General features: G+C 36.9%; 15 protein-coding genes and 2 pseudogenes across 20 annotated transcripts; 13 read left to right on the forward strand and 4 right to left on the reverse strand.

The window, feature by feature from the left end:
• The first annotated feature begins 290 nt into the window (after nucleotides 1-290).
• LOC141835122 (zinc finger protein VAR3, chloroplastic) lies at nucleotides 291-4,427 on the forward strand. Its single transcript, XM_074722551.1, has 5 exons — nucleotides 291-789; nucleotides 901-1,018; nucleotides 1,196-1,479; nucleotides 2,455-2,553; nucleotides 2,633-4,427. Exons 1-5 carry the CDS (start codon nucleotides 338-340, stop codon nucleotides 4,242-4,244), a joined length of 2,565 nt encoding a protein of 854 aa, XP_074578652.1. The 5' UTR covers nucleotides 291-337; the 3' UTR covers nucleotides 4,245-4,427.
• Nucleotides 4,428-13,679: 9,252 nt separating this feature from the next.
• Nucleotides 13,680-14,461, forward strand: LOC141835187 (protein LURP-one-related 8-like). The gene is made up of 2 exons (XM_074722618.1): nucleotides 13,680-13,952; nucleotides 14,047-14,461. Exons 1-2 carry the CDS (start codon nucleotides 13,680-13,682, stop codon nucleotides 14,404-14,406), a joined length of 633 nt encoding a protein of 210 aa, XP_074578719.1. The 3' UTR covers nucleotides 14,407-14,461.
• Nucleotides 14,462-17,662: 3,201 nt separating this feature from the next.
• On the forward strand, nucleotides 17,663-21,695 carry LOC141834668 (cyclin-dependent kinase B1-1-like). 2 transcript variants are annotated; one of them, XM_074721998.1, is made up of 8 exons: nucleotides 17,663-17,877; nucleotides 18,063-18,207; nucleotides 18,291-18,352; nucleotides 18,427-18,538; nucleotides 18,937-19,030; nucleotides 21,101-21,170; nucleotides 21,371-21,509; nucleotides 21,603-21,695. In XM_074721998.1, the coding sequence occupies exons 1-8, from the start codon at nucleotides 17,681-17,683 to the stop codon at nucleotides 21,693-21,695; spliced, it is 912 nt and encodes a 303-aa protein (XP_074578099.1). In that variant the 5' UTR covers nucleotides 17,663-17,680. The 2 variants fall into 2 exon arrangements, with proteins under 2 accessions (XP_074578099.1, XP_074578098.1); XM_074721997.1 differs by lacking the exon at nucleotides 18,063-18,207 and having other exon boundaries at nucleotides 17,681-17,872.
• Nucleotides 21,696-22,521: 826 nt separating this feature from the next.
• LOC141835231 (pentatricopeptide repeat-containing protein At1g11630, mitochondrial) lies at nucleotides 22,522-25,116 on the forward strand. The gene is made up of 2 exons (XM_074722660.1): nucleotides 22,522-24,293; nucleotides 24,785-25,116. The coding sequence occupies exon 1, from the start codon at nucleotides 22,736-22,738 to the stop codon at nucleotides 24,095-24,097; it is 1,362 nt and encodes a 453-aa protein (XP_074578761.1). The 5' UTR covers nucleotides 22,522-22,735; the 3' UTR covers nucleotides 24,098-24,293; nucleotides 24,785-25,116.
• Nucleotides 25,117-26,671: 1,555 nt separating this feature from the next.
• Nucleotides 26,672-27,696, reverse strand: LOC141834722 (acidic endochitinase-like). Its single transcript, XM_074722067.1, has one exon. The coding sequence runs from the start codon at nucleotides 27,671-27,673 to the stop codon at nucleotides 26,783-26,785; it is 891 nt and encodes a 296-aa protein (XP_074578168.1). The 5' UTR covers nucleotides 27,674-27,696; the 3' UTR covers nucleotides 26,672-26,782.
• Nucleotides 27,697-30,285: 2,589 nt separating this feature from the next.
• On the forward strand, nucleotides 30,286-48,594 carry LOC141834841 (structural maintenance of chromosomes protein 4). Of its 2 annotated transcripts, none has more exons than XM_074722221.1 (28): nucleotides 30,286-30,458; nucleotides 30,711-30,800; nucleotides 30,932-31,033; nucleotides 31,115-31,291; nucleotides 31,461-31,591; nucleotides 33,748-33,826; nucleotides 33,904-34,061; nucleotides 34,138-34,213; nucleotides 35,500-35,628; nucleotides 35,692-35,836; nucleotides 35,942-36,075; nucleotides 36,316-36,468; nucleotides 36,559-36,748; nucleotides 40,203-40,336; nucleotides 42,109-42,267; nucleotides 42,732-43,037; nucleotides 43,117-43,293; nucleotides 44,899-44,973; nucleotides 45,050-45,259; nucleotides 45,360-45,449; nucleotides 45,517-45,638; nucleotides 45,722-45,877; nucleotides 45,953-46,060; nucleotides 46,167-46,227; nucleotides 46,425-46,559; nucleotides 47,900-47,987; nucleotides 48,053-48,125; nucleotides 48,237-48,594. In XM_074722221.1, exons 1-28 carry the CDS (start codon nucleotides 30,324-30,326, stop codon nucleotides 48,355-48,357), a joined length of 3,714 nt encoding a protein of 1,237 aa, XP_074578322.1. In that variant the 5' UTR covers nucleotides 30,286-30,323; the 3' UTR covers nucleotides 48,358-48,594. The 2 variants fall into 2 exon arrangements, with proteins under 2 accessions (XP_074578322.1, XP_074578321.1); XM_074722220.1 differs by having other exon boundaries at nucleotides 35,942-36,072; nucleotides 44,890-44,973.
• A 1,208-nt stretch (nucleotides 48,595-49,802) lies between these two features.
• LOC141834330 (uncharacterized) lies at nucleotides 49,803-52,242 on the forward strand. Of its 3 annotated transcripts, none has more exons than XM_074721705.1 (7): nucleotides 49,803-50,059; nucleotides 50,135-50,242; nucleotides 50,326-50,391; nucleotides 50,477-50,545; nucleotides 51,576-51,650; nucleotides 51,732-51,846; nucleotides 51,926-52,242. In XM_074721705.1, exons 1-7 carry the CDS (start codon nucleotides 49,829-49,831, stop codon nucleotides 52,084-52,086), a joined length of 825 nt encoding a protein of 274 aa, XP_074577806.1. In that variant the 5' UTR covers nucleotides 49,803-49,828; the 3' UTR covers nucleotides 52,087-52,242. The 3 variants fall into 3 exon arrangements, with proteins under 3 accessions (XP_074577806.1, XP_074577807.1, XP_074577808.1); XM_074721706.1 differs by having other exon boundaries at nucleotides 51,735-51,846; XM_074721707.1 differs by having other exon boundaries at nucleotides 51,591-51,650.
• A 1,904-nt stretch (nucleotides 52,243-54,146) lies between these two features.
• On the forward strand, nucleotides 54,147-57,814 carry LOC141835426 (amino acid transporter AVT6A-like). Its single transcript, XM_074722881.1, has 5 exons — nucleotides 54,147-54,991; nucleotides 55,767-55,919; nucleotides 56,037-56,240; nucleotides 56,460-56,925; nucleotides 57,428-57,814. Exons 1-5 carry the CDS (start codon nucleotides 54,565-54,567, stop codon nucleotides 57,564-57,566), a joined length of 1,389 nt encoding a protein of 462 aa, XP_074578982.1. The 5' UTR covers nucleotides 54,147-54,564; the 3' UTR covers nucleotides 57,567-57,814.
• A 784-nt stretch (nucleotides 57,815-58,598) lies between these two features.
• Nucleotides 58,599-60,830, reverse strand: LOC141834518 (GDSL esterase/lipase 7-like). The gene is made up of 5 exons (XM_074721839.1): nucleotides 60,459-60,830; nucleotides 59,999-60,249; nucleotides 59,820-59,895; nucleotides 58,894-59,221; nucleotides 58,599-58,834 (listed from the first exon to the last, which is right to left on the reverse strand). The coding sequence occupies exons 1-5, from the start codon at nucleotides 60,738-60,740 to the stop codon at nucleotides 58,599-58,601; spliced, it is 1,173 nt and encodes a 390-aa protein (XP_074577940.1). The 5' UTR covers nucleotides 60,741-60,830.
• Nucleotides 60,831-61,458: 628 nt separating this feature from the next.
• LOC141835427 (uncharacterized) lies at nucleotides 61,459-62,924 on the forward strand. Its single transcript, XM_074722882.1, has one exon. The coding sequence runs from the start codon at nucleotides 61,480-61,482 to the stop codon at nucleotides 62,620-62,622; it is 1,143 nt and encodes a 380-aa protein (XP_074578983.1). The 5' UTR covers nucleotides 61,459-61,479; the 3' UTR covers nucleotides 62,623-62,924.
• Nucleotides 62,925-66,039: 3,115 nt separating this feature from the next.
• LOC141834839 (uncharacterized) lies at nucleotides 66,040-69,283 on the reverse strand. The gene is given in 2 exon segments (XM_074722216.1): nucleotides 66,040-68,833; nucleotides 68,836-69,283. Coding segments are annotated over 2 exon segments (3,090 nt in total). The 5' UTR covers nucleotides 69,275-69,283; the 3' UTR covers nucleotides 66,040-66,182.
• A 10,455-nt stretch (nucleotides 69,284-79,738) lies between these two features.
• On the forward strand, nucleotides 79,739-80,660 carry LOC141834519 (uncharacterized). Its single transcript, XM_074721840.1, is given in 3 exon segments — nucleotides 79,739-79,922; nucleotides 79,925-80,059; nucleotides 80,062-80,660. Coding segments are annotated over 3 exon segments (918 nt in total).
• An 850-nt stretch (nucleotides 80,661-81,510) lies between these two features.
• On the reverse strand, nucleotides 81,511-83,810 carry LOC141834645 (serine/threonine-protein phosphatase PP1-like). Its single transcript, XM_074721972.1, has 3 exons — nucleotides 83,439-83,810; nucleotides 82,788-83,347; nucleotides 81,511-81,927 (listed from the first exon to the last, which is right to left on the reverse strand). Exons 1-3 carry the CDS (start codon nucleotides 83,629-83,631, stop codon nucleotides 81,751-81,753), a joined length of 930 nt encoding a protein of 309 aa, XP_074578073.1. The 5' UTR covers nucleotides 83,632-83,810; the 3' UTR covers nucleotides 81,511-81,750.
• A 5,551-nt stretch (nucleotides 83,811-89,361) lies between these two features.
• On the forward strand, nucleotides 89,362-91,747 carry LOC141835121 (uncharacterized; annotated as a pseudogene).
• A 976-nt stretch (nucleotides 91,748-92,723) lies between these two features.
• LOC141834626 (putative clathrin assembly protein At5g57200) lies at nucleotides 92,724-97,064 on the forward strand. The gene is made up of 15 exons (XM_074721951.1): nucleotides 92,724-92,813; nucleotides 92,906-92,975; nucleotides 93,090-93,187; nucleotides 93,625-93,763; nucleotides 93,841-93,968; nucleotides 94,053-94,145; nucleotides 94,283-94,333; nucleotides 94,479-94,544; nucleotides 94,656-94,721; nucleotides 94,846-94,926; nucleotides 95,028-95,108; nucleotides 95,697-95,861; nucleotides 95,929-96,004; nucleotides 96,118-96,242; nucleotides 96,753-97,064. The coding sequence occupies exons 1-15, from the start codon at nucleotides 92,724-92,726 to the stop codon at nucleotides 97,062-97,064; spliced, it is 1,641 nt and encodes a 546-aa protein (XP_074578052.1).
• Nucleotides 97,065-98,205: 1,141 nt separating this feature from the next.
• LOC141834625 (biotin carboxylase 2, chloroplastic-like) lies at nucleotides 98,206-107,803 on the forward strand. Of its 2 annotated transcripts, none has more exons than XM_074721949.1 (17): nucleotides 98,206-98,344; nucleotides 98,450-98,506; nucleotides 99,353-99,687; nucleotides 99,857-99,998; nucleotides 100,690-100,788; nucleotides 100,884-100,940; nucleotides 101,220-101,291; nucleotides 101,696-101,785; nucleotides 102,818-102,877; nucleotides 105,463-105,648; nucleotides 105,726-105,818; nucleotides 105,898-105,979; nucleotides 106,251-106,357; nucleotides 106,514-106,589; nucleotides 107,164-107,210; nucleotides 107,292-107,354; nucleotides 107,428-107,803. In XM_074721949.1, the coding sequence occupies exons 2-17, from the start codon at nucleotides 98,465-98,467 to the stop codon at nucleotides 107,482-107,484; spliced, it is 1,608 nt and encodes a 535-aa protein (XP_074578050.1). In that variant the 5' UTR covers nucleotides 98,206-98,344; nucleotides 98,450-98,464; the 3' UTR covers nucleotides 107,485-107,803. The 2 variants fall into 2 exon arrangements, with proteins under 2 accessions (XP_074578050.1, XP_074578051.1); XM_074721950.1 differs by having other exon boundaries at nucleotides 98,213-98,347.
• A 1,562-nt stretch (nucleotides 107,804-109,365) lies between these two features.
• Nucleotides 109,366-120,011, forward strand: part of LOC141834575 (putative pre-mRNA-splicing factor ATP-dependent RNA helicase DEAH5) — a 12,031-nt pseudogene continuing 1,385 nt past the window's right edge.

Here is a 120,011-nt window from a genome sequence, read left to right on the forward strand (position 1 = left end):
TTCGAGAACTTACGTAAGATTTTTAATACATAAACTTAATAAGATGGATAAATAAATAAAATTAAGTTTTCAGAGTGATAAAATATTCAATGAAATAATAAACAAATCAATTTTTAAATAGGATAAATATTTTAAAATTTGATATCTTTAAATTTTAAAATTAATCGGGTCAAATTTAAATTATGAGCAGATATTTTCTTTATATGGCCACTCACCAATTGCCACGTCACTCAGCCTCCATTTTTATTCGTGACCTAGCCACAACGCTCGGTGCTTTCTTCCCCGTTGGATCACGGTAAAACCCTCTTCCTAGGGTTTCCCCACAACTCCGACGGCGATGGGCGGCGCCTCCAGGCTCCTCCTCATCCTCAGCACACCCTTTCCTCGCCCTCCGGCCCTCCGCCTCGTCCGCCATCCCGCCTTCTCGTACGCCGCCGTTTCCTCAGCTCACTGCCGCCGCTTCCTGCCCTTCCCCGCCCGCCTTCGGCTTGGTTTCTCTTCTTCCGCTGCCTCTGTGCAGATCCCTTACCAGGCCGCATGTGCCAGGGACGGCTTCGGAGAGACCCTGGTCTCGACGCCGACTTTCCTCGCAAATCCCTTTCACCCGTGGCGGGAGTGGTCCGATCTTGTGGATTATCTACGAAACGCTGGTTATTTTAGCAAGCAGGCGCCTTTGGCCATTGGGGATGACGATGATTCGCTTGTGACGAGAGAGGATTTAACAGAGGAGTTAGTGAAGACTGCCCAAGCCTGCCTTTCATTTGCTAGGGACCGGTCTGATTTTCTAAGGTACTGGGTGTTGATATTTGAGTTTGCAATTACAATTTTGGCCTAGTATTTTATCACTTGCTCTTGTTAAGTAATGATCTTCTTGATTAGTGTTTAATCTAATGTTTTTAGGTTCCTTAACAAAAAGGATATTGAGATTATAGTGGAGAAGGGCTCACCGTTCCTGTTTAAAAATGGTGCAAATTCGACAAGGCGATTGCAATCATTCTTAAGGGCTGATGGAGCTGAGGTAAGTTTAACTGTGAAGGAACCAGAAAATAGATTGTCACTTGAAATTTACTGCACGACATTGTCAATTGCAATTTAGATTCTCTGCCATTGAACATTATAAATGTGGCTTATTTTTTTCTGAAACCATAACTTGTTTGAGAAAATATAATGTTCTCTAATTGCTTGGATAACTCAGGCACTGGATTCTGAGGTGGCTCGAACTGTTGATATTATGAGATATTTAGTGAGCTATGCTTGCAGTATTCATGCCGCTAGTGATGCAAATTCCTTAAGAAATAGAGACCTTGTTTATGGATCTACACGAACTCTATTGGCCGAGCTAGTGAATCTGGTTGTTGGTAGTCCAGGATCTGGGTTAAATGAAGCAGTTCATGGACATAATGTTATGAGACATGATCAATTCCCAAGACCTACTGGACAAAATGTCCAGATGAAAAGAGGTGACTGGATTTGTCCAAAGTAAGTTATTTTGTAATTTCAATACTTTCTACTATCTAAATATTGGCTGATTACTTGTTTGGTGCTGATATTATTGGATATTTTGTTACATCTAATATTTTTTTTGCTATCTAAAACTTGGCTAAACTACATGTTGGAGCTGGTTCAGCAATATTTTACATGTCTGATAATACAACATGATCTGAAATATAAATGAGTGAGTAATTCAAAACTTGTAAATCTCATAATATGGCATGGAATTATGGAAATGTGTCATGGCATAGTCCATTTATGTAGTATTTTTTTTTTTACAGAAATTACAATTTTAGATCATATAAATTTGATTTTACAAAGTATTAGTAATGTTTTGTCATTTAATCTTATCTTTTCAGAAAAAGTAACTGTTTTATCATTTCTTATTTTATATTGACATGAAATGGAAAAACTAGTTATGACACAATTAAGTGGACTTGGAGAGATGTAACTCTCATGTTGTATTTAGTAGTATGGGCAGGACACTCACCTTATTTAACATCTGATAGACTCATATCACTTCAATAAAATCATAACTTTATTTGAAAATTACTTTTGTCTAATTTAGTTGATTATTTTTTTGCATTTAAATTAATTTTTATCACCAAATTCTTACATATCATCATCAAAAAAATCAATAATTTATATTCATATAGGAAGTCTCTTGTTTACTCCATGAACTGCTCCCTGTTATTCAGCTACCGAGTGGCATTTTTGCATTCTACTTTATGTAAGGTTTTTGTTTAACCATCATGCATCATCTAAAAAAAATATTATATTTCATTATTGTTCCCTTGTGTATGATGTTTAGACAATCTATATCTATTTGTATAGTGTAAAGGCCTTAACATAGAATTCTATACTTAAAATACTAATGTTAGACTAAACTTATTATACTAATAGTTGTATTACCTAATACTGTTAACCTCAATAACTTGTTATTCTACCTCTTTTGTTATGCAGATGTACTTTCATGAACTTTGCAAGAAATGTAAGATGTCTTGAATGTAGTGAAGCTCGGCCAAAAAGGGTTTTGACAGGTGGAGAGTGGGAGTGTCCTCAGTAAGTTTCCCTCAAAGAAACTTCCTTCTCATCTTGACTTATCCTTGTTTTTCTGACTCCTTTCTTTCTCATATACTAGATGTGATTTCTTCAATTATGGACGAAATATGTCATGCCTAAGGTGTGACTGCAAACGCCCTGTAGGAACCCCATTGGATACAGAACATTCTGCTGAGCAGATCCTTAATAGAAGTGGCATTGACAAGTCTGAAATTGAGCGGAAGTTAGCCGCCAATGATGAGAAGACAGAAAGATGGTTCAATAAAATGTCCCAGTTAAATGATACTGCAGATTTGAGCAATGCAGCAGCTGATGAAGATTTCCCCGAGATCATGCCCATGCAAAAGGGGATGAACAGATTTGTTGTCAGCACAAGAAAAACACCTCTGGAACGAAGGTTGGCTAGTAACCAGAACAACGGTCTGACTAATTCAAGTTCTTCAGAGGACAATCAACTACAGCAAGGTGCTTCAGTAGGGATGGGTTCTCATAAAACTTATGATTCTGTAATCAGTCAGACACTGGACAGGATATTTGGTCGCACCTCCAAATCATCATCAGGAGAGAAGCCAGTGAGTGCAGGAGGGATCAATTCTGGACCTGGAAATAGATCCAGCTTTTCAGAATATAAGGATCAATTGGTCAAACATAGGACAGATCCTGACTATGTGCCATTTGTGCCTTTACCTGAAGATACATTTGCTAAACCTCAAAAGGGTCAATCATCAAATTCAGAAGGCCCAATTTCCATTGAGTCCAGACAGACGAGTGATTCTTTGCCAAAGGGGACTGAGATCTCAGCTGAGGGAAAGGGAAGTGAGTATTCTGATTCTTCCGAAACGTTTACGAAAGTTTCAGAGCTCGATAATCAGGAAAATGCAGCATTGGATAACTTTCCAGAAATCATGCCATTGCGAAAAGGTGAGAATCGGTTTGTAGTCGGCAAAAAGAAGGACCGCTCTTTAACATCGCCACAATACAAGAGGCGGGTAGCAATGGAACAAGCCAATAATTCAAATTTTGTTCCTTTTGTTCCTTTTCCTCCCGACTACTTTGCAAAGAAAGATAAAAAGCCAGAAGTCTCTAAGCCAGTAGCTTCTGCATCTGAAGGGTCCTCGGCACTGGGCGAACACCCTCTAAGTGTGACTGAGAAGTCCAAAGAGGCTGATGGAAATCCAACAAATTGGTCTTCCACTCAGACTTATCACGAGTCTTCGAACATGAACTCTTCTAAAATGAACTCGAACAATTATGAAGTTAATTATTCAGCAGGACTGCCAAGTAACTCCAGATATCCGGGTGATTATTCGCAGAACCAATATCATGGTCCCAACATTTCTGCTAGTCCTCAGCAAACAGAACTTTCTGGGAGCACCAACGAAGGCTGGAAACCAAACTTCACTGGTAAGAGTTTAGAAGGATCATGTGTCACAGAACCTGATCCTCTTGACATGTCAGAGGAGGCAAAGGCAGCCAGATGGTTTCGCAGAGCTGCTCAAATTAAGGACATCTCAGAACTTAGCAACATTCCCGATGAAGATTTTCCAGAAATAATGCCGATGAGAAAAGGGGTCAACCGATTTGTCGTAAGCAAAAGAAAAACACCATTGGAAAGGAGGTTGACATCTCCCCAATACAGAAGAAACCTTCCTATTATTAACTCTGAACCAGATAAAGATGCCAACAAATAAGCCTGCATCAACAAATTTGCACTCTTGGCAGAAAAAAAAAACAATCAGGTCTCATAAATTTTCTTTAGCATATTTTTTAGTCAGAGGATATGCATCTGTTGTTATGGTACAAAAACTCTTGAAGTTATTAACTGATTCAAAGGTTTCATAATTTCGGAGCTCTTACAGAGCTCATATATGCAATGTGCTTTGATTCAAAGGTTGGGCATCACTTCTTTGGTGGAACTAGCAGTAGCATAACACTCCCTTTCACTGATAGTTACATGCATGGTTGTTGCTTTGATTTGAAAGTCTTATTACTGTTTTTAGTGTTATGGACTGAAGTCAACCATCTTTTTTGGGCACTGAAGCGTGTAATAATTATATGCGTGTGGTGGTTGACCTTACAATGTCTGGTAATATTGTTGTAATGATTATATGCTTGTGGTGGTTGACCTTGCAAATTGTCTGGTAATATTGTTGTAATAATTATATGTTCAGATAATAGCAGAGCAAAGGGGGAGATTTGTTTCTATCAACTGCTCATGTAGCTCGGTGAACTGTTCACATTATCGTCTCCTTTTGAAATGTCGCCATCATCAGCAGTAAACTCAAGCCCACACCTTCACTATCCTTCTTTTTGAGATAGGGATGTAATCTATAGGATATAATTGATAGGATATAATTGAGTTGGTTACGAAGAAAAAAGTGAAAAGGGTTGAATCTCAACGAAGTCGAGGTAATGTTCTTTTCTATCATGATCAATTGTAGTTTTTCAATTTACCTCTTCATAAATGATCATGAGATAGATCGTGTGAGGTTGTTGGGATGATAGATTTTATTATTATTTTTTAAAGGGATAGAGATGTAAACAAGTTGTGCAAGTTTATAATCAAGATGAATTTGAAATAAATTAAGTTATTAAAATAATTATTTAAATTTAATTTGATTTTTTTATCAGTTTGAATTTGATTCATCTAGATTTTATTGAATTTTTAATTTGACTTTTTGTTGGTTGATTAATAAGTTTGATATTATAAATTTATTTATTTATAAACTCAGTTTATAAATTTTATTTTAAAATATTATTCATAAAGAATTCATAATTTATATTTATCAATATTAATGAATTAAATGTATATATTTAAATGTATTTATTTAATTTAATAAATTATTTAAATTTATTAATTTAATTAATTTTTTATATATTGAACCACTATAAAAAAAATTTATGAAAGATGAACATCAAATTTATTCGCAAATCTTTGATTCATTTTAATCCTACACAGTGAGGTAAACAAATCAAAATTTAATTCTATTCAAATTTATTTATTACTTATAAAATTTGATCATTAAAATCTTAACGACCTTACTAATATTAAAATCAGCTAATAACTTTGTGGCCATTATAAAATTAAATATTTATATATTATACGAAGTTTATATTATTTTTTATTTTTATTTTATTATAAATAATTTAAGATTATAAAAAAATATAAATTATTATACTTTTTAAATATCTCTATAAAAAAATTTACTATCCTTATTAATTATATATATTATATGATTGTCTATCAAGATCCTAACTCCGCTCTTGTTTGGATAAATCACTAAACATCTTACTGCTACATCGTTGCCCGTTGACCTCGGACACCTCACACAGTTGGTCTCATAGTCATAGAAGTAAATTATGGAAGACTTGGCCTAAAGCAGTAGCCCCTACATGGAGAGATCAAGAACCCAATAAGTATTTCATCACTGAGAATTGACCTAAGATCTCATACGGCAATCTCCCATATAATAGCCAACTATGCGAATGTAAAACTTTCACGAAAGTTCAATTCATGGATCATGATGACTTCTCCTACTTGGATAAATCACTAAATATTTTACTGCTACACTGTTGCCAGAGGCGAACATAACACTTTCATGTGGCAAAAGGTCATATGCTGGCCCTGGGCACCCCACATGATCGATTCCATAGTCATCTGTAAAGAGATAAATCACAAAGAACCCAATAAGTATTGCATTGCTAAGAATTGACTCAATGGCCAACTGCGTGAACATAAAGCTTTCACGAAAGTTCTATGATGACTTATACTTTTTGTTTACCTTTTATGGCTTCTTCCAAATGGTCAACAGAGAAGAGATATTATATTTTAGGGCAATTGATAAGGGATGACGACCATGAATTGGGTCGACTCGTAAAAAATTCTTGATAGAGAAGTGGTCTCTAGTCGACTTACACGTGGCAAAATATCTTCTTTTTTTGCCTTTTTCTAATTCCGTCTAACCTATCAAAAATTTCCAATAAAGGTAATTTGTTCAAACATATTCCATAAATTCAAAAATCTAAATCCAAATTTAATTTTAATAACAACAAGTATCTAATGTAAGAACAACACAAAAGAAAGTTTGTAATGAGTTTAAGAGTTAAAAAATTCATTGATCTGGTCAGGTTATTTAGTGGTTATGCGGACGTTAGGTATAATAGGGTGTAAGAAAAAAAAAAGTAAATATAAGTATCGATTAATGAACTAGAGTTATTCCAGAAAGTCTGAGTAAATTCCCGACCTCCTATTTCAGTCTCGATATGCTTCTTTAAGCATGTGCCGACCTCCTATTTCAGTTTCGATATGCTTCCTTAAGCATATGCAGACCTCCTACTTCGGTCTTGGTATGCTTCCTTAAGTATGTGCCGACCTCCTACTTCAGTCTTGATATACTTCCTTAAGCATGTGTCAAACTCCTACTCCAATCTCAGTATGCTTCCTTAAGCATATACCAACCTCCTACTCTGGTCTCAATTATATGTATCCTTAAGCATATGCCGACCTCTCGTTCCGGTCTCGGCATGTCTTCTGTATCATGTGCTGACCTCCCGTCCCGGTGTCGGCACGCCTTCTATATCATGTGCCGACCTCATGATTCAGTCTCGGCACACCTTCTGTATCATGCGCCGACCTCATAACTTGATCTCGGCACGCCTTCTGTATCATGTGCCGACCTCATGACTCAATCTCGACACACCTTTTGTATCATGTACCGACCTCATGACTCGGTCTCGGAACACATCCTATACCCAGGGCACGTGTGATACTTATTTGAAAACGTGGTCGTTCCGCTTAAATCGAAAAAACAGAACTAATTCTTCCGTGGCAACAGACACTAATATATATTAATAGAAGGAATCTTTCCAGAACGGAACCAATCTACCTGAATATTTCTCAAACGGTTGCTAATATTCCGAAGATCAACTGCTATAAAAAGGTAGCCCATGCCCATGGGCACAGGTACATGCACATATATAACTCCTAACTTCTCCAAGCCCTTTAAACTCCTTCCTCGCGTCAAATCCTAACTTGAGCGTCGAAGTGGCGTGTCGGGAACTCCCTTCCCGGCGTCATTCTAACCCTCTTTTTGGAGTGTCTTGCAGGTCTTTCTTCTCCTTCCGCAGCCTCATCACAGGAGCGTACACGACGGCAAACCTTGAACCAGTGTTGTAACCATCCACGATGTATTGACCAGAACATTCATAATGCCTTTAGTTCGAATCGTATGTAAGTGGTGTCATCACCCGAATCGTATCCGAAAGGCTGACTCGACCACTTAAATTGAATGCAAATCTAGTTGCTTAGGACATATGCATACATGATTTGGTTGGCTAGAAAGCGAAAGGCAAGAGCTTGGTTTGGCATGTGACTTTCGGGCCCTTGTGCCCCCCTTCTTGGAGAACCAAACCCTGTGCACTTGAATGCAACCCTAGCCCTTGTTTAAATCATTAGCCATAACTTTCATTGCTAAAGATCAAACGACATTATAGTGTTTGCCTTGTGCTCTTGTCCCCTCGCTTAGGGTTTCTCCAATGTGTTGTGTTTGCATACCGACCTACATGATCACTAATGCTCTTTAATTTCTAGGGTTAGTTACTTGTCCTAGATCCAACTAGGGAACTTTTAAGCTACTATGTAAATTTTTTTTTCAATATTTTTTAATGCTCATTTAAAAAACAATATATTATTATTGCAATATTGCATATTTAAAAAATTCAAAATTACTAATATATTGCATATTAATAGGAAATTTTATCAATATCCCCATTGTTAAAATACTCTAGCAAATAGTTATTAGCATTTTCACGGGTTACAAAATATAAGGGGTTTCTTGCAAAAGCATTAAAATTCTAAAGCAGAGTTGAAATTCTTGGAAATCTTTCTTGTTTGCTCTTGTATTTTTGGCTATTTAGCAAAATATCCCCAATTCAAAAAATATTTTACAAAATGAGACGACATAACTCAAATATATAAAAGTCATAAATTATTTGGAAAAATATTAATAAATTTATGTCATATAATTTAAATTTTTTGATAGTTTAATTATGTCTTATAAAATTGTTATATATATATATATAATTATTCTCCATTATCGAGTAGATGCACCTGGAAAGGTGTCCTCTATGACCTCCCAACTCACCATTCAAACACTTTAGAATAGACCAGTTTGTTGGAATTTTATTCCACAATTTTAAATTTCAGATTTATCCATTGAAATGGCTTGAGCCGATAATCTCCTTAAGTTGACAGCGAGGAAGATATGCTCCTCAAGTTGACAGCAAGGAAGAAGATATGTTGTATCGTTGATGCTCAAGAGTATTACCCTTACACTTCAGCAACTAGCAAAAAAATAATTCAATTGACAAAATATTAGTGGTTCTATTTGGGAAAATTCATTCAATATGCAAAGATTGTGCTTGCACATGAGTCATATTGGTTCAGTGTAATCCGGATCTTGAATTTGCACCTCCTTACAGGTCCACGCGTGAGAGAGAACTTCTCATGCATATATTCACAACTACAATGCTTGTGATACATTATATGTGGGTACAATCGACTTATAGTCAAGGTGAGCAGGTTGACCAAGTTCGAGTTGACTTGAGTTAAATTTTGATAGTTAATATGTTAGTTTGATGTCAAGTAGGTCAAGATTGACTAGATACTTGACAATAGAGGAAAGTCCAAGTAAATCAAGGTTGGTCGGACACTTGGTATTCGGAAGTCTAACAGAAAGTTAGCAAGAGAAAGTCCAAGTGAGTCAATATTGACTAGACACTTAGTGATCTTAAGTCTAACGAAAAGTTAACAAGAGGAAAGTCCAAGTAGGTCAAGGTTTATCAGATACTTGGTGATTGAAAATCCAACGGGAAGTTGACAAGAGGCAAATCCAAGTGGATCGAGGTGGATTAGACACTTAGCACGAAATAGAAAGTCCAAGTGGATAATGGAGGATCGAATAATTTATGATGACAAAAGTCCTGGAAGGTCAAAGTTGATCGGATGTTAAGCAACATGAAGTTCTAGCAGGTCACAAATGATTAGATGTTGGGTAAAGGAAGTCCTGGTAGGTTGAAGTCAATCGGTACCAAGCAAAACGCAAATTCAACTTTGAAAAAGTTGAAATTAGGATTAGCAATCAATTGACAAATCCTAAATCTGAAACTTTAGATTTGTTAGTGACCAATCGATTGCTCAACCATAGCCAACGAATAGAAAGGTTCGGAATTGATTGATCAGTTCGACTGGGAGCTACTAATCGATTGGTGCAATCGATTGATCAAGCAAAATAGTCATTCTGTAGGTTTAAACGGTTAAATCCGATGTGACAATCGATTGATGAGTAAGACTTATCCATTAGTAGGCGGAAATCAACCTGATTGCAACCTAGAAAAGGTCATGGTCATTTAAAGCAAGCCAGTCCTTGGAGATTTTAGAGTGAAGTGTTGTTGCATTTTTGAATCCACAAAAAATTATTCCAAATAATAAGAAAACATCTAAAGTAAGATTTCATTATAAAGTCATTTTCGATTTCATTTGTATTTGTGTTTCTTATTGTGTTCTTGTAAGAACAAAATTGTAAAAGACTTCTTCACATTCAAAAGTTATTGAAAAGGAAAATTTTTCAATGGAAAGAGATCGTAGGAGTGGATCCTTAGATTAGTCATCTCAAGGAGATAGATACCAAAGAAAATCAAGTTGTTGTATATGTGGCATTAAGGTTGATTTAAGAAGTCCACTGTGCAATCAAACAACAATTACTAGATCAAAACAAGAAACAATCGAAATTATTCACCCCCTCTAAGTTGCACAGATCTTAACATTGTTAATCAACCATATTATCATAAAACTTTCAATGTAAAACTAAAACTTCATTCACAACAACGGAGTCTTATTCCTTTCCATTTCTTTTTCATTCACATTTATCCAACAAAGTTTGATACTAGTAAAAGGCAAATCTTCTTTGGACATGATTTTAAGGCCTAAAAATTAATAAATGCGATTGAACAGCTAATCAAAACTTCTTAATGTTGTTCATAGAATATATTCTTAAAGAAATGTATAAGATGATATCAGCCTTGATGTCACCTTCCTCGAACTAGTTCTCATGAACACTATTGCAATTAAAGTATTTTATTACCGACTTATAATTAATAACTAAAACCTAATTTAGCACGCGATCATGCATCAATCAATCAACCAAAACGCGATTAGCATTGCAAATTAATTAAATAACTAGAAGATAAACATCCCTAACCAATAATATTAATTATATTTAGATTAATACTAAATTGTAAGGCTATCTCATCTCAATCATTAGTTAATACCTACATTTTCATCCCTATCTTAATTTAAATAGTTCCAAAATTTTGCCACCGATTGTGACCCCTTCAACCCCACTAAGCCATTCAAAAACCTTGGATAAAAGTCAAAAGGCTGCCCCTTTTTTACCGAATTATGTTGATTTTTTTTATCAAAAGGATGTCTCATTCCATGTAAAATGATATAAGTGTCTTTCAATACTATTTTTATTATTATCCTATTTATATCTCCTGTCTGATTTTTAACTGATTAATTAGGTGCGTTGTAGTAGTTATAAAACTATAATTATTACACAGTTGTAGCGGATACAATATGAAAAAAATTAAGATAAATTATTTGGAGCCTCCAAAAAATTTATATACTCTCAAATCTAGTTGTTATGGATTCCTCCACGCAATAATGAATTGTAGATCTCTAAACGAACTTCAATTTATATATTATGCATCACGTGGTTCAACTCAAATTAAAAGTTATGTCATCTCAAAGTTTAAAATTTAACATTTACATTGTAATAGTAGCGGCTACAACTATGTGGTAGCTATAGTTTCATAGCTACTATAACTACGTGGCAGCTTAGTTATATATAGCAGTTATTAAACCGTAACAGTTACAACGTGAATGTTAAATATTAAACTTTGAGAGATCATAACTTTTGACTCGGTTAAACCACAAGACACATAATATACCAAATCAAAACTCTTTCAAAGATCTACAACTGATTATGGAGTGGAACTCATAACGGTCCTATTTTAGACTCAAAATATCATTTAAATTCTTTTTGGAGACCCCGAACAATTTTAATCTTAAATTTTGTTCCATGGTATAGCAGCTACGAAATCGTAATTGTTATAACGCGTCTGATTTAAACATGAGACAAGATAATAGTAGAGGATAATTGTCTTATTTTACAAGGGAGTGAGATGCTCTTTTGATAAAAAATTTACATAGATGACGATAAAAAAGGATGCTCTTCACTTTTACCCAAAAACTATTTCACAAGTTGCTTTCTACCCTAAACTCCACTAACCACACTATTTCACTGAACTAAACGATAGCATAGCTAATATGTAGTATCTTTTTTCTTAGGTTGGAAATCCATTGAGTAAACAACTTTGTTTTAGTGGTTGGAGTATTGGGATTTATCGAGTTGAAAGCGAGCTTATATCTTGGTTATAGCTTAATGGCTCGGTGTCTCATCAATGTCTTATTGCTTCGGTAACATCTTGACAATGTTGTTGATTGATCGATATAAGAATTAGATTTTTTTTCTTTTTTCTCTTTAATGCAAGATTGTCCTTCCTAAGTGTCCATGATTAAAACTTTCTTGATAAGGGAGCGATGTTCACTCCCACCAACTTTATGGGTAAAAACACAAATTTTAGGGGTAAAATACAATTTACCCATTTTCAATAAAACCCAATAATTTAAGATTTAATCAAAACAAGATCCATAATTTTTTTATAATCGATATATCCAGCTCTTCAAATTGATTAATCCTCAAAATGATCAATCCAATCTCATAGAAGTTTCTCATCAATCATTAAGGTAAATCGAGAAGTATGAATGGTACGCCATTCACAGTCAGTGTTTTAAAGTTGTCTTTCCATTAGATAAAATTAATCTGCAGTACGCTATAGTTAGAAATCGACCAGCGGATGTTTGGTTAACTGCGGAAGTGCCTTATAAAAAGTAAATAAAATGTTAATTGATACATTTATACAAAACTTCTACCCCGAACATGTACTAGAGTTGTAAACAATCAAGTGAAATCCAATCCATGAAATATTTGATTTATGAACAGCATCATTGTAGTAGGTCGTAATGCTAGAGGAATCATTATCGTATGACATAGAGGGGGGAGGTCATAAGCATCTATACTGTAAAATTGATTTTGGATGGAATGAAAAAGACATATTTGGTAAAATCATAACCGTAGAATACGATCCTAATCGATATGCATACATTTATCTCTTTAACAAAGATGGAATCCGCCACCCCAGCGGTCCTACACAGTCGGCTCCACGACCATCTATGAGGAGGTAAATCGAGAAGTTACAATTGACCACGACAGAAGAGGGCATTACCTCAGCTTATCTCATAAATTGTGAGAATGATCTCCATAATCATCATTTTAGAATTATATTTTCATTAAAAGAAATTAATACGTCGTAGTTAGAAATCAATCTATGAATGTTTAATTAACTGAGGAAGCAAGGGCGGAGCTAGGTTTCTAGCTACCCGGGCTATAGCCCGGGGGTCCGACGGCGTGGAAAGGGAAATAAAGCTTGGATTTACATATGGGAGAAAAGAAATTTTAAGAAAATAGAGAAGATAGCCCGGGTATAATTTCGACGTAGCCCAGTATTCAAGATCAGCCCGGGTATATCACCCGGGCTGGCTCCGCCAGTGTGAGGAAGCATCTTCTAAACTTTTTTTTATTCTATTAAAAGCCCAAATTTTCAAAGTTAAGCCACCTCGTGACACCATCGATTACAATTAAATATTTTTTGCAATTTTTAAATTTTTGTGCACATTTTTGTGCAAGTAAACATGAAATTAATTTTTTTATCTACGCTTTGACCACCAAATTGGATACCTTCAAACCTAATACAACAAACACTATTTCTGGGCCTAATTGAAATAATTTTAAAATAAAATAGTTAATTGTCAAATCCAACCAAAAATACCTACCGTAAATATCAGCCTTCCCGAGGGGTATTTATGTCCATTAAATGTCTATATAGATGCCCACCGCTCGCCTTCTCTAAGTAAACCGCACTTCTTCCAAATTCGCCGGCGGACGATGGCGAAGATCCACCCAAACACCTCCTTCAGGTCCGGCGAACCTTCGTGCCTCCCTGAAGCTTTCTCCGACATCGCCGGGAGGAGTTGCGACGGCGGCAGCGTAGTGCTGACGGTGTGGAGGAAGTCGCTCGTGCTGAGCTGCAGCGGGTACACGGTCTTCGACGCGAACGGCGACTTGGTCTTCCGAGTGGACAGCTACGGGTCGAGGCGCCCCGGCGAACTCGTCCTCATGGACGCCGCCGGAAAGCCGCTGCTCACCATCCGGCGAAAGGTGCGTTTTTGTAGAAGTCCATCAGCGAGTTGACTCGGCGAGCTCGGAATCGGATCGCCTGACTCGTTCTTCTTCTTTTATTGTCAATTCGCAGAAGCTGAGCCTGAGCCTCGCCGACACGTGGCAGATATACGACGGGGAGGAGGCCGTCGGTCCGCAGCTGGCGGCGGTGAAGCAGCACGTGAGCCTGCGGCACTCCAAGGTGCTCGCGCACGTGAGCGCGGGGGGCGGCGGGGGGTACGTGGTGGAGGGGTCGTACGGGCGGCGGAGCTGCAGCCTCTACGACGAGCGGCGGCGGCCGCTGGCGGAGGTCAGGCGGAAGGAGGCTGTCGGCGGCGTGGAGTTCGGCGGCGAGGTGTTCCGACTCGTCGTGCACTCGCCGGCGGACCACGACGCACGCCTCGCCATGGGCGTCGTCATCGTGCTCGACCAAATGTTTGAATCGAGATCTTAATTCGCAACTTTATAAATTCTTTTTAATGGATTTTAATTTAGAAGGTGTTTTGAAGGCAGAGCAAGGTGTAGATAAATCGATTCATAATTTTTCAATAAAAATTTGGAATCAAATCTTGGATTTGGATAGATCATGTTGATCGATTTAGAGCTTGTTTCATTTTAAAACCTCCAAGTTAGTGGTGTTCCTGAATCATTTCAATAAAATAGAAATTCGTCACTCCAATGATTCCATACGATAACTTTCATAATCATCTATACTAAGGTAAAAAGATAATTAAATTGAAAAGTCCATACGAGTTCATAATCATCTATAAGAAGGATTAAGAAGCTACAGTTGGCTACTCACAATTTCGACTTCGTCGAGATTCGACCTTTATTCACTTCAACAAGTTTATTTCGTAGTAATCAACTCAATCATGCCTCGGGGCTCATGGTGTTCCTAAATCATGTGTTTGTTGATGGTTTCACTATCAGAGTTAGAAATTATAATTTATCCATGCTAATCGATCAATGATATATATAAAGACCTTAGTTGATTGCGGAATTTGATTTAGGAACTCAAGACTGGATTGAAGTGAATAATGCGCTAAAATAGTTAAATGTATGAAGAAATTATTAAATATATGGATTTATCCTCTAAAATTTAATATGGGCCTCCGGGCTAAAGTTCACAGTAGTCCCACATAGTCGGCCCTACACACGGTCGGCCCCACGATCTGTGAGAAGCTAAATCGAGAAACTGCAGTTGGTCACGACACAGGAGGGTGTTGTCTGGCTTCGACAAGATTCGAACCCTTGTCCTCTTCTGCAACTCTCTGCGTCGTAACCAACTCAGCTATGCCTCGGGGGCAAACACATGCCTACTCGATGCATGTTAGGGTGTCAAAAATAAATTTGACTTATCAATTTCAATTCGATTTGAAAAATATTGAATTAAGATTGGAGATTTTAGGATTCTGGTCAATCAAGTTGGATCCAACAATTTTTTGAATCGGGTTAAGTTCGAATTGGCTTGGTTTGACTTAAATTTAGGATTAAAAAATAATTTAGGATTAAATTAAATTATATTTTATATTATAATAATAATATATTGAGATGAAAATTAAGAATTATTAAAAAAATAATAAAAAGTTTTTTTACTGGTGAGATTATCTTTAGCGGATTCAAATTGAGATTTTTTTATAATATCTTTATTTCTTGTGAAAAAGTAGAATTGTCATCCTAGAAGCTTATAGTTTACCCTACGATAGAAAAAGTAAAGGATATTTGTCATGACGGAGGAAGGTCCTGTTTCACAATCATCGCCGAGATTCGAACCTTTACTTCTACTATGTAAATCTAACTAACCAATTATGTCTTTAGAGGCATTCAGTCTATATGCGAATGGATACATCTGAATTGACACCCTTATTTATTATATGCTGTCCTATTTGTCAATTTTTTTATTAGAGCCGATTTTATTATCTATTATTATTTATTTTCTATCAAACTACCCCACAAAATAGAAAAATGCTGGTGCATTTGAGCAATGAAAATAATGGCGCATGTTGTGGCACAGTAGTCGGGCCTGAGAAGTTGTCAGTGACAACCCCACCTGGCCACTGAGTTGAATGCAACACAACTACAAACTTAACAAGCATCCTATTCTTCTATGGAGATTCGAGGAGCATAATCATTCAAGGATAGAGTACAGCTGCTCCGGGCAACGATACAGCGATAAAGTGCTCAATGATTTATTAAAATATTTATAATTTGAATTCAATTATGATGTATCGTAAAGTATTTTTTTAATGGGATAAAAAATTTAAGATGTTGGTGGTTGAGTGCGGAGTCGTGCATGCTTCTGAATTTATCTTAATGTCGACGAAAAATTTTCGTAGGACCAAACCAATCACCTGTACTCTCATTTATTTTTTCTAGTGGCAAGTAAAAAATTTCGTATGATCGAATAAATGATAACTCTCTCCTTGAATAAACTTACAACTTTCATGATGTATCGTAAAGTACTCTTTCAAAATCTCAAAAGTGAGTTGAAAAATTCTAAGGAGGCTTGTGGCGGTAACTGAGTGCGGAGTCTGTGTGTCTTAAGAATGCTTTTGAATTGATTGCCCTTCTCCAACTCTTATTGCCCAATCGAGGAGCAGACAATTAATGCGTTCCACTTATTGAACAAAATCTATGGTCGGTCGACCTATGCCAAAGGCGTCCTTAGGGTGATCTTATTCTTACGGGGTAAGTAAAAATTTTTCTTTTATCATATTTCGCTCAAAGGGTTGAAGGGACCTATCATCTTCAAGATTAATTGAAGGGTAAGAATTAGATATTTAGGTTATAAAAAATAAAAAGTAAAAAAAAATAGAATAGAGACTTAACTCTCAATTGATAATATTTTTTAAGAAATATATATTATAGCAAAGTCATAGCTATTTTCATCGTTTTAAAAATTATTAGAGGCTATAGAAAATCACTTTCGTAATCTATACTTTTTTTTTGTGAAGTGTTATAATAATTTTAAAATAATGTTAATTAAATTTTAAATAATTTTTAATTAAATTACTAAAAAGTATTTTTTTACAATATTTTATATGTAGTAATTTTATTATTGGAGCAATTTTAATTTTGTAATTGCTATAATAATATTGAAATAAAAATATGTTTATAGGGTATGGTTGAGTTGGTTACTATAGAGCAGACTTACTAAAGTGGATAAATATTGAATCTCGACGAAGACGAGGTAATACCCTCTCCGTAGTGACCAACTGCAGCGTTTAGATTTATCTTCTCACAGATGGTGGTGAGACCGATTGTATAGAGCTATTAGAGTGATGATTTTTTTTTTTTTTTTTACAGTAGAAGAGATGCCTGATAATAAAGAACGCCTTTAATTTTGACTTATTAAAATAACTTTTAGATTTTCAATATTGTCATTTTTACTTTGAAATAAAACAATCAATTATCTATACTCACATTGTGTTTATTTGGATGGAAATAAGAAAGAAAGAAAAGTAGACAAACAAAATAATTATTTTTCCGTTTACTAAATTATTTAATAGTATGAAAGCCACTCGACCGTTAGGCCCATCTGCTTCCGGAAAGCCCAACAACCACGGCCCGGCCCAAATAATCGACCTCCGATCTTTTAAAAACGAACCCTCCTCTCCAATTCCCTCCCTCTCTTCCTCCCGTCGAGGTTTCAGCGGGCATTTCTGTGGCAATCTGCGACTTGCTGCTCCAGATCGAGGACCAGGAAGGAGAAGACCTCGGCGGCGGCGATGGATGATTACCAGAAGCTGGAGAAGATCGGCGAGGGGGCGTACGGTAAGGTGTACAAGGCGCAGGACAAGAAGACGGGGCAGCTCGTTGCGATCAAGAAGTCGCGCCTCCAGATGGACGCAGAGGGCATCCACCGCACTACTCTCCGAGAGATTTCCCTCCTCCAGTATCTCTCCCAATCCATTTACATCGTCCAGTATCTCCCTCTCCTCCTTTCCCCTGCCATTGATCATTGCTTCTTCTTTGTTTTGCCTTGTGTTTTTTTTTTCGGTTTTGTGATTGCGTTTAGGTTGAGATCGATATTTTAGAGTGAATTGGTGTTGTTTTCTCTTTATTTCTTTGGCTAACCGTTCTTTTATGGGTTTCTTTTTGGTTGGGCAGGCTACTCAAAGTGGAGCAAGTGAAGAAGAACGGAAAGCTGCTTCTTTATCTGGTTTTTGAGTATTTGGACTCAGATCTCAAAAATTTCATTGATTCCTACCGACTAGCACCCACCCCCAGTCTCGTTCCTTCTTCAGTCATTCGGGTGCTCCAATTTAGACCAACAAATTCTCCTCTTTTTCCTTTTGTTTTGAACTTCTTTGCCGAACTGTCTCTTTCTTTTTGCAGTCGTTTATGTATCAATTGTGTAAAGGAGTTACACATTGCCATAGCCATGGCGTGCTTCACAGGTTATATTTTTTCTCATATTTCCTCGTTTCCTGTGAAATGATCTGGCTCATAGGCATGACCAGATTTAAAACAGGGATCTGAAACCTCAAAATCTGCTTGTTGACAAAGAGAAAGGCATATTAAAGATTGCAGATCTTGGACTGGGAAGAGCCTTCTCGATCCCTCTAAAGTGCTATACTCATGAGGTTCTTATGAGCATAAATTTTCATTACTAGTAATACCCTTTGAATTCACAGTCAATGGGCATGCTACTTTATTACTTGAAACTTTGTTTCTGGCTATCTTCTCTTATACTCATAAGGTTCTTATGAGCATAAATTTTCATTTCTACTACTAACCTTTGAAATCACAGTCAATGGACATGCTACTTCTTTACTGAAACTTTTTTTCTGGCTGTCTTTTCTTATAGTCATGAGGCTCTTATGAGCATAAATTTCATTTCTAGTAATAACCTTTGAATTCACAGTTAACGGGCATGCTACTTTTTCACTTAAAATTTCTTTCTGGTTATATTTTCTTATGCATATGAGGTTCTTGTGAGCATGTTGGATATCATGGGAACTGTAATTGCTCTGTTGTGTAGGTTGTAACACTTGGGTACAGGGCTCCAGAGATCTTGCTGGGAGCAACACATTACTCGACTGGGGTGGACGTTTGGTCTGTTGGATGCATATTTGGTATGATAACATCCATTTGTGTATCTCTTTGTTGTTAATTCTATTCCATGAGTATCTCTTATTCACAGTGCTACAAAGATTTTACTGCATCATTTTATTTGTTTGATGCAGAAGTTAATTAATGTTTTCATATTACAATATGGGAAGGAAGCTTGCAAGTAAATGTTAGTTCTGGCCATTTAAATGTGGGTTAATTTTATAATTTTGCATATTTTCTAAAGGCATAAACAAACTAGATTGACAAGTTGTATATAGGTGGATTATTTTTTGATGTATTACTTGAATGGTCCAGTGTACTCCCTTTGAATGACGGTTACTTTGTCTAATCTAACTTGTAAGAACACCTTATAACTGATCTTTGCCTCTTGCCAACATAAATAAAGAAAGTTGGTTGGTGGTTCCTTCAACATCCTCTCCTCGGTTCCTTTGACAAACACAATATTTTGAGGTAATAATAATTCCACCGCTTAAATCATCTTCCTCTGTGTGCTATTTTTGCATTATAGTGTATTGTGTTACACCTACTTAAATAAATTGACAACATTATCAACCTACAGTCAAAGTCATTATTCAAAATCAAAGGCCTCAAAATCAAGGATGTTAAATTGAATGTATGTTGTGGATTTTTTGAGTGAATGTTGAATTATGAATCATATTTTTCAACTATAAATTGTATAATAGATTAAAAGGATCCATCAAGTGGGCAATCAGCATATAGGGTGTTGGTAGAGATTATGAGTAACAGTTAACATATCATTGATTCAATAGCTTTATAGTAAGGGGTTACGTAGGGAAGCTAGTCAAGGGGTATGGTTTTGTTTAGAGTCATTAGAGCTGTGGATTGAGGCTTGGTGAGGGTAGACTTGTAGCCGGTGAATGATGGGGATGTGGAAGTCCAATAGTGACTTTTGTGAGTTGCAACCGCTATGGTTGAGAGGAGAATTTACGTAGTGTAGGAGAGGAAGGTGATGACAAACTTGGCCGACAATCTCTCGTATGAGATTACTTGGGGTGGAGGTCTTAGATTGAGAGCCAATGAGGGATTAATAGTGTTTGGGTAGTGAGGTTTAATATATTAAATGAGGAGGTTTAGAAGTCTCGTTGATGTGTGTTTGAGGAGTCAATGAGTAGGAGTTGATGTGGACTTGAAGAGGTCATCAATCAATGTGATATTGGGCAATGATGGTTTGGTTGAACAATGTAGATTAGCTTTCTAGAGAGCAAACTAACTAGGGAGTGATTTGAAAGCAACGAATGAGATTTGAGAGCTAGTAATCATTATAGAAGGAGATGGCATGCAGAGGTGAAAGCTCGACCTAGGTGGTTGTCAATAGGTCTCAGAAAAGGCTATCTTTGTTATTGAGGATGTGAAGAAGGATCGTGAGGAGGTTCTAATGATGGTTAAAAGGAGATCTTTGGTGTGGTATGGTCGTTCGAGCTTATTGATAGAGATTAAAATTGTAAAGTTTGGCTCCTTCACCATCATGGTGCCATCAAGAGACACTGTGGCTATGGATTGAGGAGAGCCATTTGATCAAATAGAAAAAGTTCTATGTCAATGGCTCACTAGTGAACCAACCTAGACAACCAACTAGTCAAATTGGCCTTAGTTAAGGGTCCAATTGCATAACTCAAAATAATCTTTGATTTAAGTTATAAAAACTATATTTATATATTAATCAATATAAACATATCTAATTTACAAGAATCTAAAATAATGTATTTATTAAAAGACAATTTTCCCCATGTATTAGAGTAGAGAACTAAGGTAGTTGGGTGAGTAATTAGGATTTTATTTTTATTTTCAAGCACACGTTCATTGTTGTTTGTAGGATACCTACCTTCTTTGAAAGGGGGAAGAAAGAAATCTGATTTTGGTTTATTTTTTCTTCTAATTTTGTAGGATCAGTCAGCTTTAGCCATACAGTAAAATATCAGTTTAACATAGATCATATTTATTCTGAAAATAGTGGCTATGTTTTTTAACCAATTACAGCTTAATAAAACAGTGACACGTAGATATGCAATTCGATTAAATATTAATCTGTTATGTCCTTTATTTTGAAATAGCTGAAATGGCCCGGAGCAAAGCACTTTTTATTGGTCAATCAGAACTACATCAATTGCTTTGCATTTTCAGGTTTGTTTTACTACTCATGACATCCTTGCTAAGCCTACTGCGTTTGATGAAAAATTCTTATGCGAAAGATAATCTAAAAGGAAATTTAAACATGTTTCTCAAGTCATTTGCACATGAAGGTTTTACTAAAACTTAGATGCTATGTTTCCGAATCCTTTATGTTCTTACACGTTTTAGTTGGCATGGCATTATTCCTAAAGGCTGCTAGGGACTCCAACTGAGGAGACATGGCCTGGAGTTAGCTCACTGCGGGATTGGCATTCATATCCACAGTGGAGATCTCAAGACTTGGCTCTAGTAGTTCCATCACTGGAACCCGAAGGGATCGACCTTTTATCGGTAACTCGCAGTTCATTCTTCTCTTAGTTAACTTCAGTTCCTTAGATTGCAATTGGCATTCAAAGTCCTGTTTTCTGACTGTAAATTCTGCAGAAGATGCTTGAATATGACCCAGCTAAAAGAATCTCAGCTCTGAAAGCAATGGATCATCCCTACTTCAATTCTTTGGACAAGTCACAATTTTAGTGACTTTATCACTAGAATTCATTAATTGCCAATTCCATTACTTATTCCATTCACTATCGTGTTCATTTTTTAGTCACATAGATTCTCACAGCTTTTGATTTATACTCGAAATCGATCATTAGTTCAATTTTCTGATGTAATATGAATTAGGATAATCTATAAAAGTTTATTGTGATTATGTTGAATGAATATGCAGAAGCAGATTCAAATAAGCTTTTTTCCCCCTATTTAGGGGTGTAATTGAACCGAACTGAGCCAAATAGTAAGTAAGAGGCTCAAATTCGAATTCGATTCGAGCTTTAATTCTTAAGCTTGAGTTCAGTTTGTAATGAAATTAAATAGTTCGCGAACGGCTCGAATTCGATTCGAAAATAGTTCGTTTAAAAGTTAAACGAGTTTATTTATAATTCATGTGATATATATATTATGTTATTATGTTGAATGAATAATTTTTTATGAGAACTAATTTCTTACAATAATTTTTAACCAAAGGTTGAAAATTTCAATTTAACAAATCTACATTTAATTCTCATAAAATTCATTTTTTATTCAAATATACTATTTTTTTACAAATATTAGATTTTATGGAAAAAAATAGGAATAAATATTAACAGATTTTAATTATCTCGGTTTAGTCCGAGACAAAATCGATTGGTTAACAGAGAAGTCGGAACGAAAGCCGGGCCGGTTCAAAATCGAGCCGAGCCGAGCCGAGATGAATCAATCTAACGGCCAATCTTTCCCACTTCCTCCGTAAACCCTAAAATCTAAAATATCGCGATTTACGGAACCCTAAACGCTGATTTAATCCTCCCGGGCAGATGCTGTCGGAGATCATATGAATCTCTGGATTGTCACGTTTCTCTTCTTCGTAGATTTAGATTTCCTTTTCGGTTCTTCCCTTTTGGAGCTTATTTGTCGCCGGAGTTCTCAGCCGTAGTTGATTTGATTTGACAGGTACGACCGTCCCCTTAATTTTCGTCCACAAGATCAGTCGATGTGAAAAAAGATTGTTCGTTTGCATTCATTTTGGATAGATCATGTTCTCTTTGCGCACTGTTCGTCGAATCTGTGCTGCAATCGATGCGGCTAGCGTGACTTGTATTGCTGCTGGTCTATCGAAACTGAGAAAAAGATCGGATTTTTCTGTACGTGCCGGCGAATCTCGCTGTCCTGAGGATTTCCCTACCATCTCTGCTTGCAAAGCTGCGGTGTTGAAGGAGCGTCCCAGACCGAAGCCTCGTCCGGAGATAGAGACCTCCGCAAGCCGCAATTGTCAGGGTCCTCTGCAAAACAGCGAGCCTGCTCTATTCAAGCTCAAAAAAGAGAAGGATCCAGAGAAGCTCTTCCATCTCTTCAAATCCAATGCATGCAACCGCCTTGTAATCGAGAACCGCTTTGCATTTGAGGATACAGTATCACGTCTTGCGGGAGCCGGCCGTTTTGACCTAATCGAACACCTCCTTGAGCACCAGAAGACACTTCCCCAGGGTCGTCGTGAAGGATTCATTGTTCGGATCATAATGCTATATGGGAAAGCAAGGATGCCAGATCATGCCCTGCAGACATTCCGTCAAATGCACCTCTTTGGATGCCCAAGAACAGTTAAATCATTCAATGCGATACTTAAAGTATTGTCTCAAGCCTGCAAGTATCAGGATGCCCAGATGCTTTTAGACGAGTGTGCTCCAAAATATGGAATAGTGTTGGATGAGATTTCTTATAATATCACTATCAAGTTAATGTGTGAAATGGGTGATCTGGATTCTGCTTACTTAATCATGGTAGAGATGGAGAAGGCTGGGCTTAAGCCAGATGTTGTTACATACACAACACTTATATCTGCATTTTATAAGAATGGGCGTAGCGAGATTGGCAATGGATTGTGGAATCTGATGGTGCTTCGAGGCTGTTTGCCGAATTTAGCTACTTTTAATGTTAGAATTCAGTATTTGATCAGCAGACGGAGGGCTTGGCAAGCCAATGAGTTGATACACTTAATGTTGAAAGGTGGTCCAAAACCAGATGAAATGACATACAACTTGATTATCAAAGGTTTTTGTTTGATGGGTGAGCTTGCGATGGCCGAGCGAATTTTCTATGCTTTGCACAGAAGGGGATGCGAGCCAAACAGTAAGATTTATCAAACTATGGTGCATTACCTCTGTGAAGCAGGAGATTTTGATTTTGCATTTAGGTTGTGCAAGGACAGCATGGAGAGGAATTGGTTCCCAAGTGTTGGCACCATTAATAAGCTATTGAAAGGCCTTATGAGTATTTCAAAGGATCAGAATGCCAAGGAAATTTTAAAATTAGTTGAGGCTAGGAATTCATATTCTAGTAATGAAGTCAAAGAATTAAGAAACTTGTTAACCTGCGATAGTAAACAGCAGAGTCAGTGAAGCTCTGGGACAATTGTTTATTTATTTGTGTTCTAATTTGGTTGCGAAAGAAGTTTCTTGCGCAATCTTATTTATTTGTTTGCAAACATCCTGGATTCTTTTGATACGGAGAGTCAGAATCACTTGCTTGAAAGGAGCTCAGATGCTTTGAACTCCCTGGAATTGCCAGTTATAGCAAACTTTCTGGAGTTATTTGGTATGTTCCATCTCGAAATGCTTTATTGTGCACAACATGTCATAGTTGTTTGTTGTTGTTGTTTTCTTAGCTTGATAGTTTTCTCATTATTTAAGATACATTTTGAATTTCGACTACTTATACTCCTCTTCCATGACATAGCTTGCAGACTGTGTAGGGAAAGTATTCAAACCAATTAAAAATTTAATGTACTTCGATTAAGTATCATTATTTTGTGTATGTTATTTGAGTTTACTATGTTCCGGTTGTATCAATTTGAACCCATGAATAGCCTACAACTTCATTAACCTGGCATTTGCCTTGTGTTATTTTCACTAATCTCATGATAAGAACTAATAGTGTTATTTTCACTACTCCCAGTTCTCATTCCAAGATCGATTGCATCGTAGATTATCATCATGTATCGGTCATTCTTAATGCTGCTCGTGTTGCTTATGAGCACTTTATTTTCTCAAGTACATGTCTTAATACTGTTTGCTGGCTTCCATTAGGTATAAAAGAGACTAAGAAGCGACGAGATTATATAGCAAGATGTGTTTACATTCAAGTTTGGGGCCTTTTTGTCTCTAAGCATGGCTACCTCTTCCATCGAAAAGATTGCCATCACTGCTCCCTTCATTCATTGTTGCTAGATCATGTATCACCTGAAAAGATGTCGGCATTCCGCCTTCTGTCATCACAATCAGAGGAAGATATGCTACATACTTGTATGGAAATGTCAGTTAGTTGTATACCAGACCTCTGTGTATGAGCCAAAAAAAAAGAGATTACACATGAGTTTATGTTCAACAGGTCTTAATAAACAACCATTTTCAAGCAGGTTGTGCAGTAAGTTGAGCTTTCATTTGCTTCATTCCTTTTGCTATGTTTTGAAGTTTGTGTTGTGAAAAAACAAATGAATAGATCATTATAATCACTAATCACTTCCTTCTGAAAGGTTCAAATTTCTGAAAGGAAATTTTAACATATTTGTGCAAATATATATATAGTATCTGTTGATCCTCTACACTATGGTCTTGTACCAGAGTATTCATTTCTCATGGCAAACTTTTAAAAGTACATTGTCTACAAACCTCCCCTTGAGACCATCAAAAATTCCTTTAGCTTTATTTCTTTGAATTTCTAAGAATTTGTATGATTGAAACACTATCGTTTGGAAATATCTAAGCAATATGTGAAAATATTGTTGTAAAAGAGTTTGAAATATAACAATTTTCATAACATAATCAAGATGCAATTATGAAAGAGCACAAAGTCTTGTACCATTTGTCTTGAAGCTTGATTCAAAATATATAATGAGTTCTTCGTCTTGCAGACAAGATCTTTCTCATGTGTAATCAATTTATGATCAAGGTTGACTAAGTTTGAGTGATTCGAATTGGATTTTAATATTTGATTAATATATTAATTGGATGTTAAGTAGGTGAAGATTGATCAGATATTTGACAATTGATCACTAATTAAGTAATATAGTGAAATGTTAAATAAGTCAAGATTGATTGGATGCTTGATAGTGAAAAATCTAAGTAGGTTACGCTGGATAGGACATTTGACAGTTAAAAATCGAACAAAAAGTTGACATGAGATGAAAACTCAAGTGGGTCACGGTTGATCAAATATTTGATGTTTAAAAGTCCAATAGGAAGGCAAGGGTGAGATCCAAGTGGGTCATAGATAACCGGACACTTGACAATAAAGAAAGTTCTAACAAATTACAAATTATGATTGATCAAATATTAAGTATGAGATAAGAAGTCCAAACAAGTTAAAGGAAGATAGAATATTTAAAACTATACAAAATTTGAAAAGCTCTAAGAGATTCCTCTCTCTCAAAGTAAATAAATTAATGAATGTTTTTCAATGAGCTAAAATGAATAATTCATCAATATTACTTTCAATGTTTCAGTAAAAAATGAAATTCGTCGTCTCAGTAGTTCCATATGGTCGACTTCATGATCATCTGTGAGGAGGTAAATCGAAAAATTACAATTAACTACTACGGGGGAGAATATTACCTCGGCGAAGTTGAGATTCGACCTTTATCTACTTCAACAAGACTGTCTTGTACTAACTAACTCAGTTATATTTCAAGGGCAAACACAAAAAAGCTTTAAGAGATCTTAACGACATTATTTTGTACATCTTCTTTTATACTATCTTCTGCAAAAGGTGGAATTCGCCACTCCCCATCGATCTCACATGATCAATTTCACGACCATCTGAACAATAAATTAAAGCGTAGATTAATTAAGCTGACCTCTTCTGAAAGATAAACGTAGTATACAATTAATTGTAATATTTTTATTTAACATTCAAAAGGAAAACATTTTAAAATACTTTTTGAATATATATTTGGACTGCAAATTTTGAAATGTATCTGGAGTCTTCCAATATAATTCTCTTTATTTTATAAATTATTTAAAAATATTTCAATACGAGTCCCACACTTTATTTATTTCTTTATTTATTTATTCTCATATTCCCTGACTTCAGACGCTGCTCCTGACGGCGGCGCTGTATCCACTGTTTACGTCGTAGAACCTACTCCACACCATGATGCCGCCGTAGTTCGACGCCTGCTGGATCGCCGGCAGCACCTGCGACGTGAGGTCGTCCGGAGGGATGTAGCCGCCCCCGGCAGCATCCGTCGACGCCGGCACCCCCAGGAACACCGTCGACGACTGCAAGCTGGAGGTCCACGTGCTCCACGCACCGGCGACGCCGCTGACCCCCGATCTGTAGTCGCAGCCCGGGTTGTTGTAGAATTGCACCCACACGTAGTCGAACGCCACCGCCTGCAGCGCCGCCCCCAGATACTGGTCCGGGAACGGGCACTGCGGCGCCGCCGACAGGTACACTTTGGTGCCCGCCTGGTTGCCCAGGTCGACGAGCGCCTGCGCCAGCTCCCCGTAGTGGTCCGGCGCGCCTTGCTCGATGTCGAAGTCGACGCCGTCGAGCGCCGCGTCGCCCAGCGGCCGCGAGCTCGACGACCCGCCCAGGTAGTTGTCCCACAGGTAGGCCGCCACAGTCGACGCGTCGTCGGAGGAGGCGAGCGAGTAGCTTCCGCTGGCTCCGCCGAGCGACAGCAGCACCCTGACGCCTTGGGACTGGCACTGGCGGATCTCGGCGCTGAGACCGGTGCAGGTGCCGGAAGGAGGGTCGCAGTGGCCGGCGAGGTTGAGGACGGGGGTTTGGCCGTTGCCGAAGGTGATCAAGAAGGAGACCATGACGTAGGAGTAGAGACCGGTGTTGCAGGTGTCGGCCAAGCTGCCCTCGTTGCCATTCTGCCCCCAGTAGACGGCGATGTTGCCGGCGTTGGAGAGGGCGGCGAGAGCAGGAAGAAGGAGGGCGACGAGGAGGAGATGAGAGGAAGAAGCCATGGAGGATTTGGACGGTGATGATGACGGAGGATGTGAGTAAGGGTCTCTATATATAGAGAGAGGGAGAGGAAGGGGAAGAGACGGAAAGGGAAGGGAATTGGTCAACCGATAGTAAACACGAGTTAGACACGTCAAAGACTTTGACTAATCAAGTCAACGCTTACGATTATTTCCTACCAACTATCACCTAATGCGAATCTTTTAGTTGTAGAATTAAGCTTCTTACAATTAATTAGATTATCGTATATGATACAAAACAACCTAATTAATTAGGCAGCTGGAAAATTAGGACTAAGCTTACCTCTTCTCCAACGAAAAGTAGAATTCGCCATCTCAACAGTCCCACGTAATTAGACTCATGATCATTTGTAAGGAGATAAATTGTGAAGTTGCAGGTCAAGGTTGTCAAACTTGCGATTCCAGTGTCGACTCGGTTAAGGGTGCACAAACTCGTATCGTAAACTCGTACGAGTTTACAGATAATCCAAAAAAGAGTTATAAAATGTCAAATAATATATATTTGATCATAACTTCATAAGAACAATCACTATTTCACATATCTAATAAAAAAAGCATAAACATAGTTATCAACAACATATTTTCACATATAAAAAAAGACTAAACATGAAAAGATATGAAATTTTCAAAATTTATGTTTCAACATCAAGTTACAAAATGACAAATTTAAAATTTCATACAAAAATAGTCCAATAGATACATCAAATAAGCTTCCATTATCCAAATTTGATAAAAGGAAACATCAAACAAAGATTTCCTTTGTTTATCGAGTTTACCGAGTTTGACCGAGTTGACTCGCGAGTTTACCGAGTTGACTCGCGAGTTTACGAGTTTACAAGGGGGGCCCGATTTTAAGCTGATTCAACACGGAATTGAAATAATAGTTCGTAAACTCGTAAACTCGCCGAGTTGACTCGCGATTTTGACAACCTTGTTGCAGGTGGCTGGCATTACCTCGATTTTGTCGAGATTCAACCCTTGCCCACTTTAACAAATCTGTTTTGTAATAACCAACTCAATCATGACTGGGGAGTTGTATTTTTTTCAATTCTTTAGCAATGGTGGAATCTGCCACCTCAGCGACCCCACACGATCGGTCCCACAACTATCTGTGAGGAGGTAAATCAGAAGCTGGAGTTCACCACCACGATAAAGAAGGATATTATCTCAGCTTTGTCGAGATTTGATCCTTACTCACTTCAGTAATTCTGTTCATCATAATCAATTCAATTATAAAGGGCTATTTTTTCCAATCCGATTCATGGGAAAAGGAAATGCATTTATGTTGTTTTTATCTGTAAATCAATTGCTTGTCGTTCACGATGTGTTTTTTCCACGAGTTTTCAATTGAGCGAAAATGACAATAATGCTTTTAATTTATTGTTCTTAATTATTTGATTACGATTTAACAACTGCCGTAGCTACCGCTATCAATCAATGCATTGTTATTCCCAAATTAATTAGTTTATTTTGTTTTTTTAATATAATAAAACTCTCAAGATGATTGAGTTCTATATTTTTATTCATAAAATAAAAAATATCCTTAATTATTTATACTGTTTGATTAATCAGTAATTTTAGTCAAGGTTACACAGAGTAATTTTGATTAAAATTATATTATTTTAGAATATTTTTTATTAAAATAATATTATCATAAAACCAATGGTGTAATTATAATTTTTAATTAAATTCTGGATTAAATTATGAAAATATATATATATATATATATAATAAATTACACAAACATATAATATTTATATATCAATATCCTTTTACCTAATTTAAAATTTATATAAAATATTTTAATATCTAAAATTGTGTTTGATGAGATTTTAGAATATAAAATTAATCTATTATTGATTTTAAATTTATTTTCTTATACAATTGTTGTTTTATATAGAGAATCGTATAATCAAAAAATAAATCATTATCCATCGATATAACGAATGGCAAACAAAAAATAATATTTTTTTTCTTCCATTAATTAAAACAACATCGTTTATTAAGTAGGACTTGACTTGACTTATAATCGATTAATTATTTTCAATTGGACTGGGCTATTTTAATTTTTTAAATTTGAACTCAATGAATTGATTACGATGAAACAGAATTACTGAAGTGAGTAAAAGTTGAATCTCGATGAAGTCAAGATAATGTTTTCTCTGTTGTGGTCAACTGTAGCTTTTTGATTTACCTCCTTCATGATTGTGATTGTATAGGTGTGATCGACCGTGTAAAATTAATGGAATGATGAATCTCTACGAAGAAATGTTCTATTTTGATAAATTTTGAAAGAGGAATATCAATACGAATTAAAATGGATGTTTTTTTATATCCATGTGAAAATTAACAACGAGAGAAGAGTAGCGACAAAAATAATACAAAATAGTGGGAAAGTTTTAAAAAATTAACTAAAAGTATGGGGTAAAATAAAAAATTCTAATGAAATCATCCAAAATGGTGTCTAATGGAATAATCCCAAACCCTGATGGGTAATTTGGTCTTTTAGATGGACCGACATCCGCTTCTCGTTTCCGCCCAAATTTAGGCGGAAGCTTTCGAACGAATCGAGCTATCGCGCGCCTCACTCGAATCTGGTCTACCTCCTCACTCCGGTGCGCGAGTCACTTCCATGGAGTCGGAGACGGGCGCCGGCGGCACTCACACTCCTCCCTCGACGAGGAGGGCGCGTCTCTTCATCAAGGAAATGGTGCTGCGCAACTTCAAATCCTACGCCGGCGAGCAGCGGATCGGCCCTTTCCACAAGGTCGATCCCGCCCCACCTTTCTTTTCCCTCTCATTCTCTGATGTAGGGTTTTCTTGCCGTTCCTACTACTGTTTTTGCACTCTACAAACTATGCAAACCCTAGGATCGTTTAGGATTCAAGAAGCGTTTATGTTGAAGGTGACTGCGTTAGAAGGGTTTCAGCGTCACTTGGAAAGTAGCAGTTCGCCTTGCTGGTTTTTCATTCTCTGTCACTAATTTATCAAAATGCTTTTTTATTTTTTATTTTTTCAGAGTTTTTCGGCAGTTGTCGGTCCGAATGGAAGCGGGAAAAGTAACGTCATAGATGCGATGCTTTTTGTGTTTGGGAAGCGGGCGAAACAGGTGTATTTTACGGTTTAATTGACGCCCACTCTTTTCTTTCGAGCATGTCGGTGTGTTTGGTTTGTAGTTCAATTGAATGAATACGATGCTGGTAATCGATAACTTGTCGAACTGATTTTCTGGGGTTGAAGATGCGCCTAAATAAAGTGTCGGAGCTGATACATAACTCCAGCAACCACCAGAACCTGGAAAGTGCTGGAGTTTCGGTCCACTTTCAAGAAATTATTGACCTGGTACGCTTTTAATATTCTTAGTTGATTGGTAGTTTATCTTTGAAAGCGTCACTCGAATGGATGGATGCACATTTATACCAGGATGATGGAACCTATGAGGCTGTAGCTGGAAGTGATTTTGTCATCACAAGAGTTGCGTTTAGGGATAATGCTTCAAAATATTACATTAATGACCGTGGAAGTAATTTCACTGAGGTCACCAAAAAACTGAAGGGAAAAGGAGTGGACTTGGATAATAACCGATTTCTAATCCTACAGGTATACAATTTCACTCCATCATATAGAAGAATGATTTCTCAATCGTAATTATCCATTTTGTTTTATGCCTTTATGCAAGATACTCCAAATTTAGATTATAACCAAGATTATTCTTGTTTTTCCCTTTCTTCTTTTTTAATCCACTATCTTTTGGTACTTGGCCTACCAGGGTGAAGTTGAGCAGATCTCACTTATGAAACCAAAGGCTCAAGGGCTTCATGATGAAGGATTCCTTGAATATCTTGAGGATATTATTGGAACAAATCAGTATGTGGAGAAGATTGAAGAAACCTACAAGCAGTGAGTTAACACTGTTGTTTTTACTAATTCTTAATCAACTTAGGACTTATATAGACCTGAGATAAAGATGATATGTGAATGCTTATAATGTTTTTTTTCTTTGATATGCTGTTTTCCCCTCCTTTACTGGTTTATCCTCCAATTTAATAACATAGATATTAGATAAAAATCTCTTTAATGTTAAGTTTGATGCTAATTTCGTTTTTTTTTGACATTTTTAAATGGCCCCGATCTTATTTTGATTCAATTTAACCCTTATACTTCATAAAACTGTTCCACTTTAATCTAGATGGTCTCAAATCAATGGCGGCTGCACATATTCCTTCAAATTCGAAAGCTATTTGATGATTGTGATTTAGGATATGTAATACATAGACTAAATAAATCAATGTACTGAAATCTTACTTTCCAAAAATGATAAATAGTTCTAGTATATCATTTTAATACTAGTATTCTTCTTTTGTCTAGTTATTATATATTTTTTACCTCTCAAACATGTGTTTTTAACTATACATTAAATTAAGTTGCCACCATTGTTCATTTTTGTTTGTTTACAGTAAACTACTGAATAGTTTGTTTGAATTGCAAGTAGGAAAAAAATTGAGAAAGTTCAACCTTGAATTCAAATCTAGAAATCAAAAAATTGTTGGTTCCACAATAATTCCTTGTAGAAAAGGTTTCTTTTGTCACAAGAAAAGAAGTCATGGTCAAGACATTTCAAATTGATGTGAATTATGATTTTAGATCTGAGACTAGGGTATGGTGTCCGACATTAGTGCGGACCCAAGTGTTCACACAACTGTTTTTTATTTTACTCATGAACAATAGAAATGCCAAGTGTCTCTCAAATATTTGGTATTTGGTCCATATGTGTCATTTGGTATAGAGGTCTAAATGAAGAGTTCAAGTATCATATTTCATCAATATATCTTGTTCTACAATGATTGCTATTCTATTCTCTATCCTTAAAATAGCAAGATCAATGAGCTTAGAATTTTTGAAGTTAGATTTACATGCCAACTAGTCAAATTATTCTTTCAGCCAAGTTTGGGAAATTGAGATCTGTTTTGTGAATCAATTTAGTGAATTTTGATAATCATATTGAATTATGATTACTTTTGACTTGTTCACATTGTCATAAAAAGCTTAGCATAATTGTTTTTATCATAGTTTTATAAAGTGCCTTAGGCAGCTACCTGTTTTGGCTAGAAACTATGTTGCCTAGGTGGTAGGCAACCCTTGATAAGTGAGCATTTCAAAAGTTAGCTTAGGCAGTGTTTCTTGGTGGTTTGCTTTGTCCATGCATATTTAGGGTAAAAGAACTATTTTTTTTGTTGTTGTAATTTTAGGTTCATTTGTTAGTAAATATCAACTCTAGATCTTCCCCATTTAATCAAGCATATTGCTTTGGCAAAGTGCTAGGAGACTCTCTTCATTCAACATCAATTATTTTCCAACCATTATTAGCCATTTTTAGCTAGAGTGTCTTTTGCGTCTTCTCTAGATTTATTCTCTCTGTTCTATTGTTCCCTTTTCCTCATATTTATTCCCAACTCTAGAATTTTCTTTTTCTAAATTTATGATTATTTTCTCCTCTCTTTACTACTTTTCTCTACAAGATTCTCCTCCTCACAACAAGGTACCTCTATCCTTTTCTATCTTTTCCTCTCAAGCAACTTCTAGTTTTTTCTGTATTTTTTAATCCATTTAAAACTCTTTTGTAGGTTTATGATTGTAAATATGAGTGCATGATGCCATTCTAATAATATTTTATGCTGACCACTTAGGCCCTTGCCTTGGTCCCCACTAACTGCATAACCTTGCCGAGGCATCCACCTATTGCCTAGGTGGGGCTATAGACATTGGGCCAATCTCCTACTGTTTTGAACCACCTTTTAATACTTGATTTTTCTAATGATTATATTGTCCTTGTAATCTTCACATCCAAAATGTATTGGTGACAAAATATTTGGCTCTTATTCATCAACTATTTAATACATGCTTATATACCCTTTTACTTGTCTTAAGCATTTAGTCTCATAGATACTCTTTTACTCAATCAAACATACATTGTACATGTTGATCAATTCAAGATTTAGTTGTTTGATATTCCCTACTCTTTCTTCATTATCAGATACTGATGTGGTTTTCTTTAGGCTTGAGGGCCTCAATGAAAAACGTTCTGCAGCAATTCAAATGGTAAAACTAGCTGAAAAGGAAAGAGACACTTTGGAGGTAGATATCTGACTGTGTACTTGTTTGTAAATACTGGCAGTTGTAACCACCTCAACAATTGTTACATCATTCTGCAGGATGTTAAAAATGAAGCAGAAGCATATATGTTGAAGGAATTGTCACTTCTAAAATGGCAAGAGAAGGCAACTAAACTTGCTTTTGATGATGCTTCTTCCCATGCTTCTGAGTTGCAGGAGAAATTGTCAAATTTGGAAGAAAACCATGCAACTGAAAGGTCATAATAGTACTGTAATTGGTAGCTGTACAAATTCAAAAATTTATGATTCATTATATTTTTGTTCTTAATTCAGGGAAAAAATCCAACAGAATTTGAGGATGTTGAAGGAGTTAGAGTCTGTGTATGATAAATACTTAAAAAGACAAGAGGTAACAATACTTAGCTGTAGCTACAAATTTATAAACAATTTATTTAGGCACAGTTCTTGTTTCCTTATGGTGAGTGCGAGTTATTATCATATGCTATTGTTAAAGGACCAGTGTTCATTGTGAGACAATGAGTATTAATTTTTAAAATTATTTGTTACCAGCATCCTACAAGCATGAAGGTAGGTCACAGGGAATGCTGACAAATAAATGCATGCACGTACATATTTATGATGCAACTAATGGATGATCAATCAGATGCCTATTTTTTGCTGATAAATTTTTTTTTATTCATACATCTACATTTTGTGGAATATTTTATCTTGCCAGGAATTAATTATCATTGTTAACAAATTGGATTAGTGTTTCAATTTATGTTGGTAATATTATTGATTTCTATAAAATATTTTTTACTGAAGTGTTTGAGTTTAATTATATCGTCAGTTATGTGTGAGTGCTAAAAAAGCTTTGGTAGATAAAATTTATTTTATTATTACTGTTTTATTGGCAATGCAAACTCTTTATTTTATTTGTTATTTCATTATGTGTTTTCAAAAATTTATTGTGTTTATTATATATGTGATTACTTAAGTGTGTCACTTTTGTTATTAATTGAATGACAAGGAGTGCATTTGAAGGGCTTCCTTGATTGCCTTTGAATGATTCTCAGCAGGAGAAATTCTGGAGTCTCTTGTAATGCTCAGCTGTATGTGTGTCAAGTATGGTTATGTTTATAATGCCCAAAATTATCTGCATTCCATCCACAGCTGCAAGTCACCGACTATCCTTCTATGTTAATTTCTTATTTTCCTACCAGTGGAAGCAATTTTTTGGTTCGTTAGGATCTCAGATAAGTCAGGTATCTTTTTGCCCATGAGAGGTAATGGACTGGCTACCAGAATAGTGGCACATATGTCCTGATAAACCCCTGAATTCTACTTTTCTTTTACAAAAAAGGTATTGATGGACAAAACAGCTTAATTCTGGATAGAATATTTTTAGTCACTTGGTTATGTTGACGTGGCTTGCAGTTGAGCAAATGCATCACAGGTCCATTATTTTCCATTAAAGAAATTAATTGAAGGACAAAACAAAAAAAGTTCATTTAAATGTTGAAACTTTGGAGATAGTTTTAGAGTTCATCTTTGTAATTCACACAGTTTTGGGGTTCATGATCATCTAGGTAATTCAAGTTTGTTAGTTTTGTGCATATTTGTGGATTGTTTCTTTATGTTTGATTCTGTTATGTTTCTAAATTCTCATTTGATTGTTGGTTTTTTAAATTCCAGGAACTTGATACTGACATGAGGTCATGCAAAGAACAATTTAAGGAGTTTGAGCGGCAGGATGTAAAGCACCAGGAAGATTTAAAACACAAAAAACAAAAAATTAAAAAACTGGAAGACAAGCTAGGGAAGGTAAGGGTTTACTGTATTCTTCTTCAGATTAATGCAACTACTTGAACATTATCTGGATAACAGGATTCTGCAAAAATTGATGAACTGGCAAGCCAGCATGAAAGATTATCAGACCTAATACCCAAACTTGAAGAAGAAGTGCCTAAACTGCAAAATAAACTACAGGAAGAGGAAATGGCCTTAGAAAAAATTAAAGAAACCTCTAGAGGTGATTTCTTTCCAGCAACTCATATTTACTCTTTTAGCCCTTTGCTATTTTTTTTGCATCTATTGCTTGTTGGCTAATTCCTAAATTTCGTTTGTTGATTTGCAGGTGAAACTGAGATGTACCGGTCTGAGCTCATGGACGTCCGTGCAGAACTGGAACCATGGGAAAACCAACTAATTGAGCACAGAGGATCATTAGATGTTGCAAGTGCTGAAAGCAAACTTTTGATAGAAAAGGTAGTTGACTATCCTCTGAGAAAATACTAATGCCAGAAATGACAAAAATATGTTTCGGTAGCAGAAAAAATTGTTTAATGGCAAGTACAATATTTTACTCAGGAAATATTATAAATTCTTCTTGACGGGAGGGGTGGGAAGGAGACTAGAAAAACTTATTTGTGTATCTTTATATACGTAATGTTTAATCAGGATAGATATTCATCATTGTAATTGAGCTGATTTAAGTTCTATCTTCATCAGCATGATGCTGGTCGGAAAGCATTTGAGGATGCCAAACATCAGATTGATGAAATAGTGGACAATATCAAAATTAAAAATGAATTCATTGCTGAAGTTAAAAATAAGCTAGCTCAAAAAAAGCTTGAAAAATCGGAAGCACGAAGGTTGGAACAGGTATTTGCATTTGTTTAATATCTCTACATCCTGTTCTGTGGTTGATGGATAATTGAAAGATTTGATTGCTTATACTTGATTTCTTCTCAGGAATGTATTAAGGAACAAGAATCTCTTATTTGTCTTGAGCAAGCAGCAAGGCAGAAACTGACAGAAATGAAATCTACTTTGGAATCAGAAAAGAGTCATGGTTCGGTCCTAAAAGCCATATTGCAAGCGAAAGAGACAAAAGAAATAGAAGGAATTTATGGTCGTTTGGGTGATTTAGGTTCAATTGATGGTATGAACTTAAGTATAAAATATTTTTTTGCACACTTGTATACATTTTTCTCTTAGTTATTATTTTCATCTTCCACGCGGTATTATTGCATGCTTAAAGTCATCTTAGAAATTGTGTGGATGAACAATAAATCTACAAGAAATTTCCAACATTGCCTTTTGAAACATTGACTTGCCAATTTGTCAGGGATGTTAGTATATAGCTTGTCTCTCTCAAATCCTTTATATAGAACTTCATTGAAAGCCATTCTTCCATCAATTACAACATGGGGTTGTTATTCTGGTTAACTAATATACATCAACATATAGACTAATTTTTGACGAATATGCTCCATTAAACTCCTTGTACGCAAGATTAATTTTTTGTTTTGATTAATTCATTAAATTGAAGATTTCATTTCCAAAATGTCTCCTTTAGTTCATAGATGAACTCTTGAGCTTACAAATTTTATTTGCATGCTTGATATCAACAAAGTCATGAGGTTGAGACATATAGGTGTTCTTAATTGAATTTTTATTAAGGAATATAATCTTGACATCCACCTGTTGTATCTCATAGTTATGGTGTAGCAATGACATGCAAGTTTTGATGGACTTTACCATAGTTATTGGTGAAAACATTGATGATATTTTGTTGAACCTTTGACGTTGTACATTACCCTCCATTTCGATCTTTCTCTTGAAGATCCACTTCCCAATGGTTTTCATCCTTTTGGTGGATTAACCAAGGTGTAAACCTAGTTGGCCTATATGGAGTCCATCTTAGGCGTCATGGCCTCAAGTTATTTCTTAGACTCAATATTTGATATAACTCTCTCATAGGTTGTTGTCTCATTGACCTCTATCAAGAGCACATTATCATGGGGGGAGATTTGAGATTCATATCTCTTAAGATTCATATCTCTTAAGACTTTTAATGAATCCTACAAGATTATGTGGCTCTTATATCTTAAGTAGTGGAGCTATCATAAGGTCTTTTGATTTATCTGATTTTTAAGAGAGGAATATCTATAAGTGACGCGGTTTAAACCTCTTTGAGCTCTACTTTTCTCCTAGTTATTCTAACATTATGTATTCTTTCTTAAAAAAGCACCATGTCACAAGCAGCAAACACCTTTTTCATTGTGAGTCATAAAAATAATACCCATTGTCTCCCTATCCTATCCCATGAATAGACACCTACTGGATGTGGTAAAGCTTATTAATGTCATATAAGCTTCACAACTCCAAATCCTATGGAAGGAAAGTCACATCTTACCTTTCTATATCCCACACTTTCTTGGAACTTTATGGAGAACAAATGTCCCAATCTCAAGTGTATATCCCAAAAATTAGATGGATATCACTACAATTCATCATGGATTAAATTATGTCCAATAAGAATTTGATGATTTCTCCTCTCGGACACAATTGATCAATTGTTGCATTTCTCGAGAAGTTCATTGTGAGAGAATCTCATTCTCTTTCAAGTAGAAATTCATTGTGAGAGAAACTTTTCTCTTTCAAGCAATCTATAAACTAGTTGGTTAAGTATTTAACACCTCAATTTGATCAAAATGTCTTAACACTTTTACCAATCCATTTTTCCTTTCACCATTATCATATTTAATTTATAATTATTATATGATAGTTTCTCTAGTTCATATAACAAGCCGGACATTAATAGATAATATTATCTATGCTTTAACTTGGGAATGCGTGAGCATTACTAACATTAGTATTAATAGGGTTATTAGTGTAATGTGTTTAGTCCTGCATTAGTATTTGAGGATGTTGGTTATGTTAGAGTTCTATTTATACCTGTATATTATCATCCCACTAACATAAAAATATAATTGTTCCATTTTCTAAGCTAACTCTACCCTTCGGATCCTTTTGTTGACTAGAATGACCAAAGTTCCTAGTTGTGTTGCATCCTTGGAATTGCTGAAAAGCTCAGTAGTAGCTCCCCAAAATTACTCTACATCTATTTGATTAAGGATTCTTAATCATATTTTTATCAAGTTCAGGATCTACAACATTTTTTTGCCATTGAGACTTGTGAGAAAAAACGAGAGATGTGAGAGATCTTAAGAGAAACTATAGAAAATTTAGTAGTATAGAAAGATCTTGAGATAGGTGCAGGGAGGAAATGGAAGGCGTTAAGATTTTATAGTCTGATTAGTTTGAAATTGTCCTTTTTGTTTGTTTATTTGTTGTGAATAGTGCCAATGGATGGAATTAAGCCTTTGGGCTTTGTACCATCTCATATCTGCTGGTATGCTTGTTTTTTGCTCATATTGGTCGGTCGTGCTGCTTAACACATAAATCACTTGAATTCAAATTGCCAACTTGGTGCTCATTTGTCACTAGAATGGGTAGTTTGGGATCAACATTCAAAAATTTTTGGGTGATGTGAGAATTGCAAGAATCTGATGATGGATTAAGTGATTATTCGGCATGTGGGAAACATTGATATGCCATTTGATTTGATTAGCTGTAGGTTTGGATTTGTGTTGAAATATATGATTCTTGCACAATTTGTATCACCCAATTGCTAGGAAGAGGCCATAAAATTGATGTTTCTCCAATTTTGTTCTTGAAAGGGAAGGAATAACAACAACTCAGAGTAGTGAAATAGGGATATTGTTAGTTGAGGTTTTCCCACCCTGATGCAGCAAAATCACATTAGAAAATGGCTTTGTGGTTCAAAGGTGGAAGGGACAGAGGACAAGAGTAGTCAGATATGTTAATGTTATATCATTGTAAGGGATCCTTGATGCTAACTCAGTTGTGGATTATGCCCAGTTGTTGAATTTGATCGTAGGAGGGGCAACAAAAGGGCTGCCCGGTGCTCAAAGTTCCTGCCAATGCGACGTCTTGGGAAAGGGTCTATTCTATGCAATCTTACCTTGCATTGTAAGAGGCGATTTTCGCGATTCGAACTCATGATCACTAGGATACATGGCAACAACTTTACCATTGCTCCAAGGTTCCTCTTCAACAAAAATATAGAAATTGACATATCATTTAGCAGAGTCTGCCAAAACAAAATTTTATACTCACATTTGATTCTGTCTTGAGTTGGAATTGTTTGTGTTGATTGGGTGTTAGTCTCAAAAGACTTGATAAATCAGGTAAAAATACAAGTTCATTGTTGGGATGTGCCAAGTTCTACGTTTGGATACTAGTGGATTCTAAATTGATTAATTTTGTAGCTTATCACGTTAGTTTTGAATTTGAGGAGCTTGGCCTGATTATCAATGGATCAGACTTCTCTTCTAATCAAAATCTGAAATTAGCAATCACATATATGAATATGCTCATTTAGATTTTATTTTCAACTATTACCATGTTTTTCTAATCAATGATCTACTCTGGTATCCTTGATTTGAATACTAAAATTTCTGCACCAGATAATTTTTCATATTTGATTTATTCAGGCTAAAATTTACTTATTATACTTCTTATGACAGCAAAATATGACATTGCCATATCCACTGCATGTCCTGGATTAGATTATATAGTGGTCGAGACAACTGCTGTAGCACAAGCATGCGTTGAGTTGCTTCGCAGGAAAAATCTTGGCATTGCCACTTTCATGATTTTGGTAATTAGCTCCATGCATATGTTGTTATTAAATTCTTCTACAGGTTCACTTTGATGTTCATTTTGGTATAAATTAGATTGCTGATTATGATATTCATTTTGGTATAAATCAGAATGCAGCATGATGAATGCAACTGAATTTTTTTCTTTACTACATATAATCAAAAAATATTCCAATGATTTGGGACTCATTGCATTCTAGGAAATTTTCATTTTATTTCTGAAAGATTACTCATAATTAAAATAGATGTATGAACTCATTGGGACTTTGTCATAGATTGACAAAAATAGTAGTCGTACAACATTTTAAATCAAAATGTCTGGTTAGAGGGCCAAATTCTCATATGTCACAAACTCAAATTAAGGTCAATAGTATGTTTGCATGTGTGACAAAATAATTGTGATAGTGTGTGTCTATATATATATAAAGAATGTGTGTGGAAACATAAGATAAATTAATAATGCTAATGTGTATATAACATAGTTCAGAAACTTGGCTCCCACTCCACGGTTTATGACGGGTTTAGTGGCTACCCTTCGATAAAATTCACTAATCCATCTCTTCATAAGAGATAATGGTGTGCGCCTTTATAGTTTCAAGGATAACACCTCTAAGGTACTAACCTTGACACACACTGAAGGGATTTCCACAGGCATGAAAGTTTAACCCACAACAAGTGAGAAAATATGAAATGCATATAAGAGATTAAAAGTTTTTATCTCTCCTCATAGATAAAAATCTCTTTGGTTATAAAAATGTTCGAGAGAGTTTCTAGGACACTTGAGAATCAACCAAGCAGAATAGTCTTTTTTGTGTAACATCTTTTGTCCAAAATAACTACAAAGCCTTATGAACCTAAGCTCTAATGCTATCAGAAGCATGTTGCTAGCAAGCCTTTGGTTGACCAAAGGTTTCTTGGTTGATCAAAGCGACTAGACTAGTCGTTGGAGGCTGATTTTTGAATGTTGGTTGATCAAGCATAAAAATTTGGTTGATCAAAGCATTCAAACTAGCTGTTAAAGGCTGATTTTTGAACCTTAGTCGACCAAGCATAAAGCTTTGGTTGATCAAAGGCTTTGCTCTGCTTGATCAAAGCAATCTGCCTCGCCTAGGTAACCCTACAATTTTGTTGTGCACCCTAGAGCCCTAAAAACATTGACATAGGGATATCCAAATCCCTTTAGGTCTCGATATATCATCCCAAAAGCTCTCTAAGTAACAACTTTACCTAGAGACTCAATTTCAGCTATTGTATCTATAGTACCCGTAACAAACCTAATATTACGTCCACAAGCATCTCTTGATCTGCATCACCTTCCCCTAACTCTTCTTGATTTGAGTCAATTGTCCTTAAATCCTCTTGATTTGGGCTATTGGCCTTTGTATCCACTCAATCTAGTTGCTTGCCCTTGATTCCACTTGATTTAGGCTATTTACCTTCGAGCTAAATTGCCAAATCAGTCAGCATCATTAAATCTGCACATTTAATGCACCAACATCAACTATAAACTGTTACTTAATCCTAACTACAAAGAACCAATACAACATTTATATAATCACAGTTTTGAATTTTGATTATTGCACATTTTGATAAGTCAGATAACTGTTTCTATGTTAGCTGGATGAGTGCAGGATGTTTGCTTAAGACTTGCAAAAGTAACTGAAAAAGAACTTTTGAAATATTAAAAATCCACTGGCACTCTTAGAGACATGAAATTATATTGAGTTGCACTTTGTCGTGCATGAAATATGGAAACTTTTTGTATTTGCAGGAAAGACAATTAGATCAACTCAGGAAGCTGAAGGATAAAGTTAAAACTCCTGAAGGAGTTCCTCGCCTTTTTGATCTTGTTGCTGTAAAAGATGAAAAGCTAAAATTAGCTTTTTTTGCTACTCTTGGAAATACTGTTGTGGCAAAAGACCTTGATCAGGTATTTCTTTCTTTATACCTGATGTTCATTGCTCATTTATGTAAGTCTTGTAATTTTATTTTTGTGCAATGGATATTTCTTTCATGATCAATTATATGATTAGTTGTCTTTCCTTAATCTAGTTGTTGGTCTACATTCACAGTTTGCTATTCTGCATGTTTGCGGTTTTCATTTTTCTTAGATTCTACAATGATGCCAAAATTGCACTCACATCTTCAGCAAACTGTTGATCCTCTCATGAGGAATATGGAAACTGCCATAAGGTCACTGTTTCTAGCTTGTATGATCTTCATGTTATCTTCAAATAATGTTTTGCTATTACTTTTTGACTTTGGAATTTCATGTCAAATATATCATGCTAGTGAACTTAATGATCCTTTGGTATTGTCAGTTTGTCTGATTAAGTGACTGTATTGCTCAACAAAATTACTTCTTTGATACTGTTTTCTGTTTTCTACTTCTAGGCTAGTAGGATTGCGTATGGAGGGGATAAAGAATTCCGCCGTGTTGTGACATTGGAAGGTGCACTATTTGAGAAGTCAGGTACAATGAGTGGTGGTGGCAACAAGCCCCGAGGCGGGAAGATGGGTAGATACATTAGGGAAAGTGTTTCTGGAGAAGATGTTGCAAGTTGTGAGAAGGACCTTGCTCAGCTGGTTGACCAACTCAGTGACATACGCCACAGGATTGCTGATTGCACTAGACGCTTTCAAGCTTGTGAAAAGGATGAAGCCCATTATGATATGGAACTAGCTAAGACACAAAAGGAGGTTGTTATGCATCTGATATTATTAGTGCATCTAATACCCTGTGGCATGTCTCAATCTGACAACTGTTCTTTTTGCACAGATTGATAGTTTGAACGAACAACATAATTACATAAAAAGTCAGCTTGTGGCATTGAAGGCTGCATCCCAACCAAAGAAAGAGGAACTGAACCGGCTCAAGGAGTTGGATGGTGTCATATCTGCTGAGCAAAGTGAAATAGAGAAGCTTGTTAAATGCTCTAGTACGCTTAAGGAGAGAGTAAGTGTCTGAATATAGTTTCAGCATCTTGAGGTTTTTTTTTGTGTCTCAAATTACTTGGGTTGGAAAACTCTGTTTTATTAGCAGTAACTTATCTAACTATAACTGTTTGATAATGTTTTGAAATGTCTAGCAAACAGACCAGTCACCACCTGGTGCATATTGTTCTGTTAGTACCTACATAAATACATGTATGGTCATTATTGGAAGAAATATGAATAAAATCTAAGTTTCTAATGTTTTGTTATTCTTTATATTTGTAACAAATCAAATATAAACTAAATCAACAAACTTCTTGAGGTATAGTCTTTAGATGAAGTATGTTCTTGAAAATTAAATTTTGCTCAAATGCAGTAAATGGGGTTGGTATATGCTAGCTAATTGATGATTAAAGCAAAATATGGCTGGCAACGTGCTGTGGGTCCACATCTAGATTACAGTATTGTTTGGCCAAGTGTTGAGGTTGGTTCATGAGTAACACATGCAAAGCGCCACTGCTTTGCCATGTTATCTGGTACCACTTTTGTATTGCCTGTATCTAGCTATATAGTCTCCGTATCACCAACAATGGATGATGCAGTGAAGCATTGAGCTTCAGTGCCCATCCCTGCTTCATATTGAAAGTGAAGCAGGGTGGATTATAGATGAATTTTTTCAAATAAAGTACATATGTTTATTTAAAATATGTATATGTATATTGTAAGAAAGGGAGTCTTGTCGCAACGGTAAAGTTGTTGCCGTGTGACTTGGTGGTTGAGTCATGGAAACAATCTCTTACAATGTAAGGTAAGACTACATATAATAGACCAAATGTGATCCAACCCTTTCTTGAGATCCCGCATTGGCAGGAGCAGATTGTCCTTTTTATATGTATATTGTAAATTGAATTTATGTGGGGTTAGTGGGTGAGGCATGACTTTATCCAATACTTGTTCGTATATGTGGGTTACTTTTTACTTTTTAGTCCCGTTCTCATCCCATTTGCATGATGGGGTGGGATTGCCTTAATAGAGTTGAGACTTCATTAGGGTGGGGCAAATTGCTATCCTAAACTAATGAGGAAGTTATGGATGAAACATGTTCTAAGGTTATGTTTTCCAATATGGCAGTGCTTGCAATTGATGATTTTGGTCCAGGTGTATTCACTGATTTTAACAACCATGTTATTATCAACTTGTACCTAGTGTCTTTATTGGCTGGTGCTTTTATGGGTTAGGGTCTTTTTTTTCAGAAATCAGCAGCTATCATTCTCTGATGCAAGAGCATATTTATTCTGACCCACAATGATAATATGTTACTTGGAGATGCTGTAGAGCCTTGCATATTTGTATGCCTCAATGTTGTTTGACAAGAATAATTGTGACTAATTTCAGTATTCTAGGTAATTTTCTTTATTAAGTCAGATAACCTTGTAACACAGATAATTTCAAATACCCAGTTTTAATTTTTTTAAGCTGCTTCAAGTTTTTTAAAGTGTGTTATATTTTTTTGGGATAAGTTAGGCCTTTTTTTATAAGACTTGGTTCCATTGCTGGTTTATAAAAGAGCTTTGGATCCATGCAATGAATTATTCTTTAATTTATGATACTGTTGCAGGCTTCTGAGCTTCAGAAGAAAATAGAAAATGTCGGTGGTGAGTTGTTGAAAAATCAGAAGTCAAAAGTTGTAAAGATCCAAGAAGTATGAACATGCATCAAGTAAACAAGTACTATAGGAAGATTCATAAGAATTATATGTAACTATTGCTTTCTTGCAGGATATTGATAAAACCTGCAGTGACATTAATCGACACAAAGTTAACATAGCTTCAGGCCAGAAAATGACAGAAAAGTTGAAAAAAGGGATTGAGGATACAAAGAAAGAGAAAGAAAAACTCGTAGAGGAGAAGGGAAACATGTTAAGTATTTTCAAAGAAATAGAACAAAAGGCATTTGTGGTCCAAGAAAACTATAAAAAGATTCAAGAGGTATATGATCATTTTCTGAAACAGCATGTTCTTAATGGTCTTTTTCCTATTATATAGGATTACAGGTTGACAAACTTGTTTGGAATTCTATTTTTTCCAGCTCATTGACAAGCACAAGGTTGTTCTTGAGGAAACAAAAAATGAATACAATAAATTAAAGAAAACTATGGATGAGCTACGAGCTGCAGAGGTTATATTTGCATGATGCAGTGAAGGTTGCCATGCTTTTCATTTGAAATCACATTTCTCATGCACAGGTTGATGCTGATTTTAAGCTGCAAGATGCAAAAAAACTCAAAAAGGAATGGGAGATGAAGGCCAAGGCTTTAGGAAAAAAACTTGATGACATCCTTTCAGAACTTGTTAAACAGATGGATTTGTACGGTTCTTTTATCTTTGGTTTACAAATGGGTTAGCTACTATTTATCTTCCTAAAATTGTACAAGGTACATGCTTGGGCAGAATGAAAAGTGATGCATTGGATGCTGAAAAGATTCAAGCCATATTATCAGATGAGGCACTCCAAAATCCTTGTGATACAAGAAGAGCAATGGAAATGGTGACCTTGCTAGAAGCTCAGCTGAAGGACATGAATCCTAACTTGGATTCAATTGCAGAGTAAGCTTATCCGGTTGTTATTTTACGTACTTTCTACTGAACATAATATTCTAAAGCATTCTTTGGTTACTCCAGATATCATAAAAAAGTTTTGGTCTACAATGAACGGGTGGAAGAACTAAATGTTGCTAAACAAGAATGTGATGAAGTGAAGAAGCATTACGATGAGTTGAAAAAGAGAAGGCAAGCATTTCATGGACTGGACTTGTTTTAGCTTATACTTGTTAATGTTGTGACAGTACATGTGCTATCCTAACAACTTGCGTGCACAAATATCCAATGATATCAGGCTAGATGAGTTCATGGCAGGATTCAACATAATATCTCTAAAGTTGAAGGAGATGTATCAGGTATGTTGAATGAAATTGATTGTTAGGGTTATTATGGTGGAGAATTAATATTGATTACTTGATTGTATTTTTCCTATTAATTATTGCTGTTGAAACATTAAAAAAAGAATAACTAGCACAATTCATTGTCCTGATAAGTACCTCCTGGTTTTGTTTGGTTTATCAAAGCATATGTATGATTGTTGTCTGAACCACAGATGATCACACTTGGAGGTGATGCAGAACTTGAATTAGTTGATTCTCTGGATCCTTTTTCAGAAGGTGTGGTTTTTAGTGTAAGACCTCCAAAGAAGAGCTGGAAGAATATTGCTAATCTGTCTGGTGGTGAGAAGGTTTGTTTAATATCTTTCAATATTCTATTTATGTTATGGAATTATGCCTGATAATCTGCGATTGTGTAGCTTAATTACATATGGAAAATAAAATATATTTTTTGCCCTTTTTAACACTATCTACCAAGTTGTGATTCAAATTTTCAGGTTATATTTTTCACAGTTGTGCTTTTTCCTTTGAAAAAATGTGGAATAACTTGAATGCTCAACTGAAAACTTATAATGAATCAAACAAACTTAGCATGTATTTGTTGTTGGAAAAAACATATATTTTTAGTTGAGTAATTGAGATTTATTACGGCCTAATATTTTAGTAAATTGGCTATGTTAGCCCATGCCCAAATCCCACCCATAATGTCAGATGCCTAATAGTGCCATGGTGTTTGAGCCTAGCAGGCTCAGATGTTGCCTGGTGGCACAAAAATTCCAATCGTGTTTGAACAAAATTCATGAACTATTCATGAACATTATTTATGGAAAAATATTCTAAACTGTTTATAAATAATTCACCTGGAAAATTTTGTTTATACATGTTTATAGATTTTGTATAAGTATCTAATACAAAGAATATTCTTGAAACCCTAAATGTTAATTTGATATGTGTATAATTTTGATTATCTGATTTAACTTATTCTGTTAACAAGTTTGATCTTAAGTATTTCGGACTCTAGATTCCTATATATCTTGCATTTGGAAGCAAAGTTTAATTAGAACAATACTATTTTGGTATGGTGTAGATATTCCAATATATGGTGTTGGTGGTAAATTGGAGGAATGAGATGAAGAAGAAAAAGAAAATAAGACAATTATATATTTAAGAGCGAACTTTGTGTTCCATCTATAATGATATATAGTTTTGACATTATCTTATATGGAGACAAATTACAAAAATAAGAGCTAACAATATTATCTTAATTTATCTCAGCTTGCGTTGTAGTATGCCAAGGGGAGTTGAATGTTGGCATACACCATATTTGTCGACATCATTAACACGACACAAAAGACATTATCTATGTTGACTAGTATCGAGTTTGAATAATTTATCAAAACAATAGGTTTTGATCATACCATCCCGTGGTATGGTATGAGATTTCAATTAGCAGATTATTTCTGGTAGTTAGATTTAATGTTTTATCAATTGCACCAAGGAAATTTTTTCTTAGAAAAAGCAAAGATTAATCCTTACTAAGTTATTTGACAGGTAGTGCAACTTTGTTTATCTTATCAGCAGTTATGTGTTTGATTAGGCTTTTAGATTTACTTTTGTGTTAAATTGGAGAGTTTAATCTTGTTGATATTTGTATGACGAGTGCGTGTGCATTAACTGAATTTACAAGCAGACGCTTAGCTCGTTGGCTCTTGTATTTGCGCTCCACCACTACAAGCCCACCCCCCTCTATGTCATGGACGAGATTGATGCAGCGCTTGGTAGGTTTCTTTCACTCGAACTTACTATTTACTTTGAGTTGTGTCTCAATTCTTTTCTTTTTCAGACTTCAAAAACGTATCGATTGTGGGACACTACGTGAAGGACCGGACTAAAGATGCCCAATTTATTATCATTAGGTATCTCATGCATCTTCATCATCTCTATCCACATTCTACTTAAAAAGTTCCATCTCTTTCGTTACTGATTTCCTTCATTGTATTATTCTGACATTCACCTCTTTAATACAGTCTTCGGAATAACATGTTCGAGCTTGCCGATCGGCTTGTTGGCATTTACAAAACTGATAATTGCACAAAAAGTATAACCATTAACCCTGGAAGTTTTGTAAACTGCAGCAACACTGCTTGAATTGGCATTGCAATGAACAGAACTCTTGCCAGATATCGCCAACCATCTGTAAATTGTCTGAGATGATCCGAGCAGGGATCTGGAAGGGCCTAAAGTTACTACACTTTTTCGGTATCTTGCTATGGAGATCAACTCTGAGAGAGTAACCCTGTTACTTCTTATTTTGGAATGTGCATTCTATCAACAGAGCTCAGTGTGATGATCTAACATACTTTTAGTTTCTACACTTGATTATGATCTATTACTTTCGATAAGTTAGTTTTAATATCTAAATCCAATCAATATGCTCTTGATTTAATCAATTTATCATATATTTATGGCTTTGTTTTTAATGCACTTTTGTCTTGAAAGTATGATTGCACCAATGTTAACAATCTTTATTTTTGAAGAATGTGCATGACAATATTTCTTTAATGGTTAGAATCTAATTGGTGTTTATTAAAGGAAGAAAAGTAAGAGGATATGTTATTTGATTAATTTAATTAACATGTGGAGTCTAAGGAAGCTCAACTCCCTATATGCTGACCAATAATGACAAGGGAGAAAAGTTATAAAATTCTAGGTTTCAGAGTCTGGCTCACATGTGTAGAATTAAGAATCTATTTCATAAAAGATTAAAATATTAAAAATAAATTAATTTATTATTTTGTCAAAATGTAGTTTTGACTAGATTTCAGAGTTGTCGTGCATTATTTTGTTGTCTGCTCTAAATTATTGTCAATGCAATGCAATGTATATTTTAAAACTTAAAGCCTGCAAAAATTAATAATAAAGAAAGTCACTTTATTTTTATTATTTTTTACTTTAAATTTATTGACCGTGTAAGTATTTTTATTTTTTATTAAGTATGATTCTTACTTAGATTTGCCCCTAAGTCTTTGAGTGGGAAAACAATCTTGAAACATTAATTGAGAAGTGAACTTCTAGCTCCCAAGACATAACTGAGTTGGTTACGATATAACAGAATTGTAGAAGAGGATAAGAGTTTGAATTTTGATGAAGTTAGGTAATATCCTCCTACGTCATGATTAATTATAATTTCTTAATTTATTTCATCATAGATGGTTATAAAGCCGACCGTGTAGGGCCGAGCTTCCATGGAACCGAATGGACTAACTCTTGAATTAAAAGATGAACATCAGTAGTTGATGCCAGCAAGAACAGATTCTCTTTTGGGTCTAATATGGCTTGAGAAACCTGTGCAGGTGGGCCTTTCTTTGCCCTATCCTCTTTGATTTTAGCTACTTTGAGTACGTTCTTGATTAATCGACTGGTCACTGATTATTTAATTGCTTTGCCTTTCCAACGATCTGGCACCAGCTAAGCTACTCATCATCCTTGTTCCTCTTCCATTGATTCCTTCTTCCTCAATCTTCATCTTCCACTTTGCATGGTTTCACCACCTTCATCTTCTTCGTCTTCTTCTTCTTCTTCTTCTGCTGTTCGATAAGTTCAGCCATTAGCAGCAGAAATGGATCAGAAGAGTACTGTTGACCATTTTAGAGCTGGTTCCTCTACTCCAGCCATGGCTGACTCCTTCAGTCGAGGCCTCTGGAGCCCTCCCATGGCGGAAGCTGCCCTCCCTGCTGCCATGAACAAGCCCCCTCGTGCAGCCACGGCCTGCAGGACTCATCCAAACGCCTCCCATTTCGCTTCTGGTTCGCAAGCTCTTGCTGCCAAGAAAAGGAAGAGAAACAGTGAGGTGCATGAATTTGAATCATGGAAACAACCAACTTCTTATGAATTTGAATCGCGAAAATAACCTCTTGCAATGTAGGATAAGACGATCATGACTGCTGAAACTGGAGAACCAAAGGAGGAGGACTACATCCATGTCCGAGCGCAGCGCGGCCAGGCGACCAACAGCCACAGCCTTGCAGAAAGAGTGAGGCTCTCCGCAACCCCCCTCCCCTTTTGGGATCGAAACGAATGGATAATTGAGAAAGAAATTGCTCTGAATTAATTCAGGTGAGAAGGGAGAAGATCAGCCAGAGGATGAAGTTCCTTCAAGAGCTTGTTCCTGGTTGCAGCAAAGTAGGTCCTTTGATACACATACATCATCTCCCAATGTCTTGACACTTTAAAGGCCCCTGCTGAAGCTTAAACCTTTGGCTTTTAGGTCACCGGAAAGGCGGTGATGCTCGACGAGATCATCAACTATGTCCGGTCATTGCAGAGGCAGGTTGAGGTATGCTGCTGCCAAACTAAAAAGACTCTGAATTTATTAACTCTTTGTTTTAAATTCTGTTAAATCCTATAGAAATTCACAAATATTTTCAAAATGATATGATATTATTCATTTTAGATCCACGCTTTCATAATTTTAGTTTTGAATTTTACTCAAAGCCCTCATGCAATCGATATCTGAGCCCCCCTTAACAAGGGATCTGTCCCCAATGGATCTCTTACTAGGAGCTCTGATACCACTATTAAATACATATGAAATTCATATATATCTACATAACGGGAGTTCTCCGAGATCTCTTACTAGGAGCTTTGATACCACTGTTAAATACATATGAAATCCATATATATCTACATAACGGGAGCCCTCCCTTAACAATCCCTGACCCCCTTTATTGGTCTGAGTCCCAACGGATCCCTTACTATCATTCCTTTGTGAGAGTCCCACATGACACCACATAAACCTGCTCTGATACTACTTGTTAGAACAGATAGAATTTATATATATCTCCATAATGATATGATATTGTCCACTTTGGGCACACGCCTTAGGCCTCGTATTAATGAAATATCCATTTTTTTCATATATTTTCAATGTGGGACTTTGATTGTATCCCAACAATCGCCTTCATGGTTTTATTTTTGGGCTTTATGTACCCAAAAGACCTCGTACCAATGAGATATCCATTTTTTCAATGTGGGACTTTGATTGTATCTTGACAATCGCCCTCATAGTTTTGTTTTTGAATTTTACTCAAAAAGTTTCATACCGTGTGATATTTGAGCCCCCTTTAATGGTCTCAACGGATCCCTTATTGGTACGGATCCCAACGGACCTCTTACTAGGAGCTCAGATATCATTGTTAAATATAGATGAAATTCATATATATTGTCCACTTTGGACCCATACTTTTATGGTTTTATTTTTGAGCTTTACTCAAAAGACCTCATATCAATGAGATCTTCTTTTTTTTTATGTATTTTAAATATAAAATTTTGATTGTATCCCAACAAATTCTTCTTGCTTGCAACAGTTTCTCTCAATGAAGCTTGCAGCTGTGAATCCAAGGATGGACTCAAGCACAGATCAGGCTCTTCTCTCAAAGGATGTATGTGATACCGAAAAGTACTCGAATCGAATCGAATGCTTCAATTGGTGTTTTTAGTACTCAATTTTGATACTTTTTCAGCAGCGGTTTCTCCAGTCTGCCATTGGCTTCTCGCCTGATCTTGTCCATGCTAAAGTTCATCCATCTCGACAAGGACTGGTGCGATCTGGTGCAAATGCTTTCGGAAGAACAATGAGTGTTCGATCTGAATTCCCCGACTGTTTTCGATCGATACTGTATTGCAGCACTCATCTAGCTTGCAATGCTGCTTGCAGGTGCCTCATGCTTGGGAAGAACAGCTACTGCAAATGGCTTGCTTCAGCAACAACTTCCAGCAGCCAAGAACTCAATGAGGAATGGAATGATCCATCAATCTCTGCTTGGAAATTCTGTCAGAGCTTTCTTTCAAAGGCAATTTGGTTCTGAAACACAATGAATTTCTAGGAGAGTGACAACTCGATTTGGTTCTGAAACACAATGATCCATCAAGCACTTGAAGATTGATTAGCTTTTTAAGAGGTTTTTGAGATCATTTGAAGTGCTGTGGTTCTGTGTTGTGTACGAATTGAGTTGTTTTGAGGATCCCTGTGTTCTTAGGGCAACAGAAGAAGAATCAAGAAATCAGCATGAAATTGCTCTTTCTAATGGAAGCAAAATTTCTTATAAAATTTAAAGTAAAATAAGAAAATCAGAATTCTAACGAAATCTGAACAGGAGAACTAGATTATCAATAAAAAATAAAGTGATAGAAGTGGGTAGGAAATTCATTATTATTATTAAATAGCATCTCTTTTATAATTTATATTTACGATATCTTAAACGATTAAGAGTCCATTTTTTATATAAATATCTTATTTACATCGATTAATTTTGAACATACGTATAAATTTTGAATCCTGATTATTTTAAAAAATATTATATTTCTTATCACTTCAGTAAAAGATGAAATCCATCATCCTAGCGGTCCCATACGATCGATCCTACAATTATCTGTAAAGAGGTAAATCGAGAAGTTGCAGTTGGTCACGATGAACGAAGGATATTATCTCGACTTCGTCGAGATTCGATCTTTGCCTACTTCAGTGACTTTGCTTCATCGTAATCAACTCAATTATGCCCCGGGAGCTATATTTCTTATCACTACACCATGCCTTAAGAGTTATGATATATATATTTTTAATTAACATCGTATGTCCAATTCACACCAACTAATTCTGAGTGGCTCATTCCACTTCTGCAAAAAAGGTGGAATCCGCCATCTCAGCGGCTCCACACGGTTAGTCCTACGAGCATCTGTGAGGAGGTAAATCAAAAAACTATAATTGATCACGACGGAGGAGGATATTGCTCGGCTTCATCGAAATTCAAACCCTTGTCCTCCTCTATAAGTCTGCTCCGTCGTAACCAACTCAGCTATGCCCCAGAGGCCAAAACTGTATTGGGTAAATTTTTTATAGTGACTGACCCGATCGCTGAAACGGTCCTATATCAGAAAACCCCCTAAGAGATTTTTTGGAGGTACGATACCACTATGTTGATAAGAGCCTGCTGTCTAAACAACACCTCAGTCAAAGTTACATATTGCTAAGAGGACTCAAATTCAGAATCTCAGGCAACACACGTCTCCATACTTATCACTTGGGATAAGACACTTCGACAAAATTGTATTGGGTAAATTTTTAATAGTGATCGACCCGACCGTCGAAATGGTCCCATATCAAAAAATTAAGCATGGTACGAACCCAAAACCTCAGGCAATACATGTTTTCATACTTACCACTTGGGATAAGACATTTCAATCCAAGTGGCTCATTCCACGGAACTATAGAAGTTTGTATGTATTGTAGAGTATTTGACATACAATCATTATTGAAAATTTATTAAGACGAAGAATAATATAAGAAATGATTACTAACAAAAAAAAATTAAAATAAAATTTTGTGATCATAAAAAATAAATTAAAAAGTTATAGTTGATGATGGTGAAAAAAATTATTATCTTGACTTTATCGTCTTTATCGATTGTGTCCAATAACTTGAACTTCAATTATTTGAAATGGATTATAAAAAAAATCAATGCCACGCGTGCAAATTTAATCCACAAGTTCGACATCAATAATTAGAGAAAATATTAACTTATTTTTCTCATGTCTAATTGTTGACTACATGACAAATTGATGAACTCATTATCATTTCTTGTGGAAACGACATACCAGGTGGGTCCGCCTATTTCAAGGACTCTTCTTCCGAATTAATTTCTAGGTATCCATTCGAGTAGTGCGCGAAACGTGAACGTAGAAAAATTGCTCGTCGGCTCTATTTATTTTTACGGAGTGACAATTTTGTCCTTCGGTTTGGGACAGGAAAGAAGTCCTTAGTGTGGTTAGATTATGAAAATTAGTTCACAAGTAAGGGTATTTTTGGATATTCGAATCCATTTTATATTAGATTATTTGAATTAGGGCAAATAAACTAGAAACGTATCAGCTCTCTCTCTCCCCCCTCTCTCTCTCTCTCTCTCTCTCTCTCTACAAGTCGCACCGGCGGAGGGAAGAGGAGAGGAAGCGTCTCTCCGTTCTCTCTTCGACGATCGGAGGGAATCTATCGATCTCCGGCGGTCTCCGTGCTGTAAAACAACAACAAAAATCTTATCTTTGCGCTGCTCGTAGATTTCTTCTTGTTCCGTGTTACTGGAGGAGGAGCTTGCCTAGTTTCCTAGCTTTGCTGTCTAGACTAGCTTGGGGTCTGCTAAGCTGGGAGTTTGATTATATACATCGAATTGTGAATTGGGGCGTTCATAATTTTTCTCGGCGTCTCGGATTTTCTGGGTTTCACTGTTAGAAATTGTTCTTTTCGAGATCTTTGTGTCCGATTCTTCTCCCTTCTTGTGGAAGTCGAATTTTGGGTGGTAAAAAATGACAATCGGAGATATTTCTCCTATTGAAAACAGTGGGGGCAGTAGGGGCAAAAGAATCCTTGATGAGAAGGCTCCTCTACTTCCAAGCAAGCAGGATGAAACTGTCGAATTTGATGAGTTCAATGGCGCTTCGTTTGCTGGTGCTGTCTTCAATCTTTCCACTACTATTGTCGGAGCTGGAATTATGTCCCTTCCTGCCACCATGAAGGTCCTCGGACTGGTTCCAGGAATTCTCCTCATCATATTTTTTGCTTTCTTGACTGAGATATCAATCGACATGTTGGTAAGGTTTAGCCGTGCTGGGAAAACAGTTTCTTACGGAGGACTTATGGGCGATTCATTTGGAAGGATTGGCAAGATTCTAATTCAGTTATGTGTCATTGTGAATAATGTTGGGGTGCTGATTGTTTACATGATTATTATTGGTATGTTCTGCAAAATAAAGATTTTCTTAATATTTTTTTGAGACCTATATTTAGTAGGTTGTAGCTTAATTACAATACCAAATTGCCTGCTTTAATTGCTAAGCTCTTAGAGAAGTTACACTTAGTTGAATTCTACAGTTTTTTTTTTTTTTTCACTTTTGATGCTACTCTAGTGGTTGCCTGGTTAGAAATTTACCATATACTATCTTGTGGAAGTTAGACAAATCATTCACTGATAAAAAGAGATGGAATAGTTTTGTTCACAATTTCACATCTTTCTTTGCTAATTTTTTTGTTAGAACATTTTTGTCAGAATAGAATTTTTTACAAGTTATAATATTTTTCCTTCCAAGGCACCTTGGGAAAAGGGAAAGGAAGAAATCGGATTCTCATTTTGTAGACTTGATTAAGAAGCCAGAATGAAACTTTACAAGTACAACATTCCTTGCTAATGAGACTTACCAAGACGCTAAGGAGAAACCAGATATTGATTTGTTATCCCTAAATACAATATGAGTATCTCATTTCCAATTTTTGTCTGAAATTACTATCACCAAGCCTTTCCTTTTTTTAATTCTATTCTCTTCCTCCGTGTATATAAACCATTTGTTACAATTTCTGGGTACCTGTTTATTTGCTGAATACACATTAAAAACTATCTACTTTGAAATAATTTTCTTAAGTGGCTTTTGATACATTTTTTCCCTCTATCTACCTGATTATGCTTCATATGTTTGTGTTCTAAGATTTAATGTTATATTTTTGTTGGTACAAGGTGATGTGCTTTCTGGAACATCGTCTAGTGGTGACCATCATTTTGGTGTTTTGGAAGGATGGTTTGGACAACACTGGTGGACTGGTCGATTTTTCATTCTTCTGGTTTCTATGCTGGCAGTGTTTGCTCCATTGGCTTGCTTCAAGCGTGTAGGTTAGTGGCTATAATATTTGTCCCATTTAAAACATTTTTTCAGAGAAGTTGAACTGTCATTTTCTTTAGTAATTTGTGTTTGACCAGACTGATACTGTATTATCTCTCTTTTGGCAGATTCACTGAGGTACACATCTGCCTTATCAGTTGGACTTGCAGTTGTTTTTGTTGTAATCACAGCAGGTATTGCTATTGTCAAATTGCTAGCTGGAAGCATTGCAATGCCCAAGTTGTTTCCGGACATCCCAGATTTGGCTTCTGTCTGGAACTTTTTTACAGTGGTCCCAGTTCTTGTGACTGCATATATCTGCCATTATAATGGTATTGTAACTGAAATTCATCTATAATTATTTGCATAATTCTTAATGTCCATGCTAGGTGAAGCTACCATATGTTAATCAACTCTTCATTTTTTTTTTCTTTTGTATTCTACCATTTATTATCAGGACAAACTGTTGATTCATGTTATGAGTCCCTTTTACTCGTCAAAAATGTTCATATAACCTGAGAGGTTCTTTTCTGTTGACTTGGTGTTTGCAGTTCACCCTATTGAGAATGAACTGGAGGATTCTTCCCTGATAAAGCCAGTTGTAAAGACATCACTAGCTCTTTGTTCCTCAGTCTACATAGCCACAAGCTTCTTCAGTTTTCTCCTGTTTGGTGAATCCACACTGGATGATGTGCTTGCCAATTTTGACACCAATCTCAATATCCCATATAGCTCTATCCTCAGTGATGCAGTCAGAGTTAGCTACGCTGTGCACCTCATGCTTGTGTTCCCCATGATCTTCATTGCTCTCCGGCTCAATGTAGATGGCCTACTATTTCCATCAGCCAATCCTTTGTATTCTGATAATCGGAGGTTTGCTTCAATTACATTGGTGCTTCTGTCAATTATTTTCTTGGCGGCTAACTTTATTCCCAGTATATGGGATGCATTCCAATTCACTGGTGCAACTGCTGCTGTTTGCATTGGATTCATTTTTCCTGCTGCCATTACCCTGAGGTGCGTCTTAGCAATTCATTGTGGTAACATGTCTTTGGATGCAGGACCTTTATGCTCCATATGTTTATTGTTTCTTGAATATTCAGCTTTATCGGGCTTCAGTTAAGTAACCTACTGGAAGGCCATTAAAAGTTGTATCGTAGTTCACATTACCTGCAGTTGTATTGCATTAATCCTCACATGTAGAAAAATCATTGGCAAGTTTAACCTCATATGTAATAAGCAAGTTTTGGATTATTTGCTTAGAGAGAAAGAGTTATATAATGTCTACTTATTCATGCAAAAGATATTTATTGAATTCGAAACATTGTATATGCATGTGGATCTAGATATACATGATAATATGTGACCTCAAAGTATTGTTTTGCCTATATGATACAAACTGTCTTTTAAATAATGCATAGTGTGCTTTAATCTCCCTTATTTACAATACATTATTGCTGTCTGTAATGTTCTGTGATCTTTAATTCCTAGTTTGTTGCCATTGTTTTTCCTGTTTCAGGGACTCTCATGGCATTGCAACAAAATGGGACAAGATTGTAGCTGTCTTCATGATTATCCTTGCAGTTTTGTCCAACGTCATTGCTATATACAGTGATGCATATGCTCTCTTTAATAAGAGCAAAGCATCAGACATTTGAGATCTTTTCTTTCACGTAAGTTCGGTGATGCTGCTTGATATATGTAGGGAGGAAAACTTGTTCTGATGATGAATCAAGTTGTGGTGGTGTAAAATTGTACCTATCAGTGATAAAATAACTCAACCTATACGTTGAGTTGTGTGTTGTATTGTGGCTTGTACTATAAGGACCTAAAGTAATGTATTTCCTTAGGTCTGACCAAGATCATATGTCCAGTTAATGTCTAATAAAGTTTCATATTTGCTTGATGTGGTATATATCTCAGTTTTTGTTGAAAAGGCATCCAAAACACTGGAACCTGTTTTTCTTAGAATCTGTCATTAGATCTAGGGTAGATATGACCCTCAAAACTAGCAGTTGGTTTTCAGTTTATTTTGGTGAGTTCAGAAGCTCTAGCTTGTCAGTGATATTAAATCTGTTTGCTTACAGCTTTCATTTTGTTGTTAAGATTTTTCTGCACAGTTTCTAAATCCATGGAGATGATGCACGTTGTTGATTTTTAGAAAAGTAGATATGTTGTACATTAAACCAGGACAATGAGATAATTAAACTATATTCTTTCATGGTAGGCTAACTTGTATTGATACAAGATTAAAGAAGTTTAAACAGTTTGATGCAGTATCTGTTTTTTCCCCCAGATATTAACATTGTAAATAAAATATACTGAACTTTTGATATGTGGAAATGGAAGTTATTTTTCATCTGTTATTCCAATTTCAATTGGGTATGATTGCAGACTCCAAATACTTTCATTTTTCTCCTGTTAACAAGTTTGTTTGAATACAATGTTTAAGTAATCATACAATGATATTCAAAGCATATATCTTAATCTCCATGAATTGCTCAGCTTCAGCTGAAATGGTTTTCTGTCTGCATGAACAAAATCTGCAACAGACCAACCATTTGGAGTTCTAAAACTTCGATTGCCATAGATTCTAAAGTAAATTAGTAATTCAATAGACTGGAAATCTACCATGACAGCATTGAAAGTGAACAAGAATTTCAGCAAACACACTGCCTAATCTTTTACTATTACAACTCTGCGAGCTGATTGCCACTGATTGGGAAGCATTCACCATCAGTCAAAGGCAAGCATTTTCTGGCAATAATAGCATTTGCTGCTTGTGTTGGATGGAAGGAATCCCAGAAGATATACCGGTCTCTCGCAGAACAAGTGTTTTGCAAGGGCAGGCAGGTCAGTTGCCCTCCAGACCTTCCATTCCCACAGCAAGCTTGTTTGCTAACTGAGAACCCTGAGGGCAATCCTCAAATATCAGAGTTAGTTGAGCCAATGCTTGGTTGTATTTTGGTATCTACATTCACTTACCATATTTTGAAGGTGTTTGAATCATGTTGAAGAAGGTGTCATAGTTGTTTTGATGCACAAAGAAGGAACCTGGCAGAGTGGAGTTCAGCCTGACCATTGCAGGTATGAGAAACTGATTGAATTGTATCACCAGTTCATTGACATGGTTGACACACCCACTTGTGATGTAGCTCATTGAAAGCTGACTCGGTGTACAACCAAGCGGTCCGAGCCCAGCAAGCAATATCTTCCTGGCTCCTATGGAGTAGATGGTCTGAGGGGAACCAGAAGATTGTAAGTCCATAAATTGGTTGTTAATAGCTAGGCTTTTTGAACTGTCCTGAATGACCTGTTCAGTTTGTTAAATTAGTAATCTTTAATACCTCGGCTCTTATTATTCTTCTGTTGTTTGCCATTATGTAGTTGTGAATCTTCTGATTTACAATTTTGTACACAGATCAAGCTTAATCCAGATTGACCATGAGGATATTGACCATCACAAACTTGTTCTTTTCTTGGCAACTTGAAGTTTTAGGATCCTTGTGACCTCACAAAAACCTTTAATTGAAACAATTATTGAGCACTGCTGATACATATGTTGCTTTTCTTATTTTCTTTTTGAAAACCTGGTTGATTATGTGTCATATTGCTTAAGTCGACAAATGCACGAACTACATGGTCCTCGATGGAATTTCTATGATGTTGTTTAGCTAAACCTCCAAAAATTCATGTTTTGCAGGAGGTACTTCCAAAGTCGGCTAGGACTCAGGTCCAACTCTGACAATGGCCATATGATGTTAAAGCTGCACTTGGAAGGGTTGCTTACTTGTATCGATGAGCTTGACTTCTTAAGAACTAAGATCCAAATCCTAGAACAGTATGGCTTTAAATTTGAATTCTGTTTTATTCTCATAATACCAGATGCAAAAATAACTTGTTGCTCTGACATCTGCTTCACTGGAGTTATGGATTTTGCTATTTAAAGGTACTCCTTTCTCCTCAGCAATCAATGTAATATAGAAACTAATACATTTCAAGATTCGATATCGATTACTGATATTCAATGCTAGTTGTTCTTAGCAAGTAATGGTGCAGTTTGTATCTAGAACTAATTAAACTAGATTACCAGCTTGAAACTACTTGTTCTTGGTGGATGAGCAGCTTGGCAAAGTGCTTTCCGGAGCAAGTGCTACTGGAGGGGTAGAGTTCAGGAAGAGGATAATTGTTGATGTAGTCGTTGCTGCCGACATTGATGATGAAAAGTGAGCTCGAAAGGAACTCAAACAGCACCTCTGCGCCCGGAATCATGATCGGTAATTGCTCGCTCACTGTCTCGGCAAATAATTTGATCTGCTTGTCGAATGGAATCCTACTTCCCTGCGAGATCACAACATTAGTTTATAGTTGAATTTCGAAGATATGCTTGTCTACATTTGTTCAATTTGAATTTCAGGACGAGGAGGCATAGTTGATTCCTCTCAGCATCTTGGAGCTCTTTGCCGAAAGACTTAGGTACGCCGGTGGAAATTTCATCCCCAAGCGTCGCGCTTCAAAAGTTCAAACTTGATGAATGAAACAGGGCCAACCAAAACTAGCAGCAATGCGAGTGAATTACCCGCAAGGTCGATCATGGTGAGGCCATTGCAGAAGCGGCCGGTTGGCGCTCCAAGGTCGATGCCGTAGGGGAAGTAGTTCGCCTTGGCAATGGACGGAATGAAGTTATTGTTGCCGTTGTCGACGAGGGAGCCCCCGAAGATGAACATTGCAGGCGCAGCAGCAGTGTCGGAGTTACAGAAGAATGCCATGAAGACTAACAACATGGCTTTGCCAGGGGAAGAGCAAAGGCAGTCTCTGAAACTAGTCTCCATCGCGCAGGGTGAGGTGAACGATAGATAGTGAGTTCTTGCGAGATTCGACCTCTGACTGTTATATTAGATATGTAATGCGTCTACCATCTACGTTACGCCTTGAGATATTTAACAAATTTGATATTTAAATTCTGATAGAGAGGGACAAATCATATCGTGACCGGCCCAACATGATGGAGAGATGGGCCGACTCATCCATGTCAATTTTCATGCTGACGTGTCATGCATTCACTGGTCAATCGACCTATTCGGCTATTCGTCTGGACGCCAAGCGTATGGCCCACTTTTTTTGGGTTAGGCCACCCGATTTATCACGTGCTTTGACCACCAAGACAAAGTGCCTTCTATCCTGAATCATGATCCGTTGTGATTCGATGAACACCTTCCGTCCTACTTATCCACGTGGCAACTCGGCGACACCAAACTACGTGTCTTTCGCATTACATGAATGCCACGTAGACCGAAAGCTTACGAAGCTGTGACAAAGTAAACAGCTAATCAATGCCATGTCTTGGATTAGCTGTTGTCATCAATACAGAAAGTGGGGATAAGATAGTTTAATTCGAACTTGATTCGGCAGATTAGTTGCCACGTGGTGGAGAAGAGCTGGGAGGTGTCGAAAACGATCAGCTGATCCTATTTGCCTTGCTCACGTGCCAAGCGCGTGATCTTTTTGCCAATATACCCTCCTCTCTCTCTGTCGGTCTTCCATGGAAGGCTGGCCATCGTCCATCGGTCCATGGCGAGCGCTTCCGACGTCTTCCTCCTCGCTTCCCTCCCCTTCCTTCGTTCTCCTCCGCCGATACCTTGCGCCTCCGGCGCTGGCTCCTCCTTCACCATGAACCCGGATCTTTCTGAATTTAGCGTCTCCGAGGCGTCCGTGGAGGAGACCGCCTCCGGCCGCTTCTCCTCGAGTCTCGGGTTGGATTTCGAGAGGGAGGAAGATGGGGAGTTCCTGGACCGCGAATACGACTGGGCGGCCGACGAATTTTTCGTCGGCAGGAGTTTGAGCTCCCCGTCCGCGTCGATCGACTTCTCCCGGGCTCATCTGACCGATTCGCAAAGCCCTCGCGTGACCGGGTTTGAGTCGGATTCTGACTCTGTCCACCATCAGGTCGTAGCTTCTGTTAACGAAGGGGAAGAACAGGATCCGGTCGCCGCTTCCGCTGATCTGGATCTGGGCGTTCAGCTTCCCTGGGATTGCTTTCAAATCGAAGGGAGCAGGAGAGACCCCAGTGAGGAGTTCGAGTGGGAGGAGGTAGACGCTCGCATCGAAGAAAGGGACGTGATCAGTGTCACGGTTATCGGCGACGAGGAGAGATCTGAAGTGATTCGAGATCTCGACCACGACGAGGACGGGTCTCGAGACGTCGGTTGGGAGGTGCTCATGTCCGTCAACAGCTTAGGGCGCAACATGGTGGATCCCGAAGACGCGGAGGCGTACTTCGTCGACGAAGAAGAGAGCTTGGGCGACGCCTCTGATTCCGAGGTTTACGAAGTCCTGATAGGGCAATTCGCCGACGATAGTGCCATCAAGGTTAGCCCACCAGCAGCTAAATCAGTGGTGGAGAGCCTCCCGTCGGTGCTCCTCACGGAGGAGGAGGTTGCCAAGGCCGACGCAGTATGCGCAGTGTGCAAAGATGGGATCTTGGTGGACGAAAGCGTTAAGCGGCTTCCCTGCTCGCATCTTTATCACAACGAATGCATCCTGCCATGGCTGGCGATTCGAAATTCGTGCCCCCTCTGCCGGTTCGAGCTTCCAACCGACGATCCCGAGTACGAGAACTGGAAAGGGAGGAGGGCAGCTGCAGCGGCTGGAATTGGGGTCATCTCCGACGAGTCACAGCTCAGGTATGATTTTGAAGTGTTGCCTGTAGCTTAAAGTTCTCAAATGCAGCAGTTCTATGTGCATACATAGCTAAGATGTGGCGTTGAGATATATAGTATAACTAAATTTCTGTTGTTTAGCAACTAGCAAACAAAGGTTTTCCCCTCTTTCCTCAGGTAGTGATGAGAAATTTGAACATTTCTTAATATGTTGTACAAGAAAACCAGTCTGAATATTGTGCCTTGTTATGTAGCTTTTGCTTGATGCAAAGGCACATTTTTCATAGATGATTGGCATGTTATATTTATGTGGAGGTGTTAACAATTTATTGTAGCAACCAGAACTTATTCTTGAAATTTTGCAGATGTTATTGTTAGATATAAAAAGGTATTTAATGGCTTAGCTTGATGTTTCGTAGATGTAGGTTTGCTTGCAAGTGAAATTGCTTACTGAAGTACTTGGGGTTTAAATATTGTAGGCTTCTAGATTACTGCATCTAACTAAGGGTTCAATGTATACATTACTGTTGTAGCATCAGGCCAGCATATATTCAACTTTCTAAACTATGTTGGCATCAGAACTATTTCAAACTTAAGGAATATCATCACAAAAGAAAGAAAAGAAAAGTAAAACCTTAGTTGGTAAGCTAGTTTTGCTTGTTACAAATGGTAGTCATATTATATGATGCCAAGTTAGATAGTACTTGTATGCAATTTAGCAATCACTAATTGGATGTTTAATTCAACCATGAATGTGAAGGCTTTATAATTTATTTCCTAAACTTTAGGTTGTTGCTACACTTGGATTCGAAATCAATTTCTCTTGATATAAATATGAATCATACAAGATGAATTCAGACATCAAATTACAGAAAGCATATTCTTTTTCTTTCCTTTTGAAATTCGATCTATGACATCTTCAACCTCGGTTGGCATTGTCTTGAACCTTTTACTTTTTTCTCTCGAGATAATCTCTTCTGTAGTGATATATTTCTTGCTTTGGAAGCATTGAACAATCTTTAAGTGATCTAGATTGGCATATAGATTTGTGTTGTGCCTAACTAATCAAATTTCTCTCTGATTATGAATGATGGTTTTTCTCATTCCTTCAAACAGTAAGTGCCATTTTTCATGCTCTATAGAGTAATCCTCTCTCACACAACACTTTTGTTGTTATTTGATGACTTGTTATTCTTTTCCCCGAGTAAACTGAATAACCTTAATCTTCAAAAGAGAAATTACATTTCTCAATAAATATATGAATCTAAAACACTGTGTCTTTTGTATTATCTAAAACACTGTGTCTTTAATATTCATAATGTAGGTTGTATCCATATATGATATAACCCAGCAAGATTGGACTAAGCAATTGCAAATGTAGGTTGTATTTGCAAAGCCTCAAAGTAACAGTTTGACAGCAAATTGAATAGTGATTATTGTAAAAATTCGCTCAACTATAATCTATCTGCCTCCATATTCAAACAGCAGTAGCTCATGTAGCTACTAAGATCATGGAAGTTGAGTGCCCAATATATATATTAGACCCGATTCGTTTGTCAAATAATTTAAATAAATTAAGTTAATATTTTATTAATTTATTTTAAAGTAGATCAATGTGGATTGACCCGCTTGAGTCCATGACTCATGTAGGTGGGCCCGTGGTGAGCTTGAGTTAGCTTATGGATTGAGATTTTTTTTTTTTTAAAATTTAAAATAAAAGTAAAAATTTTAATGGATTCGATTTAACTTACTAAATCTGCAATCAAATTTAAAACTTTTATTATATATATATATTTTATTTTTGATGGATTTGGAGGTGTAATCTATCTAATATACAATAATATATATATATATATATATATATATATATATATATATATATATATAGTTTTGTTATCCTGCGGTCCATTCTCGTACGTTCCTGTGCGCTCCTATCCGATCCAGCTCTGCTCTAGTCGCTGTCGCATCGTCGTCCGGCCACTGTCGATTTTAAGATTCTCACAAACTTTTAAAGCAATAAACCTTTTTAGAGCAAATTATTTATTATACTTCTAAAAAATTTATGAATTTTAAGTTTGTTAAGTTAAGAAAAAATAATAAATCTATCAACAATAAATTTGACACAAACTACAAGCAAAGCAAAATATTTATTACACTTTTAAAATTTATAAATTTTAAGCTTGTTAAGTTAAGAAAAAAATAATAAATCTATCAACAATAAATTTGACAGTGACTACAAGCAAATCATCTAATATAGTCATTCATTCACAATTTTACTCTTGATAAGCTCATTGTAGATATGGTACATATGGTACATGATTATTTTTAATTATGAAATATTAAAAACTACTTTTTAAAAAGCAACCTCATTTAAAATTAATTGAGATAGCATTATAATTTGCAACTCAATATTTTATAATTGTAATTTATGCTCTTAATTGGGATTAGTTCTGACCGCTATATTTATATTTTACGATTTACATTTTGGATTAATTTTGTTGCATTCATATCTTTAATAAAAATGTGATTTACCTTAAATATTTTATAATTTTTATTTTACCTTAAAACATTCCACTTCACCTTTAAAGTTTTTCAATTGATCTAATTAATTTTTTTCATTGTTATGCTACATGTTTGCTAATATTAATTATTGCCCTTAAAAATTCTACTTCATCTTATAGCTTACTTTTAATATTTTTATTTTAAATTTGATGGCTAAAGTATTATTTTATCCATTATTTTCTAATCTCTCACTTTACCTCCTTTCACCGTAAAAACTTTTATTTTTTTTTATTTTTCCCCTGATTTTTTAATTTTAAATTTGTCATAATAATTTTTTTTATTTTCAAAATTTTCTAACTACATATTTTTCCTTTGTACATTTTCTAACTTTAATTTGCTCATTATTTATAACAAGCAAGTTATTAAAAAACCTTATAAATTCATTTTCTTATTTTATTTTTATTAAGAATAAAGTTTTATTTTACTCTTATAATTTTTCAATTGATCATTTCAACTTCTAAAATTTGATAAATTATATTTCACATATATTTTTTTATAAAATTATTTTTTTACTCTAACTCTATTAATTTAGTCACTTTCCTTTTAAGATTTTCATAAGTTTTAAAAACTTTTAAAATATTCATAAAACTTACTTCTTTTAGTTGTAACTATCGAGTGGAAAATTTTATTTTAATTTTAAAATTTATCAATTTAAAGTTTGTTAAGTTGAAATAATAATCAATAAATCTATTAACTACTGTGAAGAGATTGACACAATGTGCAAGTAAACCATCATAATCTTAACCCCACCTACAACAAATGATTCAACACTTGCATCTCTAATTTTCAATCTCATTTTCATCTACTATTAGGAATTCACATTACCGTATTGTGCATAAGATTATAATAATTTTCATAAAATGAAAACAAAATAAGTGCATTCTTTGTGTTATAGATTACACTAAAAGCACAATCATAATCTTATTTCAGTTGCAAACTATTACAAACATACGATTCCTAAAAGTACCATGCTTACAATGAAAGCTCACAATTCTAATATGAAAACTACTTATTGTTACATTCATCACTGACTTTATTTTTTTCTAAAAAAAACTAACCATTCACTGTTCTATTCAATCTTATCTTGATTGTCACATAAACTTTATCATAAATTTCATCGACCTTCTTAAAGTAAGAGTACCTCCATTTTTTCTTGAACAGTAGAACGACAAACACACTCCACAATCCAACCAAATATCCAAGTGCGCTACTCAGATAGATTGATAACATTGACGATAACATTGCATGCTCCTCGCTTGTCGCATTGGTGTTGTTCCCATGAAAGCAACTCTTGTTTACTAAGTCTCCACAGAGATAAGGATTACCAATATAAATGGATGCATCATCCAATGTTTGAAGTTGATTTCCAGAGGGAATGTTTCCAGATAGGTTGTTATGAGACAAATTCAAATGGCTCAAAGCATTTAGTTGTGACAAACCTTGAGGAATAGCCCCTGATAAATTATTGAAGGACAAATCCAGAGTTTCCAATGAACTCATTCTGCCAATGCTATCTGGGATCTTGCCTTTGAAGTAGTTTCTTGATAAATTCAAACTGTAGAGTCCAACAAGATATCCTAATTCTTCAGGAATCTCATCTGTCAATTCATTGTTTGAAAGGTCTATACTCTTCACAAGATAAAGAATAGATGAAAAGGTAAGCTGCTCTCCTTTTGTGACTAAAGTAATGCTTTCACTTCCGCCATAACTATGGCCGGCCGTATTCCTAATCTTATCTATTGATGTCTCAAGGGAAGGAAGTGATTGTACTAATGTCGAAATCATTGTGGTGAAATTTCCAAAGGAATGTGGTATTGACCCTGATAATTTGTTATTTGCAAAGTCAATAATTTGTAGATCCCTCAAATACCCAAGTTGTGGGTCAATATTGCCATTAAACATATTTGAGCGCAATATAAGAATACGCAAGTGTTGCCAACTTTGCCCAATCCACAAAGGTATATTTCCAGAGAATTTATTGCCACCAAGATCAACAACATGTAGCCGAGTGCAATTTTGAAGTGATGCTGGGAGCTGCCCTTTTAGCTTATTATTATTCAAGTGCAAGAACTCAAGATTCGTCAAGTTGCCAAGAGAGCTTGGAATTTCTCCAAAGAGCATATTGTTTCCCAAATTAATATATTCAAGAGATGAACCCTCCTGCCAACACTGGGGAATTTCTCCAAATATTTGGTTGTTTGATAAGTTGAGGTGTTGAAGTGTAAGAAAATTACAGATATTAGATGGTATGCTTCCATTAATATGATTATGTGACAGAATTAAAAATTGTAATTGTGGTGTGAATAGCGTTGGTGGTAACGACCCAGAAAATGCATTATCAGATAGATCTAGCCAATATAAGTTGGGTGGCAAATGAGGAATTGGACCTTCTAGTAGATTCGAACCAAAATTTAAACAAGATAATTCGGTCAAACTCTCTAGGGATACTGGCAAAGTACCACTAATTTTATTATGGGAGAGATCTAAACAATAAATGATGGAAAGAGAGTTCCAAAACCATTCAGGTAAGTTGCCCTCTATACTTGTATTGTGCAAATCAATAGCCATGATGGATTTTTGTGAACGAAGCCATGTAGGAAATCTAGGACCTAACTTACAGGAACCAAGGCTAATGTACTCTAATTGAAAAAGAGGGGTCCAATTGTGGTCTATTGCTATGGTAAGGAAGTGGTTATCAGACAAGAGCAAGTTCTTTAGTTTGGTTAGGTTGGAAAGGTGGATCTCAGTAATATCACCCTCAAAGGAATTAACAGACAGGTCAAGAGACTCTAAGTCGACTAGTTTCCCAATCTCATGTGGTATTGGTCCAGAGAGTGAATTAGATCCAAGAGAAATACTATTTAGAGTTGTTAAATTTCCTAATTCACTGGGTATTGAACCAATTAGTGAACAATTATCAAGGTACAGTGTTGATAAGCTTGATAGGTTCATAATCCCCATTGGTAAAGAATTTCCAAGTAAACTAGAGCTCAGGTCGAGGTATGATAGATGCTTCAATTTCCATAACGTATCAGGTAGGGGACCAGAGAGCAAATTCCAACCAAGATCAAGATGAGTGAGGCTAATTAAGTTGCCAATTTCAATAGGCAGTGTCCCTTGAATTCTAGAGCCATAAAGTTGAAGAGACGACAGGCTTGTGAGATTACACAACCAGTTAGGAAAAGAAGAGTTGAAGTTATTGTCACTAAGATCGAGAGTTGTGAGAGAAGTGAGGTTATTGAGAGGGAAATTGACAGAAAGAGGGAAATTATTAATACTACAGTCATATAGATGTAATTGTTGTAGGGAAGGTAACATGTTGACCGCTGATAGCAAATTATGGGAAGCATCGCTGAGATTCAAATAGGACATATCTAAATAAATCAAAGAAGAAAGGCCAGAAAGCCAGTCTAGGCTGTGATCAACTTTAGCAAAATAAAGATTAGAATTTCCGCTGAGATCAAGATGAAGAAGATTAGTTAAGTTTCCAATATGAGGGGGAATGGTTCCAGACAAGTCGGACCAAGAAAGATCAAGATAACGAAGGTTTGTTAAGTTTCCAATATGAGGGGGAACATCAAGATAACGAAGGTTTGTTAAGTATGAGGGGGAATGGTCCAGATAACGAAGGTTTGAAGTTGAGGGGGAAAGATCAAGATACCTCAGTTTGTGAAGAGAACCAATGAGTGCTGGCATTTGGGTTCCTCAAAGTCATTGAAACTGAGATTTAAGCTTTGCAAGTGAGATAAAGACAATAATGAAGGATGCAGCAGCTCACCCCTCAAAGTGTACTCCGTCCAATTGTATTGGCTGATATTTGGATTTTGAAGGTTGAGCTCGGCCACTCGTACGCTGCCCGTTCTGTTGTGGCAGACCACGCCAGTCCAAGCGCAGCAATCTACTTGGGCACGCCAAGAAGACAAGCGTGCGGAAGGATCTTTGATGGCGGCTTTGAGAAGCAAGAGAGCATCCCTCTCCCTCTCCAAGCACCCCTTGCTGCTCACTCTCGCTTCTACCTCTACAAGAAGGAAGGCGAGGATGATGAGGCAGCAGAGCCTGACAAGAGGAAGATGGTAGCAGCGGTGGGGGTGGTGCAGTGGCCATGGCTCACGGAAACGGAGTGTGCTTCTCCAGGCCGTTGCCATACTCTTTGGTGGATTGTTATGTTTGCAGTAGGCCAATGAGAATGGCAATTATCTATGTTGAAGAATGAAGAAGAGTCTATATATTTCCCTCGATCGGCCATTATTGCGAGAAAAGAATCAGTCGTCGTGCTCCCTGAAAGGTGGAAATTGGCATTCATCTATTGACATTAATGCTTTTTCCTGCCGACATGTGCTACACGCATGAAGAATTAAGATAAATTATCTAAGCATAAAAATTATTATCATATCATAAATCAATATATACACGACATCTATTGTCATTATTGAATTTCCACTGAATTAAACAAGAGTTCTTTTAGATAAGAGTTTCATATAGATTCTTTAGAATCAAAATATGTAAGAATAATCTCAAACCTTCACTATCACTTTGATCAATCGATTCACCATAGTTCGTCATCGAAAAATTAAAATTGATCATATATTTGAAAAGCTCTCGGTCTAAGTTATCCACTGATACCACTTTTGCGAATAAATATCGCGACTTGGAATAAGCCCATCGACCCTCTTCTCTCACCGGAGCTGTGCAACACATTATATCGTCACTATGGATTCTTGTGGTCAGAAATCTTGGTTTAAGGAAGTTTAGAGCTTGATTTCAGTATCTATAGTGTGATTTTGAAAACTGTGGTGCGCGGTGAGTGAAAGTAAAATTTCAACTCACTTTTCGATCATTGATTCAATTTTTAGGTATTTAGGGTTGAAAATTTTGCTTTGATTAATTAATTGAGTATTGTGTTCGGTGTTGAAGAAAATAACTATGGGGATCGATGAATCATTATCTCAATTAAAATCAAAGACTATGATCGAAATTTTTGAATTTAAGTTCTATTTCAACTTCTTAAAGAAATTAAGTTTTTGGATAGACAAAATCTACCAACACTACACTAATGTTTGAAATTTTTAAAAATGTTAACTTATATTTTTAAATATTTTTGAGTTTTTATAGTTGGATAATTCGATTTTGAGAGTGTTGATATATTATAATTGTGAAATATAATTTTTAAAAATTATTGTGTGTAGTTGTGAAGTAAAATATAAAGTTTGGTGCTTTTAAAAAATTTTGTTTGGATTCACCTCCTCTAGTCGAAAATCTTAGTTACCCTATTTGTTGCAGTGCTTCCTGATTTACTCTGGCGGCCAGTGAAAAATTTTTGAAGGACAGAATCGATCACCCCAGGATTAGTCGGCCAGTGAGAAACTTTCTAGGGCCATTACAAAGTGAGCAAAATAAAAAATATATGTAAATTATTATTTACTTTGCATCTTATTTTCTCTATTATATTTTACTTGTATTTGTTTGTAAGAGTAGATGATTTATTCGAGGTTTCTCCACGAAATAGGTATAGGAAAAATAATAGATCTATCTTTAGGATGGTAAATCAAAGAGAGTAGAAATTAAAGATTTCAAACCATATAAAATTGACTCATGTGCTTGTGTTTTTTATTCTCATATCTATTTCATATTAATCATGATGAGCACACAATGAGTGAAGTCACTAGCGGAGCTAACTTGTTAGCTACTCGGGCTATAGCCCGGGGTTTGACAACGTTGAAAAAGAAAAAAAGTTTGGATTTACTGGCAAAATAAAGAAAAATTTGAAAGAATGAAGAAGATAGCCCAGAGTGTTATGTCGGCGTAGTCCACAATGCAAAAAGCTCGGATAAATCATCCAGGCTAGCTTTGCCATTGAATGAAGTGAAACTAATTACTATTCATCCTCCTCAATGGATCTGTCGCCTTCTTATGTGAAAATTGCTATTCATTCATGAGACGCCGACATTGACTAGCAAAAAAAAAAACATGGACTTTCTCATCGCTCATTCATTCATTCATTGACACATGAGACGCCAACATTGACTAGCAAAAAAAACGTGGACTTTTGGTCATCATTCGTTCATACATGAGACGCCAACATTGACTAGCAAAAAAAGTGGACTTCTGCTCATGATTCATTCATACATGAGACGCCATGATTGTACAGGTCGAGGTCAGTCAATTAACAATGTGAAGGAGGAGATAGCGTTGGAAGGTGCAGATGACTTTATGGACAATCTAATCCTCCTCTTTAAGAATTTCCGCTCCCTGGCAGAACAGTTACTTCATGTGAAACTTCACAGACAGCAGCATCTGTAACTTTATTTATTATCAATACATCTAAATTATCAAATAGTTAGCTTGTTGATCTTTGACTGCTCAGAGTTCATTAAATCCTACCTTCGACCAATTTCTCGCTTTATGATCACTTCTCATTATTTCACATTGAAATATTAGTCTGCTAGATCAACAATTAATTCCACATGAGCCATCACTAATTCCTCCTTATCTTTGTTTCTGAGCTGAGTTCTTAATTTATCAATTACAAAATACAAAATGCAACATGGAAGGAAAGTTACGTTATTGATTTTGAGTATATATAGTCGATCGTAATTTAGATTCATGTTAGAGCAGTCACAACATTTATAGTTGTTTGTCATAAAAGTCCTTAGACTGCCTTCATGGTTGAAGAGAATATAATTGTTTTGCTTGAATTTTCTCCTAGGATGAACCTTGCGATTATTAAGTGAGGGTATTTTCTCTTCATTTCTAGATTGTTGTTAGATACACAATCTCTCAGTTGTAAATTAATAGTAATATTTACACAAATTATTTAAACTATATAAACAAAATTATGACTAATATATTGAAAGAATTTGCAAATCCAATACCGTATAAGTTCTATAAACCGAATAAGAACTTCTATATTTGAAAATGCAAATAAACAAGGATTGTGTTTCAACGTAACATGGTTTAACATATAAAAATATAAAATAAAGACAAGGAACCTATTTGGAGAGCCATTGTCCTTGTCCTGCAACGCCAACTGCTTGATCCCTGTGGAAGAAAATAAAGCGGAAGCGAAAGGAAGGTCTTCCAAGGGAATTAGTGTGACGGCGCCATAAAACCTTCGTCAATGGGGAACGAAGGCGATGTCACTTGATGCCCTAAACCTTCAGAGATCAAACCCTTATACAGATATCCAATCCGTTATCAGCCCATAGATAATAACGAAATAGATTGACTTATTCTATATATTTAATCCTTATCCGATAATACCGAAACGGATTAACATATTTAACAAATTTAATCCATATCCAATAATATCGGAACGGACTAACGGATTTTACATATTTAATCTACATCCAATAATTCAAAACCTGATAAACTTTAATTAGATCACTTGAATGGGTTCAGTTCGTATCCGCATATACAAATTACAATTAAGCCCACTTTTAAGAAATTAAATCCACAATCTTCCACTTGGGCTACATGTGATTTGTATATAATATACGATTATAACTTTAGTTGATATCAAACTTTATGGGTACTAAATATCCTCTAAAAATAATCTGATCCATTAACTTCATTGGTATAGGACTAAAGAGGTCATAGCTACTATATATGCCTATAACAAGCCCTAACAATAATCACAATACCAATGTCATTAATGACATAGATCAAGATGTGGATATGTAGTATGAAAATTACATGAAATGTGATCAGTACATATCAATTTACAAATTGTTCTAATGACCCAAAAAAGGGTCTGATCATATTTGCAAATACTTTATGCTAAACTGAATAGCAAATCATGATCCAAACTTTATGATTCCAAAAGAAATCTGTATCATATTTACAAACACCAAATGCTAAACTGCAGTAGTAAATCATGATACTTTGTTTCAGAGTGTCAGACAAACATATAAATACCCATTAATATTTTAAACTTTAAGTACGTACAATAATCAAAATAAAATATTTGTCTTTATTAATAAATATAGAGCAATAAAATATATATAGATTCTCACTAAATGAATTCTTCTTCTATAAGAAGAATTCTCATATCCACAACATGAGCATGAAACACCTTGGACACTAAGCCCTTGGTGATATGCCAATATAGAATCTGTCCTGATATGCTCTATCATCACTTGACGACTCTGAACTCTTTCTTTAACCACTATAAACTTGATGTTGATGTGCTTGGACTTCGATGAACTGCGGTTGTTCTTGGCATAAAGTTCTGCGACTTTATTATCACAGTTGATCCTCAATATGTCATCCACATACATGACAAGTACAACAACTTGCTCCCACTGAACTTGACATATATGCACTGATCAACAGTTTAATTAATGCCAAGAATATGTATATAAGTATGCAAATAATGCATATAAATGGGCTCTTTATGAGATACCAAGTATAACATTGTATTTTACTCTTTGGACTAAAATGTAATTTGTTAGCGGTACTATCTAATATAACTCAAATTTTAATTGACCACATAATGAGTCTTCCTTTGGGCCGACTCATTATGCGCATAATTCGACACTTTATATGAGTTATATATTAATCCATAACTTACAACAACCTTAATCAGCCACTCAATATGTCTTCCTTTGGAGCCGACATATTTTGTGCATGCATGATCTGAACAAAATAAATTTGTTTTATAATTGTAAGTTATCTTAAACATATATCTGGCATAAAAGTAATTTTTCTTTGGACCAATTACTTTTAACATAGACATACATCTATTGACATAAAATGCACTAAACATAGCTAATGTGTCTTCCTTTGGACCGACATAATAATTCGATTTATGTGATAGATAGACCCAAAAAAAATTATTCAGGTTCCCACGATCTCCAAAAATAATAATAATAATTTTTTATTATTTTTTTTAATGTGGAAAACGCCCTTTCATTTTTTTGGACAAAAACAAAAAAAAACTCTTTAACGTGGAAAATGTCTTCCACGTTTTTTTTGGAATGTGGGAAAACGTGGCCAGAAGAGAAAAAACTTTGAAAATTTCTAAATTTCCATGTGTGTGGAATGTAGGAAAGAAAATCATGAAATTTTTGGAACGTAGGAAAGAAAATCATGAAATTTTCCACAATCACACGATATTGTACATCATGTAATACGAAAAACGTAACCTTAGCTCTGATACCAATGTTAGATCTAGATGGAATCCATATATATCTCCACAACGATACGATATTATCCACTCATGGTTTTATTTTTGGGCTTTACCCAAAAGATCTAGTACTAATGAGATATTTTTCATCTTATAATCCTAGGATCTTTTTCATGTATTTTCAATGTGGAATTTTGATTGTATTTCAATAATCTACCCTTCAAACAAAAGACCACTGGGAGCTCCCCCTTAATGGGACTTCCACCATATGGATCCCTTATTGGTATGGGTCCCAATGGACCCGACCCCTTAACGATCCTAACAAATCCTTTAATGGGGCTCCCACCACATGGACCCGCTCTAATACCACTGTTAAAAATGATAGAATCCATATATATCTCCATAACGGTATGATATTGTCCACTTTGGGCCCATGCCCTCATGGTTTAATTTTATTTTTGGATTATACCTAAAAGGCCTCGTATTATATTGATATCTGAGCCTCCCCTTTAATGGTCCCAACGGACCCTTATTGGTACGGATCCCAATGGATCCGTCCCCTTAACGGTCCCAACGGACCCTTTATTAGGAGCTCTGATACCACTGTTATAACAGATGAAATCCATATATATCTCCACAACGGTACGATATTGTCTACTTTGGGTCGCACGCCCTCATGGTTTTATTTTTGGACTTTACCCAAAAGGCCTCGTACTAATGAGATATTTTCCATCTTATAATCCTAGGATCTTTTTCATGTATTTTTAATGTGGGACTTTGATTGTATTCCAACATATATATGATCATAGAATATAGTGTGCAATCTTAGTAATTATACAAATAAGTTTTTGTTATTGGAAATCAATTTATGATTATCATTGTTATTTTCGTTGTCATTAACTCCAACAAACTCAATTGGAGATATAGAACATTGAGTATAAACATGAGAAAACTAGTTGTTCCTGTCGAGATCAGCTCCAGGACGTGTCACCGACCGTGTCTCCTCACCAGAATGGAGCGGGATCGAAGGTGTTGAATCTCCGGGACCTGCAAACAGAGCAACCGTGAGCAAGAAGGACAGGGAGTACCCTTGCGCGACCACTCTGATGCTTAAGTCAGCAAAGAAAAGAAAGACGAATAAGCAGAAGAAGAATAATAAGCAAGTGAGTGTGTTCTCGCGTGCGTGTGCGTATACCTGGCTGCGGAGGGGAGTGGTCCTTATATATGCGAAATGAGGAAGTCTTATATCTCATCTCAATTAAATGAGGCATCCCATCTTAATTAAAGAAAGCGTCTCATCCCTGAGTATGATCTTGTCAGGAAGATATGGAATGATCAGAATGAAGGTCCCATCGTTGATCTATGATCGTAAGGTCATTTCGCACGTGGGTGTCAGGGCGGCGATCATAATTACGGAGTATGAGACTGTCAGAAGGAATGATGGGAGTGATGGAGTCGGGCACCGCGATGGCCATTCGGCGTGAGCCAATTTAGGATGCGGACGAAGGCGTCGAGCCGACTGAGAGCTCTCGGGTTTGTAAGAGGAATCAGTCGGTGAGAAAGCTCGGGTGAGGATTTAGCTCAGGTAAGGATTCGGCTCGGGACGCCACTTCGGACTTCAAGGTGTTGACCCTGAGTTCCCGATTCAAGTGGATTTCAATGAGGAGAGGGACTCGGCTCCCGGAGGAAGGGGTCGTGAGCCGCGAGTCAAGAACTGACTCGGACAAATCCTTGAGAACTAACTCGGACAGATCCACTCGGGAGTCGGGCATGGCACCGAGCCATCCACTTGGGTTAAACCCGGACTGGATCCCTTGGGTCTTATTCATCACCTCCATAACACTAGTCTTACACTTCTTTTTATGCATTTGATGAACAATTTCTTGCGCAATCGAGGCATTATATATATGTTGTACCTCTATTGGGAATTAAACTGTTCTGAAGAGAGCCAATTAAACCATCCAAATAAGGGACGAACAAGGATCTTAGAAATTAGTTTGAGCAAGATATTGCAAAGACTAATTGGTCTAATTAAAATCCTTTAGGCTCATTGGATCATCAACCTTTGGAATTGGAAGAATTAGAGTGTTTCTGAAAGATGTTGTTCAATACAACCATTAGAAAAGGCTTTGGCAATAAAGTCCCAAACATTTTTACCAACTATATATATGTCAATAATTCCTACAAAACACTGGCTGAAAATCATCCGGACCTGGTGCTTTAATTATATGGAGCCATACTTAAGACAGCATCCCTGACCTCTTTGAAAGAAACCGGACTAAGAAGCAAATTATAGAGTTCTTGATCAATTTTAGGAATACAATGAAGAGAAAGACTGCTGGGATTACATTGATCATTTGATTGGAACAATCTTCTGAAGAAAACCAAGCCCTCATTTTTCAAATTCACTTCGTCATTACACCAAACACCATCAATATTCGAACCAGTAATTTTATAATTCTTCTTCTACAAATCACAGTTTGGATATGGCGATGGAGAGCTCTAGTGGTGCATGGTGGCACTGACTCATCTATGGAGGTACAGAAGGCTTCTTTCAGGGATATGGTGTTTGGGAAAAAAGACACTCCGGCACCTAAAAAGAAGGTTGATCTTCTCAAGGAAAAGTTGGCAAGATTAATTGAATATGAAGATGGTAACCCTCTCAAACCAATGGTGCACATGGAGGAATCTGTGTAAAATGCTAGGGAGGAATATTGGTTATCAAATTGTATGCTTGAAGCATCATCACTGGAATCGACTCTGTTGTATAACAGTGTCGATGCAAGCAAAGAAACACGCCAGTAATCCTTAATTTGTCGCAGAAGAAGACCTGTTCATAGAAACCACCAATTAGGTTGAATAATTAATTATTGATTTAGTAGTAAATCTGCATGCAAGATCGACATTTTTTACATTTATACAGCTATAGCCTATGTAGATTAGTCAACTGAATCACTATAATCAGAACACAAAAAAAGACATGTTTGCTTTAGATTAAAAGCAATCACTTGGTAATACAATGCAGCATTTTCTTACCTGCCAAAAAGGTGAGTTGGTTTAGCTGACTTTTATTTTATGTATCTAAGATTTGACTTTTAAGTTATACAAAAGTCAGTTTTATAAAACCAATAGTTAGCTAACTGTTTTCTCTAGTTTGTTTCCCTCAAGTTCTTTCTTTTAGCTTTATCAGAATGCCTTCTTTGTTATTCCTGTTACAAACTTCATCATTCGGGAGTCCCTTAAGTCGAAGGCTAGTGATGCAAACTTCATCATTCCTGTTACAAACTTCTTTGTAGGTGATGAGTTTACATTGTGCATCTGAGAGATTCTCATCCTTGATTCCTCTATTGGATCTGAATAACGACGATTCAGAATCTATTGAGTCTGAACTTGATGGTGAATTTCAATAATGTTTTCTCATACAAATGGCTGAATCATGTTAGATGTGGTGTTACCTTGGATGGGGATTCCCTTTCACAACTTTTTGCCCATACTTGGGCCATCTGTAACCATTATCCAAAAGATCAACCTCACTTGTTTGCACAATGATCCAAGATTCTGAAGTTGGGTGGGTTTTGATTACAATCAGATACATTCCTGTCAACTAGTAGAAATATAATCCATAAATTGAAGAGTATAATATGTATATATAAATGAAGGGTTAGTATGTAGATGCTACTTTACTTACTGTCTTTTAGCATTGCTACTCTGGTTGCCCCTTCTATTGCCATTAATTTCAGATGCTTCTTCATTGTCACCATAACCAGATAATTGATCAGGTATCTCATAGTAGGATTATCGGTCCATTTAAGGAGCTGACGTTGCAGCAGATATTTCATTTGATATTCTGAGGTTAGCATGAGGATCATGAAAACTCAATTCAGGTGTAGCATGATTGTTAAGACTATCAGTGATTTGATCCAGGGGAAAACTCCCAGAACACTTATTGTTAGTACGGATGAAATCAAAATATCTCCACAATGACATGATATTGTCCACTTTAGGCCTAAGCCCTCGTGGCTTTGTTCTTGGGCTCTCACCAAAAGATACTTTCCATCCTTTTAACCTCATGATCTTTTCCATGTGCGCGCTTTGGATGTGGGACTATGTTTGCACCCTTACAACCCAACAATCCCCCTTCAACATCGTGTCGTTTTTTATGTCAGAATCCTCGACCCACTAGGACTTTTTACTCCTCGGTCCACCCGACCTACTAGGACTTCCCACCTAGTCGCAACTAGGACTTTTTGCCCCTCGGTCCATCCGACCTACTAGGACCTCTCACCTGGTGTCTGATCCTCTTGATTCAGACACTGGAGCACCCACTTCCTTTGTTTAAGGTTCAAACCACATGATTAGATCTGAATCATGGCTCATCCGACGGTTAGTCCGGTGAAGAGCGAGACAAAGAGCGGTCTCGCTCTGATACCACTTGTTAGTACGGATGAAATCAAAATATCTCCACAATGACATGATTGTCTACTTTGGGCCTAAGCCCTTATGGCTTTGTTCTTGGGCTCTCCCCAAAAGGCCTCATACCAATGAAGATACTTTTCATCCTTTTAACCCCATGATTTTTTCATGTATTTTAGATGTGGGACTATGTTTGCACCCTTGCAACCTTATTTGGCGCTGGATACTGATGATTATACTGTCCCCTATAAACTATCTCGATAATTTACCCATCTACAAAATGCTCTATTTTTTTCTTGACTGGACAATTCAAATGGCTGCACTTCTACTAACTACTAGGATATTCACTGCCTTTTACCATCTTCCGGCCATATTTACGCCAATTATAGCCATCATCAGCAGGTTTATCAACTAAAATAGTACTAGGCTGGGACCATTGATCGAACGAGAACCTTCAGCAGACTCAGCTATGACATTATGTGATTAAGGCCTTACTGCTAAGAAACCATCCTAGGAAATTTACTTAGACTAAGTAATTCTTCCATAAAACCAAGATTCTTGTAGGAGATGTCCTCACAGTTACTGGTCTACAAAAAGGAGAAAGTGTAGGTATGAGGTGGAAGGATTTTGCAAGCATCCTCATGGTTGGTTTTGTGAAAGAACATATGGGTATTACCAAGCTAGTTTAAGCTCTTTTCTAGGCATCCCACAGTAGACTCAACAGTAGCAGTTACGGATTACATGGCAACAAGAGCACATTCTTCCTTTTTTGATCATGTGCAAAACCTTTTGTTTAGTTCTGGGTGATGAACCTTTTGTTTAGTATCTTACAATATTACAATTTGTCCCAGTAGCTATGCCACAAACAAGTATACACCTAATTGTTGTCTGAATTAGCACAGAAGAATGCTCTAGATTGCTTTGCTTTATTTTGATGCGATTATAGGAGGAGTTCAACCCGACAACAAATGGGCTATAGAATTTGAAGCCAAGCACGAGATGCAAATGAATAAACTAGAAAAAACGGTGGCAACCTTGGTCACAATAGTACAAGAATTAAAGGATAGTTTAGATGAGAACTTCAACTCAAGCAACCCAATTAAAAGGGGGGGGGGGGGCAAAACCACAATCTCAACAACAACAATACAACCGCAGAGCTAACTCATATAAAGATCGAGAGCACAACCTTCCATGTATGAAGGTGGAATTTCTCCGTTGGGATAACGACGATCCGATTGGATGGATTTCAAGGGCTGAAATTTTTTTCGTTTCCACAACACCTCAGATTATGTAAAGGTAGAACTAGCATCTATAAATCTTGAAGGTGACACCATCCAATGGTATGACTGGCTTGAGACATGCCATGGACCTCCAACATGGGAGAATTTTAAGAAGAACTCCTCAATCGTTTTGGTCCCTCCGAGTATGAGAATATTGATGGAGAGTCAGCTAAAATTCGTCAGACTACAACCGTATTGGAGTACCAAGGACGATTCGAGCAACTCTCTAATCGAACTCGTGACTGGTCCGAAAAACAATTATTAGACACTTTTATTGAAAGACTTCACCCTGACACACGACTATAAGTGAAAATGAATCAACCCTACACCATGAAGGCAGCCTTATCCTTTGCACGACTACAAGAAGAAAAGATATATGAGGAAGGAAGAAGAAATAACAAGGTAATTCATGAAAACACACCTCGATTCTCAACAACTCGCAAACTAACAAAAGAAGAGATCAAGGAAAGAATGACAAAAGGACTTTGTTGGCATTGTGATGAAAAATGACATCGTGGTCATCAATGTAAGCAGAGGCGGCTATTAATGATTGAACCAATAGAGAACTCTGAGAAAAAAGATAATGAAGTTGAAACACAAGAAGACATCAACGAAGTACAAGATGACTCTATGACCATATCAGTCGTTCATGCTTTAGAAGGACTTCAAACTCTGCAAATGATGAAGGTAAAAGGATTCATTAAAAAGCAATGAAGTAAATTGTTTTGATTAATCAATTCTATTGATTATTGAAGGTCAATCCTCTCGAAGTGATCGTTTATCCCCGTTCTTATTTTTTCTCTTCAATTTTTCGCAAGATAGGACACAGGTTCCTATCAACTTGGAATTAGAGCAAGGTTAATTTCATATTATGACAAATTGAAAATCCTATGAAGATGAATTCCCTTGTTGGCGAAGTAGAGATTCTATTGGATTTATTTCTAAAGTAGAAAGATATTTTATTCTACATGACACATCAAATGATTCGAAGGTCGAAATAGCTTCTTTGCATCTGGATGGAGAGGCTTTCCGATGGTATCAATTATATATGTCATGTCATAGATCTATAATATAGGAAGAGTTTGTAGATGATCTTCTAACTCGTTTTACACCTCAAGAGTATAATAATGCAGACGAGAAATTATCCAAAATTCAACATATCATCACAATAACAGAATATCATAATCGCTTTCTTCGACTCTTTAATCAAACTCGTGATTGGTCAGAACAAAAATTACTAAATACTTTTTATAAGGATATTTTTATAATTTTATATATTTAACTTTCATTTCTTGTTCCTTTCCTCTCAAATAAAGTAACACATGTTACGTTAATAAATCTTCTCTTCCTCCCAAACACGGAGAAAATAAATACTTCAGTTAATAAATCTTCGTCTCTCATCCCATCCAAACTAGAGCATTAGTGTGTAAGTTGGTACTAACTTAGGCTATGCCCTTTCTTAAGTTTCAAGGGGTTCAATATACATGTTTTTTATCGAATTCCTTCCTAATGAACATCAACAAAACAATGTTTTTATTTAACCATTGTTTTGATCTTAGTCAGCTACATCTCATGATTACAACATCTGTTTAGCAAAACTGTGACGTCTCACAGTAACATCAAATGAATTACTCCTGGGAAATTTCTGTATATACAGTTTTCGAGTTACATATCTGCTCGCATCAGTAACTGGCTGCAACAAATGATATCAAAAACAATCTTTTGAATGGAAATGGTAAGCAAACAGCTTCATCCCTACAACCAGAGCTCAGTTGCTTCATCCCTACAACGATCAGGATTCAGGTCAGTCATTCACCTGGCCCTTTGCTCTGTATGGCTTCAGGATCTGGAAGGAGCAGAGCAAGCTTGGATCCACGCTCATCAGGGCACCAGCGTTGTTGAACTCTCCGCAGTAGTTGGGGGCCGAGAAGATCGTCACCAGCTGCCTGTCTGCAAAGAATTCATACCCATCTTCCACAACCTGCACCATCACCTCAAGGTTCATCCAAATACTAACTTGCAATATTCTATGAAATAGATGTTGGAAATGTGAATGAAAACAAAGAATTGAAAGGATGGAAAAGACCTTCATATGGAGGAGTTTTAGTCTCACATTGGTAGTTGAGGGGCAACTTAGTTGGTTTATATTGTATCACAAGTATTGTTGTTGTGAACAAATACATAGGGAAGGCTCTCTCTTATGCGTGGGTACGCAAGGAGAGTGCAAATTCAGGGTTTGAATTGCACTACCCGCAAGGTAACTTGTGATCTCCAATTAATAGGAGATATGTTGCGAGGTTATAAAAGAGGAAGCAATGGGAGACCACGGTAAGTGTGTTCTCGATCCTAGATAGCCTTTGGGTGTAATCGGTTCGTCGGTAACGATCTGTGCTTGATTGTTTTGCCGGTTCTGCCGTTATATCTTGGGAAACAGACGTCCGTTATGACTTTTAAGCACTGTCGGAAGGGACGAATCTGTTTTAAAGAAATTGCGTTGAACGCAGGCCTTGGCATCATCCATCTCGCCTCTCGACGTCTCGACATCTCGACCACTCGTCTCGGCAGTCGACTCTCGACTCGGCCACTCGTCTCGACAGTTGACACTCGGCTCGGCATCTCGGCCTACTCGGCTCGACAGCCGACCTCTGGCACTCGGCCATTCGTCTCCACAGTTGGCCTCTCAGCTCCGCAACTCGGCCACTCGTCTCGCCTCGATTCTCGGTTGGCACTCGGCTCTCGGCACTCAAGCTCTGGCCACCCCGCTCTCTCCGGCAAAGATAGTCAACGATAGATTCGATTCATTGTTTACAGGGAATGGAAGGAGAAAGTATGGAAGTTTACCTGATGAGCCCGGCAGATGAGATCGAGATCGTGCTTCCGCAAGAACTCGGCGACCTTGTCGGCCCCAAAAGTGTAGGAGACGCCCCGGTCGTTCTCCCCCCAGCCGCTGATCTCTCGGTCGGGGTCCGACCAGAGCAGGTCGCAGAGCAGACCCTGGTCCGGCACGTCCACCGGGCGCTCGATCTCCCGGATCTGCTCCATCGCCTGCAGGTCCGGCGACAGCCCCCCGTGCATGCACAGGATCTTGTCGTCGATGCGCGCCGCCACCGGGAGGCAGTTGAAGCAGTCGGTGAAGAGGCGCCAGAGGCGGACGCTGAACCGCCGCTTGCACTCGTCGTAGAACCCGTAGATCCGGTTGATGGAGGCGCACTCGTGGTTGCCCCGCAGCAGGAAGAAGTTGTCCGGGTACTTGATCTTGTACGCCAGCAGCAGGCAGATCGTCTCGATGCTCTGCTTCCCCCGATCCACGTAGTCGCCGAGGAACAAGTAGTTTGCGCTGGGCGGCAGCCCCCCGTACTCGAACAGCCGCAGCAGGTCCGAGAACTGCCCGTGCACATCCCCTGATGAATCAATCCACCACGCGTTCTGATTTCTCATTCCTGATGTCTAATTTCTCGAAGCAAATAAGGGATTGATTGATTCAGATTGTACCGCAGATGTTGATGGGGGCTTCGAGCTCGAGGAGGACGGGCTGGGCGAGGAAGATCTCCTTCGCGGCGGAGCAGAGGCTGCGGATCTCCGTCTCGCTCAGATGCACCTTTTTGCCGCCGCCCTTGTTCTTGCTCTCCAGCAGCCTCTGGATCAGTTCGTCAATTGCCCCTCCGGCGCCGCCGCCTCCTTCCATCGTTCCCGATCCAGATCTTGTTTTTTTTTTTTTCTTTTCTGAATCCAAGTGCCGATTTGAGTAGAAAGGAACAGGAAGAGTCGGTGGAGGGAAAAAGGGTCTTGTGTTTTTTTTGGGAAATTTGATTTCTCGATCGAAATGAAGAGGAGAGAGGCGGTGGAGGAGGAGGAGGAGGTGGTGGTGGTTGTCGAGGCGGAGGAGGAGGAGGGGCTAGAAATGGATCCCCGCCTTGGGCGGTGGCGCCACGTCGGATGAAACGGGTGTGGGAGGGGCGGGCCCGCCGCGATGAACTTTCGGATAAGGTCAGCGGTGGAGCCTTGACCAGCAGGGCAATGCGATGGGCATGTGGTGAGCCACTCATCCACTGTTTCAAACGGAAATTAAATAATAATAATAATATAATAATAATAATGGAGTAAAACCGGATCGAGCCATTTATACTCTGACCTAGTCTCTTATTTAAAATTAAAAATAATTTTTATATGATAATGATATTTTCATTTATTTAAAATTATATAAATGTTTCATTTATGTAAAAGATGAAATATGTCCCAACAGTCTCATACGATTAGTGTTACGATCTTATGTGAGAAGATAAATTGAAAAGTTAACTACGACGAAGGATATTATTTTGATTTCATCGAGATTCAAATCTTTGTTTACTTCTGTAATTCTGTTTCATCGTAACTAACTCAATTATGTCTTGGAAATGATAAAAGTGCTTCATTTCGATAATAAAAGTGGAATCTGTCACTTTAATGGTTTCATACGATTAATCTTACGATCATCTATACGAAAATAAATCAAAAAATTATAATTGACCATGATAAAAAAAGATATTATTTTAATTTTATCAAAATTCACATCCTTATTTATTTCTATAATTTTATTTTATCCAACTCAATTATATCCTAAGTCGATAAAAGTGCTTCATACAGCAGCTGAGAGTGGAGTGGAGGGACAATTTAGGAATTTCAGAAATATAAAAGTACGGTTTGGAAAATTTTCTAGCTTGATAGATAGGTTGTCTGCTTGTTTAACAATTTTCTCATTTCTCATTTCTCAGGGTGCGGATCGACAAGTTTGATCAGAAACAAGAATCCTTCTTCCCCATCTCCTCTCGGTCTCAGAAACGTAGCACGATTTCTCTTCCGAACTCCAACTGGAGGGGTTGAGGGTTTGGGCGATGGCGGAGAGCACATCGGGACCGTGGATACTGGATGCAGCTCCTCTCTTCGTGGTTGTCCTATTGGTTGCTCACGTCTCCGCTTTGGTACGCGAGTCGATCTTGCTCCCTCTTCTTCTGTGGAGATGACCAGGCGATCTTAATCCTCTTTCGATTTGCCGTGTTTCTAGGTTTATTGGATCTACAGATTGGCGGCTGAAAAGCCGCACCCTCGGAGAAAGACGCATTAGGTAAGAGCGGCTCGTCGCCCATATCCTGATCCTTTTGTTTGAGGAAAAACAATATTTTTTTCTGCTCAAGAAATCAGGGCTTTTATATTGTCGAACGCCTTTTTGAAGAAGCAATTTTTGCTTCTATAGATCTTTCTCCGTTTCTGCTCTAATCATCGATTAGTTGTTGATGCCATTTTTCTATCTCGCAAACATCAGTTTCGTACGAGATTAGTTCTTGTTTTATTCCTTCTAAATGCTAAAAGTAGCACAGTTCTGTTTATAGTTGATATGAATCTTAAACACCATTGTCTCATGTTTGCTGTGGTGTTTGTAAGCCATTGTTATGTTGAGATCTATTGGAAATATCAGAATCCAGAGAGAAGTCATTTTAAATTTTCTGTCTGGATATAGTTATTATTATTGAGGTCAGTTAATACCAAAAAAAGCCTTCTATTTTCCAATATCTGGACTGAATGCAAAAATGATCTAAGCTGCATGCTTGTTGATTATTAACGTGTTACCAGATCAAATTTAGTATTTAGGAGGTTTTGACTTTGTTACTCAATTATATCCACGTAGTTTAACTCATAAGCAAAGTTTCAGAAACGTATGCATGAGGTATGCAGTTGAACTACTACATAATGAAGAAACCACTTGTATTTTTTTTAAAATATTATTAATAAATACTATTGTGTCAAACAATACAAATTTACCTCTATAATATAATATATCAAATTAATCAACCTAAGAAATAAATATAAACAAGACTTGTGCTCAATCATCCAAAACATAACTCTGTTCAATTTTTTCATATGAACTTAACCAATGCATATAACACAAAATATTTAACATAGAACAATGCATGTTGACCAACCAACATGATCCATATAAATGAAAATTTACTAGTTGACCTAGCAATCAATAAAATCAAGTTAGGATTGTGATCCTATTTAGGAAGAGGTCTATCAATTCAGATTGTAGGATTGCAAGTTACATTTATGATTTATCATATGTATTATATTTTGATATATAATAATAATAATGTGAACATTTTATACTTATCATTCGAATATCGTGATGCATGTTGCATAATTAAAAATTTTCATATGAATCATTCAAATATCTTTACGTAATGAGTAACTTTAATAAGAATGACAAACTTTTAAAAAACATTTTTTTAGTTAGGAGTTTCAAGAATCTCATGTAATTTCAACTTTTTTTTTTCAAACAACATGGCATAAAATTAATTATTTACTTTTAGTGAACATCACATTTAAAAATGTTTATAAGTAAATTTGTTCCACCTAGGCAAGGTTATTTTAGTCAAGATCCTATGTAGGAATGATGAGGAAGCATAGGATTGGATTGTAGATTTGTAAGATCCTAGCACTATTTAGGTCTTACCTAACAACTTTTATTGTTTAGGCCAATCTAGTTCTTAAGCTTATAAGATCTGATGGTCTGGATCACAATCATGACTACCATGAATAAAATATTTTTTTTTGTCTATTTGGCAAAACTAGTTGATAAATCAATTTAACTATATGACTTTGTCATTCACATGCAGTGATTGGTTTAGGTAATATAAGATTTATATGACTATAAGGAGATGTGATGTAATTCCTCATTGCATATGCAACTGCATTAGTGGCTTATGTGGTAGCTTTTTAAAACAATGGTCATAATTTGTAAGCAATTAGCTTTTGTATAACAAACCTTGTGCGGTCATAGTCTCTTCCTTTTTGGCTTTACATTTATATATTCAGGGAAACGAAGCACGGCCTCATATTTATCTCCTTATAATCTTCTTAGTTGAGTTTCTAAACCAACCTTAGCATCCCATTAGGTTCCATGAAATCTATCTTCAAATATAAACTTCTTAGTTGAGTTACTAAACCAACCCTTAGCATCCCATTTGATTGCCATGAAATCTTTCTTCAAATATACTCAATCTGTTTTCATGACTTGTTTAGACTATATGAACAAATTGCACTTTCTGCAAAGTGATAAATTAGCTCGTGGTAATCTTCTCATGGAGTAAAATCTAGTGTCTGCAATGGCATTCCAAAAAATGTCTACAAATCAGTTCGTGATTCTGATGAGATTCTCGTGGCGATCCTCTAATCTCATCAGAATCACCCTTCCAGTAAAAGGGTGGATCCTACCTCTTGGATGAACTTGCAAGCAGAAATCAATTTGGTTCTCAATGAAAACTCCACGGTGATACCTTGCAAATGGCATTCCAAAAGTATGAATATGAGGAAACTATTTAATAACAAGAAAAGGAACATCACGTCAACCCTTAATTTCAGGTTCCTCTCTTAGAAAACAATGCTTACTGCAGATTCACTTGATGCTGCATGAGTGAAGGCGAAGTATGATAGAGACTACCTGCTGTTTGCGCAAATCAACAGGGATGCAACCTCACCAAGCTGTTCAAGTCACACACATGTTGGACAAAGGGGCTATGTTTCCTTATGGTGTGACTAGGAGGTGCTCCAGATATAAATTTAGGGAAGAATGATGGAAGGAAAGTGCCAATAAACAGTTGCAATTGGAAGGGATTGGCGAATGACTTTGGTTGGTCATGAGGAGGCAGGCAGCAGCTCCTCGTGAGGGGGTGCAGGCGGCAGCTCCTCGTGAGGAGGGCAGGTGGTTGCTTATCACAAAGGGTGTAGCCGGTGGTTGCTCACGTAGTGTTTCTATTTTTAGAATGGATTAACAGGTCAGGGTTTAATAAAATGGGTATAATGATGCCTGTATTTGCTGTCTTATTACTACTTACATAGCAGCTGGTTTATGTACTTCAGATTTGGACTTGCCAGTGGTTTGGCACTTGGTTGCTACTTTTTGCCTTGAATTCATATCTTGAGAATAATGAAGCATTCCTTAAGTTGAACTATATATGTATTTTTTTTTTGTTGGTTATGTTTTAGGCATGATATTCTATATGCTATTCCAATTTGTCCTGTGAAAGCATATGCTTCCTGGTTGACTGGAATTTTCACTACACGAACAAATCAAAGCCACATTCATTCACAGATGTGTACCATAGACTAAGCTTTTTTCAAGATTTAGCATTACTATTTAATTTCTAAGCTTAATAATATGAACCTGGTTATAGGAATTAAATTTGGATCAAATCTTTGGTTTGAACCCTACTTTTCATGAAAAATGGCTCTTATCCCAAGGGATTATTATTGTTTTAGAATGAATTATGCTTAATAATTTCTAAAGTATAACAGGAAGTACCTTTGAAAATATGTTACCTTATTTGCTTTTAGAATACAAGCAAGATGGTTGAAATGGAGGAGAGCGTCGGGTGTTTTATGTGATTATAAAATATCTCTAAAACTTAAAGGGAAGTTCTACAGAACGGCGGTTAGACCTGCTATGTTATATATGTTGAATGTTGGGTTATGACTTTAGCACATGAGCGAAGATGAGAGTTGCATAGATGAGGATGTTAAGGTGGATGTGTGGACATACGAGGATGGACAGAATAAGAAATGAGAATATTAGAGAGAAAATCAGAGTTGCATCTATTGAAGGAAAACTCCGAGAGATACGTTTAAGATGGTACATTTATGTACTTAGACGACCAATAAATGTTCTAGTTAGACGATGTGAAACTATGACAAATATGCACATCAAACGAGGAAGAGGAAGATCAAAAAAGACTTGATTAACAACAATAAAATAAAATAAAATTTATTTAAGTATAGATGATGATATAGTAGGGGATAGAGTCCAATGACGTAAAAGGATCTATATAGCCGACCCCACCTAGTAGGATAAGACTTGGTTGTTGATGTTGTTGTATTTGCTTTTACGAGAGTTTCTTTGAAAAAAAAAATCCCCATGTTAACTATTATATTGTTGTCTGATAATTTCTTGTCTCAAGTCTTGTTGGGACCAGAAAGGAACTCCAGGAAGCAATGATAATTTCTGATGACACGAAAGTGGTTGTCAATCCCATGATGCGAGGTGGTACCCATAATGTTCGTGTGTGTGTGAACTGTAGCCAACATCAAAGTGGCAGTGTTAGTAAACCATGTCAGAAAAGTGCTTTCATTTGACCACTGTCTCCTTCAGTGCTGTAGTTTACTTCAACCATGCCTAAACCTGGAATTGATGTAATCAAGGGACTACATCTAATTTATTTGAACAGCATCATTCTAATGATTTGATCTTGGTTTAGTCATTTTATTTCGTATAGTCTTTAACTCTGAAGATTTGAATGCAGTGCACATAAGCATAATGATCATGTTAATTTGCCATTTGTTGTATTTTGTTTTGACTTTGTTTTGGTTTTCTCTTGGAAACAGGCTTGAATAGAAATGAAGCTGCCGACGATGCACAAGGTTACTTGAGTGACAGTCCTCAATAAAAATCAGATTCTTTTTCTTTCCTCCTATGCAAACTTCTCATCCTTAAAAGATATTGGACAGACCTTATTGTAATTTGATTATGAATGTTTCAAACATTCATTTGTCACTGGGTTTTCTGTGGAGTCTTACAGGAAAAGAGGAAAGAAAAATGTAAAGTTTACTGAAACATTGTTGTGAGGTATTGCAGTAAAGGACTAAGCAACAGGATTTTGTTGAATTGCTCTACATTTTATTCCCTAAGCATGAACTTTTTCCTCTTTCTCTTTATTTTTTAAAGAAATATCTTCTCTAATCTTTTTGTCTATTTTCTCAAAGTTTATGTGCTTGTCTCATGGTTTGCAATCAGCGACAACTACTATAATGTATGTACCCATCAACATTACTTGTCAGGTACCTTTCTCCTTCCTTTTGTGCCTAGACAAAACAGTTGCCTTGCTTCCACTTGTTACAACACAAACTAGAAACCTAATTAAGATGCATTGTCTTTTCTTATACATGGGAGGCACAGTAACTGGACCAATTTCTCTTGTTGCAGGGACATCAGAGGTCATGATTTAATTATAGCTGCTACAAATGGTTGGTAGATGTAAAAATTTGATGCTAGATAAAAGAAATGGCTAATTGATGTGCCGTCATGCCCCAAGTGGAGACAACAAGTGTGCAACATCATGTCGATGCAAGCCGAGTGGTGGTCATCAACTCTAGTAATTTCGTTCTTCCTTTCGATGAAAAGAAATTATATCACTATTAGATTATATAGCCTACTTAATTACTGTCTTCCTCTTTTATCTTTTGTTGTTTTTACCATGAAGAATCTTGAAATTATTAATGTTGTGATATAGCATACAATGGCAATGGAGACTAAACCTAGGCCTTCGTACATAACCATTAATCTTTTAGCAATAAATTTGGCTTATTGATTTACTCTCATTTGCCCATTAAGTTACTATTTGACTTAGTTTGAAATATAACAAGGAAAATATGGTCTTTTGAATCAAAGGCTTGTGTCTCAAAATTTGCTTATGTAGGTTCATACTTCTTTAAGAAAGTCAAAGCCTAATGATAATTTGCTAGGAACTTGTACATTCAAGAACAGCAAAAGAGCATAACTTGTACTTTCAGGCAGAAAGCGAAAATAAATTATCTCAAGCAAGCTTATTATGCTGTTTTCTAGTGGAAGTAAATTTATCTAAGTTAGTTAGGCAGACATTAGTTGATTAATGTGCTGGAATTCCTCAAGAGAAGACATTAACTCACTAATTAAATAAAAAAACATATCTTTAATCCAAACCCATAGTTTTAAAACACTAATCTAGAACACAATCACGGAGATAAAACCTTACCCTGTAGTTATTATTAACAGTGTGCTTTGTAGCTTAATAAACAGGAATCACTTATGCATGAGAGATAGAGATAAGGAGAGAATTAAGTGCAATAATTATGTGATGTGGGGCTGCTACAGATTGAGACAAACCTTATCCTGTAATTGGCAACATTTCTGGTGTGTGATTGTGTTTAATCACTTTTAAATCAACATAAACTATGACTTGAGCAAATGTGCCTTACATATAGTTGATGAGTGTCGTTCTCAAGGTATTGTTCTCACAGTGAGGAGGCATAGGAAGAAATGGAGATGAAGGACCAGGTTAGCCTTCGAGGCAAGGAGGAGGATGAGGTGCTGATCAAGAGTTCTTCCATCGGAGGTGAGCCATTGTTGTCGCCATTGACCTCTTCAGAGGAGGAAAAGGAGAGCAAAGGAGAGGTGGAGAGCCAGGCCAAGAATGGAGCTTTTAGATGTTTGGGTTCCTTGGAAGACTCCCTCCCTACCAAGTAAGTAATCCCCTTCTGACTCAACTTGAAATTCTATATACTTCTGGTGTGTTGTCTTAGATCAATCGGTTGCATTCCGATTTATTGTTGCAGGAGAGGATTGTCGGGCTTCTTCTCCGGTAAATCCAAGTCTTTCTCAAGTTTGTTAGACATGGGCAACATGAGTACAAACAACCTCACGAAAACTGAGAACTCCTTCAATAAGCGAAGAAGAATTCGAATGGCTAGCAAAGCAAGGAGAGCTTCCTATACTTCATTCATAAATCTACCACCGCCGCCACCGCCGCCACCACCGCCGCCACCACCCTCACTTAAGGATCACATTTCGGAGGAAGGCGACCACGAGAGCAACACGAGAAGGAAATGAACAACATGGTTTAATAGATCCTTGACATTGTCAAACCTCTCGACATGACTAGTTCAAAACTTTGTCTTTGAAGCTTGAAGGAAATGGTGAATTGAAACTAAAATTTATGGGTTATATTATATTTGTTGAGAGTGGCCATGCTTCTTTTTATTTATACCTTCCTTTTATGTCTTTGAATTGAAACTGTCTTTGAATTAAATTAGGAGAAAGCTAGGCTGAGCGTACGCTTTCAGCAAAAGGTAAAATTTGTCTATTCTAACGGTTTCACATGGTCGATTTCATAATTATTTGTGATGAGGTAAATCGAAAAGTTGTAGTTGATCATAACGAAGGAGGATATTGTTTTGATTTTGTTGAGATTTGAATTTTTATCTATTTCAGTAATTATATTTCTGTCGTAACCAATTCAATTAGATTGAGTGTATGCAAAGATATTGTTTAGAACTGAGATACCTCTAAATTACAAACTATCAACACTATCAAAATCCTATAGAAGCAGGTAAAACTCAAATATAATACTAATTATTTTATAATTTGATTAAAATATTAATTGTGATGTATTGTAAGAGTGATTTTTTTCAATAAATAGTGGGTCTAATGTTTTTGGATATATAATGCCAATTAGAAAAAAAAAAGTAAAAGTTCAAATACATGTTGATTTTTTAATTTATCACATTTAATTAAAATTATAAAGTAATATATTATTTTATATATTTGAATAAAATATAAATAAATAAATTTATTAATAAACCATACCCGTTTCCCGCGAGATGTAGTTTTCGGCGAGTCTTAACTTGTACTGTACCCAAACATACCTCCGCTTCTTGGTTCGCAAAAGGAAAGGGACCCACTAGCGGACCCGCAGATCCTGCTTGCGCTGGACCGGTGTCCGGCGAAACGGGTAGAAAACTCGGAGCCTTAATTTTTTTTTCTAGTTTATTCGCTGCGGAGGCGATCAGCAGTAGTAGTCGTCGACGACGACGGAGGTGGAGGAGTAGAAATGGAGAATGGTGGCTGCGATGGAAATCAGTTCGTTCTTCTCTGTTATTTGCTTCTAGAGAGAAGAATTCGAATCAGGGCTTTCCTTTTCTCGAATTGATCTATCAATGAGCACGCTCAAGGGCTGGCGGCAGGCTTACGGCGCCCTCAAGGACACCACCACCCTCAGCCTCGCCACGGTCAATAGCAATTTCAAGGTTGTAACTTCACAGATCTACTAGGTCTTTGTGAAAAACCCTAGTCTAACTCGCTGCGTTTGTGGCGTCGATTTGCTTTGTCTCGAATCAAGGACGTGGACGTCGCCGTTGTCAAGGCCACCAGCCACGTCGAACGCCCGCCCAAGGAGCGACACATTCAAAGTAAGATCAATCAATCATTTCCCCCTCTACTATCTTTCTTTTGATCTTTTTTTTTTTTAAAAAAAGAAAGGATTTTGATCGAGTTCAAGGCTACGTGCTCTTTTTTCTGTCCAGAGTTTTTTGCTTCTGCTTCGGGGAGTTTGCCGCGGATCGATGTGGCTTACTGCGTGCGCACACTTTCTAGGAGATTGGCAAAGACACGTAATTGGGTGGTGAGTTTGTTTGGTTATTGGTTCGTTCATTTCGGTTCTCTCCTTTGATGGGCAACCATTTGATGTTATGACATTTTGCTATTTCTCCGCACTGGTGTGCAGTAAACAATGTAATCTTCATGTTCAATTTGTGCCTTCTGATTGAATTCATAAAGTCGAGTCTCGTGTGCTTGCACAAGATTGGCCACTCACCTGCTTTGTTTCCTTGGGATAATTAATTTACTGTCTTGGTATTTGGCATGAAGAGACTGTGGTGCAGTAAATGAATCAGAAGAAGCAACAAATTTCAGAGTCAATTCTCCTTTGTTGAGAACGGATGTAGCATGATTTTAGTGTAATTTAGGTTTCTAGATAACATCACTCGCTGATGAAAATGTTGGCATTTTGCTGGCATAGGATCATCAAAATGAATCACTGTATCTGGTGATGTTCTGCAGGTCTCTTTGAAGACACTAATTGTTATCCACAGGACACTTAGAGAAGGTGACTCTACGTTTAGGGAAGAGTTATTACACTATTCTAACAAAGCACATTTCCTTGACCTGACCAATTTCAAGGATAATTCCAGTTCTCTTGGTAAGTTTGTTCTGTTTGATATGTCACATGATATATAATATAGCAGTTGCATTGAAGATATTGAGGATGTTTTCTAGCTTGGGATTGCTCCTCATGGGTCCGGGCTTATGCACTCTTTCTGGAGGAACGATTAGAGTGTTACAAAATTTTAAAATATGATGTTCAAGAACATCTGTCGAGGAGGTTTTCGGATGTCCCTGACATAGTATGCTTTCTTAAGCTCTTGGTGTTGTTATTGATTTTATTAATTTTCTTTTCTTTTTGTTGATTATACTCTCATAACATTCAGGAACATACTAGTACCAGAACTTTAGGTAGCGAGGAACTGCTACAACAGCTACTTGCCTTGCAGCATTTGCTTTTTCGCATTATTGGTTGCCAGGCAATAAATATTTTCTGATCACTATTAACAGTAGTCTCTGTTGGTTTAAGGAAGGAAGCAAGATATATCTTGTCAATGCCAATATTTACCTTTCTTTTCTTATTTTTGCTACACAACTAAATGGTTTATTCTTATAGCCGGAAGGAGCTGCATTTGGAAACTATCTTATACAATATGCCCTGGCTCTGGTATGTTCACGATTTGTTTGTAATTTTTCTTCAAAGCCACAGGCTTTCAGCAAGCAATTGCTACTGTTTCTCATGTCTTTGAAATTCTGTCAGGATGTTGCTACATCACAGATTAGTTTTTTATATGAAAACATCTTTTGTTTAGGTGATTAAAGAAAGCTTCATAATCTATCGCGCTATGAATGATGGGATAATCAATCTTGTTGATTTGGTAATGCATTCAGTGATACTTTTCCAATAGATGATAGTGGCTTTCTAATAGGGGAAAAAAAGATACTTCCATTGGTTTGGATTTATCACTGTCCTCTTAATCTTACTGCAGTTCTTTGCAATGCCAAGATATGAAGCTACAAGAGCACTTGACATTTACAAAAGGGCTGGGCACTTGGTAAGTTAAACATTGTGATGAACTTCTCTCTCTCTCTCTCTTCAATTTTTTTCCTTTTTATGGAATTAATATTCTTTTGCAGTACCATAACAAACATTATGGCTGTTGTCTCTGCAATCAATAGGCACTCAGTCTTTCTGAATTCTATGAGGTCTGCAAAGGTCTGGAGCTAGTAAAAAAATTCCAGTTTCCTGCCCTTAAAGAGGTTTCCTTAGACATTCTCTATTATTTCAATTTTCTTTTCTACCGACGACTAGAAGTTTTTAGTTCAGTAGTATTACTGATTGTTTTGTTTGCATTCCACAGCCACCTTCATCATTTCTTGCCACAATGGAGGAACACATTACTGAAACAACCCAAATTGGGTCTATTCTAAATAAAACACTGGTGAGTCTGTTATTTCTTTTGATTATAAACGACTGCTTAATTTTTGGGATGTTAAGTAGTAGTTGGTGTGTAATTTAGAAGGTCAAATAATTTAAGTAGGAGTCTAATCAGATTGGATATTTTTCTAATTGCATTCGATTATTTTCTACCCATGCTGCATCCCTTGCCCTATTATACAAGGTAGACAAGTTACTTCTGCACTTCTCTTGTTACGAGTTTGCGTTTCATTAGAATCCAATCTAACATATCTTCAATGGCAGTCCAGTTCTCCACAATATTTCCCCAAAACTGTTTAGTTGGTCATAAGACCTCCTCTTGATTGTCTGGCCCCAGGATCAATGATAAAGTTGCAAGTCATAGAAACTCTTATTCATTTTGAAGACGTTCATAATTCATCCAGTCCATCTGACAAGTAGATTCTCAATCTGGTCTGTTACTTATGAATAGCAATAGAGGTTTTACATCTTCTGTACTTAATTTCTTCCCAAGTGATAATTCTTCTGTTCCACTATTCTTTTTACTTTGCCATTCTATCAAAATAGATTTATTAACTTTCATATTCACCTTGGATATTGGATATTGAGCCAGAAGTCCCAAGAGAGGAACTTGTCAACTAATGAAGAACAAACTTCACAGGAGAGTTTAGAGAAAACTGTTTTACGAGAGGCCAAACCTTCATCAGTTGAGCATGTAGAAAAATCAGAGGCAGTTCCAGATGTTACAACTCAGTCTGAAACAATAGCAAACTTATTGGTAACTTTCATATCTTCTTCTCTGATCATTTGGCATCAAAAGAAACTGGAATTATGATATGTTGCAGGATTTTGATGAAATAACTTCCATGGCTACTCAACTTGAGGATAGAAATTCATTAGCTCTCGCACTATCTTCACCTGGTAGTTTCATTACTTTGTTGTAGATTCCTATTGCATTTAGATTGAATTGCCTTTACTTATAAAATAGATCTGTATCGCTTCAATTTAAACATTATTTTACTACTGTCTTGCAGGTAGTGATACCAAACCTAAATCTACTGGTGGCATCATTCAGACATACACAGGTCCTTCAGAATGGGAGTTAGCACTTGTAACGACAGCAAGCAGCAACACTTACCAACCAGCTGAAGTGAAACTGGTATGTCATTTCGTATCCTTATTCTGATACTATGTTTACTTGAAAGAATTTGAAATTGAAGAGGAAAAGTGGAAGGATGGGAAGAAAAGAGAAGAAAAGAAGAGTTTTCTCTGGCTATTCACTTAAAAAGGAAGAAAAAGTTTGTTGTATATGCTGGAAAGGAGAAAGGAGATGAAAGAATGGTTTAAATATGAACTAGTGAGTTTAGTTTTCCTTTCGATTCTCTGTCCATTTTAGGTAGATTAATTGTGAGGGTGAGAAGGGGAGATGAAAGAACCTATGTTGTTCTCTTTGGGAGTGAATCTCTCACAGTTTGATCCTTTTTATGGCCTCACTCCTTGTTAATGCAGAGAAAGAAATCATCAAATTGGTCAACCTTTTCTTTTCCTTCTTTTCTAATTTTCGTTCTACTTATTATTTGCATAGTCACAAAATTCCTTCTAATATTCATAGAATGTCAGAATTTTTCTTTGGAATCACATTGTTTATTCTTTTGGCTTTGTATGTTAGCAGGCTGGTGGATTCAAAGAGCTCCTTGAGAGCTTGTATGATGATGCAACTAGAGAACAACAGAGAACAAGTATATATGGTACAACAAATCCATTTGCTGCATCAAACTACATTTCACCACCACCCAATCTTCAGATGGCTTTCATGGAAGAGCAGCACTATTTTCTCCTGCAGCAGCAGAACAGGACGATGACAAGTCCCCGGAACGGTCTGCCGGAGTTGGCTCATGCTCAGGCTTTCTCATCCAACCCTTTTGGTAATCCCTTGACTAATTACTCTCAGCCTGCTCCTGGCAGTTTCAGTTTGATTTGAAGGTGCTTATTTGCAGATTATGTATTCTTTTGTTGATGAGAAGTGAGTATATGTTGATAAGAAGATACTTGTAAAGCGTGATTCATTGTTTGTCGTCGTTGTATAATTTATCCTTGTAAACAGTTAGTCCTCTCTTCTTTTTGTTGTGTAATTTATCATTATAAAGAGTGATTTATAAACAGTGATTCATCATTCCTACACTCTACATAGACATATAGAGTGATTTATCTCTTTATAAAATGATGGTGAAATCGATTATGTAAGACTGTTAGGACGACGAATTGAAGAAATAGAAAGAGATAAGTAAGTCAGCTATGTCTAGAGGATTTATTTGTGTGTTGAAAACTTGGGTATGTTAAAGATGATAAAGACCACCTTTAGTATCTCCTAGATGTATGGTCTTTCGTATTGTGTTATCATTATAAAAAAATTACTCAGGGTCTCTAAAAGAGTTGAGACAGTCCTGTGCTCACATTGAAGCCACCGACAATCGACCTTTACTATCAATATCACTGTAGAGAATCATGCTCCATTTAGATATTAGAACTATGAGTGGTAATACAGTTGCTCCGTCAAATGGTACTTTAATCCATCATTGTTAAATTTGATGGGTAAGAAGGATATCACATTTATTCAAATTGAAGAATGTTTTTTTTTGCTTAATTGTGGCATATTCTTTCGTTTGAAGTTCTCATGAAGTGAGATGAACTTATCATTCAGATATCCAACTCTTACGATCGGTTAATCAAAAGATAACGAAGTAGATCTTTGTGAATGTAGAAAATGAAGATTAAAAGCTCAATACACTTTGTGACCTTTACTAGTCATTGGTAAAAACAACAACGATATTATCTATGTAAATTTGTGTTCTTACGTAGAACAGTCGATACGATCTAATTTAATTGACAAAAAAATATTATTATTATTATTATTTAAAATTTATTGCATTTTCGAATTTATTATACGAAATTAGGGAGAAGACTGTCCACCAGAACCGGCTTTGAGCTCGAGTTCGATTGAACCGTCGCCGGTTGGTTCAACCAAACCCTAATAACAGAACCGATACGTGGCGGAGGAAAACGGAACATTGGATAAAACGGCATGGTGTAGCAGCGGAGTTTCCAAGGCCCGCTCGCCTCCACCTCGATCACATCGACGTCTCTGGCGGCTTCTCGAAGACTGTTATAATCGCTCGCTGTCTTGTGCTCTTGCTTCCTCGACTGCTCGACACCGACTCCTCTCTCCGCCTCCCGAGCCCTCAATCCCCAGCTCTCGTTCAGGTGGTTCGTCTGGCCAGATCCGCGCATCCTCGGAGTTTCTTGGTTTGTTTTTGTTTTTGTTTTGGTCAGGATTTGGTTCATTTTGCATTCCTTTCATGGATGTAGGGTTTCTTGTTGATCATGGACTCCATTCTCGTCAGCAAGCCTGTGGTTCCTTCTCCTGTAAGTTATTGCTGATTGCGATTTGATGATTTCCATTTGGCGATCCGGGTGAAAGTAACACTTAGTGTAGAACTTCTTTGAATGCAGTCTTTCTAAGTAATCAGTGATTCTTTCTTAATAGTTTAATGCACACAGGTCAAATTGTCACGTTTTTTTCAAAAAAAAAAAGGGAAAATAAATCTGAGTATTGAGCTTACATGTTCGACCACTAATCGATACAGATTGATTGCGTTTGTAGATATTGTATTGTTTCATTGAATAGTTGCATTGTTTTTGGCTGATAAGCTTATCGCTCTAAAGGTCTTTTGGCTTTCCTTTCATCATTTATTGCCCAAGTTCTCATAATTCCAGGTGACTAATAACGTGTATAGGGATTTTTGCACAATGCACTTAAATTGGTTTTTTATGTGCATAGAAGTAAAGAAAGCATAAGAGAGTTTGGTCTGGAGGACTTCATCTATCTTACAAATAGGTTGGCTGAGGAAGCCAAAATTCATCCCTGAGCAGGATGCTTTAGCTTAATGATAAATATCAGTTGTTTAATATGAAGGTTGTGCTTTTTAACAAGGATTCTCAGGATTCTAGCTGTATCTTGGCGGTGGGATTTCTCCAGTCCTGATCAACTCCAAACTAGTCGCGCATACAAACATTGTTCTAGCTTGGTTCTTGATCAAACCTATTCCTCTTCTCCCATTTACCAGTTCTTGCGCATCCCATTTCCCTAGCATGTACATTTGCGGTTACTTGTATGTATGAGTAGTAACATACACCCTTTGAAGGAATGATGCTATCATACAGGCTTAACTTATTATTTAAATACCTTACAACCTCATATTTTTACACTAGGGACTGCTCCTTCAACCTTCTGGAGGAATAAAAGGCTCACAATGTAAGCTTGGTGTGGGACATGCTGCCAACTTCTGCAAAGTATATTATCCTAGAAAACCAACTTCTTATGTGGCCAAGAGATCTACAAATCATGGAAGAGTGCTTAATGAAATTCACCGTGATGAAAAGATTCTTGTGGCCAATAGAGGAGAAATTGCAGTCAGGGTGATCCGAACTGCACATGAAATGGGTATAGCTTGTGTAGCTGTTCATTCCACTATTGATCGGGATGCTCTTCATGTGCGGCTTGCAGACGATGCAGTCTGTATTGGTGAAGCCCCTAGCAGTCAATCGTAAGTGCTGATTTTCCTTGTTAGCATTAGCTACCAAAACTGCTTTCAAACAAGTGTTCCTTTATTATTGTTGAACTGATAGATTTTTCTCTGGAGTTTTTCAGTTCATTTTGTCATGCATAGATGACTTTCTGGACACCTATAAATGTCTGATCTTATATTTTGGCAGGTACTTGCACATTCAAAATGTTTTGTCTGCTGCAGTTAGTCGTGGGTGTACAATGTTGCATCCTGGTTATGGTTTCTTGGCTGAGAATGCTCGCTTTGTTGATATGTGCAGAGGACATGGAGTCAATTTTATTGGACCAAATGTAAGTTGTTCTTTTACCTATAGATTGAGTCATAATATACGTGGACTCTTTGTCTACGCTATCCTGTCTGTCAGATATCAGCTCTCAGACACTAGACACTGTCGTTCCTAGTGGGTACTTGATATTCCCATTGATCATGTTTTAAAAAATTTAGAAATGGCAATGTCAAATATTTGGATCCGCAATCTTGTCAAATGTTCATATCTGAGTCCAAGTAATAATTCCCCTCAAATTATTGATGGCAATTAACATGAGACATACAGATTCTCAGTTTCTTTGCATTAAAAAATCCGTCAATTCTTTTATCTAATATAAGTTGTTAAAACAATGCCTAAAGCATATATTTTTCAATTTTCTTTTCTTCCCTATTTATTTAGCCATTTTTCTAGATGGTTAGTCCTTGTGGTGTTTGGGTTTTAGAGTAGTTTTGTGTTATTAGTTGATTTCAAGTGCAACTAAGAAAAAAATGCTCAAGGGTATAACCACAGAACTAGTTCTAATGAATTTAGCAAAACAATTTTCTTGCACAAGGTCATATCTTCTTGATAATGGGCATTTCTTGCTTGTGTCTGTTCACAATATTTAATCTGACAGATGTAGAACTTCCCTTTAATGATTCATCAAATGTAATTTTGGCTAATGTATGATGCAGCTATGCACAAATTAACCAACCTTTTCATTATTTTGTCAGCCAGACAGCATTCGGGTAATGGGTGACAAATCTACAGCTAGAGAAACAATGAAAAAAGCTGGTGTTCCTACTGTACCAGGAAGTGATGGACTTGTGCAGGTAGAAGAACTTCTAAGACATCAGATTTGTATCTTCAATGTGATTGTTACTGCTTCAAATGATTTGATCCCTAAGTGCTATTTTTTGAAATTTAGTCAACAGAAGAGGCTGTGAAGCTTGCCCATGAAATTGGTTTTCCTGTCATGATCAAGGTACTTTTTTTCTTTCATGAGATAGAGTGAAAGTGCTTAACACTACAAAATATGCAGTTTTACATTTGTTTAGTTGTACAATCCATGATTTTGGTTTTTCTCAACTTAGTCTGATCTAGTTTCTTTGATGTCCACATGCATTCTTCATTACAACTAAAGCACTCACTTCTGGAATCAGACAAATTTACTTCTGAATTCAAAATTTTTCCATCTTGAAATTAACTTGGCTTTTGGGGGTATTTTATTAAATCTCTTCTTTCTCTCCCTACTTTCACTTAGGCAACTGCTGGTGGTGGAGGACGTGGAATGAGATTAGCTAAAGAACCTGATGAGTTTGTGAAGCTGCTACAGGTACTTTTTATGCCAGATTTGTACAGTACAGTGAATGCCAATCTTGTTTGTTTTTTTCACTAGAATGCATCAAGCAACCATGCAAATGCAAGTTTCCGTTACTGGTTTTCTAATTCCTTTTTCATCATAAACTGGTGGAAATAATTCTGATGGGACAGTTAATATTTGTAAAATATGCGATTGATTGAAGTTGATATATACTTTGACAATCTAGTCTTCCATTGAGGTAAGAAGATACTTGAGTTTGTGACATAAGGCTAAAGTTACCACCTGATACAATCTGGTTTCAACTTGTAGTATCATGATAATTCTGTTTCTCCACTATTATTCATCCTTGGAATTGATATGTAGCTGTAATGATATCTGATCTCTAAAGTCTAAACCTTATGCTTTGTTCTTTCCAGCAAGCTAAGAGTGAAGCAGCAGCTGCATTTGGAAATGATGGAGTATATTTGGAGAAATATATCCAAAATCCAAGGCATATTGAATTTCAGGTAAGGTATCCATGTATTGTCTAGTCCAAAAAATAAAGGCATGATCATTGGAGAAACATTCATTTTTCTTTGTGTAATTGTGTACAGGAAATTTGTTTGCCATTTTTTTTAATATTCTTTTGGTTGCTCTAATGCATTGAAGTCGAACTTCTGGACTTGGATATTTCTTTCCATGTGCATACAATCCTGAAAACATTGCATACAGGAGAGAAAAAGCTTTTTTTTATTTATCCAAATATTTATTTTGCCAATCATCCATTCTTTGAAATTAGCAAAATTTCATGGTTCCAGGATATACTCACAACTTTCTTAATGTCGTTGGTCATCTGTAGACTTTTTTAATGTCATTGGCCATCTAATAGTTAACAATAAATACAAAGTTAGAAACTCTCTTTATTTACCAGTTTCTGGTTGTGATGTCAAATTTGAGGTCCATTATGCTAGAGAAAGGTCTTGAATTTGGTCAAATGCGATGAAAAGACATACTATTGGAAAATGATGGATAAACAAGGATGAAAAAATAGTATCACTAATTTTACAAAGCTCAACAAAAATATTTATTTTGATACGTTAATAACTATTGCATTAATAATGATGCAATTAGTGAAGGAATTATTTATCAAATTATTCTAATTTGTAATAGAAGTACCGATATATTTTTTGGTCCCGCAAGATGATTCTTTTTTCATTCTTCAATCTATTTATTAATGTCATTAGACCATGTTTCGGCAGCTACTACCACTATGGGTGTCAAGCCTAATGTAACTACAACCCTACCTGACAGAGTTGTTTTGTTTCTGGGTGAAGGCACATTTGAATTTAAAAATAAAAATTGTATAATAATGAGAAATAATTAAACAAAAAATCTGAAACCTGACTTTTGCTTTGGATTTTTCTCTCCAGATTTTTATTTGGGATTTGGATACTTAAGAGTTTCACCTCATGGCTTATCCAAAAAGCAATTTTATACCATCAATGACTTATCTCAAACTTTTCTGCAATATAACCTCTCTTTCTATCATGGTTCCATAGGTTCTTGCTGACAAATATGGTAATGTTGTCCATTTTGGGGAGCGTGATTGTAGCATTCAGGTACATATTTTAAACTATGGTTCATATGGCTTCTGCACAAATATTGTGTTCTTTTAATTATATCAAAATAGGAGGATAATTTGCCATGTTTCATACAAAGGCAATTGTGTTCAATATTGCTTGCCCTTATACCATTATAATAATTCTTTTTTTTATATATTATCTTTTTTTAGTTGCCTAAGGCTACCATACCAATATTACTTTCAAGTTATCTTGTCTAAATTGGAGGATAATATGCCTTTTTTACCTTGAACAATATTGAAATTGTTAGAATAAGTCTATAGTTAATTAAATTAAGTCAAGTTGTAAATATATTTAGTATGTCAAATATAGTAAAATGTAAGACAGTACTTGTTAAAACAATTTCTAAGCATGAAACTAAGCTAATGTTTCAATCAACTATGGTTGTGTTAACCACTCTTCTCAAACTCTTGGTACGCCCTAAACCTGTTTACTATGACACGATCACATTTTTTCAGATCCAAAACATATTGGGCTCAATTGAATATACGTATTCAATAAAGATAACCTCTGTAGATACCTCTCTATGTTCACTATTTGTTTTAACTTTTCTTCTTTTATCTCATTAGCTGGTATTACTACTCAAGCTTAAAGGTTATGTTTCCCACACATTTACTATTTACTTGTGCTTCTACTTCGGAATAAACATGGCTTGATGATGATGACAACTTGTGATTCTACTATAAAATGTTTTAGTAATCTGAAAATTTACGTGTAGTCCTTCTATCTTTTGCATGTTCCATAGTTCATATTTTCAAATTTCAATTGCTAATCTAAGTTTCAAGTTGTCATCTACTAAGCCAATTAGAATTCTTGGTTAACCCTCTATGTATTCGTCTCAGTATGCTGTTATAGATTTTTTTAAAAAAAAAATTGTGCTTTGCATATTGTTGAATTGGCAGAAACATAGCTTCATAAAATTTAACTCATCAACTTATAATCTGATTTTTCGGGAGCCAAATATCTCCTTGTGATGCTACTTGGTTTTCTCATGATCATTATATACATGTCTATCTAACATTAGTCTGTATTTGAAATAAAAATGCTTATCATCATCTATCACAAATTGAAATTTATTTCTATATAACATAGAAATTAAAAACAAATGAAAAGTTCTTTCATTTGTTTAGGAGGAACTTAACAAGACAAATGCAGAACTCATCTAGTGACCTCATTTATGCGCAAGGGTGGGTATCAAAACCACGAATAACCTAATTGAGTCAAACCAAATCGAATCGAAAAATTTGATTTATTGATTTACAAGTTTCGTTTCAATTTCAATATTGATTCTTATTGAATAAAAGTCTATTTAGGTTAACTTAAATATATATATAAGAAATGAGAGCATTAGAGAGAAAGTTGGAGTTGCATCTATTGAGGAAAAACTCCGTGAGACACGTTTAAGGTGGTATGGACATGTACTTAGACGACCGATAAATGCTCCAGTTAGGCGGTGTGAAACTATGACAAATACGCATATCAAACGAGGACGAGGTAGACCAAAAAAGACTTGGTTAACAACAATAAAACAAGATAAAATTTATTTAAATATAGATGATGATATAATAGGAGATAGAGCTCAATGACGTAAAAGGATCCATATAGCCGACCCCACTTAGTGGGATAAAACTTGGTTGTTGTTGTTGTTGTTGTAAATATATATATATATTCTTATTGAATATATACCTCTCTCTGTCTTTCTCTCTGTGTGTGTGTGTGTGTGTGTGTGTGTGTTTTAAAGCTTAATATGCATTGAAAATAAATCATCTTTGCCATACCATGGCACTATGAAGACAACTATATGAGATTGCTTTTTAACTTCTGAGGAGAATAATTGCTTTTGTGTCATTTATCATTTATTACTTGCCATGTAAAAAATGCAATGCCTTCGTAGTTATATTTCAAAAATTCATATATTTACTTTTTGCTATTTGAATAATGCAAAGTATCAAATGTTCTCAGAAATACTAGATATCGGAATGTAGAACACGTAATAAAAGTTATCAATATCAAATGCAATTTCTCATGAAAATATATTTGTGAAATTATAGGATCTTAAGATCATATGGGCAAAATCCTCTGAATCCCTCGTAGGATCTTAATTCTAATAATCTTGTCCACTAGATGTCTTCATAAACCTGTTGATTGTGAAATCTTCCAATGCTTAAATGGGTTCAAGTGGTAGAATATTAGAATAAAAGTGCTTTGTGTTCAATATTTTAGGCTTTTTGTATTACCTTGGTGATGCTATAGTTGAATGTAGCAATTTTGCATTGAGTCACATGAAATGCACAATGCGGTTAAGTTGCTTGCTGATTCATTATGCAGGTATATGTTTGGTGATGTGGCTGTGAATCTTATGCCACATGCCGACATATGGTTGGTGTTCAATTGACTAGTAAACTAACAATGACTTTAATTGTAAAATTGTAAATTTTGATGACTGCTTAACACATTTTTTGGCACTTTGTGCCCTAGTATAGTTATTGGATTTTGTATGTTATGAAATAGCCTACAAAAGGTTTTAGATAATTAAATTTTTGTACACTGAAATGACTTGACAGAGGAGAAACCAGAAACTTCTAGAGGAAGCTCCTTCACCTGCTTTGACCCCAGAACTACGCAAAGCGATGGGTGATGCAGCTGTAGCAGCTGCTGCATCTATAGGCTACGTTGGTGTTGGAACTGTTGAATTTCTATTGGACGAAGGTGGCTCTTTCTATTTTATGGAGATGAACACCAGGATACAGGTATTTACAGTTTTGATACATGTGCTAATTTCTGGACCTGGAAGGTTATGATTAAATGTCATTTCAACCAAAACTAGGTGGAACATCCTGTCACAGAAATGATTTCTTCCACTGACTTGATTGAGGAACAAATACGTGTGGCTCTTGGAGAACGTTTGACCTACAAACAGGTAAGATACATTTTATTATTCATTTACAAAGTCAATTTTTCTTGAGCTCATAAGTTATTATAGTATGCTTGATACACAGGAAGATATTGTTCTTAGAGGGCATTCAATTGAGTGCCGTATTAATGCAGAAGACCCTTTCAAAGGATTTCGTCCGGGACCTGGTACTCTATTGCCCTTTGATTCTTAATTAGTTATTTGAAAAATACCACCTAATAAATTGAAAAGTAGAACTCAATAAGTATAGTAATAGTCTATAACTTAGCTCTTCGATTTTTGTTCACCTTCTGTTCAATTTTTCTACAGACCAGCTGTGTTTCAAACCCAAGTTTTCTTCATCCACCCCGACCTGTGAAACTATTTGAGTTTTGAACTTGTTTATATTGAATTGTTGTATTCTAAAAAAGCTTCTCTATGATATCATGCAAATTGCAGGGAAAATCACATCATACTTGCCATCTGGAGGGCCATTTGTGAGAATGGATAGTCACGTTTACCCCGGTTACGTGGTTCCCCCAAGCTACGACTCCTTACTTGGGAAGGTGCCGTACCGATTTGTTTTTATTATTTTGTTAAGATGGTTATTGTTGGTTCTGTTGTGAGATTTTTCTTGGCTCTCTAGTCCTGACTTGTCTTATAGAAGGATTGTGGATATCATACCTTCCCGTAGTTTTTACAATTTGGTTTATTTAATTCAGCTCATTGTTTGGGCGCCAACCAGGGAGAGAGCAATAGAACGAATGAAAAGGGCCCTGAGTGACACCATTATCACAGGTTAGTAAACCATCACTGAATCAAAAACTCGACAAACTCATTGAGTTGTTGCTTTTCATCAAGCAAGGGCACCAAGCTGTTACAATATATCAGAGTATATGACAAGATTTTGTGTCTGTGAATGATTTCATTTCACACTTTATTTTCATTTGGAAGAGAAAAATGTTTTCACCAATCTCAAGTTTTCTGCCTTAACATTTCTAGCTGTTATTTCCTTTCTTGGCATGCTGATAAATATTCTTGGAATAGACAACGAACTTGTCTTTTTTTTTTATGTTATACCTTCGTGTTACTTTTTTACCTTCAATCCTCTAATCATTACTGTACCTAAAGTAAAACTTAAGTGAATTTGGTATAAACACCGTCACAAATGAATAAAGGCTTAGTTGTTGTTGTTGTATTTATCCTTGGTCGTGAAAATTGGAGTTTAAAGTTTTGAAATTTGTTGGCATTATGGTATGAGAGCTGAAGCTTAAAAGGAACAGCTTGTTAAGTAATCTATTACGAAGTAGTCTATTCTTTTACATATATGTTTTGAGTAACAGATTATTAGTATTTTTGTTTCCTTGAACAGGAGTACCTACCACTATTGAGTACCATAAGTTGATCCTTGACATTGAGGTACTACGCAAAATATGAATTGTCAAATATAACTCAAGTAGTGAATTCTCGGCATTTCTCATCTTTGTTTATATAAAACAGGACTTCAGAAACGGAAAGGTGGACACTGCATTCATACCAAAGCATGAGAATGAGTTGGCCGCAGTGAGTATTTCTCATAATCCTTTAGTCAGGTATTCGCGAAGTGAATTGACCGACCAATTGTGTTCAAATGCAGCCCCAGAAGGTGATCCTGTCTACTTCAGAAAAAGAGCTTTCAGTATCGAACAACTAGATTTACCAGGATTTCTGAAGGAATAGCTGCAGTTTGTTTGCATTATAAGAGGTTGGCACCATAACAACCTTCTGATTACTTGCTTCTCCCCATGTTGCTATCTTTCTTATGAAACACAATCTGTGGAAAAAAGTCTCCCACAAGCAATTTATCATCTTTGTTTTCTGGTTTCAAAAAAAGGGAGGTTGATCTCATAGTCCATTTATATACAACAAGATTCATGTGTGCAAGAATCATATAAGATGATGATATTTCTCAGGAGAAAACCTGATGCATCTGGTGTTCCATAATAAACACCTGATGCATCATTTATCATTCAGATCATGTTCATAATCCAAGCAAACAGAGAAGCATAGAAATATAAGAATCTGCTAGTGTTGATGAATTAATTACATTTGAAAGCAAGACAGTTGTAGACTCCAAAAGAAAAAAAAAAAATCAATAGTTGGAATTTCTTTTAGAATTTTCGCAGCTTTTTTTAAAAATTAGATATTCAGGTTTCCTCTGATTAATTTTGGATATAGATGTTTTTTTTTATCAATTTTTGATTCTTTTATTACTTGATATTTTTCTATTGAGTGTAATCCTGTCCATTATTTAGCCATCACAAATATTGATGAATAAATTTATAGTACTTAAATAACTAATAACTCATCCGAAATATCATATGTTGAAGTTTATATATATTCTCGTGGAATTAGGACTGAGTAAAATTAAAATAGAATAAATTGAATTTTTTTAATAAACTAAATGATCGAATTTTTCTATGAAAATGATAAAAATTAATTAATTCAATTGAAAATTAAAATGATTAAATTTTCAGACAGAGAGTCCTTAATCTTTAATCTATCGAAGGAACTTAAAAAAAAAAATGATAATCTCAGTCAGTCTTATAGACTCAATCCTTGGGGTGACCGATCGGTTCTACGGAAGTTTTTCATCGGCTATCAGGATAAATAGGGGTGACGTTCAGCATTCTTTGATTGCGATTTCCATTTGAAAGAAAATTTCTGTAAATATGTTGTAGTTAGAGATCGAACTGTGGGTGTCTGAGTCACAATCTAAATGTTCTATCGTGGCACCATGATCCTGGGACTATCGAAGGAACTTAAATCAGTATAATAGTCGTTTATTATATATTTATCAGGCGATTTATATGTTCAATTTAGCCGATTAAATTAATTAATTGATATTTTAAAAAATGAATTTATAAATTAATTAAATTAAAATTTTAAATTCTGTCCCTTTAATCTAGTCAGTTAATCCACGAATGTTTCGTAGATAAAAGAACATTAATTTTTAATTATATACATAAAACTTCTACATTAATAAATTAAAAAATATTGTTTAATAATAAAAAATAGAAAACTAAAAATATTGTTTAATATTATAAATATGTCATTAGTTGGGTATTGAATTGCAGGTGTTATCATATCCCAGAGAAAAAAAACAGAAAATTAAAAAAAAATGATAATCCTAGTAGCCACATATCTGGGGGTGGGTCCGGTCCACGAAAGTTTCCCACCGACCATCAGGTAAATCAGGAAGCGTATAGTCGATCCAGATGTCCAGCATCCTTTGATTGCGTTCCCCATTTGAAGGAAAATTCTGTAAATACGCCGTAGTTGGAGATCGAATCATGGGTCCCTCAGTTACAATTCAGATGTCCTACCGTTGTACTATTGCCTAGGAAAAAAAACAGAAAACTAAAACACCTCGCTATAGTCGTTATAAATTTCATCCCCAATTAAAATCTAGTTCCGTTAATCCGGGGCCATCACCCCGAAAAACCCTAGATTGCCGTCTCGATTATTCTGTTTACTTTAAATGCCTATTTAAAGAGACGGGATTATTGAAGGCCCAAGTTATTTTCGTCTTTCTCCTTCAACCCATCCCATCTATCAAAAAGCCCTAGTTCTTCTCGTCTTTCTCTTCTTCAAAACGGCCGGCGAGATAAACAAAACCCTAGTTCCGATGGAGGTAGGGAATTTGAAGGGGCTGGAGTATTTATCATTGCTCTCGAATGTATGTAGGGAGCTGGAATCGCACATCGGCTCCGGCGACAAGGTACTGGCAGAATTCATCACCGAACTCGGCCGCGAATCTGAATCCGTCGACGAGTTTGAAGCCAAGTTGAAGGAGTTTGGAGCAGGCGATATGCCTGACTATCTCGTTCGCTCCCTCCTCACCATGATCCACGCCATCCTTCCTCCGGAGGTCAAGACCAAGAAGAAATCCGCCGCTGATGACGACCAGAAATCTTCCGCCTTCCCTGCTCTCTCCCGCGCGGACGACCGCGATCGAGCCAGGGATCTCCGGTTGGAGATCGAAGAGGACGCCGAGCGCAAGGCAGAGGAAGAGCGCAGGAAATTCGACCGGGACAGGGAGCTCGAGCGTGACCGTAAGCGGGATGAACGGCACAGAAGTGATCGTGATAGAGAACGAGACAGGGGCAGAGATAGAGATCGGAATCGAGATTGGAACAGAGATCGGGACAGAGACAGATACGGAGAAAGGGATAGAACTTCTGATGAACCAGAGCTTTATTCTGTCTACAAAGGAAAAGTTTCGCGGGTTATGGCCACTGGGTGCTTCGTCCAGCTGAACGACTTGAGGGGAAAGGAAGGTCTGGTTCATGTCTCCCAGATTGCTGGTAAGAGGATTGCCGATGCAAAGGATGCAGTTAAGAGAGGCCAGGAAGTTTATGTGAAGGTCATTTCAGTGTCAGGGCAGAAGCTTAGTTTATCCATGAGGGATGTAGATCAGAAAACTGGAAAGGATCTTCTGCCGATGAGGAAGAGCTTGCAAATGAAGCTTATACGGCAAACCCAGCCAGCTGGGAATGGAGGTCCGACCCCGACCCCGACAAGGAGGTTAGGTCTTTCAGGGATTACTATTGTAGAAGAGGATGAAAATGGACCGTCAAGGCGGCCACTCAAGAGAATGAGCTCACCTGAGAGATGGGAGGCAAAGCAGCTCACTGCTGGTGGCGTTATGGACGTCCGTGACTATCCAATTTTCGATGATGATGGGGATGGGATCTTGTATCAGGAAGAGGGTGCTGAGGAGGAGATAGAGATCGAGCTCAATGAGGATGAGCCCGCCTTCTTGCAGGGGCAGAGCCGTTATTCGATTGATATGTCACCTGTCAAAATTTTCAAGAACCCAGAGGGATCTTTGGGCAGGGCTGCTGCGCTGCAGTCAGCCCTCATCAAGGAGAGAAGGGAGTTAAGGGAGCAACAGCAGAGGACAATGCTAGATTCAATTCCTAAAGATCTCAATCGTCCCTGGGAAGATCCAATGCCGGAAACCGGCGAGCGACATCTTGCACAGGAACTTAGGGGAGTGGGATTGTCAGCATACGAGATGCCGGAGTGGAAGAAAGATGCTTATGGAAAAACTGTAACGCTGGGGCAGAGGTCGAGTCAATACAGGAACAAAGGCAGAGCCTTCCTATTTATAAATTGAAGAAGGAGTTGATTGAAGCTGTGCGAGACAATCAGGTTCTTGTTGTGATCGGTGAGACCGGCTCAGGGAAGACGACACAGGTGACTCAGTATCTCGCTGAGGCAGGATACACAACAAGAGGGAGAATCGGGTGCACACAACCTCGAAGGGTGGCAGCAACGTCTGTCGCAAAGCGGGTGGCTGAAGAATTCGGTTGTCGCCTGGGCGAGGAGGTCGGTTATGCTATTAGGTTTGAAGACTGTACCGGCCCTGAGACTGTGATCAAATACATGACAGATGGTATGCTTCTCCGGGAGATTTTAGCCGATGAAACTCTCTCGCAGTACTCAGTGATCATGTTGGATGAAGCTCATGAAAGGACCATCAATACTGATGTTCTCTTTGGGTTGCTAAAGCAGCTTGTGAAGCGAAGACCAGACCTTCGGTTGATCGTGACATCTGCTACACTGGATGCAGAGAAATTCTCCGGCTACTTCTTCAAGTGCAACATTTTCACCATTCCTGGAAGAACTTTCCCAGTGGAGATACTTTATGCCAAGCAACCGGAAGCCGATTATCTGGATGCAGCACTAATCACTGTTTTGCAGATACACTTGACGGAACCTGAAGGAGACGTACTTCTCTTCTTGACTGGCCAAGAAGAGATCGATCATGCCTGCCAATCTCTGTATGAGAGAATGAAAGGGTTAGGAAAAAATGTGCCTGAGTTGATAATCTTGCCGGTATACAGTGCGCTTCCCAGTGAAATGCAGTCCAGAATTTTTGAACCTGCTCCTCCCGGGAAGCGGAAAGTGGTGGTGGCTACCAACATTGCAGAAGCTTCCTTGACCATCGATGGTATTTACTATGTCGTCGATCCTGGCTTTGCTAAGCAAAATGTCTACAACCCGAAGCTCGGGCTTGATTCACTGGTTATCACACCCATCTCACAAGCATCAGCGAAGCAGCGAGCTGGCCGTGCTGGGCGTACTGGTCCTGGCAAATGTTTCCGACTGTATACAGAGAGTGCTTACCGCAACGAGATGTCTCCGACGACGATTCCAGAAATCCAGAGGATCAATCTTGGCATCGACAACTCTTAATATGAAGGCTATGGGTATAAATGACTTGCTATCTTTCGATTTCATGGATCCTCCATCATCTCAGGCCCTCATTTCTGCGATGGAACAACTGTATAGTTTGGGAGCTCTCGATGAGGAAGGGCTCCTGACAAAGTTGGGTAGAAAAATGGCTGAGTTCCCATTGGATCCTCCTTTATCAAAAATGCTTCTCGCTAGTGTGGACCTCGGATGCAGTGATGAAATTTTAACTATTATTGCGATGATTACGACTGGGAACATTTTCTACAGACCGAGAGAGAAACAAGCCCAGGCAGATCAAAAAAGAGCAAAATTCTTTCAGCCAGAAGGGGATCACTTGACACTGCTTGCTGTATACGAGGCGTGGAGAGCTAAAAACTTTTCAGGACCTTGGTGCTTTGAGAATTTTGTGCAGTCCCGTTCGCTTAGGAGAGCTCAGGATGTGATGAAACAGCTTCTTACTATCATGGACAGGTATGTCTTTCATTCATTATCTAACAGACTTGTTTCTTTGCTAATTCACCACTAAATGTCTAATTTTCATTGTTTTTTACTACTACCATTATATTCATGGAGAAGTAGAGAAATCTATATCTTGTTGAGAGAAGAATCTGCTGATCTTTTACATTGAATTCCATTATCTTGTCAAACTGTCATATTGTTCTCAGCTTGATGTTGCTTGTCGTTGCCAGACTTTAACTGATAATTTACCTCACATTTCAGATATAAGCTGGATGTCGTTAGCTCTGGAAGAAATTTGACAAAGATAAGGAAGGCGATCACGGCAGGTTTCTTCTTTCACGCAGCAAAGAAGGACCCCCAAGAAGGCTACAGGACGCTAGTCGAAAACCAACCTGTGTACATCCACCCCGGCAGTGCTCTATTTCAAAGGCAACCAGACTGGGTGATCTATCATGAGCTAGTCATGACGACCAAGGAATACATGAGGGAAGTTACAGTCATCGACCCCAAGTGGCTGGTGGAACTAGCTCCCAGATTTTACAAGACTTCAGATCCAACCAAGATGAGCAAACGGAAGCGGCAGGAGCGGATCGAACCGCTCTTCGACCGATATCACGAGCCTAACTCATGGCGTTTGAGCAAGCGCCGAGCTTGAGACAAATTCTACGGTCTCGTCTTCCAGTTTTAGTTACTCTTTGGTTCCATTTTAGCTCTTTTTGATTGTTATTTCAGTGAAGATAAAATCAAACATACATACATATATACCTGAATTCATAACAAGATGAACACCAACTGATCATGTGACAAAAAAACATCATACATTGATTTTGAACTCTTACACGATCTATCTTATAATCATGTATGTATTATAGAAATGTAGACTTCTTACTTGCCAAACATCCAGTTTGAAATTCTGCTTGCCTAACTTTCAATTAGGAATAGTCACTTCCCTAAGTAGACTTCTCACCTGTCAAATATCTAATTTGGACTTTCCTTATTTAATCGATCCTAGGCCCGTAAGATTTCCTACTAGACATCTGGTCCACCTAACCTGCTTAGACGTCCATCTGACCTGCCTAGATTTCCACTGCTAGACATCATCCACTTGATCTGCCTAGACTTCCACTTGGTGCACTTGATCCAACTAGGACTTCCTTACCCAATCCTCCAGATCTGGACTTTCTCTGCCTAGCCTCCAACTAGGACTTATCCTTACTTGGTCTAACCGACTAGGACTTCTCGCTAGTCTTCTGGTCAAACTAACTTGACTAGACTTCACCTATATTCAAACATTAATTCCTGTTTGGATTATCCCTTGGTCAAACTGACCAGACCTAGGTGTATTGTTAAATATCGAAACTCTAGGATTAGACCTAGTGCTCCTTACACTAATAGATTTTAGTATATAATCTAGATTTATATTTACTGTATTCAGGGGTGGAGCCAGGATTTTTACCAGGGGGGCCATTTTTTAATATCGCATTGTCACACTAATAAAATAAATTTTGAATTAACTAAGAAATAAGTTACATTCAACGCAATCTAAGTTGCGCTCTTCGCTTTTTCATAAACTCAAATTCATCTATGACAGAATTGACATTAAAACTGCGAGCAATATCCTTCTCAATATACATTATCAAAGAACTTGATAAGAAATCGTCTTCCATTTTGTTCCGCAAACTATTCTTCATAATTTTCATTGCAGAAAATGCACGCTCTGATATTGCAGTAGAAACTGGTAGAGTCAAAATAAGTCGAATCAATTTGTCAAGAAGAGAATAACTTTCTGATTTTCCTGTCTTTGATAAGACCTGATACAAAATTATGTGCATATTAGTTAGCAATGACTAACCTTCAATAAAAAAATATTAATTTTTATATAAAAAACATACCTGGTATAATTCAAAAATAGTTGAGATATCCTTAAATATCATATTTTTCTAAATTTCTATTGAGAAAAAGAGGTAGTGGTGGTTGTTGGAGAAGCTAGTAGCGAAATTCTTCTCTAAGATGCCTTAGATATGTAAAAAAAATTATCCAAAAACTGTTTCCATTTATAAATGTTTTACTTGATTTGTACAATATTCTTCAGAAACTAGATCACTGGTCATAATTTTCAGCTAAGATACCTTAGAAATTATGCTATGTTCCGATCCTTGTGTACATGTTGGGCATCTCTCATCAAGTTTGCCTAAGGCAATGATGTGAATTATCTGATTAAACATGATGTATTTGATTTTTTGAGCATGCACTTGGTTCAAGAGACAATTCAATAGCAAAAGGATCTTACTAAATTCTTTTCATGCTATTTTCCAATTATGTTAGTGTGATTAGTTGCCTACAATGCCAGTGTTTGGTGCTTTTATCATAATCAATCCTCACGTTATATTTAGTTTCAAAATTTTCAGTATAATTATGTTGGGTGTTGATGAGATTGTGATGCATAGGTGACCTTGCACCACCTAGTATGTGGCCTGGCACATACCTGTGTGCATCCAAAATGCATGACTGGCATGACACAAGGCATATTTGCTAGGCATGCATTTGAACATGGCCCAACATGCAACTTGTCCACATCTCAATTGCACAAAAACCTTCAATATTAAGCACAAATAATGTCACAGTGCCTTCAAAATGGAAATTCAGGGGGGCAGGGGGGCGACCGCCCCCAGGCGCCCCCCCTTAGCTCCGCCCATGACTGTATTATCCATGATTCAATTCTAGACTTTTTACAACTAAATCAATTTGATATTAGATTAATTTTTTAAAAATAAAATAAATTAATTTTTTTCTCCATGAATGGTGAAGTGACATGTATTTTTTACTTTCAATTTTCAATAGCTTTAGTTTATTTTTTTTAATTAAAAATTAATAATTTTCAAAACCTAATAATTTTTTTTTACTAATCACATGATCGATATAATAGAAGCCGATGGAGTTACAATACATTGCACATAAAATTATTAATGATAATAATAGATTGATATACTATATAATAAATAAATATAATTGATTTATAATTTTTAAAAGGACATCACGAGAGAGTGACTAGTGAAATTACGTGGGTTACTCGTGTTTGCTGGTAAAAATCACTAGATAATTGATGTCCAAGTGTTTGTCCACGTACATCACCAGATTAGAAAGGATAAATGAATAGGTCAAGTATTCTTGTTTTGTTTTTGGCTTGTTGCAATTGACAAAGTGCATCTAAGGATCACGAACCAATTTGAATTTCAGCAATCTCACATTAGTTGGCAACATATGAAATTAGAGTAGCATCTCTATAAAAGTGAAACTAAAGTTTCATATAATTTAAAACATTTTACAAGCTCTGAATTCCTTGTAATCTCATGTTGTAAAGAACAACTTCAAACATTGAACCACCTACATTTTCAAAATAGATATCAATGCCATCTGGGAAGTACCTGCAGAGCATAATATATAACAGGGATACAAATTAAAGACGCTTTTAGATTCAACAGAACAAAAGAATAATTGACATGTATAAATGGAAACCTGATGTATTGAATGAGCCAGTGCCACACCATAACCAAACCTATTAAGCTTGAACCATAAGGTTACTGTAAAAAAAATTCTATCTATACTTTTTGTTACCCATCTCTAGTTACCCTCCTCTTCTCTGTCATGACCAACTATAGTTTCTCAATTTACCTCTATTGGTGCAATCTTGCCCCAAGTGATTTGAATTTTAATGTTTGACTAAAATGAATTTAAGTTAGGCAATGTTGGTGATCTAACTTGTGTAGTTTGAGTCCACAGGAAAGTCCAGGAATGGAGTCTTGGCATTTGGTGAAGTCCCGGAGGCGCGACCTCTTGGCAAAGGATGAAGTCCCGGAGGCACGGCCTCTTGGCAAAGGATGAAGTCCCGGAGATGCAGCCTCTTGGCAAAGGAAGATTTAGCACGACAAAGCTGAGAGAAATATCTCAAGCTAGTGCAAGGAAGACACGAGCCTTGTGGAAGACGTTTAAAGGCTTGCGTCAAGGCTAAGGGCTGAAGAAGAAGCTGAAAGGGAAGTTTCAGCTTGATCAGTCGACTGGTACTATTGATGCAGTCGACTGGTGATTGATCAGAAGCACACACAGAGGTTTCAAATAGATCAGTCGACTGGTACTGTTCATTAGTCGACTGGTGACCAAATAGAGAAATCAGTCGAGTCCATCAGTCGACTGCTACCAGTCGACTGGTGATGGTACAGTCGACTGATAGATGATCGTCGGGGTGACAGCTGACTAATTAAATATAGATTAAAGAGTCGTTGAAATCCATCAGTCGACTGACCCTTGGAGCAGTCGACTGATGTACGGAAATACATAAAAATAGAAGTCGACGTCGAAGAAATTAACAATTCATTTTTCTCATCTTTCTAGCAAACTTTGACTCTGTAAAAGCTTTCCTCTTCCTTCATACTTCACTACTCATTTTGTGAAAGGAAGAGATCATTCTGTGAGGGTTTCTTGGCTTTCAAAGCGTGCTTTGATAAAAAGGCTTTTCATAGTGGAAAAGATCGTCTGTGTATATGAATCATAGGATTAGTCACCTTATAGAGGTGGATACCAAGTAAACAAACTGGGTTAGTGATTGTGTTTTTCTTTTCTTGTTTTTATTTTGCTTTCGCTAACAAGTGGTATCAGAGTAAGGCTCTTTTTGGAAGAATCAACGTTCAACCGAAAAACATGTCAATCACATTTCAAGAGAGTTACAGCACCGCACGACCTTCCTACTTCGACGGCAATGACTTTGTCTATTGGAAAGGTAGGATGGAGTATTATCTTATGAACGATATTAAAAATTGATTCAGTGTTGTAGATGGATTCGAGAAACTGAGGAATGCTTCTAGAGTGCCTCTTTCTACAAAAGATTAGTCCAAAGACATATACAAGAAGGCACAAGCGAATGCGAAAGCCACGACTACATTGCAGTGCGGACTTTCAAAGGAGCAACTGAGCAAGGTCGGTCCATTTAATTCGGCCAAGGAACTCTAGGAAAAGCTCATTGAACTGAATGAAGGATCAAACGAATCGAGACGAGCTAAGAGGGATCTCTTGGTTGGACAACTCCAATCCTTCACGATGAAGCCAAATGAGACCGTGAGTCAGATACACGGGTGATTCAAGGAGATTGTGAACGGTCTCCATGTCATAGGTGAAAAGATCGACAATCGTGATCTAGTGAGGTATGTTCTTCAAGCCTTCTCTCGAACCATGATAGGCTCCCGCAAGTATACGGGTGTCGTCAAGTAATAAAATATCGAATCCACAGGGATCGTGGAATTAATCACTAAACTAACACAAGAAGACTGGAGAGAAAATGTGATTTGGATTTGTGTGGGGGAAGTGAAAGAGAGTGCTAGTGCTCCTAATCCTCAATCAAAGAGAAATCGACTGTGACAGTGTGTGGAAGGCGATCCTAGGACTTCGGATTCCTCGAAACAATGATTCTATGGATTCTTTACCATTCCTCAATACATGCACATTTGCATGGATTCTAACCAAATTATCCAATTATACCTTGTCAGGGTTCATCGGAATAAATCAATAGCGTTCTAGTGCTACTATTGTCGGTTTGAGATGACTCCAGATAGCCTGGTTAAGACATTCTTGCTGTCACTCAGGCGCCCCAGTATACTGCTAGATGTCTTACCCTCTGTCACTGGGTATCCATTTAAAGACCTCTCCTTAACAACAAGTAACCATTAGTTATCCCTCATAAAGACTCATTATAGCCTAAAGAATTCCTCGGAAGGTCCGATTATAAGGCTTTCCTCCTGTCACGAGGCGCTCTGGGCATACGATCCTAAGAATCCTCAAAACCACAAATCATCCCTATCCTTATAGATTCAACACCATCTAATAACATATCATCAATTGAACACAAGGCATAAATCTATAAAGTAAACTGCACATGCATTTCATAGAACATGGTAATTAACAAATCCATAATTACAATCAACCATTATTCTCGATTCCTCCTACATCCTAGAATTAGGAGGACTACTCCATGATGGGGGGAATACAACACGAATAAGATTGAAAAGAATACATTTTATCCAAGAGAAATCAAGGAATAAAACTTATCAAGAGGTTGTCTTCTTCTCCGGATTGCAACTCCTGTGTCAATGGTGGATGGAGGTGATGAAGAGTCCAGACGGATGAACGGATCATCAATTCTTGCTTCGGATTGCAGCTTCGGTGGCTCTAGAATACTCCTTTTTGCTCTCCAAAGTCTTCCCCCTTTTTAGGGCTCTTAAGAGGGGTTATTTATAGGCCTCCACGAGGCACTCCCCGATCACACGGTCGTGTCTGGGAGACACGACCATGTGTGGCCGCCTACTGTAGTGAAGGCACGACCGTGCCTATGAGACACGGCCAACCGAAGTTGGTGTTCTGAGCAAGAGGCACGGCCGTGCTTGTGAGGCACGACCAGGGGCAGACACTCTTCTGTTTGGGAGACACGGCCGTGCCTGGGAGGCATGACCATGCCTTGGCGTGGCTCTATGGAGGAGACACGGCCGTATCTGAGAGACACGACCATGTCTTGGCTGCTGCAGGAGGAAGGCACGACCTGGTCTAATTGAGCTTTCGGTTGAGGAGCACGGCCGTGCCCTTGAGGCATGGTCTCTTGGAGGTGATAGACACGGCCGTGCCTATGAGGCACGACCTTGTCTTGCCTTGTCTTCAATCAAATCTCCGTTTCGCTTGATTTGCTCCGTTTCCGTCCTTCAAAAACACCAAAAACACGAGGAACCTCTGAACTATGAAATAGAGGAAATAATACCTGAATGCATAGATCAAGGATGTAATATATGTAGGAAATACCATGAAGTTCAGAAAAATAAGCGAATAAAGCACAAAAGACGTGTGTAAGTCCTACGCACATCAAACCACTCTATGAGCATCAATGGTTGATCCTTATAAAGTGTCAAGGGATTTATCTGTTGTCAAGTTAGATGAGTTATTCTATGCATTCGAATTACATGAACAAGCTAACTTGTTAATAAAAGAGAAATGTATAGCTTTGTTTATAGAAAAGAAGGACAAGAAGAAGAAGAAGGAGAAGGAAGCATCATTCAAGTCCGAGCAAGAATCCTCAGACAGTGACGAAGTGATGTCGGCTAGAGAGGTGGCACATTATGTCAAACAGATGATGGGGAAGTTGAGAAGGTTCACTAGGAGAGATGTCAAGAAGATGTTCACATCATCTCGAGGTAAATCTCAAAGTTCAAACTATAACTCTAACGTAACTTGCTATGAATGCAATAAGAAGGGACACATCAAGCCGAATTACCCGGATTTAAAGAAGAAAGAAGACTCAAAAGAAAGGAAGAAGAGAATAAGAAGAAGAAGGAGGTGATGGTAGCTCAAGCCACGTGGGACACCTCAAGCAGTGACTCTTCGGACAATGAGGAGGAGTTGTGCTACATCACTCGACACATGGCGCTCATGGCACGAGAGAGTGACCATGACACCTCAAGTGAAGGAGAAGAATCGAGCAGTGAC

Source organism: Curcuma longa, chromosome 9 (assembly GCF_044706935.1).
Source record: "Curcuma longa cultivar G26 ecotype Majalengka, Jawa Barat chromosome 9, ITB_CL_G26_1.1, whole genome shotgun sequence".
Taxonomy (NCBI): Eukaryota; Viridiplantae; Streptophyta; class Magnoliopsida; order Zingiberales; family Zingiberaceae; genus Curcuma; species Curcuma longa.

What these genes read in the sequence shown, in the direction of transcription:
- LOC141835122 (XM_074722551.1), top strand. Translation starts at nt 338, where the DNA reads ATGGGCGGCGCCTCCAGGCTCCTCCTCATCCTCAGCACACCCTTTCCT. An exon ending in GACCGGTCTGATTTTCTAAG is followed by an intron (nt 790 to 900) that starts GTACTGGGTGTT and finishes TAATGTTTTTAG; the next exon opens with GTTCCTTAACAAAAAGGATA. An exon ending in GGAGAGTGGGAGTGTCCTCA is followed by an intron (nt 2,554 to 2,632) that starts GTAAGTTTCCCT and finishes CTCATATACTAG; the next exon opens with ATGTGATTTCTTCAATTATG.
- LOC141835187 (XM_074722618.1), top strand. Translation starts at nt 13,680, where the DNA reads ATGGCGAAGATCCACCCAAACACCTCCTTCAGGTCCGGCGAACCTTCG. An exon ending in TGCTCACCATCCGGCGAAAG is followed by an intron (nt 13,953 to 14,046) that starts GTGCGTTTTTGT and finishes GTCAATTCGCAG; the next exon opens with AAGCTGAGCCTGAGCCTCGC.
- LOC141834668 (XM_074721998.1), top strand. Translation starts at nt 17,681, where the DNA reads ATGGATGATTACCAGAAGCTGGAGAAGATCGGCGAGGGGGCGTACGGT. An exon ending in CAATCCATTTACATCGTCCA is followed by an intron (nt 17,878 to 18,062) that starts GTATCTCCCTCT and finishes TTGGTTGGGCAG; the next exon opens with GCTACTCAAAGTGGAGCAAG. An exon ending in TAAAGTGCTATACTCATGAG is followed by an intron (nt 18,539 to 18,936) that starts GTTCTTATGAGC and finishes TCTGTTGTGTAG; the next exon opens with GTTGTAACACTTGGGTACAG.
- LOC141835231 (XM_074722660.1), top strand. Translation starts at nt 22,736, where the DNA reads ATGTTCTCTTTGCGCACTGTTCGTCGAATCTGTGCTGCAATCGATGCG.
- LOC141834722 (XM_074722067.1), bottom strand. Translation starts at nt 27,673, where the DNA reads ATGGCTTCTTCCTCTCATCTCCTCCTCGTCGCCCTCCTTCTTCCTGCT.
- LOC141834841 (XM_074722220.1), top strand. Translation starts at nt 30,324, where the DNA reads ATGGAGTCGGAGACGGGCGCCGGCGGCACTCACACTCCTCCCTCGACG. An exon ending in TTGGGAAGCGGGCGAAACAG is followed by an intron (nt 30,801 to 30,931) that starts GTGTATTTTACG and finishes CTGGGGTTGAAG; the next exon opens with ATGCGCCTAAATAAAGTGTC. An exon ending in AACTTGGATTCAATTGCAGA is followed by an intron (nt 45,878 to 45,952) that starts GTAAGCTTATCC and finishes TGGTTACTCCAG; the next exon opens with ATATCATAAAAAAGTTTTGG.
- LOC141834330 (XM_074721705.1), top strand. Translation starts at nt 49,829, where the DNA reads ATGGATCAGAAGAGTACTGTTGACCATTTTAGAGCTGGTTCCTCTACT. An exon ending in AAAGGAAGAGAAACAGTGAG is followed by an intron (nt 50,060 to 50,134) that starts GTGCATGAATTT and finishes CTTGCAATGTAG; the next exon opens with GATAAGACGATCATGACTGC. An exon ending in GCCACAGCCTTGCAGAAAGA is followed by an intron (nt 50,243 to 50,325) that starts GTGAGGCTCTCC and finishes GAATTAATTCAG; the next exon opens with GTGAGAAGGGAGAAGATCAG.
- LOC141835426 (XM_074722881.1), top strand. Translation starts at nt 54,565, where the DNA reads ATGACAATCGGAGATATTTCTCCTATTGAAAACAGTGGGGGCAGTAGG. An exon ending in GGCTTGCTTCAAGCGTGTAG is followed by an intron (nt 55,920 to 56,036) that starts GTTAGTGGCTAT and finishes CTCTTTTGGCAG; the next exon opens with ATTCACTGAGGTACACATCT. An exon ending in CCTGCTGCCATTACCCTGAG is followed by an intron (nt 56,926 to 57,427) that starts GTGCGTCTTAGC and finishes TTCCTGTTTCAG; the next exon opens with GGACTCTCATGGCATTGCAA.
- LOC141834518 (XM_074721839.1), bottom strand. Translation starts at nt 60,740, where the DNA reads ATGGAGACTAGTTTCAGAGACTGCCTTTGCTCTTCCCCTGGCAAAGCC. An exon ending in GAACAAGTAGTTTCAAGCTG is followed by an intron (nt 59,896 to 59,998) that starts GTAATCTAGTTT and finishes GAAATGTATTAG; the next exon opens with TTTCTATATTACATTGATTG. An exon ending in ATAACTCCAGTGAAGCAGAT is followed by an intron (nt 59,222 to 59,819) that starts GTCAGAGCAACA and finishes CAAACTGAACAG; the next exon opens with GTCATTCAGGACAGTTCAAA.
- LOC141835427 (XM_074722882.1), top strand. Translation starts at nt 61,480, where the DNA reads ATGGCGAGCGCTTCCGACGTCTTCCTCCTCGCTTCCCTCCCCTTCCTT.
- LOC141834645 (XM_074721972.1), bottom strand. Translation starts at nt 83,631, where the DNA reads ATGGAAGGAGGCGGCGGCGCCGGAGGGGCAATTGACGAACTGATCCAG. An exon ending in AGCCCCCATCAACATCTGCG is followed by an intron (nt 83,348 to 83,438) that starts GTACAATCTGAA and finishes TTGATTCATCAG; the next exon opens with GGGATGTGCACGGGCAGTTC. An exon ending in TCATCTGCCGGGCTCATCAG is followed by an intron (nt 81,928 to 82,787) that starts GTAAACTTCCAT and finishes GTGATGGTGCAG; the next exon opens with GTTGTGGAAGATGGGTATGA.
- LOC141834626 (XM_074721951.1), top strand. Translation starts at nt 92,724, where the DNA reads ATGAGCACGCTCAAGGGCTGGCGGCAGGCTTACGGCGCCCTCAAGGAC. An exon ending in CGGTCAATAGCAATTTCAAG is followed by an intron (nt 92,814 to 92,905) that starts GTTGTAACTTCA and finishes TCTCGAATCAAG; the next exon opens with GACGTGGACGTCGCCGTTGT. An exon ending in TTTCGGATGTCCCTGACATA is followed by an intron (nt 93,969 to 94,052) that starts GTATGCTTTCTT and finishes CATAACATTCAG; the next exon opens with GAACATACTAGTACCAGAAC.
- LOC141834625 (XM_074721949.1), top strand. Translation starts at nt 98,465, where the DNA reads ATGGACTCCATTCTCGTCAGCAAGCCTGTGGTTCCTTCTCCT. An exon ending in GAGTGACACCATTATCACAG is followed by an intron (nt 106,590 to 107,163) that starts GTTAGTAAACCA and finishes TTCCTTGAACAG; the next exon opens with GAGTACCTACCACTATTGAG. An exon ending in ATGAGAATGAGTTGGCCGCA is followed by an intron (nt 107,355 to 107,427) that starts GTGAGTATTTCT and finishes GTTCAAATGCAG; the next exon opens with CCCCAGAAGGTGATCCTGTC.